Source organism: Rattus rattus, chromosome 8, assembly GCF_011064425.1.
Source record: "Rattus rattus isolate New Zealand chromosome 8, Rrattus_CSIRO_v1, whole genome shotgun sequence".
Taxonomy (NCBI): domain Eukaryota; kingdom Metazoa; phylum Chordata; class Mammalia; order Rodentia; family Muridae; genus Rattus; species Rattus rattus.
Window position 1 is genome coordinate 33,224,693 of NC_046161.1, and position 144,179 is coordinate 33,368,871.

General features: G+C 46.9%; 1 long non-coding RNA gene across 1 annotated transcript; it reads right to left on the reverse strand.

Moving 5' to 3' along the window:
- Positions 1-32,001: 32,001 nt before the first annotated feature.
- On the reverse strand, positions 32,002-103,098 carry LOC116907749. The gene is made up of 2 exons (XR_004388841.1): positions 103,009-103,098; positions 32,002-32,054 (listed from the first exon to the last, which is right to left on the reverse strand). It is a non-coding gene; the product is annotated as an uncharacterized LOC116907749 (long non-coding RNA).
- Between the last annotated feature and the right edge of the window lie 41,081 nt (positions 103,099-144,179).

Below are 144,179 nucleotides of genomic sequence, written 5' to 3' on the forward strand. Positions count from 1 at the left end.
GGCGTCTGATCTCAGGCAATTCCGTACCCTTACCCACTCTTCCTCCCGTGTCTCCTGATTCACGTGTCTATAAATCACATGCTCACCCACTCAGGCTCCCTTTTTCAAGAAGCTGGGTGGGAAATCTCACCGTAGTGGGACACCGAGCTGTGGATTGGGCTCTAAGCTATGCTTGGAGTTGGTATCTCTACTCTGAGTTACCGTAAGTCAGGCTGTCCCTCTACTCTGAGTTACCTGTAAGTCAGGCTGTCCCTCTACTCTGAGTTACCGTAAGTCAGGCTGTTCCTTTCACTGAAAAGAGCAGAGTTCGTAATCACCCCAGTTTAGAGAGTGGAGGATTCCTTTAAGCAGCACCTTCTTTTTCACAATGGAAAGAGCTCCACTCATCTTGAAGGGGAAGGAGAAGAGGTCCTCACCAAATATGGAGTATGAATTCATAAGAAGGACCAGCAACCATCATGACTCCTTTCCCATCATGCCTCTGAGACTGGTATATCCTTCTGAACCCATCTCTTGATTCCTAAGGGTACCACCCCAGGACAAGAGTGAAATCCACACCCATACAGGAACACGCATACAAATACATGGGGATGTTTGGTCTGCCAGGCACAGCGTATAAACATACCTCTGGAGTTGGGACGACTTTAGATTATGGAGGAAAGAAGGGAGATAGCAGAAGAGATGGAGAGTTAGCTGAGGAAGGACTTGGGCCCAGGTCTGTGCAGTGGCTGATGACTGTGTCAGACACTGGGAGGACAATATCAGTTCAGACACATTGCGGGGATAAAGTGTTTTGTCACCCAGGGCTCCAAACAGTTCCTCTCTCAAACATATAAGAGCCAAAAAGCAGAACCCAATTTTTGCAGGCATGACACTTTAAGACCCTGATACAATCTAGACTTTCTAGGGTTGCCTCTTTTCACCTATTCGTTCTTCCTTTCTTGGTTGGTTTTCTTTCTTTGTTTTGGTCAACTCGATACAAGCTAGGGTCATCTGAGAAGAAAGGACCTCAACTGAGAAACTGCCCCCACTGAAACTAGCCTGTTGGCAAACCTGTGAAACATTTTCTTGATTGATGATTGATGAGGAAGAGCCTGGTCTACTGTGGGCAATGCTGTCCCTGAGTAGGTGGTTCCGGGATGTATAAGAGAGCAGAATAAGCACGCCATGGAGAACGAGCCGATGAGCAGCACTCCTCCATGTCTTCTACCTCAGCTCCTGCCTCTAGGTTCCTGTTCTGCTTGAGTTCCTGCCCTGATTTCCATCAGGGATAGACTGTTTCCTGGTAGGGTAAGATAAACACCCTTTCCTGCCCAAGTGGTTTTTGGTCATGGTATTTTATCACAGCATGAAGCCAAACTAAGATAGGAATTACTAAATAAAATATCTAGCAGTGAATCTTCTCTTGATGAATCTCCTTATATATACATTGATTTCTGCTGCAGAAAAGGAGATCATGGTTGGTGGTTTACATGTAGAAGAGGCTCTTGAGGGAAGGGCCTAGCATGTGAGGCCAGGAAGGATGAAGTATGATGCAATAAACAATTCCTAAATTTAAAAAAAATATTTATTTCATGTATGTGAGTACACAGTAGCTGTCTTCAGACACACCAGAGAGGGCATCATATCTCATTACAGAAGGTTGTGAGCCACCATGTGGTTGCTGGGAATTGAACTCAGGTCCTCTAGAAGGGCATTCAGTGCTTTTCACCGCTGAGCCATCTCTCCAGCCTGAATCATAAGTTTTGAACTGCATGCCACTATAGTGGCAGGATGAAGTCTTATGCTGTCTTTTCCTGCGTGGATCATGAGTCATCCCTTTGTCTAGTGTGTCCACGCTGTACACAATACCCACCCGTTAGTCATTCAGTCATTGGCTCAGTTTTCAGACGAGATGTTACCCTACCCTAATACTTCTGTTCAAGAAACCTTTATTTTACTTAATAAGGTCACAAAGTATAAAAAGAGTGGCAACTGGCGATCTCATCAAGATACAATTGTCCCATTTTATTGTTACTGTTAACACCTTGTTGTGTCTGAGAAAATACTCTCTCCTAAGAAGACAAGCTCTCTGAGAAGTGAAATATGATCTATTTAATTCATAAACCTACTATTATTTTTAAAACCTGTTTAAGACAACTGATAGTTCCTCTCACATCTTCATATATCTATCTAGCTTCTAAAATAACAACGAAAACAACAAAAATGGCAGTGCCGTTTTCTGACTTCTCTCTTGCATTTTTCTTGCCCAAGAAAGATGAAAGGCTCAAGTAAAAGAAGTCAGGACTGGGGATGTACCACAGTGGTAGAGAGCTCTTAAACCAGGACGCGTATGTTTCTGGAAGTGATATAAAATGTCAACTAGGAAATCACCATGTTGCCTTAGACAAGCACTCCGTGTTTCAATTTTCTCCCTTTTGAAAGTGAGAACTTAACCTCCTTGGGGAAGGGGATTAATTCTCTTCAGCTCACCCCTGTAAGCCCCTCTTGTAGACCAGCCATTGCCCCCTGGGAGAACAGGGCTTCTCTACAGAGTATGTCTCCCCTTTAGCGTTCCCTCTGACTAGGTGCTTGACTAGAATGCTCTCCTCTCTTGCTCTCGAGCACTGTCCCATCCTGGGAAGCAAAGAGGCCACAGTTGGCCCTTAAGCATCCAGGCATGGTTAGGCTAAGGGTTGGCGCTGTAAGGAACATGAGCAAAGAAGGAAGGGGCTGGGATTCTCTTATAGAAGCTAGTGTTTATTGGAGTGGGTTTGTTCTTAAGATTCGAATGAGGGTACAATGGCCCCCCGTGTCAAGGTAGAACTGGGTTTTTAGGTCTTTAGTGTTGTGTTTCTTAAAGGGTTTGAGGTTGGGGGCTGGAGAGATGGCTCAGCGGTTAAGAGCACCCGACTGCTCTTCCAGAGGTCATGAGTTCAATTCCCAGCAACCACATGGTGGCTCACAACCATCTGTAAAGAGATCTGATGCCCTCTTCTGGTGTATCTGAAGACAGCTACAGTGTACTTATATGTAATAAATAAATAAATCTTTAAAAAAAAAAAAAAAAAAAAAAGGGTTTGAGGTTGTAAGGAGTCCTAGAGTTCTTGAGGACCTAGTTTGGCTTTGGAGCCTGTTCCTTACCCTTCAGAGCCTTCTGTGGTGTGGAGTCCAAGCTGGGAAGTGCTAATCAGAAGCAGCGCTCCCATTTCATAGGTAGGAAAAACCCATCCATGTCTAAAGCTGGCCACCTTCCTGGTTCCCCTCATGGGGGAGGGGAGTAATTCCACACCTGTTTCCAGGGCTTAACTTGTGCAGCTGTGGCCCATGGACATCTGTCCCCTTGTTTTAAGAGAGCGGAGACGGGCAGAACAGAAAGGGGCTCCTTGAAAGTGAAACCACTGAAGAAAACAGCTGGATGGGCCACCCTAATAGCACTCTATGACTTTAAGGTCTTTTCAGGGACCACCCACATAGTCTCCAAGTCCCAGCCGAGTGCTCAGCCCTGGAGCTCTTAGGGTTACTTATCAACTCCATGGCTAACCTCGGTTTCCCCATTTCCTAATCGGTCTTTTGAGAATTAAACTCCTATCCAGAAACAAAGTCCACAGGGGCCCAGGTTGCATTCCTGTGGACCAGAGAGAAAGGTATCAGGCACTTGAGAGGCACACAGCAGGCATCTGCATTGGTGCCTAGTCAAGGCCCCTAGGCATCCGTTTCCCATTGGGTGTCAGTTACTTGTCCAGAAAATGGACCAAGATTCACTGTGATTCCACACTGAGTGTTCACCTTTTTCTGACAGTGTCAAGGACCATACTGAACTGCTCCATTCAGGAAGTTCAGTCCTGTGCTATAAGCATTTTCCACCTCTAAAGAGGGAGAAGAGAGCTTACTTGGACTCCGTTCCTTGACATCACATGGATGGGGCAAGTGGGATTCATTTATTCCTGCAAGGGTACAGAGATAGAAGGCAGAAAAAACGGGAAAAGTGTCCCCACCCACTCACACCACATATATGCACCTACATTGTACAGCACCCGGGATTTTCTCTTCCAGCTCTAAGCCTGGCCAAGCAGCTGTTGTCTATACCCAGACAAAGGCCTGAGCTGTCTTCCAACAGCTCAAGCTTGGGGGTCTGGGAATGGCAATGGGAGGTAGCAGTGTCACTGAGAGGGAATCAGGGCCAGCCAGACCGGAAGACTGCCTGCAGTCTTAGCCTCTGATCCAGACGTTGCGCGAAGACAAGACTGAGATAACCACTTTTTGTGGGGCTGAGTGGGACCCTAGGTGCCCTCTCCCCCATCCAGCTCAGCTCTCAGCACATGCCCTTGGGCTGAGCTAAGTCCAGAACCCGGCTGAGTAGGGGAATTGTTCTGAGAAAGTGGCCCGTTGGCTGGTTGCTATGGAAACCGACATACCACAGCGTTGACCCCAGAGAGGTTTAGCACGCTCCCCCAGCAGGGATGCCAGCAGCTGGACTGCAGCTGTTACAGCATAAGTGGGGGCTGGAGCTGCTGCCAGCAGTCCCTGCTGTTTGCCTAAACCAGGCTGGGCAGCAGAGCCCCTCCGTGGGCTCCGACCCCCACCCCAACCCCAAGCACTACACTTGCTCCAGCCAGGAAAGGAGCCTGGTTCTAGCCAGGCTCAATGGGGATAGGCATGGGGGCAGAGCTCAGAGGAGCTCTCTATGAAACACAGACTATCCTTAAGGGTGCAACGTCCTCTCCATTATTCTGGAGAAACTGAGGCCTAAGGAAGAGTTTTGGTCCCCGGTTATACAACCAGAGCATGGCTGGGGCTGGCCCAGGGTTCTGTCTCTCCATGCTTGTAGTGATTCCATGGCAACTCAGCCTTCTTCACTCCAGACACCTAGGGACATGCGGGAGGGGGCATCCGAAAATGAGTAACAAGAGCGGGAGGGATTGGGATGTGCGGAGCTGATAACAGGAATAGAAAGGAGCATACAAAGAGAGAAGGCATGTGAGCTCATGAGCAGATGGGAGTGAGTGGGAGAAGTAGACAGTTGAGAGGCAGGGAGTTAGAGGAGGGGAAAAGAGAGGTGAGGAGGTGCTGGAGTGGAGGAGGAATGGATGAGACAGCCTAGCAGCTGGCTCCCCAGCTGTGGTCTGCATTCCTCCCTGGCAAGAAGGCTTGGGTCCAGAGGATTGCATCAGAAAACATAACAAGACAAGAAACACAGAAAGATGTGTGCGCGCGCACACACACACACACACACACACACACACACACACACACACTCCCCGAGGGGGAGATATGGAAGTGGATTCCAGATTGTGGGTAGACAGCTCCTGCCAGTCCATATGTCTAGAGTTCCTCAGGTGGCTTAAGGCCAACTTGCCAGCCAACTACCTGCCCACCCATGACCCTGTCTAAACTGTGCTAGGTCCTGATGCTCAACAAGTACCTTTTCAGACAGAGAGGTGAGACTCCTTCCCTCCTTGGGCAGCCCTATTAGTTGGTCAGCCAACCTGCTGTCTCCCATCAGAAGGCCAGAACATAAGCCTTTACTTTCCTGGCTCTCTGCTCACGGAAGGAAAGATACGCAGAGGAACCCCCTCTCCCAGGGTCACCTCCACATTCTCACTCCAGCCCTTACCCTTCTTTGTTTCATGAACTGGGGATGCCACCGAAGTATCTTGTAAGTCAGGAGTCCTCCTTAGTCCTGGCCAAGACCCCTTCCTCCTCACTTTACAATGAATAACTTCCCTTTTAACTCTTCCCCACCAGCCAGCCTAAGCTTGGTCACAGGGCACTGGCAGACTGTCTACATTCACCTGCCCTTCTGGACCTCCAAGGAATGGTTCCTATGATGGTTTGGCCTCATGGACAAGGTCAGCAAGGGAGTGAACAGTCACCGTGACACCCTAGAACTGAAGGTCTGGTTTGACAGTGGGTCTGTAGATTGCTTTTGCCTACATACCACCTATTTGACTTCTTAACAAAAATGTGTTATCTCAAAATATTTCTATTATGTTTTCCTGGTCTGACAAGGACATCATCAGAGCCGAAGCCCTGCTTCTCCGGTTGGCCAACTCTCTTCCCATTGAGCAAGACATGCTCGACGGTCAGTTGTAAACTCGGAGATTTGCTGGTCAAGAATATTGCTGGTGCTTCCACTCTGGCCAGTGAAATCATTAAAGGCATTTATTGAGCAGATGCTCCTGACTTCATACCTAGTAGATGTGAGTGTGGTTGGTTGGGAAGGGTCATGGGAAAAAGCCATGCCAAGGACTCCTGACCAGAAATTTGTCATGATAAAGGAACCACAACACAGATCCAATACACACATGAGAGGAAAGAGTGGTAGGTGGCAGAGTACTTTGAGTGCTATATGGTCACAGGGCATTGTCCTGTCCCAGAAAAGCAATGTCCTGACCATTTATCAAGGCAAAGTGAGATGCACTCAGAGCAGTGACTGGGTTTAAGTGTAGAGGTTAGAATGAAGCTGGGTCTATGAAACCATCCCATACATCCAGCAAGCATCTCTCTGTACCCCTTACTATGAGAGGGTAGGCCAGAATGCAGGACTAGCATTCATGTTCGAAATCACATTGTGAGTTGGTCATGTCCCAGCTGAATTAGCCAGCATTTAAAGTTGGTAAATCATTACTACCATCGCGATCTTATTTAAAATGTTCTCATCTCCTGTGCCATAGTGAAAGCTCATCATTTCCATGGGATGACTGAAGAGAGAGCAGCACACATCAACCAAGCCCAAACTTAACCAACCAAGGTTCCCTTCTGGGCCAGCAGTCTTATCCCTACAGCAGAAGGCCTCTGTGTTAGTGTTTCCTAATCTCACAGACTCTAGCCCATGGCAGATGTCCAGTAAACACATGCCTAGATGGAAAAAAAAAATCATTTGTCCTGAAGGCTATTGCAAGATATGTTCAGCCCTGACTGTAAGGATGGGCTTGGGGAAGGAAAGGGAGATTTTTCAGCAAGGACATACATGGATGATGCGTTGCAAGGAACATCAGCCCAAGCATTGTGCTGCTGTTTTGAAGGAAACATGATAAAAGCAACTGAACTAGGTTTTTTGTTTGTTTGTTTGTTTGTTTGCTTGTTTGTTTTTGCTTTTTGTTTTTTTGACTTCTGAAACATTCTCTACATTCCCAACCTAGGTGAGCAGCAAATACTTTTCTGATAAAAAAGAAAAAGCAAAGATTGAGAGCGGTGTAACAGGAGAAGCAGAATTGGGTGGTCAGTGAGGTGCACTTACAACAGGCTATGATGAGAAGCAATGATCACAGCATGGAGGCTACCCAAGGCCACACAGGTCCCAGGTAGGCTCCCCACACCAGGATGCTGATCAGGCCTCCTGAGCAAAGGCAAGTGGGTGTTTTCTCTAGATACTGAGAGGAAGCAATGTGAAAGACAGCCTTCAGCTGGAGGAAAGGGTCAAGCAGAAGTGCACAGGTGGGTTGGGGATTTAGCTCAGTGGTAGGCGCTTGCCTAGCAAGCGCAAGGCCCTGGTTCGGTCCCCAGCTCCGAAAAAAAAAAAAAAAAAAATAGCTAGAAGTGCACAGGTTAGATCCAGTGCACAGAGGCATAGATAAGAGATCTGATTTGATTTCTGAGGTGCTGAAGAACTGGGGCAGAAAGGCTAGGGAATTTAAGATAGGAAAGAGACCAAACTCTGTGCACATAGAGTGCTAGAACTAGAACCTCAGTATAGATAGGTTATTTATTGATTCCCCATTTCTGAAATTTTTTATTCAAGCTGGCAGAAAACCTCAGGACTACTTGTTTATGTCCAAGTGTCAACAACATAGTAGACGGACGTACATGATAGTGGATGAGTACGTGAACAGATGAAAACACGTTCTCAGAGATTGGCAGGACTCTGAAACCTGTAACTGAACAGTGTAGTCGTGCTCTTTGGCCTTGAGACGGTGATAAACCTCCTAGATCACCAGGAGAAGACTGTCCTCTGCATACTGGCTAACTGCTTTCAGTATTGGGTGCTCTGTGACTGCGGTGATCCACTGTGAACCAGGACTGAATTTATTTCCATTCGATTGAGCTGCTATGAGATCCCACTACGCACCAATGACCGTGCCCGGTCTTTCCTCATAGACCATGATGAATTGGGGCTTATTGCCTTCCTGGCTTCTGCAGTATATGATGTTGCTACAGCTCAGGCAGAGGCTACAGCAGGAGCCCAACCAGTCCCCAGGTGAGGGATAGGCTTCCTTTTTCCCTTGGGAGCCAAGCACTTCCTGACTTGGTTAAAGAAAACCTAGATGACCCCTCCTGCCATGCTCACATCCCTGGCAGCCAAAGGCAGGAGGGGAGGGGTGAGAGCCTGCCACAGTACTTCTCTCCTTTGCCATTTCCTCTGCAGCTCCCTCACTGGCCCTGTTTTTTCAGACCTCTAGTAATAAAAACAAGCCAATAAAATGAACATGAAAATATATTCATTAGGATTTATAATGCTCATTAAAACTGCCTGTGTACGAAAGCATGACTTAGCTTCATATAAGTGGGGAAAAAATGCAAATTATACTGCATGCAAAGAAGATATTTCCCTAATCGTCCAATCAAATGCCAGCCCAATTATCTGTGGCCAACCCAATGGGTTAAAATTATACTCTCTTTCCTTGGACACAGTGAGGCGCCTGAAAGTGTTTCATTTTAATAAAAATGAAATCTGGACCCTGCAGAAAACCAGCTTCACTAATGACGTGTTTACACAGAGAAAGACAATTTCTAGTTAATGGTGATTACTACCGAGAACAAATTAAACTTCCCAGAGTATATGGGTTAGAGATAATGGGAAAGGGGGGAAAAGTTATGGTTTTAGTGTGTGTGTGGCAGCATGGGGGGACAGGGTGATAGAGGAAGAAAGGAGCAAGTGGAAGACCAGGAGGAAGCTAAGAGTACAGGGATGCTGGGGCGGGAGGGCGACAACTATGCTGGTTCTGCCAGCTTGGGCAGCAGAGGCCTGCAGCTGGTTCTGGGCTGTCAGGATCCCAGGGCCAGTCGCCTTTGGCTGCAATAGGGCTGAATTCTTCTGCAAGACCAGGAGCCCTGGAATCTATCACTCTATCATTTTGGGAAGGTGGGCCACTAGTTCCTCCCATCAGCAGTCATAAGCATATGGAAAGTGCGTCCTGCTCCATTCCCCTGGCTTAGTGGGAGGATCAGAGGCAGGCCTGGGCCTCAGAGCTCTCATGCAAAGCCAGCGAACAAGCAAACTCCAGATGAATGACAGAGGAGGCAGAATGGACAGAGAGATGATTAGAAAATCATGATGTCGGTGGCAACGACACCTCATCCTCGCTGTGACTTGGTGATGTCACCTTGTCCTTACTGATTTGGATATGGGTTGGCTATGTCTCCTGAGATTTCCTATTCTGGAAGTAGGGTGATGTAAAAGGCGGTGGCACTTTTAAGAGGTAAACTGTGATAGAAAGTGGCTAGGTCATTGGGGACAAGACCTAGGCATGAGTCCATCAGTGTCAAGAGTAAGCCCAGCACCTGAACTTCTCCTAATTCCTGTCCCTAGGATGTCATCTGCCATGAAGCCCTCACCAGAGCCAAGGAGGATCCAGTATGTAGTTGTTGAATCTCCAAAAGCCCAAAATCCCCCACCCCAAACTCATTTTCAAAATAAGGTATCCTACCTCAGGTATTTTGTTATATCAACAGAAGAGATTAATGTACCATCTTTCAATAAGTCCTTGCCTTTGTCAGGAATTATTCCAAGATGGATGCTGTCTCCTTTCTTCTAAGCTCTTGGAACAGCATCCTCCTTATTTCCTATCTTTTCAAATACATTTTTATTAATTCTTTGAGAATCTCACACAATACATTTGATATAGTTACCCTAATTCCTTTGCCTAGTTTCCCCTACCCTCACCCTCATGTCTTAACCCACTTTTATCTTTGGTCCTCTTTTTTGTTTTTTAAGTGATCCACTGAGAACAATTTGTGCTGCTCATATATGCCTAACCAGCTTATACACTCCTTACACACTCCTGCCCATCCCTGGCACTCAACTGCCTCTCCACTGGCTTGCCCATTAGAAGCCATGAAGACGTCTTTTCAACAGCAGAGTCTCGAGAAGTGCCAGATCCCTTCTGCTTCTTGGCTCACTTCTCCCCCATTTCCTATACCCTACAACCCGGTGGGTCAGGGGCAAGGCGAGGGGGCTCTTCCATCCCTGAGTTTTAATATATATTCTTCGGTTAAACAAGAGCAATCAATCATTTGTGAACGGGCCCAGATGTAAACAGTCCCCAAATCAGGAATTCCAGCTCAGAGGCACAGAATAATACAGCTTTGGGGAAGATTTAATAATAGTAAAATTAAAATCGTAACTGAAGCATAATGAAGAATGGGGTACAAAGAGGCACTGAAAAGGAAAAAAAAAAACAAAATAAAAAACCCTAACACAGATTAACCCCTTTGGGATAGTGATTGGTTGAGAGCAACAGTAAACAATGTGCAGAAATGCAACTTAATTATCCTTCAATTCTTCGCATTCTACCGAAACCACACTGGAAGGCTTGGATGTTGGCAGGGGCAGCCTCCCTCTCCCCTGCTCCTGGAAGAAGAGCATGGCTAAGAGATATGAGCAACTGAGGCAGAGAGCAACATCAGGGTTGATCTGTGGAGCGACCAAGACGAGGCCAACTAGCTGAAACAGAAGCATCGACTCTGGCTGCACAGCCAGCGGGTTGTTGAACAGATAAGGACATTTCAAGGAAGGCTCAGATCACCATGAATCCCCCAAACCAGGTGAACAGCCTGCTTGGGAAGCCCAGGTCTTTTACACCCAGTGCTGGTTTAGTTGGCTTCAGGGTACCTTTGTGGAGAAGCTGGGGAGGGGCTCCTTCCCTCAAACGAGAACAATGAGTGCTTCCTGGTGGAAAAATGCCTCCCTTGCTCCCATGTTATCCTACAGGGGCCTATACAGGACTTCAGTATTGGGCAATAGACAGCAGAAGGTGGGAACGCCACTGAGTAACAAGTCTCTCTTAAGGGTATTCCTGACAGACTTTTAGAAGTCACGGACTTCGTGGATGCTAGACCCAGAAGTCGAGTCCCCAAAGCCTCCAGGGACTGCTATTCTCCCTTCTGAATCTCCTCAGCCTCCCTGAGAAAGTGACATCCCAGACACCCACACATTTTCTTCTGCTAAGGGCCCTTAGTCCAGTTGTTTCTGAATCAGAAAATGATGCAGGAGAGTTGAGCCTCCTTCTGGGGATCAGTTTATATTTATCCCTTCCATCTTTCTGCACAGGCCAAGCTGCCCCAGTGACTCGCCTCACTCTTATTTGTGTTTCCTTTATTCCTGACTATAGATTCTAACAGAGGAAGGTCACTGAGCCCTCAGATGGGACACTGGTGGAAAGTGGACCCTGGGGCTCTACAGGAAGCATTATTTCTAGCTGTGTGTAAGGGAGAGAGAACAGGGGCCATCTTAGTAGTGATGCCATTTATCTGGAATACTGAGCTGGAAAGATTGTCAGCTTCCAGATGAGAACAATACCTGTCCCCACATCCCACTTTATAATTTCAATCCACCAGCTCTTACTTACTAGTATATCCTACTGTATATGTAGAATGTGTATATATATTAAGATAATCTACTACTAAGACAATCTAAGATGTCTAGGGACAGGGCATTGCTCCTCAACGTTGTCCCAGAGGACCTGGCTTGTGCCAAGCTCTCCATAAGCATTGGTCAAATGAAATAAATGGCCAGAGCCAAAGCCAAGGACTTAAGACCAGTGTCATTCTGGTCAGACTCAGCCTGGAAGCAGGTTAGACTCAGGTCAAGTTCCTGATCTCAAGATATAAGTACAGCGTGGGCTCAGGACTAATGAGGTGATTTATAGGACCAAGAAAATACTCCAGGAGTCCAGAAGGTAGTAACTATATGGTTAGAGCCTGCACGAAGAGCCCATGGCATATATCTCTCATTTTGTCCACACAAGCTAGGGGTTTCATTAAATCCCCTTACTAATTATGGAACATGGGACAGCCATTTTCCTTCCTGGGGAGATATTAATTCTAAAAGGATAAAACTATGTTGCTCACTGCTACAACCTCAGTATTTAGAGGTCCACATGGTCTGTCTTCAGTCACTGTTGATGAGACATTTTTGTTTTCCCCTACCACAGTGGGGATGGAATTCAAGGCCCGGTGCTTGTTAGTTCTCTATTACTAAGCTTCCAAAGTGACACTCTAGCTTCATCTCAGGATGCTACGACTTCTTACTCTAAACTACCTATTGCTTTGCCGTAGGCAGGACAGTTTCTCATTTCCCTTGGGCTCAAAAGGTCTTGTCTGTTATATCTAGGAGTTCCCTGGGACCTCAGATTTTTTTTTTTAATTCAACTGATATCTTCCCAATGTAAGAGAAAACAATGTATGGACAGGATTTAGTCTCTAGATCAGGAGGAAAAGGGAGCTTACCAGAGACGAAAGAGGACTCTGTATCCCAACTATTAAGAGATACAATGTCAGTAATTGTGGTTCTTTACTTTGTATAGAATATAGATTTCCAACAGGCTTATGAGTCAGGCAGGGCAGAGCTGACTGCTGTCTACAACTTACAACAGCAAGCTCTACTCAAGAAAAAAAAATCACAGTTGTACTGAATGTATGCAGACTTCTTTATTTCTTAAACAGATCAGTTGATCAACTGTTTTACATAACAGTAGCCATGAGAAACAATCTAGAGATTTTAAGGGTATAGGAACATGAAGCTCAGAAAGGGGAAGTCATTTAAAGTCATCCAGCTATTTATGTAGTGTCCATGCTTTAAAACTAAGGTCCCTGGCTCTCAGAGCTTGTATAGTACAGTTGTCCCTTAGTGTTTCCAGAAGATTGGTCCCAAGGTCCCTTACAGAAACCCAAATCTATAGATGGTTGAGTTCCTTATATAAATAAAATGGCTTGTAATAACTGTATATGACTTGAACATGTTCCTATACCCTTAAAATCTCTAGATTGTTTCTCATGGCTACTGTTATGTAAAACGGTTGATCAACTGTTCTGTTGAAGAAATAAAGAAGCCTGCACACATTCAGTAGAATTGTGATTTTTTTCTTGAGTATTTTTCATTCTTGTCAAGTTAAATCAGTATGGAGACCCTGCAGATACTGGGGGAGGTCAATATTTCCTTTCACTCACCCCCTCTCTCCCAAATGCTCTTGCTGGTTGCCTCGGGTTTGCTGAAGAGCTCGGCTTACAGGAGGGAGCTGCTGAAGTGGTGATTTCACATTTCTGGAGGGAAAACTTTTCAAAGCAGCGTTGGCAAAGTGGCTATCAGAGCATGGTTTGAGGTTCGGGGAGCTGGGAAACCATTGGTAACTTTTTCTATTGGAGTCTTTAAAGATATATATTATCCCTAAAGGCTGTTTGGAAATTGCCCAGTGCTAAGTCGTTGCTGAGGACATTAGATGTGTGCACCTCCTCTCTCCAGGTCTCTAATGGCACAAGCGCTATGCTCTTCTGTTTGTTTGTTCCCTTGGTGTGTGCACCTTTCAGACCCTCCCAGGAGGGAGCCTGGTATTACATAAGCAGCTCATCAGAATTTACACTCAGCCAGACATTGCTCAGAAGATACCTAGGTCCGCCCACCCAAGGGGAACATTTACCTCAGCCCCACATCTTCTCAGGGTACACAGAGAGACTTTGGTCCCAGTGACTGCCCCCTTATTACCAGGAAGCTCCTGGTGCCATGGAGTTCATTCACCCTGAGGCCTATTTTGGTCGCTTGCTGCCTAATAAGGGAAGGAAACGGAGGGTGTTTTGCTGTGGCCTCTAGGGTTCCCCTTGAGTATCCAGAGCTCCCCGACAGTACTTATTTATTCATAGAAAACCTACTGTGTGCCAGCCTCTGTGCTGGATGCCCAGGATATAAAAAGGAGGAAGCCAAGATCCCTTCTGCGAAAAATCCAAAGTAGAGGTGACAGACATGCAAAGAAATAGAAGAAAATCAGCAGGACTCTAACTGAGCAGTAGATGTATTCTGGGAACCAGGGAGGAAGGAACTACTGGCTGTGTCTAGGGGAGGGAGGGAGTGGCATTTGCATGCAACCTGGAAGGATCTGTCGGAATGAAGACAGTAAAGGAATCAGTAAACTGGGATGGAGCCAAGTCATTTCTCCTGGATACAAAAGTACCCAAACTGGCTCTCATGTAGCCAGACGCCTTCCTCCTTTTATTCTGAGCAGGAAATGCAACCATGGGTGTCCAGGAGGCCTGCTTATTCTGTCTGATCCTCAGTTTCCCTTTCCATAATAGATACTATAACAACCTGGACCCAATAGGAGAACAAAACGAGAGGTGTGTGGCTGCACCGTAAAGGTGCCTACCTTGATAAGTGTGGAAGGGCGTGGCTGTGTTGATTCTCTCCCATCACCTTTGCTGGCAAGCATCCAAGGACCTAGTCACATTGCCTGGGGCACAAAGACACCTATGGCTCTACTTAAATCCTTCTAAACCAAACTGAACAGGAAGAGCCTTTTATGCCTTGACTCTGAAGTAAAAACTCCTTTGGAAGAAGCAGCCCTCTGGCTTGGGAGCTCCTGGGGCAGTACTAGAGGTCTTAGTGTATAGGTCACGCTCTGGGGAGCAGAAGTTAGAAATGATAGGAGACCTGCTCAGTTCCCTGCACAGGGGTCCTTAAGACTTAGATGAAAAATTACCCCCTAAAACATTTATATACCGAAGGTTGCTCCCCAGCTAGTAGATCTAATCATTAAGAGGTAGATTGGATTGTGGCAACTATGATCTAATCGCAGATTGAGACATTGATGGCTCTATTATTTGTTGATGGTATAGAGATATGATGAAGGTGAGGACTGGCTAGAAGAAATAAATCACAAAGACTATGTACTTGGGGGCTATACTATGTCCGAAATCTCTTCTTTGCTCTGCTTATTTTTAAAGAGAAACTGTGTCTCATTTCTTTTCGGTGGGGAGCAGCAGCCTGTGTACATTCCATGCATGCATGTTGAGTTCATGCAGGCATTGTATGGGTTGGTACTTCTTTTCATCATGTAAGTCCAGAAACTGAACTCGAGTTGCCAGGCATGGTGGCAAACACCTTACTCACTGAGCCAGCCACCTCGCCAGCCTTGCTGCTTTCTCAACACCACGATATGAGCAGCTCTTCTGTTATACCTTCTCCTCCATAACTCTCTGCCTTACCACCACGGAGCCAGCCAACCATAAACGGAAATCTCTGAAACCGTGAGGCAAAACAAATCTTTCCTCACCTCAAGTTATTTTTCTTGGATATTCATCATAGCAGTGGGGGGCGGGGGGGGACTCTAACTAATCCAGGAGCGCTCTGAAAGGTTCTCTGGAGTAACAATAGCCTTGGACCCCTTGAAAGAGTGAGCAAAGGTTCACATACAATGGGCCTACAGGCAAAAATGCTCAGCTGCTTTTGCTGACAGTAATCAAGGTACCAGCATCTGCTGGAATCTAAGCTTGGAGTCCCACAACCCGCAGACTGCATGGACTTCTCAATGAGTGGCGCCCCGCCCTGTCTTCACACATTTGCCCAGTCGTCTCCCAAGCCTGTCTCTGCTCCATCTGGGAACCTTACAGATTAATACACTTGTCTCTACAGCGGGTCATTATGGGCTCTTACAACAGCTGCCTACAAGATCTCCTGACCTCTGTGTTTGCCTCTCTCCAACCCAGTGTACATACTGAAATAGTAGCAATCTTTCCAAAACACAAAGCTGGCCAATTAATCCCCTGCTTAGAGCTCCTCAGTGTCCCACAACCGGTCTCTAGGGGAATATGGCCCTAAGACCTTGCTTGATGTTTAGCCCCACCTCTCACCACAGCCTTTGTCCCACAGTGTGCCCGCCCGATGGAAAATTTTACGTTTCTCCTCACCTACCAGGCTATCTCTGGCAACCAGGACTTGATTCATGAAGTTCTCTCTGCCTGAAGTTATTCCTCCCACCCCCTACCACTTGGCTAACTCCGCATCCTCCCAGGTATCAGACCAGACCACTCTGCCTCTAGAAGCCTCCTTGGATCCCTTGAGATTTCCTGAGGTGCCCTGCTGGCTGCTCGCACAGTGTCTGCCGGTGCCTGATTACAGCACTTACCATAGTGTACCAGTGATGCCTGCTTACCAATCATCTGTCTCTATTTCTCCAAAAGGACACAGCCCCGCCGAACGAAGCTCAAACGGGGTAGGCAACGAACAGGGGCTGAATGGATGACAAAGGGACAAATGAATAGACAACGGGCGAGTGAAGGAATGAATAAATGAATGACGGAGTCGGCACCTATGAACCGGAAAGACTGGATTCTACAAAAACACGCACATCCCCAGTGCGGAATCTGGGTACACAATGCAAGGGGTAGGGGCGGGATAGAGGGATGAACAAGTTTGGGGCTTAATCCAGCATGCAGAGTGCAACAGAGGAAGGGGTGGGGCCGGCAGAAAGGCAGGGAGCATATGCGCTCCGCTCCGAGAGCCCCCTAGTCAGCCTCCCAGCTTCCTTCCTTCCTGCCTCCGCATAAATCCGCAGCTACCTGACAATGGTCTCATCAATAACGGGACTTGTACTATTTCATAAACTTTCTTTAAATTAAAATCCAGGCGACGCACACACATACACATATACCCCACAGACATCTTCTTTGCTGAGAAGTTGCTCCCTATAAAATAAAAGAAGCTGTTTAAATGTCTTCCTTCCAAGCTAGCCCCACAGAGCTGGAGCTGAGAATACATTAGCCTTTAATGAAGTGAGACTCTCATCTTGCAGGAGACACCTCATTTAGCGCAATTGTTTCAGAGCCATTACAGAAAGACAATTACAAGGAAGCGGGGAGAGTAATTGGAAATGCTGGCAGGAGTTGGGCGAAATGATAATAAATAAAAATATTCAACCTAATAAGCTTCCAGGAGGGGGTGGGATGAAGAAAATCAACATAATTAGAACTGAACCTTAGCAAGGAAAAACAGACAGCAGGGTGGCAAGTGCTCAACTTGTACAGGAAGGAAGAAGTCACATGTCACCAACCATGTTTTGAGGGGGCTACAGGCCACTTGCCCTTCTGGAAATCTGTCGAGGGACAGAGAAGGTGCCTAAAGCCCTGGGCCCATTGACGGGTCAGTGTGTACTACTCCTAGACACAGAAATCTGGGTACACAAGAAACGCAGGCCCAGCCTGGCTGGCACAGCTAAGGGACTTCATCCTACTGAGAAGAGAACCCAGGCCAGGGCTGACTCTGCCACTACTGGTTTTCTGTACTGCGATCATGGCAGTTGAGCTGGTGGCTCTTTCAGCCTCAGTTTTCTCATGTTGGCATGCATCTGACCCTTTCTGTCGTTCTGTGTTCCTCACAGGTTCACATCTGAGGGGTCTCCCTTTGAGTTCTGAAATTTGGACCCAGGCATCCAGAAGTCAAGCTTAGCAACCCAGCCTATGTACTATTGACATAAAATTATCACTAACCCCTCATCTGGGAGTACGGACTCCCCAGATTGTTGGGATGGAGGGGTGCTCTGCCCAGCGGGGCCCAATGTAGTTCCTACCCAATGCTGGCGTTTGTGAGAGAAGGCTGGCTCTTCCTAAAACACTGAGTCTTAGAGCATTTGCCTGGCACTGGTCAAACAGGAGAGAGCCAAGCAGGGCTGAAGTCGGCTGATGTGCACGCACATCATGGCTCCGTGCATTCTGGTTTCTGAACCTGTTTGAAAGTTTACGTCAGGAAAATGTCTTGTTTGATTTAAAAAAGGGAGGGGGATTAGAAGTAAAACTTGAGAGATCCAAGATCTCAAATCTGTGACCCTGTGAGAATTCCCAGAGACAGGGACAATAAAAATCCATCCCATTGTTTGTTTATGCTGCATGACAGTTCCCTACCGATTCACAAATATACTGTTTGCAAAGACACGACAGAGGATTAGGCCGAAATCAAATTTTAAAGCTTCCAAAGATTGTCTGATAGTCATAGTCAATTCTAATCAATTTTATTTCAGCCACACTTCTCTATGAGTGCCTGCCATGTGTCAGACATTGGAGATGCCCACTTCCCCAACTTCCTTTCCTTAAGGGACTTGCAAGATTTAGGTTGTAAGCCAGGCAATGGTGGCAGACACCTTTAGTCCCTGCGCTTGGGAAGCAAAGGCAGTCAAATCTCTGTGTCTCTGAGGCCTGCCAGGGCTATATGGAGAGACCTTGTTTAAACAAACAAACAAACAAACAAACAAACAAACAAATAAATAAATATTTGAACTGTAAGGCTTTAGGCATGAAGTAAGGCCACACTAGAAAGCACTGGCTTTGGTCTCCTCTCCTAATCAGTGGCTCACTGGTTCAAGCCCATGGTCCTCTGACATTACTACACTCTATCAGTAAATGTTTAATATACTCTCAAGACAGACACAAAGAAACATGCACACAACTATATACATGGGTATCCACGCATGTGTATGAAACACATCGATGGAACACATACACCAAAGTCGTTCTAATCTGCTCTGAATACCAAGCAGAATTCAACCCTTGATTTTTTTTCTCCTGCAGGCCATAACATCTGGATTCCAGTCTGGAGACTAAATGTGCCTCTGGGTCCATCAGAACCTTGGAGCAGAAAACTCGAAGCCACGGATGAAAAAAGAACCTGGATGCCTCCCTCTCAGATAAACCAGGAATAATGGTCTTGTTTATTCTTCCACTAGGTAAACAGGTATCGTCAAACAGAACGTGCCAGGAGCCATGCCAAGTGGAGCACGGGCTAGCAGTTATCAGCCACCAGCCATGGCTCTCTGTGTGAAAGGACGAGTGTAAGCTACCTGGGACGCAGCCACACTGGCCAGTGTCAGCATTTCAGACCAGGGGCTAGGAAGGGAATGTTGGACTTTTTCCAGAAGAATCTAGAACTCTCTGGAAGAGATGACCCAAGGCCTAGGAATATGAGTGGGCTTTGGTCTTGTGGCTGGAAAAGAAAGACTTCTGGTCAAGGTAGAGGGACACTATCATCTGGGGTGGGGGGCAACCATCTCTGCTAATCCTGCATCTATTTGGAGATCCCATATTCTGTGGCTGGGCAGGAGAGCACAAATAAGAAGCAAACAAAAGAGGCTAGGGAAGGCTCTCTGCACCAAACTCTGAAAACTAGAGGTCCAGGCTGCTACTCTGACAGCCTCTCATCCAGCTCACCAATGGAGGCCTCAGGAGTTGCCCAACAAAACAAGCATGTACCAGGCACCAAGGTAATGGAAGGGGAAGTGCCTTTTATAAGGTCTGAGCATGCTCGTCTACTGGAGAGGAGCTGAGGCACTGAAGTCCCATGGTGATGATGTCATAGAAGGATGCCCAGTGTGATCTGGGTTCTTGCCACAGAGAACCTGAGTTCTCACCAGTCAAAGGAAGGGATCCCTCTGGGATCCGGCAACTGCAATTAGAGTATGGACTGTTGGCTCCCAGGAGGAGATAAGAGGAGGCTGTGGCCATTCTCAGGGTGACCCACCGGACCTAGAGCTGAGTACTACACACAGACAATGCTTATTAAATGTGTTTTGATTGGAGAGTGCCATTTCTTGAAGTAAGAGCTGGGATAAGCAATTCATTCTTATAGAGCCCCAGGCACTGCCACATGCTGAGGTGCATTTATTGAAGTCCTTTGATGAGAAAGAGGGGAAAGAAGAGGAAGGGGGTGGGGAGCTGAAGCAGGATGGCCACCCTCACCTCCACAGACTCCCAGGTCCCAGAACTGAGGCCCCGGATCTAAGAAGAGAAGGTGGAAAACTTCCTAAACCTCTAACTGGATCCAAGCGTGACCTTCAGAGATTATCATTGCTCTTTAATCCATTGGGAAACCAAGGCTAAGACAATGTTCTAATGAGAAGGGAAAGTGGGGGGGGGCAGGATTTTAATCTGGAACTCATCGCTCCTGTGTTGAGCCTCTCTCCCTCTGATGGCAGGGCAACTTGGGGAGGCAAGACTTTTATTAGTAAGTGACCAGCCTAGACTGGTGCTCTCTTGGCTGTTCTGCTACCATCGAAGGTCTGTAGATGAGACCTCAGGACCTCTCCCTACAGGGACCAGGGTAAATAAATGTGTTAACTGTTCCCTGAGCCCTGGAAGGTGCATGTAAAGGGTGGCTAAGGAGGATCCTTATTAGACGAATCGACAAGGATGTTCTCCCATACTAGTTCCTTGTCCAGACTGAAACTACATCTTACATCTCGAAAGGCAGCGCCCACCCTGCTCCCCCCACCCTGCACCAAACCTCTCAGACCCTGGTACTGTGCCTTTCTTGGGACCTAGGAGCCCAGGGTTACAGTTTGGTCCCTTTCTTTCTTTCTTTTTTTTTTTTTTTTTTTTTGGTTCTTTTTTCCCGGAGCTGGGGACCCGAACCCATGGCCTTATGCTTCCTAGGGCAAGCGCCTACCACTGAGCTAAATCCCCAACAGTTTGGTCCCTTTCTTATGCATCTAGTCAAGCCATTGCCTCTTCTAATCCTGTTTTCCTACTCCGTGCTGAGAAATTCAGGGACCTCTAAGATCTCTTAAGAGACCTATAAGCCTCTTCCTTGTCCCCAGGTTCTCTCCCCCAGACCCCTGTCCCAACACTCAGGGTTTCCTCTGGTAAGCTGGCTACAAGCCAGCACTGCCCCTCACAGGCCCTTGGAAAGTCCTAAGTTAAGCCATCCTAAGAGCAGACAAGGCTTCAATACAACCAGGCCAGGTAGGTAGGTCAAGGAGTCAGGAGAAGTAGCAAGTATCTTAATTCAAAGCCAATTTCAACAGCTTCATTTGAGAAAGACATCTTGAGAACACTGGAAAACAGCTTTGGGTGGGGGGAGGGATGGAAACTTTCAGGCATTAGTGTTTGCTCCACTTTCTAGCCTTGGTCTCAGGGGCCTATGGCTGCCCTTTCTGAGGCTGGTCTCAGGGCTGGAGGGAGTTACAACAGACACTGGGGCTTTCAGGGTCTGTCATAGTACAGGTGATCCTGTCACTCTTCCTAGAGTAGACAGTAGAACTCCCAAAGCACCTGACATGTTTAATAGTGATGGGAATTTCATGGTATAAGACTTGAGATGCTGCCACCCATGCCCAGGCAGTCACCAGAGCTAAGCAGTTTCAAGATAAGAAAACTCCACCTTCCAACAGGGAAGGGCTCCCCAGGACAGACTCTTCTGTAGCTGGGTGACCATCTGTAGATTTATTTTATTCATATGAGTACGTTACCTGTGTACCACATGCATGCCTGGTGCCCAAGGTGAGCCTCCATGTGGGTGCTGGGAATCAAACTCCGGTTCTTCACAAGAATAAGTGTTCTGAGCCAACTCTCTCAGCCCCAGTTTAGCTTTTCTTTTTTTAAAATTAGGTTTAAAATTAAAAGTGACAGCAGTGAGCCCTCCCTGTTTCTGCAGGCATTTGGCCTTAGGTAGGGACCAGGGGCATTAATTAAACTCACCCAGTCTCCCCCCAGGAGACCTGGTCCTCTCCACAGAAGACAGGATCTCCTGCACCAGAAAGTGACTTGGCTCCTGGCAAGTCCCAGCCTGGAGAGGGATCAGCCTTGCGGGCTAAACTCACAGGCACTAGGCCCTCCCCCTGATGCCTCCCCCAGCCCAGCCTAATTCAGTCCTAAGTATTCCTAAGGTGCCTTCCAATTTCCTGCTGTAATAAATGGCACAGAATGCAAATGGAGGTGGATGTGGGACACAGATGTTTGCACTAATTTAATTGAGGGAACACCTTGGATTAAACACTTTGCAAAACACCCACAAATAGGTTCAGTGCATTTGGTAATGAAAAGCCTCCCAGCCCCCTGGCACTTTGGAGAGGCTGCCTGGGGCTGGGAGTAGGAGGGTCTGGGGGAGAGGCCCAGAACACGGGGAAGACACGGAGCCTTGAACCAAGGAGAAGAAGGCAAGGGAACTGGGTCTCTGGGAGAGCTACCAGCACCCTGCTAAGAGACAGAATCTAGATGGGCGGGGGTGGGGTGGTAATGGAGGCAGCATCTGCCTTCTCAGGTGGGCACCTGTTTACCTGTAGGGGTCAGCAGTAGACAGATGCTCCCCATCCACAGAACACACCTGTAAGCTGGAGACTTCCACCCAGTAGCTGAGGTACCATTCACCGGAATGGTGTTTGGCTTATTGTACACTGCGGCGTGGGAGGCAGAGAGGAGCCAGCCGTTTGGCACTGGTCAGAAGACCAGGGGAGAGCAAGAGAGATCACCTCAGTAAAGTGCTTGCCGTATACGCAAGGACCTGAATTCTTAAGGACCCAATCCCAAGAACCCACAAGAAAGCTACGGTGGTTGCATGTGCACTGGAGGATCCCTACAGCTTGATGAGCAGCCGGTCTAGCCAATCCGTGAGCCCCAGGTGAGGGACTTTGTCCTAAGAAATAAAGTGGGGGAGCACTTGAGGAAGCTGATATCAACTTCTATCTTCTACACTTGTACGGATACGTGTGTGTGTGTGTGTGTGTGTGTGTGTGTGCTCACATGACTCATGAACACACACGAAGACTGGTGGACGAAGTGGGAAGGCAATTTCTTCCTGGCAGAGAGAACATTGCTAGTAAAGGCAGGGCACAGTAGAAGCAGATACTCTGGGAACAAACATAAAAACGACCTTGAACTCATTTAGGGGACAGGTGCCTAGGGAAGAAGGGCTGCTTTCCCCAGCCCCCTCACACCTTAGTCACGGTTTACTGCAGGGGAGACAGCAGAGGTCTCTGGGCTAGGCCTCAGTGCAGCAAGGTTCTAGCAATCAGGTAAATCTGCCATCGGTTCTAATCCTTGCTCTGCGAGTCTCAGAGTTCAAACCAGGCTCGGATGATTTTATATTCCCGAAAACAGAGCCCCTAATTTCCAAACACGATGATCAGTTCAAGTGTAATAACCATTCAAATAATAACCTCTCATACTTCTGCAGAGCTCTATAGTTTATAAAACACTTTCGCATGTCTCTTAAATTCCTTCACACAGCCTGCCAGGAAGACAGAACGGGGGAGTTTGATTATTCTTGCTTTCTGGATGAGAGAATCAAATCTCCAGAACCCAGCTAAGAATGCAACAGAAGCAGCACTCAAACCCAGCCTACCTGACACCTAAGTGCACACGGGTTCAAACCTTCACTGGCAAACTTGCCAGTACCTAGAAGCACTACAGACTCAGACCAGCAAACCTAAATGAAGAGACAGCCCCCCACCCCCACCCCCACCCCCAGAGATATCTCTGGAGCAAAAGGCAACAAGCACCAAACCCCAGGAACTAAAAAAACACAAAATGCACACATACATATTCACATTCACATTCATTCACATGTAGCACACACAAAGACCTGAGCCAATTTCCCCAGGCTAACCCTACCTAGAGCCAATTTCCCTAGGCTAACCCTACCAAGCCCAGAAAACACTTTTACGCCCAGCTCCTGGTTGGGCATTAGTCCAAAACAGTCCAAAGCAGCAGACAAGAACACACCTTGGGTCCTGTACTCCCACCAGCACCAGTGCACATAGACAGAGCCCATAGGCACAGTGGGAAGCCTGACACATGTCTGAGCTCTAGGGTTCTCAGGAATGGCAGAGTCCACACTTCCGAGGAGGTGTTCGGTTAGGCAGGGTGGACGAGTCAGTGAGTGGGCGGTGGGCAGCTGGAGTGAGGAGGTGAGGAGGAGAAAGCACAGGAGCCTTCCCCTCCCTCACACGTGGCTGCTGCCGTCCTCATCATGAGCCTTGCCCTGTAATGAGGACAGAGGAGCCTCAGTTCGCTCAGCTGAAGTGATCCGCACGTTACGGGGCTCGTGTGAACATGTGTGAAATGAGGCATCGGCACCTCCAGCACAAGGGCCAGTACTCGGAAGAGGACACGGAAGAAAGCACCATTTTGACCTGTGAAATAAAGGTGCCAAGGGACAGGTGACCCCCATCATCCGTTCCCTGCGGCTAGGGTTTACTCATCCATCACCCCACATCTCTCCTTCCAATCAATGCACCTTGCTGTTCCGGCCAGGCACTGCTGTAGAAGCTAGGGTTAAAGAAGCAGAGATTTGGGGCTTAATGTGAGTAATGCATATGGGGTCCTGCTGTTACCTACAGGGAAAGACGGGAGAGAGAGGTGGAAGCAGACAAGACCCAGAGAAGGCAGCAACAGAGGAACTGCTACACCAGGAGCAGGAGCAGCCGTGGATAAAGAAATTATATACAGGGAAGCAGCAAGGGCCAAAGCAGCCAGACAGAAAAGCACAGAGCACTGGAAGAAAAGGCATGGGTTGGCTACCTGGGACCTCAGTGGCGGGAATAAGCCACAGCTTGGGGTCTGCAGGCAGGCAGGAGGGGCAGATGGTAGCATGGTGGGGAGAAGGTGGGAGAAGAAGCTGGAAGAACAGATCCCAGGCCAAGGTAGCTGGCCCTCAGCAGTTATTAGTGAAAAGCCTAGAAGTGGTTCAGCACAGGAGTCACATGGTCACATACAGTAGCCCTGGTGGACCCACAGGAAAGAGATCCCAAGACTCTCAGTTACTATCTAACCCATGGAAGGTACAATCTCTCTCTCTCTCTCTCTCTCTCTCTCTCTCTCTCTCTCTCTCTCTCTCTCTCTCTCTATCTCTATATATATAATGTTTATATGTATATGAATAGTATATATAATATATAATATATATGTATATGTGCATTTACACATACACACATATGTATATGTGCATTTACATATATACATATATACAATATATTATATATGTGTGTGTTCTACACATACATATATGGTAGCATGTAATTCATAAATGAAGCAAGTAAGAGATTAACAATAACTAAATAAAAATAGAATAATTATAATTTGATTACAGATTATTACCATATATTACAATAGAAAGTCATTCAAAACTTATGGGAATTTTCTGTGTAACATTTTTGGCTTAGTGGTCGACAGCCGAGAACTGACGCAGGGAAAGCGAACGAACATCTACAGGACGCTGCTCTATACACAGTACTAATTGTGCTCCAGCTATAGGGGCACAGCGCTGGCCTCCTCTACATGAAGTCTCTCCTTGACCAGCTCTGATGATAAATGAGTCTGACAAGGAGGTCTCCTCTTCGATTCATATAATTAATTATCCCTTGAGAAGTGGCCAATTTAGGAGCGCGTTTTTCTTTTTGAAGAGACAGACTGGCCGACTAACCGAAGGCCACAGGAGAGGTTCCACAGCCAGCCAAGCCCAGCAGCACCAGCAGGCAAGAGCACTTGGAAGTCCTTGGAAACCTCCTTCTGAGGTTCACAGTTCTCCCTGGGGATTTGGGAAGAAGGTAAGAGTGGCTATTATATAAGTGAAGATGTCAGAAGAAGTGGAGAAGAGCAAAGCCGTTCTGCTGGGTGCCCGATCTGTAAGTGACTGCATTTCCGTGGGTAAGGGAAGGAGTGGGGCGGGAGTTCCAAACCCTGCTCAAAGCTGCTCCCTGCAGGACAGGGTCTCCTTCCCTTCTCGTCTTTTCCCTCCCCTCCCCCAACTCTCTTTCTAAGCCCCTCTCCAAAAAGGTTTATGGAGACGACTCCAAATAGCCCCCTCTCCTGCAGGCATAGTCACACCAACCGAAAGGAGATTTAATTAGCAAAATCTCGTTAGGCAAACGAAATTATCCGTAAGACAATACTCTTCTGGACAGGGGGTATGATTAAACAAAGCCATTAATTGAGAGAGTCGTTTTGGCAGCTCCCGAGTTGCGTTCATCTCCGGGCAGGCTCCACTCTGCCTCCGTGGACCTGGGAAACAGACTCTCGGCCTCCTCCCCTGCCTGCCTAACCCATCTCGTCTCCACTTCATCTCTGCTCTTCCCAGGGCCCCTCCGGTTAGGGCTGCAGACCTCCGCATCTCATCAGCGGCCTCTCTGCTGCCAGATTCCCGCTAAAGTGCCTTGATTGCATAATGTCTATTTGCATAATGTAAATTGCAATCTCCTAGCTTGGGAGGCAGGAATCACAGAACAGCCATTATTTTTTACCACTCCACAAAAATTCTACGTTTAGAAAGCAGATTTGCAGCACAGAAAGCCATATAAATCTGAATCTGCCAAAACGCCATTAAATCACACCAATTAAGCTGGACCTAGGCAGAGTCCATCCCTGCTCTCTGTTCACTCCAGTCCACAGAAGGCCATAAGACAAGAGAGGCCCAGACAGTAGGGCTAGAAGCAGATGCTGAAGGGACCAGGCAGGGGACTCTTTCTTACAAACTTGATCAGCACACTACCCATAACATCCCTCTACACATAAACACACACACACACACACACACACACACACACACACACACACACACACACCCGGTATAACAAGGAGGTTTATTGTCTCATGCTTTGTAGGTTGTACTTATCTTGGCTGAGATTTCTTTATTATTATTATTATTAGTAGTAGTAGTAATAGTAGTAGTAATATTATTAATAATAATTTTTTATTTTGGGGGGTCTCTTTATGTTATCATAGCTGACCTGGAACTAGCTATATAGGCCAGACTGGCCTCAGAAACAGAGATCTGCCTGTTTCTGCCTCAGTGATGGAGACTAAAAGTGTGCCCTGCTGTGCCCAGTTTGCTGCAGACTTGTGATTGGGAGAACAAAGGTAACTGCACCTTTAAGCAAAACCAATGGGAGGCTTGAGCCAGGTACTTCACAGGATTCAAATCAATTCCTATCAGCTCTTTCTTAACCTTTCCTCTTCTCTGAGGGGAAGAGAAAGAGGGAGGGCAAAACCCTGGCTCTGACTAAACTATTCTAGATGGAGTCTGAGTTCCCTGAAGAGCCCTCTCTGAGGGTCCTTGGAGAGAGGGGTGAGTCCCAAGGTCTGGAAGTGCGGTACTCGCTTGGACAACCACCCAGCACTCTGGCTTCTCCGAGCAGTGTACCTGGATACTCTTCTGCTTCTTTATTGCTCATTCAATATTCATTTGTCAAAGGGCAAGATGCTAATGTGTATTATTAAAATATCAATAGTTTATGAGTGAACTTTATGGCAAGTACAGTTAAAGGCAAGATTCTTGACAATCTCTCCCAAGTAACGGAAAGGAATGATCTTTCTCCCCTAGCTTCTTTCTTTCTAGTCTTTCTAATTTTTTTTTTTTTTTTAAATTTACTGGCAAAGTCACCATTGAGCACTATGTGCCAGGAATGAGTACTCATGGCTGGTTTTCCCCACAGTGGTCCTAGGAAGTGGATACAATGTGATTCCTTTAAGTGATCAAATTTAACAGGTTTCTTGACCTACCTTTCATGAGAGAGTAAAAAAGAGGAAATTATTCCATATCTTTATGACAAACTTTTTAAAGTAGGCTCACTTTTACTCTGCCTGAGTAAGTCCCAGACTGCGCTTAGAATCTGAGTGCTGAAGGTAACACTGGGCGTGATCAGCAGACATTTTCTTGTTAGAGGAGAATAAACTGAGGATCTTTCTTTTGGAGAAGAGAGAGAGGAGATTCTGAGACAGGGTTTCTCGGTATATCCCTGGCTATCTTGGAACTCATTCTGTAGACCAGGTTGGCCCTGAACTCTTTCTTTTGAATTAGATTTTATTATTAAATTAGATTCTCTTAAATTAGATTCTGTTAATACAATAATTATACACATTAAAGGGGATTCAGTGATTGTCTATAGATTCGTACAATACACGCTGAGCAAATGATGAAGCAGCTCAAGTCTTGATGATAATTCTAAGTTGAATTTCAACTGTTCCACAGACTCCCTTCCTCTGGTACTTTCTTTGTCCTCTGGGCCTTCTCTTCTTTGTACCCACAGAGCTAATAACAGAATCCCATAGCATAGGGTGAGTGAGAAAATGCACCCCAGAGGCTTAGCATAGTGAACACTCAGCAAGCATTGCTTACCAATATTAAATTTGACTTCATGAGTCATCACGTACCCCTCTTCTCTGCCTGGCTCCGGGTACTAGCCATTCCCAAGTGTCTGCCCTCATACGATGGACTGGTTCTGTTTCTATCTGCTCTTTGGTGGCTTGGGATTCATTTTTATCCCTTAAGTCACAATTAGGAAGCCAGAGCACCCAGGTTCTCTTCAAAATTTAGCAGCATCTTTATCAGGCATGGGAAAGGTGAAGAGAGTGGTCCCTTAAAAGTCCCTAAGTCTCTCCCAAGTCAGAATGTGTGATAGAAGGAAAAGAGACTAGCAGAGGAGTTGGAGAGACCAGAGAGAGATTCGTGTGCAGGATTCCTCAACCCCATGAAGTCCCTTGTAGTTTCTTAAGCTCTGAGATTTACCTGGAACCTACCCCGACTTTGATGGCCATGGCAATGGAGATGTGGGAAGCGGGTCCAGGCTTGCAGAGTCCCTGCTCACAGGTCTAGAATCCTCTAGATCTAAGATTCCCAGCTGTGGGTTATAAGCTACATACTGGACTTATTCTCCCTGGTATGAGCCATGATGTTACAGTTCCTCCCAGCACAGGACCTGTTAGAACTACCACACCCTGCCTGAGAAGAGGCTGAGTTTGGCTTTGGAGGGTTTCCAAGGCTACGGTTTCTTTCCAGAGTGTAATGTGTGTTATGTTGGTAAATCGCCACGTGTTGTTTAAGTGCCCTGAGATGCTGACTCTGGGAGCAGGATTGCCCCTCAGCCCACTTCAGATCCAAGCATGCTTATGCCCCCTGAAAGAAAGTCCTGAGTCAGGCCGGCCTTCTGGCTCTGTGAAGAAACAAAAAAACCAACCAGTAAGCAGCTAAGGGTGTTAAAATCATCATGCCCTTGAAAAGAGCTGGAGGTCAACCCTTTCCAACCAAGGTTACTACCGTTTATCCCCTAATGTGAAAAATGTCTCCTGTGGGAACAGGAGGCCAGAAGCTCAGCCTCGAGAAGTTAACCTATAGATGGGAACTGCAAATGGGGACTTGGCTGGCTGCCTCAACTTCCCCAGTTGGTTTCTTCTGGATGACTAAGTAGCTGGTTTGACCCTGTCACTTTCCTGCTGTTATTTGTTCTTTCATTTGAGGTCTCACTCACAGGAGGGGACTCTGCTCTGCTTAGGGCTCTCTGTTGTAGGCTCCAGCTGGCCGCCTCGGCGGGCGGGGCTCCCTGAGTTTCTACTAGATGTTCCTAAGCCCTGCTTTGATGATATTACCTTTTGTCTGTACTCTCGGTCGGGATATTCCAATTGCCTCCACCACCTGATTTGATGATACTTTCGACGCCCGCTGCTTCTATGGCCACTCGCTATTTATTCTTTTATCTTTCCTTTGCTATCTACTTAATAAATTTGTCCTCTTAAAACTGAAAGCACGGCTATCATAGATCACTCTCCAGACTGCACAGAACGCATCCTGACCCTCAGGAAGGGTCAATTTCAATTGTTCTGAGGAAATAGGTAAGGCCGGTTGTAGCGGGCCAATAGTAGCTCCAGTAGGTTGGGGGGGGGTCTCCAAAGACGAGAGCAACAGCATACGACAGCTTCCATATCGATAGGTTATATCGCAGGTTCAATTAATCACAGATGGGAAATATTTGATAAATAAAGCATCTGGAGGGAACAAGTAAGAACAGGCGCTTTTTGTTTGTTTGTTTGTTTGTTTGTTTGTTTGTTTCCCGTTATTTCATAAGCGACATAGTATCGGCAACTATTTACATTGTGTTCAGTCTTATAAATAATCTAAAGATGGTTTCAAGGATGTGGGAGGATGTGCATGGACCATTTATAAGTACTATGCCTGCCAGTATCTGCCTCTGCGTCTTCAGATTTTTTAGCTTTGTAAGGGGTCCAGAACCATTCCCTGTAAACACGAAGGGATGGTTTAAAAAAATTAAACACACACACACACACTGCCACCACCAGCACCACCAGCACCCCCGTCACCACCGCCATGAAGCCACCACCCTTGGCTCTTCTCTTAAGCCGGGTGTTGATTCTGTTGAGAGGCAGCGAGGAGGATCTTTGTACCTGTTCTGATGGTCAGAACGAAGCTCGGAGGGCACTACTTGACTTTATGGAGCAAGTCAAGGAAGGCAATGAAGCCTCCTCGTGACTTTTGCACTCCCTCAGGCTGCTTCGCTTTAGAATCTGGCAGCCATATTGTAAGGAAGCCCAGAGCACGTGGAAAGGCCATGAAGTTCTGACTGACAGGTCTCAGTCAAGAGCTAGCATCAAAGCCCAGAAATCTGAGTGAATGAGCCTAGGGTGATTCTACCATTCAGCTTTTGAGTTGCCTTAACTGAAATCCCATACCCAACAGACAGACAAGTTGCCACTCGACGTCGTCAGAATAAACGTTCATCTCCTGTGTGTTGTAGGTCAGTTTGTTACACAGCCTAATAGGACACCACTAGAATTAAACGCTGTGTTGTTTCCAGCAAACTCAGCATCAATCATTGGATTCCCACGAGTTCCCTCTGAAACTTCAGATTTTCTCTTTCCTCTCGATCTTGTTGTCCCTGTCACTCTGAGTCTGCTGTCTCTCCTCTTCTGCCTCCCATCTGAGGTGGCTTTGACAACTAACTACTACCTGAAAAACCTTTGACGCCTGCCCATCCGAGAACCCTGGGCCTACTCTGTAGTTCCAAGAACGTCCCTTTAAGGGAGTGCTCCCTGAGTTTGAGTGGCTCCGTGCTAGGAATGCCAGACTTCCTTATACAATGGGGAGGGAAGATACAGACCAATTTCTCTCCCACTCTCAGCTCTCATCAAAGTTCACGCTCAGCTTGCTCTTGGCTTATGAGATCCCAGTAACCTCGGATACGAGGAGACATCGATTCTCACAGAGGTCATTATCCTTTACTCCGGCTCCCTCCGACCCACACTCGCACCCACACCCTTATCCTCGGTTCTGGGCAGACTTTCCAGGAACAGGATGGAGAAAGGCACCCTTCCCCACACCTTCAGCCTGAGGATTCTACCACTCCAGAGCCCGGGCTTGAGAGGAGGTGCCCTGGGAGCTGAGGCCCGTCAATCATTCACTCAGGCAACCAGTACTGAATTGCAGGCCATTAGGCAGAGGACCGGCGCCCTGCTCACTCACCGGGCAGCCATCGGCAGGATGTTAGCCGATCGCAAGGCGGCCATTCTTATGATTTATTCAAACGCTCATTACAGTCAATCTATTTTTACACAGAGGTGAAGATGTGCACTGATAACGGTTAATCATTTATAATTCCATGAACTGGTTGAAAGCCAATGTACTATCAAAGTCGCAGCAGTAGTTCCTCAAGCCTCAGGTAGCCCCTGAAGCAAAAAAGAGAAGTCTTTACACCGGCCCAGGAAAACCCTGTCACTTGCTAACACTTATCAACTAGGAAGAAGGTGAGTCCCAGACCTGCCCCCACTGGAGCTTATGCCCTGGTGGAGGGAGCACAAGTCAGAGCAGGCAGAGGGGTGGTTCGAAGAACACCAGAAGAGAGAGGTCACGTGGAGCTGGAGTTACCGAGAAGTACTGTGCAGAGGAGCCCGAACTTTGGCCAGGGTCTACAAGTGGTCAAACTAATGCCAGGTCGGGGGGGGGGGGAGCAACACTTGAACCCATCAACCTCAAATGAGGTGCATCCATTTCAGTGCCGAAGGAAGAAAGAGATCAGCAGGATTTCCTTTCCCCTCCTTCGTACATTCCCAGAAATAACCAAATACAAAAGAAAGCATAGGCTATGAGTATGGCCCAGGTTGGGGTCCGATGTCGTCCATTCTTCCTTTTCCTGCACCCCTGCTCGATCACTGACATAAGTGGCCAAGGATCAGATTGACCTTGCAAGCCAAACACTCCCTTCCCTGGCACTTATGACACACGTAACATATCAAGTCCACCTTTATGTCCATCCAATACAGTCTAATTAAGTAGTGTATCATATTATAGAACCTCATCGTCACATTCAGACATAATCTAATTTCAGCCCTACTGTATTTTACATTCTGACTAGTTCACAGTTCAGTGTGTCTCTTCTGCAATGTGTAGCAGTTAAAGATCAGGCTTGGGGCTGGTCCTGAACCCATAACCTTATGGGGTCAGTGTGGAAATGCCAAACAAAGTTACTTACAGTTCAGGGCTTCTTTTCCAGTGAGCAGCATGGAGGACCAGAAACCCTTTAAAGTCTTGTTCCAGGCTTCACCTGTCAAGAAAAGGAAACATCTTTATAAACTGAGTAAAATTCTGAGGTTAAGAAGCAGGGTGTTCATGGGGTAGATCCAGGGATGAACCTGGACTGGTAGCCCCATGTCCACAGGGCTGAGGGGAAAAGTTTCCTAGAAAAGATTTTGGGTGTACACCGTAAGTACTGTCTACTACAAGTGAGTCAGGGTAGAGACACTCTCTACCACACCTTATTTTTTTTCTGATTTTTCAGCCCCTTCCCTACACAAACACCAGAAGAATGAAAAAAACAAAACAAAACCTTCTTGGTGGTTGAGTGCCCCAAGCTGTCCACAGCAATATCTACTGCCTGGAGTTTTCCACCTGGTGAAAAACCCTGTCTGTACAGGGGGAAAGCACTGAGAGTCCCATGCAAGGCTCAAGTGTGGGCAGGGAAGTCTGCACAACGCAAGCAAACAAAACTGACTCCATTGTTCGTGGTCTTGCAACAGGAAGAACTTTTTCCATTTTTAAAAGTTTTGAGAATATAACATAACTATATCATTTCCCTTTCCCAACAGGAGGGACTTAAGGTGAAAAGTCCAGAGGGGGTAGAAAGAAAACTGTGCACGAAAAAGAATGATGGGGACAACTTAGAAAAATAAAAACCCTAGTTTTCACTTTCTTTCTGGGGTAAGACTTAAAAAAAAAATAAAAAAAGCATAAGTTTGTCAGGTGTCTACTCCATGATCTACATGAACCGAATACCAGGAATAGGTCCTGTTTTTAAAACATTGTCACCACCTTACTTGGGAAGTAAGATTGCCCTTGTGAAAGAGTCTCAGAAAAGACACCACTGTACTAAAGTTGTACTAAGTTCTGGCAGCGTCCACCACTCTCCCTCCACAAGGAGAGGAAGTTAGCAGGGGTTGAAGCAGTCAAAGGAAGTTTCACAGGAGGTAGAATGTGAGTCTGAAGGCTTGAAAAGGCACGACCCGGCTGGTGGGAGGGAGGGGGTGTCAAACACGGAGAGTTTGGACCTAAATGTCTCCACAGGCCTATGTGTCAAAAGCTTGGTTGCCAGAGTGGCACTGTTAGATGCTCTAACTCTGGAGAGCTAGAGCCCTGGGAGGTATTCAGAGCGCTGAGAGGCCTTGAAGTGGATTCTATGACCCGAGCTCTCCCGCTCTGCCTTCTGCTCTTCAGCCAGAAGACGAGTAATTTTACACTACCAAATGCTTCTGCCAGGATATGCCTTGTGTCCTCGAAGCAATTTGGCCAATCAGCTATGGACTGGATCCTCCACAATAACGAGCCAAATTTAACCTTTTCTCTTTATAAACGGACTATCTGTGATATTTTGTAACAGTGATGGAAAGATGACTAACAAGAACACATGATAAAATAAAATAAAATAAAATAAAATAAAATAAAATAAAATAAAATAGAAGGCTCTGAGTTTCAGGTCTGGCACCAGAGCTCCTCGAGTTACTGAAGATAGTTTTGGTGGCCCTTTCCCACTCACTTCTATACTTCCCCTTAAGAGAAGTGTCTCGGCAAAGGGTGGAATTACAATAGACTCAGGCATGAGTACAGTGAGGTGTGTGCATGGAAATAAATTGTCCCCCCTACCCATGACAGTCTCCAGGCTAAGGTTCTTCTGTGGCTCTCTTCTACTGATTGCCTGTTCCTGGTCATAGCTCATGCCGGTCTCTCACGAAGTAGACCGTGACACTGGACTGTAAGTCTTCGAGGAAAGGAAGCATGTTTTACATGTCTTTATATCCCTAGAGTTTAGCAGAGTGCCTCAAATTAGTCAGATTCCCATAAGTATCTGCTGAAATGTTGAACAATGGACAATATTCACTCCAACTAGAATCTAGTAAGACCAACCAAAGTCTAGCTTTCTTTTTTTTAATTTATTTTATTTATGAGTACACCATTGCCGTCTCCAGACACACCAGAAGAAAGCATCGGATGCCCTACAGATGGTTGTGAGCCACCATGTGGTTGCTGGGAATTGAACTCAGGACCTTTGGAAAAGCAATCAGTGCTCTTAACCACTGAGCCATCTCTCCAGCCCCAAAGTCTAGCTTGTAGTTGGCAGTGGGCTCTAATGTGTGCCCTTCTTACTTACTTCCACATTATGTCTGAGTACTACAAGAGCCGCAGACACAGAAGTCCTAAACCACTGAACCATGACCTGTTTGGGATCAAACCACCCTTTCACAGGGGTCGCCTAAGATCACTGGGAAAACACAGATGTTTACATTATGATTTATAACAGTAGTAAAATTACAGTTATGGGGGGCTGGGGATTTAGCTCAGTGGTAGAGCGCTTACCTAGGAAGCTCAAGGCCCTGGGTTCGGTCCCCAGCTCCGAAAAAAAGAACCAAAAAAAAAAAAATTACAGTTATGAAGTAGCAACAAAAATAATTTTAGGTTTCACGGTCACCCCAACACGAGGATTTTTATATTTTACTATTCTGTTACACTTCTATTTTTATCAAACATTTATATTTATATTTCAAACATTTAAAATAATTTATTATTCATAATTTTATAATTGATAACTTTGTAATTTATAATAATTTATTAAATATTTCTATTTTACTATTTTCCATTAAAAGGTCATATATTTAGGGAGATTGAGAACCACTGCTCTAGAGTCTACTTGATGAGGCAATGTGCGCTCCCCCTGCCCTCTGGGTCTGTCCACTTAAGACACCAACAAATTAGAGGATAGCCCTGCCTTTCATCTGTGCATGATGCAAAGCCAAGAAGGGACGCTGCTATGCTCGAGGATCAGAATCCAGATTGCACTGAACAAGATCAAAAAGATAGCCTAAACTAGAACGTTCACTTCTCCACCGCCAGCTTGTATTTCTTGCACACCAACATCATAACAACCACAAATTAAACAAATTTGAAACTCATAGGGAAATTTGCCCACAATTTCATTAGTTGAAAATATCAAATTATACTTTATCCACATGCAAATCCATTTTCTTAATATAACTGTAGAAAATGCTTACACACACACACACACACACACACACACACACACACACACAAACCTAGCTCTTACACTAAAAAAAAAAATCAATTGCAGAACCAGAATGGGTTGAGTTAGTTTGAAAGACAACAACAGAAAAACCTTGGGTCATCTGAGTTCAGTGCAATCCCAGGATAAGTTCTGGATGCTGCCAAACTTGTTAAATGTGATCTTCATAGCCATACAGTGTCTTGGCTGAGGCACGGGTGATGTCCTCCTGGACTTACCAGGTCATACTAGTTCTGTATGCTATAGTGCCTTCATATTTTAAGAACTTTGACATCAATGAGTAAAAGAGAGAGGAGAAAAGTCTAGTGGTCACAAAGGCAGGCTCTGATATCATGGTGTACATGGTTCAATTCAGACTTGACTGTGGGAAAGTTCCCAAACCTCTTTGTGCCTTACTTTTTCATCTTTGAAATCGGACTAATTAAATCTCAAGCTCTGAGAGTTGTTGGGAGGCTTGTGGGGTACCCTACAACCTAAGGTGTGTTAGAATAGCGCCCCATCCAAAACAAGCATCCACTGGATTCCAGGTATTATTGCGTTCTTCTCAGCAGGAAGAGGCTGGGAAGTAGAAGACACAGGAGAAGAAACTCGGCCTGTATCTGCCTTTTGACTTTCAGTAGTACCCACTGGTGATAGAGTTAGGACACCATTGCCTAAAGCAACCTGACCCTTCTTCCTCAGAGTAGACATCCAAATACATAAAGAAACAAAGGAGGAACTGCATTATTCTAGGAGGCAGGCTCAAGACTAATCAAAGATTCTAGAGGAAGCTAGTCTTCACATAACAAGGGATTCTCTAATAATGAGAAACACTCAGAAATGAATAAGGCTTCATTCCAAATAGTGACTCACAGCCCTGAAGGAGCTTCCTGCACTAGATGAAAAGCTGTGCCAAGGAATGGTGTCCCAGATTTGGCCTTCAGCCATTAGCAAAATAAAAAAAGAAAACACACACATTTGAGAGAGAGAGAGACAGAGAGAGAGAGAGAGAGAGAAAGAGAGACAGAGACAGAGACAGAGACAGAGAGACAGAGAGACAGAGAGACAGAGAGAAGCAGACAGACAGTATGTTTAAAATGGCACTTCTAATTTCTGTGTGCATATATGTGTGGGGGTATAGTGTGTGTGTGTGTGTGTGTGTGTGTGTGTGTGTGTGTATGTGTGTATGTGTGTATGCAGGCATGCACAAATGCAGTAGCTAGAGGAGAACTTCAGGTACCTCCCTCTATCACTCTGAACCTTATTCCTTTGAAGCAGAGTTTTTCACTGAACCTGCAGCTTGTGCTTTTTGACTAGGCTGGTGGTCAGCAAGCCTTAGCATCCCCTCTCTCCACCCCACCCACACACTGGGGTTACAGGCTCACACAAGATCACAGCGGGCGGTTTATGCAAGTGATGGGATCTTGAACTCAGGTTCATGGTCACACGGCCAGTGTTCCTAACCACTGGGCTGCCACAAAAGCTCTGAAGATTCCCATTTTGATAAAATATTAATCACACCATCCTTCAGCATCATCTCATAACGCAATCCAACCTGCAAAAGGAGAGCAGATGTCTTACAACTAAGGGTCAGTCCTTGAGTTGAGTGATTAAAATATCATCAAAATCATATCCTATCACAAAAGGGCAGTTGCGCACATGAACTCAGGGAAATTGTGACAGTGTGCACAAGACCTGAGACGAGCTTCAGCCAAACAAAAGCCAAGCATGGAGAGGGGAAGATAGGTATGAAAGTCCATTCCTAGCTGAGGAACTTCTGGGAGAAGAGTCACCTTTGTGTAATGGTGTGACCCCTGAAAGACTGACCACACTCCAGGACAGGCCTCACTCCCAAGAGAAGTAGAGTAACACAAACTGAACTCAGTGGGGAAAGTAGAGAAGCCGTGGGGAAGTGAAGAGAGAGAGAGAGAGAGAGAGAGAGAGAGAGAGAGAGGAGAGAGAGAAAGGGGAGGTGAGAGGTAGGTTGAAGGAGGACATGATCAAAGCACAATGTGCTATATTTTTGAAGAATTGACACTAATATTTCAAGTCACACTCTCGTTTCCCTGCATGTCCATTTGCCAACTCTGTTTCTGTCTCCAGCTATTTCTCTTCATGTCTCTGTTTCTGTCTCTAACTTTCTTCGTTTCCTTCCTTCTTTCCTTTTAACTCTTCTTATTTATTCCCCCACCCCTGTTCCTACTGAAATAGATTTTAAAAAAAAAATCACATACTGTATCCTGATTATGGTTTCTCCTCCCTCTACTTCTCCCAATTCCTCCCACCTCCTGTCCTATTCAGGTCTACCCTTCTGTTTGTCTGCAAACAGGCAAGGGTCTGAAGAGGTGGTTCAGTGAAGAACACTTTCTGCTCTGTAGAGGACAGGGATTCTATTCCCAGTACTTCTATCAGGCCTCTCACAACAGCCTTTTACTCCAGGGGATTTAATATATTAAAAAAGAAAAAGAAAATAAACAGGCTTCTAAGCAATAATAATAAAATATAATATAATTAAATAAAACAAAGCTAACATATTAGAATAGGACGAAACAAACTGAAGAAAAAGAGACAAAAAAAAGACACCAGAAACAGATATAGATGAAAAGACCTACTCAATTCACACACTTAGGAATCCCATAAAAGCACTAAACTGGAAGCATGTATTTATAGATATATGTATGTATATGTGTGTGCACATACACACAGAGGACCCATGGAGTAAAAAGAGGAAAGAAAGACATTTAAATATATAAATTTGATTTAAATAAAATGAAAATAAGATAAAATTTTAAAAATAAGAAGAAAAAGGGAAGGTCCTGACTTAACATTATGAGACAAGAACATCCAAAATGAGTTCATTTTCTGTTGTCCATCTACTGCTGGACATGTAGTCTACCCTTAAGAGTAGTTTGTTTCCCCAGTGAGACTCCCTCAGAATAGACTAAATCTTTATTTACATGTGGTTATCAATTGGAGATATCTGGGTTATCAATTGGAGATATCTGGGTTTTCAATTGGAGATATCTGGGTTAGGGATGAGGGCATTCTGTCCCTTAGGTCTCCGTTTGTCTGTCTCTTCTCTCTCTCTCTCTCTCTCTCTCTCTCTCTCTCTCTCTCACACACACACACACACACACACACACACACACACACACACACACACACACACACACACACACACACACACACATACTTATACATATGCAACTTCTCCATGTTGTCCTTATCTTTCCTGTCTTACTATGCATCAGAGAAGACCCATCGTGCATGCCTCTGGGATTGATATGTTAGAACCTTCCAAAGCCAGCACTATGTGATCTCAGTAGGGAAACACCACGTCAAAGGCATGCAGTGGTAATATGACAAGAATTAGGATTTCAGGCTATCTTCTTCACTCTGAACATGAGACGGAATCAGAGATGAAACTGACCACTCTCCTTTAGAGACATGAAGGAATACGCAAAATGATAAATAAAAGGGAGTGGTTGGGTGGTCGGCTTTGTTTGGAAAAGCAACGAGAGGGGATAGGAGAAAGCTTCCCCAGTAGGACTCCAGAACTTGACTCTGCATCCTTAGACAGCTGTGCAGCCAGCTGTGAGGCACACCCAGGTAAGTTAGAGGGATGGGGGAAGTGATGCTGTTGTCAACAACCATAGCCAATACGGACAGTGCTGTACCAAGGGGTATCAGTCAGATGTGTGGATTCATGCTCTGACTTTGCAATTATCTTACTGTTTGATCTTTGAGAAGAACCGTTAACGACTTTATGCCTCAACTTTCCTATCAGAAAATGATGAGGTTAGACTAGGCAATCCTTAAAACAAAGTTCCCCAACATCTGATATGCTCCTGATTAATTGCCAGGGAAAAGTGCTAAATCTCTTCCTAAAGGGTTTCATAATATAATTGTGGCTAAGAGCAAAGATTTGGGGTTCAGATATGTTGCTTTCTAGCTGCGACCCGTTAATTTTTTTTTTTGACTGTAGTCTCTCTCAGTCTCAATTTTCACCTCTCTAAGAGGAAAACACTGGAAACAACAAATGAGATGGTGCATCACATTTACTGAACGACTCGGTCTATATTAATAACTTAATAGGATTATTCATGTTATTCCGGGTCTAAGAGAGACGGTAAGCGACTGAGTGGAGAAAAGACAGGCAAACAATGAAGCCTGGGCCATCTGTATCCATCTTACTGCCCCAAACTTTCCTGTTCTCGCTCAAGCCAGACCTTTTGAGATCAGATCTGTGAGACGCCCTCCTTGGGTATCAACTGTTTCCCAGAATGCTCATCTTCTCTCAAAAACTCCTGTAGCATATGAACAAACCTTCCAAAAGGGAAGCAACCTTAGCTGGACAGGGCATTCGTGAAGGATACCTATTAGTTTACTACAGCGACTTTAGATGGCACAGCCCGTGTGCCACTGTCGCAATGCTAGAGTCCCCACACTGCCCCGTTGGCTGTGGATGATATTCTGTAATTGCTTGTATTTGCCCTATGAGATTGCCATTCAAGCACTGTAGCTCCTGGCCAGCAGGTTCTACATGAAACAGCAGCTGAGTGATCAAACATGTCATTACTCCGTACTAAATATACAGGGCATGAAATTCTTACTCTTTGGCATTGAGGACATCGGGTAACTTTCCTCTAAGCCTGGTAGATATAGATTCTACTTCCACACCGTCCTTGGCTTTTGGGATGCAGGCAGGGTGAGCACCCAGTTGCAAAAGGTGATCCCTGGGTCACATTCCCTCTACTCTTGAGCCTGCACTTTTAGCGTAGGTATGAATACGAAGCCCTATATAGAATCTTACCACTGGTAGCCTAGCCCTAGTCACTAATCCAAATAGAAGAGGTGCTCTGACTCCATGAACAGTGGGTGGAAGCCTATGGTTTGCTCTCTGAGCCCAGAAGATAGGCTCACCTATACAGTACCCTGACCCTGGAGATGTCCTCTGCAGTGCAAAGACAACACTTAAGAGCCTGCTACTTCCATCAGTCACGGCAGTCCCTCTGCTCATACCGTGTCTAACTTCTCCAGTTGGTTGATCACAACCACCTTCCTTTAAAAATATTTCAAGACTCGGTATCTGCTATTTTTCTGAATTCTGACAACACTGAAACGTTTGGGAGATTTCAAGTTTTGAAATATTGAATTTTAATGTTTCAGGAAAAAAAGAAAAGGATGACTTAGCCATTGCAATCCTGAATGTCCACTGAATGGCATTAGGGATCAGTCATTCCTAAAATGGGCACCAGTCCTCCTTGCGTGTGGCCTAGAGAGAAAGCAGGTACCACTGGAAGTCTCCTTAGTCACAGAGCCAGGTGTCAGGTAACTCCTGCCGCCTGTGGGGGAGTTTTAGATTTAAGGAAAGTGGGACAGGTCGGGTAGCCAGGACAGTCTCCTCTGTGCTGGACCCAACTAGAAGCTGAAGGAAGAGTAGGAATGCCAATGCTGGACACAAGGAGTGCTCTACCTCTGTCTGCTTCCTTCATTCTCAGGCAAGAGCCCGGAAGGGCTTCCTGCCGCTTTCCAGGAATACCAAAGGCCCAGGGCTAGTGCTTAAGATACCTACTCCCAGCCCACGCCATTCCTGAGGCTCCACCTCTCGCTCTGGCCTCTCCTACCTACCCCCACCTCCTCTGTGGCAGCTGCACCCCTCCCTTTATTTCCATCCCACTCTTCCTATCAAAGCCCCAACAGCACATATTTTGTTAATTGTACAAACCTAATGGGGGAATGCATTGGCAAAAAAGGGTAATGGCCATCAGACCAGCAATAAAACAAAATTAATGGCCCATAGGAAGAAATCATGTCCACTTAATCCCAGCTCTGAAACTCTAATAGAATAATGGAATACCAACGGAGGGTTTTTTTTCCTCTCTATGCAGATTGCTTACACCATGTTAATCACTTGCAAAGCAGGCCACATACCACTCCGGCTCACATGACCCTCCAGGGAAAGTAGCAGACCAGAAACGTTCAGTGCAAGGCTCATTACTAACACGCACCACCGCGGTAACACCTTCCCTCCCTCCCCCAGGTGACTCAGGACGGCTAGTGTGAGGGCCGTCAGGTGTGGTGGGCTGGAAAGCAAGTCACAGAATGCCTAATAATAGCAGGCATTTATTGAGCGCTTACTATGTGCCAGGCGCTGGCTAGTTGATTACTTTCTGTCTACTGGATTTCTGCAGATCTCATCCTCCTTCTCTACAGTCACACGGTGCTATGAGGTAGACACGGGCCACCGCGTGTGGATCTTTACAATTAAATATTAATAAATTAAAATCTACAAGGCAAAATTCTCTGGTCTTAATCAGCTTCACGCCAAGTGTAGAAGAACCACAAGTGGGATCAACTCGTTTCATTTCTACCATGAATGACACAAACCCACGCACGCAAAGGTTGTGTGGTTTGGCCAAGGTCAAATAATGAAGTGACCAACTTCGGCAATAGAATACAGTGACAATGTTCAGTGGCCATAGGAGGGGGTGGAGCCACACCCAGGCCCGTGTATGATCCCTTTAGCTAGAATAGCCAAAAAGTGGAGGCAACCCAGTGTCCATTGACAAAATGACAGATAAAACAAAATGTAGCGGAGACAGTTTAGATCTGAAAAGTGCCACCCCACCCCACCCCTGCCAACCCACGTGTTAAAGACTTGGTTACCAACTGTTAACCAGAGAAGACCACTGAACCAAATCATCATGGCCAAATTAACTAAAGCAAGCAATTAATTAAAGCAAGCTTTTTATTTGTGTACGTGGGCTGCCTCCCCCTAAGGTGGGGTTCAAGAGCTCAGCATTGGATATGAAGAAGACACGGTTTTTATAGTTCAGGAGTAGGGGGGTTCCAAATGGGAGACTTGGCAGGCAGGGTTACAGGAGCAGAACATAAACACAACAAGTTAGTCCCTCCTGAAACAAAGACATGGCTGGGGGCGGGTGGGAGGGCATAACAAGGTAGCCAGTAGTTATTCATAACAAGGTAGTCATAGGTGGGATAACCTTTTGAAACAAAGATAGGGTCCCAAGATGGTTATAAACAACTCTTTGAAACAAAGGCATGATTGCCATTCCTGGAACAGACAGTACAGAGCTGTTTGTAGTTATGGTTAAAGGTGGGGCATAGGCCAATTCCTGAGAAACAGAGGCTTAGTCATAAACAGGAATGAGTCTCACTTGTGTTTACTATACGATGGCTTTTAAGCCTAAGACTGAAGCAGGCTGGTTCTTCACAACCAGTGACACTACTGAGAGGTGATAGAACTTGGAAGGAGGGGAGGCAGGACCTAGTGAAGCAAGTTAGGTCAATGGAGGCATGTCCTTGAAAGAGATGTTGAAACCCTGTCCTTTCCTGTCTTTGCCACCATTTGCCAAGCAGGCCTCCATCAGCATACATTCCTACCATGATGCCCTGTGCCACCACACTGCAAAACACAGGGGCCTCCTGACATGGACTAAAACTTCTAAGCCCAGGACTCAAAAACAACGGTTACCCCTCTTCTAGGACTATTTTCTCCAGTCACTTTGTCACGGTGACAGACAGCTGACTAACACAGGTAGAAACACATAACGGTGAAAAAGATATACGTTACAACATGGGCGAACCTTGAGGACATTGTGCTAAGTGAAATAACCAGCCCGAGAGGGGGAAATACCCTTCGATTCCACTCCTAGTCCAATCCACAGTCAGAAAGCAGAGTGATGGCTGTCGAAGTTGACTGAAGGGGGAGTTGTTCAATAGGGCGAGTTTCAAGTTTGCAAGGTGAGAAGAGTTCTGTGGACGGACGGTGGTGAAGGCCACACAATTCACAGACGAATGTGATGCTACTGAGTGCTCCGTGCTCTTTGAAATAGTTTTACCTTGCACACGTTATACACATGTGCACACCACCACCATCACCACGAACACCCCCTAATTTCTATCAGGAGAGAGAAAACACCCAGGAGCTTTAAAAAGTAGAAAAGGGGGGCACTCTCGGAAGTCCAAAGGCAAGACAAGGGGGGAGCCAAGGATTGTTGGCAGAGATTCCAGGGAACCCCCGAGTCCCTGAAGCCACAAAGGAAGGAGTGCAAGAAAGGATGTGAGGACTGCCTACTCCCAAATGCAAAAACCTGCCAAAGCTGAGGGTCAACCTGGAAGGCTGCGTTTGGTGGTAGGACCCCAAACCAACGTGACTCTGAAGGGGTGGGAAATGACTTATGAAATTATTTAGGGGGAGGACTGCCTAGTGGGGGAAGGGGGAAACCAACCTTCTGGTCTGAAATCAGAGACAGTCTAGGAATGTATCCACAACAATTCAGGATGAGCAGGAAGTCTAAAGAGGGAAGGGAATGGGAGGCTGAGAGAAGATGAGTGGGTTAAAACTCTTAGCCTCTTAATGTCCTGTGGTGCTGAGCAGTTGGTGTGTGGGAGGGTTGGACGATACAAAGAACGGCCTTCGTCACCTTAGTCTTAGGACCCCCCACACACCATTCCAACTCTCTGAACCTCAATTTCTTCATCGTTTGGACCAAGTGGCTGGATTGGAGCAAGAACAGCCTTTAAGTTTCGGATGCCTACAAGCCTCTTAGATTTTTATCCAGATAGGTGTGCATGTTATTCCGGGAACGTGTTACGAATGATAGCAAGATTTTAAGGGTCTCCACCTTTGCAGAGTTTTAAGTCAGAAGGAAAGATTTCCACTAGGTGCATATTTAGCCGAAAAGGGCTAAGATTCCAAGAAACTTTGAACAGAGTACCGATAAATCTGTTGGCCTCAACTCAAATGTTTAGGCTTGCCTTGGCTGTAAAGACATTGTAAAAATGCAACAATGGCATCCCGATACATTTTGGAAAATTAAACTGCTGTCTCTGGTGCAAGAAATACTCTTGGTGGGATACTGTTTGGCTACAAGCAAGAGAAACTGGAGCAGGCATGGAGGGGGAGGGAAGAAATTGCTTCTGCTTTGGGGAACAAAGCCATGTGACACAGGAGAAAGGTCAGCTGCAGGATGACCCTGGACATTCCTCATTTGGTTAGAAGTGAAGAGGCCCCAAAGTCCCCTCTGGAGAGGGGTCTGGCTCCAAAAGAAAAGTAAATACAGCCTACCCAGGAGGCTCAGCCCCGGGGCAGAACAAATGCACGTCTTTGTGCTAACAAGTCCCCACTGGCATCTGGCTTTACTTTGCATAGAATTCTCAGCTGTGTGACAAGAGAAAGTGACAATCTGAGGATTCATCAAGGGAAGCAGAGCAGGCAACGTACAGCATTTTGCCACCAACGAGCAATAAGGACTAACCCAGGGTCACGAGGGCAGAGGGAGCATCTGCAGCAAGGGTCAGCGCCTGTCAGCCTGGGAGTCAGTCACCGCAGAAGACAGGCTGCAGTTTAGAGCTGGCTCAAAGTAGGAGCCAAGTTAGGACAGAGCATGTCTGGAAGTGCTAGCATAACTCCTTCATGTCAGCACTCTGGAGGCAGGACAAGTTCTTGGCCAGCCTTGACCACATCATGAGACCCTGCCTCAAAATCGCAACCAACCAATAAACAAAACGAAACTAAACCCCCCCTTTTTATTTCACATTTTGGGTTAGGGGGCAGGATTTATTTAGGGAATCCCACATGGGAAGCCACACCAGGAATTCATTTATGTATAAAATATGTTTTGCAAGGTTGAGATCAATGGTGGATGTCAAAGCTAGTTCTCTTACCTGCAGGAACCTATACTCTAGTAGGCATGTTCTTAGTCCTCGGGTCGGGTGCAGCCAAGGATAGCAATGAATGCTGTCCCACGCAAAAATCAGAAGCATAAAGCATTGTGAGTTCTCTGATGTGGACTTTTATAAACGGCAGCATCCTGTCATGACATCAAAGGTTGAACAAGCCTGGGGTGAAGTATGGAGAGGCAATAGCAGGCAGGTTCTCTCCACCAAGCATTCCCAGGCCTTTCTATTACTAGATCGCTTTGGAGGGAATATACCTGTACAGTGGTGGGCAGTGTGGCTAGTCATGGTCCTTAGCGCAGTACTGGAATAAAGAGATGTCGGTATTCGGTCCAGACCAAATCAACCATCCTGTGCATCTCAGAGGAGTCCCAGAGCCCCTCCAAATAACATTAAGGCACTTCCCATTCATTATTTCCCAACTCGCCTCTTGGGGCTGGCCCTGAATATTGTTTCATAAATAACTGAACAGGGCTCCAGAGTTAGGCAGATGTGCACAGCGCTGGTTGATGACGAGGGACTTTGGCTGTGCTAAATGGTTCTGGGATGCTGACTCTGAGCAGAGTGGTGGCTCAGTGGAGAAAACAACTGAGTGGCTGGTGTCCCCACCTGGATCCCCAGATCACAGTGGGGATGCTGAAAGAGCATTTGTTTCCAATTGTTCTTAGCCACTAATTTGGCTCCAGGGTATAACACCAATCTGAGAACAAACGGAGTAGGAAAACCAACCCTCTCCTAAGGAGACCCAATTTTGCCATAAACGGAGGTAGGGGTGGGCGGTGTTTCTGGGTTCACGGCACAAGCCACTGGGCACTGTGGCGGACTCATCAGGCACTGAAGCAGGACCTCTTGCACTGAGGCAAGATGGCATCTCTGCTCTGTAGCTCCTAGTCACCCCAGCTGCAGTGCCATCTGCTGAGCCTCACCTGCTCATTGCTCCTCTGAGGCACCCCCAGCAGAGGACAGATTATTCTGATGGCAGGAGATGGAATATGGTCCCTTGCTAGCAGTAACTACCCAGAACAATCTCTCCTGTGCAGCTGACTGCCTCCACCTGGCATCTGCCTGCCAAAGAGCTTGCAGGTGGCAGAGGGTACAGGTGCTGGCTGGGGGACTCCGCCCACACATGGAAGAGTCTAAGGGCCCTGTGGGGGCAGGACTGTTAGGCTGCAGAAAGGTCGGCCATAGGTAACCTCTGGAGAAGACACGGCAAACCGACGAGCTAGCATCTTCCAGAGGGGAAGAGGTGGTGAGTGAGGGCAGGGCCCCAAAGCAGCTGCCTTCGCGCGTGCAAAACTGCCAGCAAACAAGAGGCCCTTCTCATGGTTAAATCGCCTTCCTACGTCTTCAAGGATCTAAATCGGAGGACTTTCAGGGTGACCCTCTCGAAGGCAAAACAGCAGACAGGATGCCTTTTCCAGTGCACGCCGCTTTTACTCCCAACTTCCCAGCAGACGTGTCATGGTTTCTATTGACAAAAATGCCAGCCTTGCTAGCCGATGATTTAGCTGTTCAATAATTTCATAAATCCGACCTTGAGTAAAAGTACAGGAAAGGGAACAATTTTTAAAAAGCCTCTGGGCAGTCAAAATACGTGTCACAAAACCGTGTTTGTGAACCTTATTCAGAGGGGATGCTTGGAGCTTTTTCTATTGGCTCCTTCCCCTGTGTTTTGCACACATTTCTAACAGGCTGACAGGTTAGGTCTTGGCTGTTTCATCATAAAAGAGGAAAGTAGGCTTTCCCAAAAGGCAAACTCTAGGGTCTGGAGGGCCACAGAGAGGGCCAAGGGTCAAGCCCATGGGTCCTCCAGCAAGGTTTAGCCATGATCAGGCTAATTTGTTCAGCAAGGGTGGGGAGGAGTAGGAGACATGAGTTCCCACTCACAGTGTGTAACACACCCTCTGTGTTAGCTGCCCAGAGTCTGGTCTTCTGGATGGCCCTACGCTACGGAGTCCTTCCTCTGGGCTGCCTGTGTTTTCAGAAGTCACTTGGGTTTCTAATTGGTTGGTTCATTCATTCATTCAACAGGCACTGATTCCCGTCAAGGTCGGGCCACTCCAATCGGGAGGAAGAAAGGAAGGCAGGGAACACCTGTCACTCATGGTGTTCTCCAAGATGTATGATAACGAGACATTAGGAAAGACAGCCAAGAAGCAGAGAGGCAAACAAGCTAAGCCATCACCTAACCCAGGCCCTAACATTGGAGAGAATTTTTCTGAGAAGAGGCAATGATCCTTAAGAATTCAGCTGGAAATGTCACAATACCGAAAGTTTCAAATTATGCTTACCAAGAAACACAGGACAATACGGGCCTGAAGAAAAGGTGTGGAGACATCTTAGACAAAAGTGCAGAGTGAAAAAGGTGCAGAGTAAGGGTGAAAAATCAGAGCTGGGGAAAGTCAGAGAGATGAGGATGCTGGGTTGACTTCCCCATCTGCATGATGAGCATCTGGGACCCCTGAAGTGCTTCAGGCTCCCACATTAACTGAGCTGCCTCTCCCTGGCCCCACATCTCTATACTTTTGAGTTGTTTTGGAAGGCAGCATTTTCATTCATCCTTCCTCCTCTCCAGGTACCAATCAATCACCTCCAGTGCCTACCTACATCTCGGTAGGCCCCAGCTGCAGGTTACCAACCCAGGAAGATTGCCAGCCACTCCAAGCCTGCCCAGTCCCTCAGACAAGAGGTAGCACTGCCCCTCATTTGAGGACACAAAGTTTTTGCAGGTGGTGGGGGAGGGGATGAAATTTGAGCAATCTGTCCTGAAGAATGCAGGTTAATAATTTATAGATTCATTAAAAAGAAAAAAAAACCACCCGCTGAAACAAATTGCATACAAATTGTCTGACAGTCAGAGGAAATGTGCTGGTGTTGCTTAGTGAAGCAGAATAAATATATGCGGCCCATAATAATAAGTTACTTAAACTTGGGCCACTAAATGATTTATTAATTGTCCTCGAATCCTTTCTGGTTACAACCAAAACCAAAAGCGTGGTCATATTTTACATCCGCTCATATACTGCGAACACTGAAGATCACAGCTGCCTACAGCTGTCCACCCCACGTTTCCTCCTAGCCCCACCTTTACAGATGGACCTACTGTCTCACCAAAGAAGGACATGTGCCCCAAATGCGCAAGCATATACTACATATTCTTGTCTATCTCTCTCTCCCATCAATGCTACAGTACTGCTGAGTGGACGTTTATCCTGGGAAAGCCGAGGCCATTAGCCGTAGGTTCACGGCCCACAGGCCTGTTGGGCCTCTTCCCCACTCCTGGCCTGTAGGTAGTCCCAGGGCTTCAGCTCCCTGAAGATCACAGCTGAAAGTCAACACCTCCTTAGGACTTAGATCTGAGAGGCTATTCTGGAAGGAGGGAGCTTCACTAGCAAGCTGGAGCCTAGGGCCCTGAGTGGCGCAGAATCCGGCAGAACATCAGACTTTGGAGGAATATCCCCTCAGCTGAAACACTGCCTCTGTGAATCGAGAAACAGGGCGTGGTCGGGACCAGTTCTGGAACAACTGGGGAAAGAAATGGCAGAGCTGGTGATTCTCCAAAGGTGACTGCCCAAGTGACAGAAAGTTGCCCCTGTCCCCAACAGGCTTCTTTGCTGTCTTCCCATCTCAGACTGCGGCTGAGACTCATCTCTAACTCCGTGCTCTCTCACCCCACACCCCACACGGGGGGCTTTTGCTCCCCACATGAAGAATTCCCCCAATCTCTCCCCTACATCTCCATAGCTGCTGTATAGAATTGAGCCTAGAGACTGGAAATCAGCAGTTCCTGATAGCATTCAGCCCCACTTGTTTTGTGGGTTTGTAATGAGGGGGTTTGTGCTGTTCCAAACTCCACAGTATAACACGGAACACATGATGATGCCCACCTCTCACTTCTATGTCTCATCATCAAACAAATATAAATATGGATTCTTGCTTTCCATGCTCTGGGCACACACACCCTTTGGCACTTTTTGTGGGCTCTGCTTTTGCTCAGAATATATTTTGGAGGTCCATCCATATCAACACCAAAGGCTTCCTCATATCAAAGACATACTATTTCCTTATTAAGACATTCCATGATTTAAATGGTCTTCAGTGAATGGATGTTTGAGTTCTTTCCAAGTGTTTGCTATCACAGATAATGCTGCAAAGAACATACCTAATATATATGTATACTTATATGTTACATACATATATGTATACATATATGTTACATACTTAACATATATGTTTATTCATATATGTACTCATGCATCAGCTGTCAACCTAAGTTGTCATTCCTCAGGAACCATCCGGCTTTTGAGACAGGGTGTCTTACTGGCCTCTAACTCACTGATCACGCTAAGCTAGCCAATAGGTGAGCCTCTGACATCTGCCCAGTTCCTTCTCCCTACTGCTGGAATTCCAGCCATCTGCCACTGTCGCTGGATATAAGAGTTATTTGAAAAGAGGGAATCTTGATTGATAAAATGCCTCCATGAGATCTAGCTGCAAGGCATTTTCTTAATTAGTGATCAATGGGGAAGGGCCCATTGTGGGAGGTGCCACCCCTGGACTGGAGTCCTGGGTTCTATAAGAGAGCAGGCTGAGCAAGCCATGGGAGCAAGTCAGTAAGCAGGGCCCCTGCATATCCACTGCCTGCCTCCAGGTTTCGGTCCTGTTTGAGTTCCTGTCCTGATTTCCTCCAGTGATGAGATGAACAGTGATGTGGAAGTGTAAGTCCAATAAACCCTTTCCTCCCCCAGTTGCCTTGGTCATGGTGTTTTTCATCAAAGCAATAATAGCCCTAACTGGGACACCCAGCCACATCCAACTTTTTTTTTTTAAAACACAGTTTCTGGGAATCAAACTCATGTGCTCACACTTGCAAAGCACACATTAATCAACTGAACTATACCTCCAGCCCCTTTCTGTTTTTTCAGTTGTTGTTATTGCTGCTGCTGTTCGTTTGGTTTGGGTTGGTTTTTGATTTGTTTTCAAATGAGATCTCATGTATCCCAGGCTGGCCTCCAGCTTCCTGTGTCACCCAGACTCTGTCCAAATCCTCCTGCTTCAGCCTCACGCGTCCTTGAACTCCAGACGTGAGCCCCCATCATACAGGTTCATAACCATGACGGGGACATAAAGACTTGTGAAGAAATCTCTTCACAGCTTAATATTTGTCTCTTGACATTGTTTATAATTTTTTTCCAGTGGTTTTTTGATTTTGTGTTTTTCTTAATTTTGTAATTTAAAATACCAAAAGGAGAGAAACAAGAAACTACCCTCCTGTTTTCTTCGGCCTCCATGACTTCCCACAATTGTGTAGCTCCCTTCCATACGCCTTTCAGTCACCAGGATGGATAACAGTGTGGTGTTTGGGATTTCTGCCACCATCCTGTGACCCAGAGGAAAGCTAGATAGAAACCACCTCACACTGAGACTATGACAAGGAAATCACGGTGTTTCTGTTTGGTTGTTAAGCCCTGGAACATTCCTGCCCCTGAATGTCACTATATAAAATAAAATAAATTATATATATACATATATACATATATACAATAAACATATACACACATATATACATGTACATGCACACACATATATAGATATATCTACATATATATACACACATAGCCATATGGGGTTGGATTTATTTCTGTTGTCTACAAATACCCTTCCAACAGAGGCATGCCTCAAATGTCCTTGGAAAGGTCTGAACTCTTCTAACCTACATGTCTACCTGCTGTTCAGGAAAGTGTTCTGAATACCCTGGCAATGTCACCCACTCTTTAAATATGTTCATTAGTTTCTCCATTACCTGCAAAATGAAACCCAAGTGCATCAGCACCCAATCCATCTCTGTCTCCTCCTTTCTTCTTGACTCACACAGCCACGATGTGGCTCAGCCTTTCCCTTCTCCTTGATAACTCACTCCCCACTCCCACCACCATCTCTCCTGGCAACCTGTGCTGACATCACTTCCTGCAAACAAATTTTAAACTAAGTCCTTTTCCCTTCCCCATTGTGACTATGCATGGCCTTCTCCATAGAGACATGGACCCACGGGTCTGAGCCCATGCCTACTCACCCTGCCCCCTACCACCCCACCACCCCAGGAGATGCTGAAAGCAGGGGTGAGGTCAGCACATCGGCTTCCTCTGCACTCCACCCAGGGCCCTGCAGAAGCAGGTGCTCCCGTGCTTGTAAGCAGACTGAGATTCCACCCCCATCCGTTCCCACAGATGACCCTCAGTATTCAGAGAGAAGCCCAACTATTCAGAGAGAAGCTGAAAGGACAGGCCCTTCCAAATGGACCCACTGGAAGGAAGGGAGTGAGCCATCTAATCACAGTCACCAGATAAAAACACCGTCTGCCTTAAGTGTAACACTAGACCAAGGAGTATCCCCCAAGGGCCCATATGTTAATAAACTTTGGTCAACATGATGGTGCTATAGAAGCCAATGGGGCCTGAGGAAGGTCTTCAGGCTACTAAGTAACAGTTCTCAAAGGGGATGGCACAACTGCAGCCCAGCCCTCTCTTCTTTAATCTCCAAGTCATGAAATGAGTGGCTTTGCATAGCCTTTGCTGCCATGCAATGTGCTGTCACCAAAGGCCTAAAAGCAATGTGGCTGGTGTTCTTTAAATTGATTGTCTTGGGAACTGTCATACTGAAGAAAGCTGATCCACACATGAGCTGACGCCAGAGTCATGGAGGCTGTAGCTGACTGTCTAGTGCAGCCTAAAACCAGACCTGGGAGTTCAGCTCCTATCCACCCAATAGCTGTGTGTGAACTCCGACAAATCACAGAATTTCTCTGTGCATCCACTTCCTTATTTGTGAAAAAGCTGTCAGCAGGCTGTTGCTAAGGTGAGAGCACAGAGCTTCACCAGTGACGGTTAAATGAGGCAAAGTTGACCACTCTTTTCTAGGGTGGGCCTCCCTTCTAGCTCAAACAGCAACATGAGACTATAGAGCAGAATACATTCCCAGCAGCAACCATGCAGAGACAGCCAATGCTGCCTGGCACTCTGTGCACCAGCCTGGGCTGGGTAGTGTATAGCTACAACTGTGTACACTCCTGACAGTGATGTCCCTGCATGGAGGGCTTTGTAGTCTAAGTGAGGGTAGAGGAACTCGGTAGCTCGCCGCTGTGTCTGGACTAGTAGAAGAGTCAGGATTCGAACCCAGCTCTCCCAGGCTCTCATGCCCAAGTTCTCTCTGTTTCCTACTCTATCCAATCTGTGTGGAATAAGCACTGTGCTGCAAAACTGACTTGTGTCATGGCTGACAAAAGAGCCAGGGTGATGAGGGATAGGAGTAGCAGGGGAGTAAGCCCTGGGGTGGGAAAGTGAGCAGAGAAGTTTCTAGAAAGATTTCTCTGGTGTCTGGTAGCATGAGGCTCATTGGTGAAGCTTGAGTTTTGAGTGTATGAGATATGAGTTTTAATCCCCAGCACTGCAAAAAAAAAAAAAAAAAAAGAAAGAAAGAGAGAAAGAAGGAGAAGAAGAAAAGTAGTCAGTGCACTGTTGCTTGAGTGTGCAAACGTGTACATGCCTTTCAGTGTATGACTTCATGGCTTTGTATGTTCGTTTTGCTCTGTATCTGGGCACTAGTGTATGTAATTTATAAGAGTGTGTGTGCATGTGTGTATTATGTATGTATATGTGTATTGTGTTATATGGGTGGATATGTCTATATATACACATGTGTGTATTATATATGATGTACACATATGCACATTATGTATATATGTGTATAGGTATGTGTATTACGCATGTTTATGTGTATATGTACAGGCATGTCTATGTATGTATGTGTGTATGTTTGCATATGTATATGTGCATGTCTGAGTACTATGTGTTACTAATGTGTATGTATGTGTAGTATACTTGTGTATATGTGTGAATGGGTATATGTATATGTATGTGTGTGTGTGAGTGTGTGTGTGTGTGTGTGTGTGTGTGTGTGTATGGTGTGTGTCTGTGTGTTTTGGGGTGGGGAACCCTCCCATAGTTTAATCCTTCCTCACTCTCCTACATCCCAGCCAGCCAAGTCTGAACATGCCCCATGTGATCTCTCCATGTGGTCAGCAGAGGATGCCTCATTTATTAACAATGCTTCCCTGTTGCCCATAACTCAGACCAGCCAATCAGGCTCTGGAGGGACAGCAGAGGGAAGAGGGAGGGGTCTTTGCTGATTCAATCAAGCTTCCAAAGACAGGCTCCCACTGGGGTCAAAAAGAGATTCATGTGCTGCTCAGTTCTTAAGGCTGTCCAGAACACTGTGGACACAAGCCTGTCTCTAACAATTCATCTGGATGAAGAGAAACAACATTGCTGGCTGCCAGCAACAAAAGGAGTTGGAAGAGAGACTAGGGAGGAGTGGATAAGCTTGTTTCCCAGCCTTGCTGTCCCCAGACAACTGCTCAGGCCCCTCCCTTTCTCCTAGCAAAGCGGCCGGGGTTAATATCTACTTCTCTCTCTTCTGCAGAGACAAGAGTGGCTTGCCCATCCTGCATAGTTATAGTAAGAGATTAGGTATCAGAGAAGGATAGTTCTTGCCCACAGTGACACAGCATGGTAAAAGCCGACAGACTCAAAACCACAGATCAGCTCGTGGTCCTAGCGCTATCCCTTCTGGCCACCCAGAATTCCCAGGGGACAGCAGCCACAACCAGGATGTTCCTCCTGAGTGAGAGAAAAAGAGGCAACCTTTTGGGGGCCTGGCTTATTCTTTCACTAGCTCCAGGGAGAAAACATCCTTGATTTTATTTAACACCATCGCAGCAGCTGGGAAGAACCTCCTTTAATACATCCATCCAACCTCCAAGACACCCCAGAGACGGGAAATGCAGGGATCCACTGAAGTTGACTACGGAGTGAGGGTCTTTCTCCCACCATGCCAGCTCCTTTGAAGTTGAAAAACCAACAACAACAACAACAATAACAACAATAGGCAGAAACTAAATTGCTGGGTGTCATCTGTGACCACCCAGCCCTGGAGAGAAGAAAAAGAAATCACCTTCCAAGCTTGCCCCCCACCCCTCCGATGGACACGTCTACGCTCTGGTCTACAGGATACAGGGAGATAACTGTGCTCACTCAGGATTGGTCCTGTCTTTCTGAATGAACCTGGGCAAGTAGTATCCATTTTATAGGTGAGAACACCAAGGCTGGAAGGGATCCTGGGGTTAGTGGAGCCACAGAACTGCATAATACACAGTGCTCTATCAGCCACGCCTCCCAACTCAAAATCCAAGCGCTTGCCCCGAGGCCCCAGCTCGCTCTTATTCGCTCTAGCCTTGATTAGAAAACCAGCGGTTCTTGTGCACCGCATCCCCAGCCCTTCTTCCTGCAGGGAAGAAAACAGCCCTCTCCGAGCAAGCCGATATTTGGACAATCTGGGGGCCTCCAGACTCCTCCGGAAGACTCGGCCTTCCCCTCCCAGGACCTAGCAGCGCTGCCAAAACAAGTGGAGAAAGCTTCCAACAAAAGTTTGTTTTCATGGAGATTTTATTTCCTTCACCACGGAGGCTCTCCCACCACAGATTTCTCTTTGTTGGCGCTTGCATTCAGAAGTCACCAGATACACAGCCCCTGACCCCGTGGCCCTTGCGGATCACTCGCCTTTATCTCTCCTCCCAGGCCCACAAGCTGCTCGCTCATTCCCCCACTCAAAAGACCCTTTGAGCTGCTCGGCAGAGAGAAGGCTCTCAGAGCAGGCAAAAGCTTGTGTGGGACCAGACCCTCCACACCAGGGTTGGGAGAAGACAGGAATAGCCAGAGGAAGGGGTGGGAATGGAAGGGCTCTGCCCAGTGTAGTCATGGAGTGGGAGGCTGACCACACTCTTATATCCCTCCATCCAAGACTGAAAACAAGAACACTAGGGGTTTCCAGGGGCAGGAGGAAGATCTCTGAGTCTGTCCTCAGAGGGTGGCTTAACACACATGGAGGCGGGTTTAACCCAGGCTAAAAACCTATGCCCATTGGTCAGCCTTTTCCTCACAGCCCCTTCCTCTCAGGACTGCTGTAGTCCACAGCACTGAGTTGCGGCTGGTTTGGCTAAGCACACAATTCAGGCTCTAGAGCAGCCCTCTGGTACTCGTACTGAACAGGGAGAACCAGGGAGGAAGAGCCTAAATGAGAGCCTTGGAAAGGGAACTTCTCAAAGGAACACACGGTGAGCAGTCACACGATAGGTCTAAGAGGTGGGTGACGGTGAGCCAGGGCCACTGGTGGGATCAAGCACAGCTACTCCTGGAAGCTAAGCTAGGTCCTCACAGGAGGGCACAACATGGGCTGATCAGACCTGGGTGAGATTCTTCACCATCCAATCCACTAGCTTGGTGATCTTCTGCAGGGATAGAAGCCCTCTGGGTCTCCTCTCACCATCTGCTCAGACTACCATTTCCAGACTGGTGTGGAGAAGATACCAGAAGACAAGGAGCCAGGAACGAGGTGGGTGGCCAGGTCCCAGGCCTCTAACTCCTGCAAGGACTAAGGTTGTTTGGCACCAGAGTTCCTGTCTCTATTTCCCCACAAACGGTTTCAAGATTTTCCTTCAGGGTATTCTACCAAACCTTCTCTTACATCGAATTTAGCCAGATATCAGAACTTTAAATCTTTTCACATTTTCTGGGTGTTGGTATATTTGTGTTCATGTTTGTGTACCTGCACGCATATGCACATGCATGGGCAGAGGGTATGTACTCGTGTGTGCTCGACCATGCAGAGGCCAGAGGACAGCCTTGGGTGTCATCCTTCAGGCGCAGTCTAACTTGTGTTTTGAGACAGGGTCTCTCACTGATCTTTGGCTCGACAGGTAGATTAGACTGCTTGGAGGAATAGCTGGAAAGTGAGCCCCAGGGGTCCCGCCTGTGGGATTTATAAGCACCCACCACTACATCCAACTTTTCTATGTGGGTTCTGGTCCTCAAGCTTAAGTGGCAAACATTTTACCAACTAGGCTATCCCCTAGCCCAAATGTCTACATTTTGAGGATTCCCTATCATCATCACCACCATCATCATCAGTGGTGTTGGTGATTTTTTCCCAACAGGGTTTTCTGTGTAGACCTGGCTATCCTGGACCTTGACCTGTAAGAAAGGCTGGCTTCTGCCTGCCTTTGCCTCCCAAGTGCTGGGATTGAAGGCACATGTCCCCATGCTTGGCTCTTAAGGATTCATTTGAACTCATTCTGAAGAGACAGCAGCCACTCTCAGTTGACAAAGCATTTTATAAAAGCTAACGTCTCACTTGTTCTTCAAGTGGCCTTGCTCTAAGTTGGCAGATGAGAAAACTGAGAAGCACAGATCTGAGGTGGCTTCTCCAAAGTCACTGAACAGATGGGAGTGAGGAGAAGACCAAGGTCAGATAGCCTCGCATCTGCTGCATGTGGGAGTCCCACGATGCCCTGAAAAGGACAGGAGGGCTGCCAGTGAGGAGTCCCGGGACTCAACACATGAGGTCGCAAAGGATGATGGCCTTTGGAAGACAGGAGAGAACAAAACATTAGAGCTTGCCCCATGTCTTCACAGTTAGACCATGAGTTTGGGGATCACTGTTCTGTTATACTTTTGACTGGAGGAAGGAAGGGAACCCTGTGCCTGACTGATGAAGGCAAGAGACGACACTGGGGGAGAAACAGAATCTACTCAAGTCTCATTTGCAGGCTCTCATGAGCCAAGTCAAAGGAATCATAGAGGTCTGCATCCTGTGCCAATGTGTGCCAAACTTCTTCATGTTTAGATCATTAATTAGCCATCGTCCTTCAGGTTCTCCATCACAAAGAAACAGACAAGGATGGGGTAGAAACTGGGAAGGCCCCTAAGCCTGACACAAATACAGCCTAACAAGAAGACCTTCAATTTGAGAGCTTATTCTCTGGACCATGGTTCCTCTACACACACACACACACACACACACACACACACACACACACACACACACACACACACACACACACACACTATTCATCAGCCCAGGAATACAAAGATGGTGATCTCCCTCCTTCTTCCCACCCCATTGGATACTTAAAAATGTTAAGTTGCTCTAGAAATGTACTCCTATGCTTCTGACCAATGTTGTCCTTCCAGGATCAAGCCAAGTACAGTGCCAGTTGTATGCAAAGGGAGCTGTTCAGAAGGGAGATGAAAAACAAAAGAACCATAGGGTGACTCCTAAGGGCACCCCTGCCAAGAAATGCCAGGATCTCAAACCCACGACCAGCTCCAGAGAGAAGGCTCCCCTGGGCTTCCTGTTCCCAGACTGGATGGGCTTTCTGCTCAGTCTCTGCAAAGGAGCTCTTTCAAAGGGGAGATGAGGAATTCCCCTGAGCCCGGGGAAGCTGAATCTGTATTGTGAAGTGATTTCAGTCTCCTCTTGCTTTCAAATGTACTTAATCAACATGAATAGGAATGCAAGGGCTGGAGCTCCTACAGGTAGGACGAATGGAGAAGAATAATGCTCATAAATCATTTAGCATGCCACCCAAACAGTCCTGTATTTTTTTTCTTAAAGGAAAAGGCAATAGCTATGAAATACAGTGAAAGGAAACAATATACACTGTGATTTGTCCTCACAGGTAGAGTGTGTCTCCAAGTCATGCGTGCCATTTTCACTTGCAATCTGACCTCCAGAATGGACTCTAGCTTGGCTTCCCCCTTCCTCTTTTAGAAAGCTCAGATCAGCAGAGGAGTGGGCACAGGGGCAGGACAGTTGATGGGAACAGCTGCATTCTCATCTACTCCTTCAGCTCCACTCAGGGACTGACTGTCTCTTTAGCAGCCGTCTCCACAGGTCCCTGGGAGATTTAGAAGTGTCTATGTTGGCCTCTGAAAGAGGCCTGCAGAATGATACCTCGCCAGCCACTCTTACCTTAGCCTGTGTAAGCAATTATTACTACTTGGCCTTGTATGGCACAGATATACTGAGTCTTCCCTGCCAAGATATAAGTTTCGTGTGGGCTCAGTATTTGAACCTTTTGTTGGCCATTATAATCCCAGGACCTACCTGTAATGGTGCTTGATGAATAGTAGGTAGCCATCAAATACTTGCTGAATGAATGAACAAGTAAATAAAAATGGCTCCTTCCTTCTCAAGCAGGGAACATTCTAGATGGCAAAAGCCCGTCCACTTCAAAAGAGGGAGATACAGTTAAGATCTAGGTAGGACTCTATTGCTTGTCTCTGATTCTATTCCTTTGACCCAGAGTAAACTCTTCTGACTTTACCTCCTCCATAAAGAATGGGTATCAGCTCTTTCTTTTTTTTTTTTTTTTTTTTTTTCTGGGGCTGGGGACCCAACCCAGGCCCTTGCGCTTCCTAGGCAAACGCTCTACCACTGAGCCAAATCCCCAACCCTCAGCTCTTTCTTTTAATGGCACTTCCTAGCTGTCAGCCAGGTCAAGAGGAAGCTGAATATCTCCTTCCCAGCCTTTGGATGTCAGAAACTCACAGAAGTAGACCATGAATGAAAGCGTCCTGCTTTCCTCGTGCATGGCCATAGACGTAGTTGCCAATGCTCTGGGTGAAGAGGTGGTTCAATCAGTCATGGGAATAACAAAACAGGTTTTCTTAGGAAAAAAAGTGACAAACACTGATGCATTGCTCCAAAGAAACAAAGCACAAAGAAAAATAAGGTTGAAGGGGTTGGGGATTTAGCTCAACGGTAGAGCGCTTGCCTAGCAACTGCAAGGCCCTGGGTTCAGTCCCCAGCTCCGAAAAAAAGAAAAAGAAAAAAAAAATAAGGTTGAAGCTGTTGCAGAAGATGCTAAACTTTTGGCCAAGAAAATGAAGGAAGCCCAAGAAAAAGGCCAGGGACAGATTGCCAAGAGGTGTAGGCTGCTCTCACTAAGAGCTTCTATTTCTGAGTCAAGTCAAAAAATAAGTTTAAGAGTAAAAAACAAATGATCAGACCTTGAAAATTAACAAAACAAAACCCCCCAACAAAACAGAATGCCTATTGACAAAGGAGAAAAGGATTGGGGAGAGTCAGGAGAGCTAATGGGTTGGGCCAGACCCCAGACTGATGAGTACTGTCTCCTTCATTTCTTACCGCAACTTCTGAAGTTCATATCATAATCCCTATCTTACAAGTAAGGAAGCCAAGACTCATAAATACAAAGCGAGTTGTTCATACTTGCATGCCCTAAAAATCACTAGGAAGTTTAATTCAGATCCTAAGACCTCTTCTCGGCAACACGGTGGCCACACACTCATGAGTATTCTTTACCTGATTATCCAGGAGAAAACACAGGCTGTGCCTAGAGACATCTCAGATTCTGAACTCTGCCCTTTTCTAAGAAGGAGATGGGGTGACCAACTCATCCTGGTTTGCCTGGGGGCTTTCTGGGTTTTTACCACTAAACTCTCCTGTCCTAGGAAAGCCCTCCATTTCAAACAAAGAGGAGCAGGTGACAGTCCTACGTGGAATGCAGACATTGCTGGAGACTCTGCGTGAAGACCCCTGGGAACCCAGGCTGTTCATCTTCCCTCGGGTGGCAGTGTGGCTATGGCAGATGCCATCTCTGAGATATAGGTCTGAGCTCTTTCTGGTGCAGACAGAGAAGCCTGAGAGGAGTTCCTGCCTTCCTGTGCCTTGAATGTAAACGTTAGCCTTAGAACAAGAGCAGTGTGGGCTCCTTCCCTAAGGGCAAGATGACCTCCCAAGCAAGGAGGGCGGATTCCTGGAATTCCATCAGTGTGGCTTTGGTTTTAGCCAGATCACCTCTGACACAAAGGAGTAAAATCCAAGACTGCCAGTAAGTTACTCAGAAGTTCGGGGCTTCTGGGATGAACCCTCCAAGACTCCCAGATCAAAGGATTCAGAGGAAAGGACTGGCTCTAACAGAAGACACCCCTCCACTCGTTGGTTAGCGATTGGCAGATGTTTAGTACAGAGCTACCCAGGGTCCTCTCTCCTGCCATTACACCTGGCCTTGCTTCACCTGACATTCCAGTCAGTATTGCCACTAGACTCCCCTCTGAGTAGCCACCAGGGGTCTGGACTAGAATAAAAGCAAGGACAGCCCAGAACTTCAGCAGAGATTAAATAGAGATAAAAGTAAGGATAAAAAAAGAGACTAGGGTGGGTCCTGAGGGCCGCAGGCTCCCTCCCACCTGCATGTTTTCTAAGTTCAGGGACTTGGGGGTGGGGAAACCCTTTGCTCCCTAGCCATTTTACAACAACAAAGCCTATGACTTTTGTGTAGAGCTATGAGGACCTGGAGCCCACTTGTGCTCTCTGTGCTCAAGTCCCTTCCCACCCACCGCTGTTTGGCTTGCTCCTTGCAAATGTTCCTCGAATGCCTCAGCTGAGTGTTTTGGGTGTCCAGTGGTTCGGTGTCATTTAACTTTTCCTGTTGTTATTGTTGTTATTGTTATTGTTGTTGTTGTTGTTTTCTTTCTTTCTTCCTCAACATGGTGCACCTTTAAACTTTCTTCCCTTCTCTTTCTCAAGGCCAACACCTGGACTCTGCCCTTCTAGCCTCTGGCGCTCACCAACACTGTGTGGGTGTGAGTGTGTGTGTGTGTGTGTGTGTGTGTGTGTGTGTGTGTGTTCATCACTTTACTCAGGCTACCTGACTCGATCTATAACATACATTCTCCCAAACCCACAGGGATGATAGCAAAGTAGAAGCAACACTAACTCAGAAGGCAGAACCCCACTTGTGACAGCCCTTGGCCTTTTCTGTATCTGTAAAGCGGGTGTGATAGACTCTGCCTGGACTCCTTTAACTACGTAGATTAGAGAACAGGAAGTGCTAAAATGAACATATAGACTTACTTAATTTTAAAACTGTCTTTCTAGACGTTCATGTTTGGATCCCTCTCATCTCCTTTCTTGTCTTTCACAGATAAGCTGCTGAGAGGGTGACTTTGCTCTCAACTCTACCCTCACACCTCTTTCTCTTTTGACCACCTGAAAGCTGGCTGATGACCCCATCCCCCCAGTGGTTTGAAGAGCTGAATCTTCCGGAGGAACTCATCGAAGCAATGCTTCTTGACATTCAGAGGCAAATGAGCCACCCGTTGAAGTGAGACTGGTTCTAAAGCGGCAGGTCTGAGTCAGACAGGAATCCTGCATCCTTAACAAGAAGGTTCCAGAGAAACACAGACGGCCAGAGGACAACCTCATCTGTCAGTCCTTACCTTCTTCCACCGTCTATGAGACACTGTCCCTTGTTCTTCCCTGTTTACTCCAGGCTAGTCCAGCCCCTGCCTCCCTTCTCACAGGAGGAGCAATGGGGTTACCAACGGAGGGAGGCTTCCACATCTAACTTCACACAGGTCCTTGGTTACAAAGTGGTGGTTACTTCCTGTTGCTATGATGAAACACCATGCATGACCAAAGGTGACTTATTTTGGCCTATGGTTCCAGAGGGAGAGTCTATCATGGCAAGGGAGGTACAGCAGCCGGAAGCCTGGAAAGGAAGCCAAGCGATGACATCTCAACAGCAAACACAAAGCAGAGAGCATGAACTCCCCAAGTCCACCCCAGAATGTACTTCCTCCAGCAAGGCTATACTTCCTGAAGATTCCATACCCTCCACAAACAGTTCCACCAATGGGGGACCAAGTACATGAGCCTAGGGGGGGGGACATTTCACATTCAAACCATTCTGGGACCCAAGCTTGGGCTTTCATGCTTACAACTCCCCAGCCCTTGAGCCTTTGCCTTGTTCATCCGGTTTTTTCGGAGTATGGTGGTCCGTCTGGAACACAGGACATGGTCCCTAAGTATGTGCCTGGCTAATACGTACCCCACCCACTTCAGCACACTCCAACCATCCCTGCCAAGCCCTTTCCTGAACCCTAGTCATGTTACACCACCGCAGCGCACAGCATCTTCCTTTTCTGGAATTCCCTCAACACGCGGAATCTGTGGCTCTCATTTAGTAATTAATTAATTTTGTTCCTCTGTGTGACATCCCCTGCATTATAATCCTCATTATTATTTAACTTTATATTATTACTTTTCACAAACTGCTCCCCCAATTAGAGGGAGAATGCCTTCACAGACGAAAGTCAGGGGTTAGGTTTCGGTTGTATTTTATCTTCCTTAAGTGTCTTGAACATATTGGGCATCTAATAAACTTGTGATGATTTAATTGCATGTAGTAAGGGGAGGCCAGCATTGAGTGCTGGCCCATATGTCAGGGCAGCCCATGGGTGGGAAAAGGAGGTGAAAGTCCCAGATTTAAAGCAGGGACCGCTTAGAGATATAAAGTGCATTAGGATCAGAAAAGCATAACTCAGTGCAAAGCCCATCCACTCTCCCTCCCCAGGCAAGAGTCGTGATTGCTTTGGGATGTATTACTACTTGTATGTAATAAAAATATGGAGTTGCAAGTCTAGATTCAGAAACAGGAGTCACAGTGCATGACAGTATGACTAAACCCGACAAAATCTCTCTCTCTCTCTCTCTCTCTCTCTCTCTCTCTCTCTCTCTTTCTCCTCTCTCTTTCCCTCTCTCTTTCTCTTTCTCTCTTCTCTTCTCTCTTTCTCTCTCTCTTTCTCTCTCTCTCTCTCTCTCTCTCTCTCTCTCTTCTCCTCTCTCCTCTTCTCTCTCTCCTCTCTTTCTCTCCTCTCTCCTCTCTCTCTCTCTCTCTCTCTCTCTCTCTCTCTCTCTCTCTCTCTCTCTCTCTCTCTCTCTCTCTCTTTCTCTCTGCTGTCCATCAAGAAGCCACCTGCTTGGCTGCCTAACACCTGAAGGCCAGATGTACAAAGACAACAGTGGAAAGGGAAGGGAGGCCTGGTTCACACTGGACATTCAGGGATATCCCTCCCAACCTTCTTCAGGAGGGACTGTATGTCCCCGACATACTTGCTAAGTACCAACAACATCTAAAGGAATAACAGATATAGCATAATGCAAACATAAATGGCAACTTCAGGCATGGTGACTGTCCTGTCTAGTTTTTACATCAATTTGGCATAAGCTAGAGTCATCTGAGAAGAGGGAACTTCAACCTAGAAACTGCCTCCATAAGGCGGAAGGTAAGCCTATAGGGCATTTCCTTAATTAATAATTGACGGAGAAGGGGGGGGGGAAATAATTGACGGAGAAGAGCCCAGGTAATAGTGGGCGAGACCACTGCTGGTCCTGATATCTATAAGAAAACAAGCTGACCCAAAGAAGCTAAATAACAAGGAGGGACCAATGGGGGACACTTGAATCTCATTAAGAAGGGGAAATATATTAGACATGGGGGGAGGGAGGAAGGGGACTGAGGTGGGGATGGGAACAGGAGGGATGATGTGAGGGGAGGATGGGGGAAGAGAGTACTGGGAGAGATGACTGGGTTAAGGAGAAGGCATCTCTGGGACTAGCTAGAAACCTAGGCCAGTGGAAACTCCCAGGAATCTATGAGGATGACCCTAGCTAAGACTCATAGCAATGTGAGATAAGGTGGCCATCTTCTGTAACCAGGCAAGACTTCCAATGAAAGGATTGGGACACCAACCCAGCCACAAAACCTATGTTCCACAATTTATCCTGCCTACAAGAGGTACAGGGGTAAAAGACGGAGCAGTAATTGAGGGAGAGACCAACTAATGACTGGCTTGGCTTGAGACCCATGCCAGGAGAAGGAGCCCACCCCTGGCTCTATTAATAACATTCTGCTATTCAGATAGGAGCCTAGCATAACTATCATCAGAGAGGCTTCACCTAGCAACTAATGAAAACAGGCGCAGAGATCCACAGTTAAACATTAACTTAGGGAATCCTGTGGAAGAGGGGAAGGAAGGATTGAAGGAGGGGTCAAAGACGCCACAAGAAAACCTACAGAATCAACTAACCTGGGGCCATAGAGTCTCAAAGAGACTGAACTGCCCACCAGCGAGCATGTTCCTAGGACCTCTGCAAATGTGTGACAGTTGTGCAGCTGGGTCTTCATGTCCGACTACTAAAGCAGGAGCAGGGCTGTCTCTGACTACATTGACTGCCTTTGGATCCCTTTCCCCTAACTGGGATGCCTTGTCTAGCCTCAACAGGAGAAGATGTGCCTAGTCTTACTGCAACTTGATATGCCAAGGCTGGTTGATATCCAATGGGAGGCCTCCCTTTTCTGGGAAGGGGAAGAGGGGTGGACATGAGAGGAGTGGATGAGAGAGGGATGGACTGGGAGGAGAGGAGGGAGGGGAAGCTGTGATAGGGATATAAAGTAAATAAATAGCTTAATAGAAAAGGAAGGAAGGAAGGATGTGTGTGTGTGTGTGTGTGTGTGTGTGTGTGTGTGAGAGAGAGAGAGAGAGAGAGAGAGAGAGAGAGAGAGAGCCCAGCAGTCCATGGGAGCCAGCCAGCAGGCAGAACTCCTCCGTGATCTCTGTATCAGCTCCTGCCTCCAAGTTTCTGTCCTGTTTGAGTTCCCACTCTGCCTGCCTTCAGTGATGAACTGTGATACGGAAATGTAAGTGAAATAAACCTTTTCCTCCTCAAGCTACTTTTGGTCATGGTGTTTTATCACAACTATAGAAACCCTACAACAATGGTGAACACCTGTAATAAATGAATCCCTGTCACAAAAGAATCAAAGTCTTTGGCCGTGAGATGTCTCAGCAGATAAGAAAGGCACTTCCCAGGCTGGAGAGATGGTTCAATGGTTAAGAGCACCGACTGCTCTTCCTGAGGTCCTGAGTTCAAATCCCAGCAACCACATGGTGGCTCACAACCATCTGTAATGAGATCCAATACCCTCTTCTGGTGTGTCTGAAAACAGCTACAGTGTACTCATATAAAATGGGAATAATAAAGTTAAGCATACTTTGAAAGAAAGAAAGAAAGAAAGAAAGAAAGAAAGAAAGAAAGAAAGAAAGAAAGAAAGAAAGAAAGGCACTTCCCAAGAAGTCTGATGACCTGAGGTTGATCCCTGGGACCCACATGGTGGAAGGAGAGTACTGACCCCTCTAAACTGTCCTCTGACCTTCGCATATGTATAATAGCATGCAAGCACTCACATATGTAGCTGAACTTCCCTACGTTATGGGTTCTTTCTTCCATACTTCTCTTCCCTTTTTCTTCCACTCTTCCAACCCCTAACACTAGATAAGAGAGAAAAAGAAAGAGAGGGGCAGCTTTGATCTTTGCCACCTGGATATCTAATTTCTTCTTCTTGTTTCTTCTTTGTGTACAGCTACTTCACAAACTGCAACCAAAAGCAACCAACAGCCAAACAAACAACAGTCAACCAACCAACCAACCAACCAACCAACCAACCAACTGACCGACCAACCAATCAAGCGACTGACCGACCGACCAACCAACCAACCAACCAACCAACCAATGACTACCAACCAACAGCCCACCATGTTTCTCAGGACCCTAGCATTTATATACCTTCTGAAAAGTCCCCATATTTCCAAACGTCACACAATCACAGAAACTATCTGCAGCTGGCAAAATCACACCCCTGCTAGAGCATGAGGCAAATCACAGTCAGCTGCTGTGGACAATCTGAAGCAGTCCCCTATCCCATACCTGGGATTGAAACAAAACCAAATTCTTATAATTGCTCTGTGTTTTTTAAAGAAACCAACATTCCAGAATTCTCACTGCACACATACCTCAACACAAATGCACAAATAAATAAATGTCCTTTAAAGGAAATAGGGTTGAGGATGCAACTCGTCGGTAGTAGGGCACATGACCTAGACATAGCACCATTTTAAAAAAAAAAAAGTCAGAAATTCAGACTTGAAAACATATCACAACTTAAATATGCCCTGGTATCTTCTGACTTGCTTCTTTTGGTGAATGGGTGACCAACATGTAACCAACAGTCTCTGCACCTGACATTATGCTATGTTTGGGGCTAGGCAAGCACAAAGGAGCAGCACCTACCTTTGAAGGATTAGCAACTATTGTGTGCTAGGCACCTAGAGGCATCTGTGCCACTTGAAGTCAGGATTTCTGTGCCACTCAGACCTGCCTGCCGCTTTGGCATCCATCCCACTTCAACAGGTGACTCATTCATATGTTAACATCAAGAAAGACTGCTTTGGTGATCGCCTCTTCCCTGAAGATCCAACTCCCCAAAGCGAACATGCCTACCTCCTTGGCCATCATGCCATAAGCCACACATACCCTTTTCAGGAAGGACTAGCACTTGTCCTTATCCCTGGCATCTTTCCTCACTGATTGTGTCTAGGCTTCCAGGGACTCTGAGGAGAAAACTTAATTCTCCATTAGCTGACTTCTCTCCTTGCTCTCTGGCCGTCTGAGAAAGACAGTCACAGAAGCTCTAAGCAAAAGGTTGTATGGATTGTTTTTCCCTCCAGAACCTATAATTCCCTCAACCCTGACCCCAACTTCCTGGGAAGAGGGAAATACTCAAATGTTCAAGTGAAGCCCCAGCTTCGGCAAATGCAACTTGGTTAGAAAAAGTTGATTCAAGATCACTCTGGACAAGCCACAGTTTCCACAGTCCCAGGTTTTATTCATTGCTTTTAGAGATTGAGTACTCATGGATGGGTGCACATGACTCAGCCTCATAGCACACACGTGGAGTTGAACAGTTTGATGACCAGTCTTGCAGAAGCCTGCCTTTACTATTACTTTATCTGTAACCCAAGCTGGCCTGGATCTTGACATATAGACCAGGCTGCCCCTGAACTTGCAGCAGTATCCTGGCTCTGCCTTCCAAGTACTGGAATTGCAAGCATAAATCTAGCTTAATCATATTCTCAAGGACCCGAGGAGGGAAGGGAAGGGAAGAGCAATTGGGGTTATGGTTTGAAAACATGAGCCTTTCTCAGTGACTGAGAAGGAAGGTGTCTCCCCAAGGAAGAAAAGTGAAAGCTTAATGTAGTCCTGACAGAATATTCTACAAGGTCTGCCCATTGCCTGGTCTCTGTGGCCTCCCCATTTCCCTACAGTAGACCTGAGCGCCTCATGGAAGAAGTTGAATCTAGAGAATAGAGGTGAGTGAGGTTCAAGGCCCAGGCCCTCCATGTCTTATCCAGCTCAGGGGATTTTTCTGGACAGTATATTTACGGGCTGGAGTCATGGTTACCAGATACCAGAGCATTCCAGTTAGGACTGAAAATGAAGATCACAGAAGGGAAATTTTACCACAGTGAGATTCCATTACGAGGGACATATATTTACAGACTTCAAATATTTTACTTCATAATAAAAGAGATTTTTAACTCCCCTAACACCTGGCAGCTGAGAGTGAGGAGGGGGACGGAATATGAGATATGAATTCACTTGTTTCCAAAAGGGTTTTCTAAAACTCAGTGCTTTAAAACATTTTTTTATTTAAACAGCACCATCCAGGGAAGCGCTTTTCAAAGATCTCTGTGGAATGGAAGAGTACATGAGCATGTCTGCCCTAGAGGGCTTGCTGCCCCACTCCAGAAACTCATCCTCCCCAGAACCCTCCTTCGGCCCCGTGCCTTCACTCCAGCCTGTAGCTGGGTAGAGCGCAGTTACAGAAAGCCATTGGTGTCCCCTGGAGGTGACTGAGCATGCTATCTGTCTCTAGCTAGTGCCAGAGAGTGTGGGTGGTAAGGATGGCTCTGGGCTGCAGTGTGGACTTCTCCCTCTGTGGTTCACCTGAAGATGACTTTGTCCTCTCAGGAGATGACATATCCTCTTCTATGTGGCAGTGAAGGTACCTCATCCGAGGAGGTTATAGGGGGTGCAGGCTCAGAGAGGAAAGGTGGAAGGGACCCGGAGACTAGCAGCCACTTGCCCCACTGTCTGCATCTAATGTTTCCCCAGGACCCACGGATACCACAGTTAACGCCTCTAGAGGGATTGGAGGGCATGGAGGGTCACAGCTGCAGCTGGGCTAGCCCCAGCCTCCGCCACATCTAGGGTGAGATGAGGGGGGAGCTCTCATGGGGACGCCATTCAGACTCTGTCTTTTGGGGGGAAAAAAGCCAAAGAAAAACATGTATTTATAACATGAACTTCCCTCCTCTCCTTTCCCTCAGCTAACTGATTAATTAAATGAATACAAAGGCAGTCTTGTTGGGAGCCCCAGCCCCATGGACCCTCTGTGTTTTCTTTAAGCTGGCCTAGCAAACAGGAAACAAAAGGCTTAATTCTGTCTGGTTTCATGAAGGAGGCTGTATGTCACAGCCAGAGGCTGGGGCTCTGCCAGACCCCGCAGAGCAGCCACAAGGCTGCTTGAGACCCCCCAGCCCCCCAGCCGAGCCCACCACCTCCCAAACACACAGTCTTCCCTGACCCTTGGCTCAAACTAATCTAGGCTAGCTCTTGGGGAAATGCCTACACAGCAGGAGGAACAGAAAGGAAGTGGAGAGTGTCCAAGAGGCGACTCTGAAAGAAAAAGCTGTGAGGAAGTGAGGTGGAAGAATCTGATACGCCCCCACCCGCCCACCCCACCCCGGTCATTTCCAGTAGGAGACAGGGAAGGGACTAAGTAAAAGGCATGATGTTGACACAGGACAAACAACATCCATTTTCTAGCTGAGGTACTGCATCCTGTGATCTGTTGGGCCTCTTAGTCTGGTAGTTAGACAAGTAGTATAATCTCACTTCACAGGTAGAGGCTACAGCCCAGGGTGGGGATTGGAGATAAAAAGGTATCAAGCACCAAGGGGCTTTCCTATCCTATCCCTCTAGTCTCTCTCTCTCTCTCTCTCTCTCTCTCTCTCTCTCTCTCTCTCTCCCCCCCTCCCTCCCTCCCTCCCTTCCCTCCCCCTCTTTCAGGATTTGCTGTCTCTTCTGTGACCATTCTCCATTGGTATTTTCCATACCCTCTTGGAATCTCCAGTATGCTACAGGTAGGATAATTGCCTTTGCCCCCATGTGATAGTTTGTTTATGCTCCTCCCAGGGGGTGGAGTAGGTGTGGCCTTGTTGGAGTAGGTGTGTCACTGTGGGTGTGGGCTTTAAGACCCTCATTCTAGCTGCCTGGAAGCCAGTATTCTGCTAGCAGCCTTCAGGTGAAGGTGTAGAACTCTCAGCTCCTCCTGCCCCATGTCTGCCTGGATGCTGTCATGTTCCCACCTTGATGATAATGGACTGAACCTCTGAACCTGTAAGCCAGCCCCTATTACATGTTATCCTTATAAGAGTTGCCTTGGTCATGGTGTCTGTTCACAGCAGTAAAACCCTAACTAAGACACCCCCATCACCAGCAACTGGAGAATTTCAGCTTTGTTCACTATAGCCTAGAAGGGCCAAGAGCTCCTCTGGCCAATCAATGACCCTGACTGGCAATAGCAACTATGCTCCATTTGGGTGTTCCTAGCATACCTCTCCAGCTCCAAACAAAATTCCTCAGTGACAGGGAAGCCCCAACTTCCTCCTCTAGGGTATCAGGGACAGAATCAAATGGAAGCCTGTGTTTGTCTCCAGTCTAAGCTCTCAAATCATAAAGGGTTCATAGAAACCAAGACCCCTGGGACATTGGTGAGATCAGGTGAGGAATGACGTCAAAGAGAAAGTGATTCCTTCCTCTAAAGACAGTAAGTCTGGATTGAGGCAGCCTAGTGGATCTATCTCTGTTGTGCTTTGTGTCTAGACAGATCAGGTTCCCAGCTGATGGTTCTGTGGAACCTTTGGGATATAGGTTCTGAGGGAAGGCTGTGGGCCACGGGAGGCAACCATGTAAAGGATATAACCCATCCTCTTCCCCAGAACCACTCTTGGTTTTCTGATTTATCAAGATAAACAGATGCCACAGACCAAGTTCTTGCCACCACACTGAGCCATTCCTGCCTGCCTTCCTATCCTGCCATGGCACCTGTATGCCTGTTAAGCATTTTCCATCAGACGATTTGTCAAAGTGACGAGAGAAAGTAGACGAAACTTTACTGAATCCATGGATGGGCTCGTGCTCTAAGCTCTGTAGAGACAGTCCTGTGTGAAAAAGACAAGCTGCTGTTTATCAGAGCATGCACATTTTAAACGAAGATCTCCCTTTGAAAGAGATGCAAAAAAGAATGGGCAAACAAGTGCCCTGCCTGAAGCATCCATTCATCCGCTCCTCTGTTCCTTATCAGCAGTACTGATCCTGTAGCAATGCTCAGGGGGACACTGATCCTGACTATATGAACCATGCCTAAAGAGCAAGCTAGATGTTAAACTCCAGTAACACACACACACACACACACACATATATACACACACACACACAATATGGCCATAAATCACGATGGCCTCAGTGAAGACACAGGGCATAGAAGATGTTCTGGCTTGAGTGTAAAAGAAGTAAGGACAAGAGGGGTAGCCAGGGAGATGATGAGAGGCATGGGCTAAGGGCTAAGGGTTCCATCAAGATGACGCCCACCGAGCATTGGTCCTAACAACCTGGGATATTTGGTGAGGTGAGGCAGAGGAGAGAGACCACGGAGAGGAGAGAAAGTTGGCCTGATCTTTCTCATTGCCTCTCTCACCTCTTTTGCTTTATGTCCTCATATGACCAATGGCCGTGATATTGAAGAATGAAATGCCTCTGGGCATTTGAGTTGCCACCGGAAGTCAAAATGCCAGCTGCCGGGTCTGATGCACACTCTGTGATAGTGCAAGGTGCTCTACATACGACCACACATGTGACCTTAAGAAGCATCTTATTCACTGTCCTATAGATGGGGGATCACAGAAAAGGGGTGAGCGACCTGTCTCTGCTTCCACGGCAGGGGTTCCAAAGCTGGGTGTGTAAGTCAGAGATAGTCTTGTCACAAGGTAGGTGCTCAGCCCACAGGTAGATGATGCTTCTGTTCTTCCAGGCCATAAGAGCCAGGAGAGACCATGTAATAATCTCTTTTTATTATTTTGTGCATATGGGTGTTCCACCTGCCTATATGTACCACATTCATGACAAATGCCTGCAGAATCAAAAAAGAACGTTGGATGCCCTGTAACTGGAATCACAGACAGTTGAGAGCCACCATGTGGGTTGTGGGAATTGAACCCGGATCTTCTGAAAGAATAGTGGGTACTCTTATCCACTAAGTCCTCTCTCCAGTCTCAATGCTATAACAAGTCTTAAACAGACCAGGAGCCCCGCGTTGCTATGCAGAAATAAAATTAGCTTTTGCTTGTAGAGTCCTTTTCTTCCTTTCCTCTTTTAACTTCTTTCTTTCTTTCCTCCCCCCACTGTGTCTCTCAAGGTGTAGGAAACCAGACTCAGGCTTTTGCACTTCCTACAAATTCTCTACCACTGGGCTGTATTTTGAGCCTGACACATTGCTTTCTTTTGCAATCACTAATTTGACTTCCTAATTTAATTGGACGGTAAATTTAATTTGCCTTAGTGAGTGTGAGGAGTGGGGGCTGGCAGGGGCAGCGAGACGGAGTGAACGTGAAAACAAAGCTTGGAGAAACCTATATTAAACTCTGCCAGTAGTTCTCCAGTGTCTTCAGAACACTCTGGAGGTTGTCTGGGCTGGTTTAGAACTGTTCCATCAGTCCCTAGAAAGACTCCAAGGAACCAGCATGGTCAGCCGAGCAGAAATACACATCAAGTTATTGCCTTAAACTGGAGTGAGGGTAAGGGGGCGGGGGGCTTGGGGGGCAGGCAGTCGGCTAGACAACCACCCAGGAGAAGAAGAAAGGAAAGAGAAAAGAGAAGAGGAAAAGGAGGAAGAGGGAGACGGGGAAAGAGTTGAAAGAAGATAGGGAGGTGGAGAAGAGGAGGGAGGTGGACCTTCAGTTGGCAAACCGCAGCTGAGGTAGCCCACTTCTGTGTGAAGGGCAGGTACAGCTTGGTCAGGGAAGGGTTGTGAAGCAGAATGATTTCACCAGTATGCCACACTCCCGGCCGCCCAGCACAGCTTTGAAAGACAACTTAGAACTCCAAGGAAGACAAAGGCTAGAGCCTGTCCCCTAGGCAACTCTGGATGTCCAGAGAAATGAGGGTTGAGAGAAGATTTGGGGGCCTAACCCTTGCCTTAAAGGACCTGGTAGGGAGGCTCTAAGATCCTGTGAGCAGTCAGGGGGAACCAGAGGCTGTCTCTTGGCTTGCCGCTCATCCACCCAGATAGCCCAAGCAACCATTACATAAATCTGAAGGTCACTGTATCTATAATCAATTGAGAGATGTCAGTTCCCTCCCATCTGAGAGGTAATGAGCAACACAAGGACCACGGTGTCCCCAAGCATTATCATTCAACTGTTTCAAAGCCCCACTTTCCTTGGTAAGACAGGTCTTGGAGACAAGGACCTTCAGTGCAGTGGGCAGACATCTACTGATTGTATGAAACCTGGCTAGTAAGACTGAGAAGCTGAATTCCTAATGTGAGTTCATTTGAATTTATTTAAATCTGTATTTAAGTAGCCACAGTGCACTTGGGGGAGGGTACAATCAAATAATCTCATGGACATACCTTCTCCATAGTGAGATACTAAGAGCTAATCTCAAAGTCATGGTTGGGGCAGGGGCACTCCCTGCTAAGTAGGAGAAGTGTCTTTCTTTCTTTTCTTTTTTTAAGGTTTATTTATTAATTTTATGTATGTGAGTACACTGTCACTGCCTTCAGACACACGAGAAGAGGGCATCAGATCCCATTCAGATGGTTATGAGCCACCATGTGGTTGCTGGGAATTGAACTCAGGACCTCTGGAAGAGCAGTCAGTGCTCATAACCACTGAGCCATCTCCCCAGCCCAAGAAGTGTCTTTCTTATGCTCACTAGAGATCAGGGCTACTCCAGTGAAGTCCTTACAGGCCAACTACATCTCTGGTCCAAGAGCTAGAATTGTGGGGAAGAAACATATATGGGTGGGGTTTTAGCCGTGCTCCAATTCAGCACCTTTCTCTTGTGCTGATAAGGAAATTCAGGTCCAGAGAGGTGAGGCAGATTGTCCAAGCTCACAGGAAAAAGTGTAAGAGTTTGACCCAGGCAAGACCTCACTGGCTTTCAGATCCTCTTCCTCTGAGAAGCCTGGATGTCAGCCCCTGACAGCCCCTCTCCTGCTCTCCCTCAGGATGAAAGCTTGATTAGAAATACAGACCGGCCTCTCAGGACGATGCTTGGGAGATCCTTTCTACCACCAGGGCTGGAATTCAGGGAGAGAAGAATAAGCATCTTGGTAGAGGGCCTCTTGCCTCAGAAACCTCCCAGAGTACAGTACTCAAGCAACAGGAGCCAACTGAGCGCTTAGACCAATCTCCTACATATCGTGTTCAGTAGAATGAGTAAGATGAGAGAGCAGAGGACAAATATCAAGGCTGGTTGTGGGGTCCACGTAGGGATACATGGGCTCAGAGAAACTGACCTCTTCTGGGCTAAGAGTCTGGAGGAAACTCTAGCCAATATACACCAGGACATGCTGTCATGGGAAAGTCACCCCTTCAAGGATCCCAGTCAGATACCTATACCTAACACTGAGAGACAAAGCTAAGTCTTGGTAAACCATGGTCTCTTCAGCTTCTTATATAGAGTTAGTACCTTGCCCAAGTAGTGGTAGGATCTAGAAAAGTGATTCTCAACATGTGGGTTGAGACTCCTTGGGGGCTGTTGAATGACCCTTTCACAGGGTCATTCCCAAGGATCATGGGAAAACACAGATATTTATATTACAGTTCATAACAGTGGTAAAGTTACAGTTATGAAGTAACAGCAAAAGTAACCTTATGGCTGGGGTCACCATTACATGCGGAAGTGTACTAAAGGGTCATATACCATTAGGAAAGTTGAAAACCACTGGCCTAGAAGCTTTCATCCAGAAGAGAGGGCCCAGCATTCTGAACCTGACCTACTATATCTTAAGAATTCTCAGGAGGAAAAAAAAAAAAAAAAGAATTCTCAGGAGGATGTACCACAGCCAGAGCACCATCAGCCGAGGGAAGCTTCGTGCCAAATCTCTTGAGAGAATTTTATCAGAGTGCCCAAATGACCCAAACACATTCAGAAACCTTGGTACCCAGAATCAATTCTGGATTTTGGAGAGAGTATCAAGGGTCACTTGCTACCAAGAGGAATCTTTTATTGGGTGTTTCCGGATGAGGCTCTTACCTACAAAAACTTGCCTTTCTTTGTTGTGAAGAGTGTGTCAACCTACTGAACTGTCTGCTCTCCGACATCTCTAAACTAGACTTCTATCTAGTACCTGGTACCCTGATCTAGGTCTCACCATCTGAGGTGGATAGAATGTGTCTGCCTGTGGTGGTCCATGCTAATGGACAAATTGGCAAAGCCCAGCTTCTCCTGGGCATGCCTGTGGAGGATTATCTTGGTTACACTGATTGAGGTAGGAGGACTCACCCACCGAGGGATAAAATGGCTTCTTGGGAAGAAGAACCTGGACTGTATGAGAGGAGAAAGGACAGGCTGAATAGCAGCGCACATGCGTGCTTTGTTCTCTTCTCCTGTCAGCTTATGGTGACCTGATGTTCCCCAGTCCTCATGACGTCACCTCCCTGTAATATTGGGATGCATCCTGGAACTGTGAGCTGAACAAGGCCTTTCTCCCTTGAGCTGTTTTTGTTGGGGCGTTTTTATCACAGCACCAGGGAAGTGGCTGCGAGGGTCTCACAAAGCTCTTGTGTTGGGAACTTAGCCCTGATGCACCATTGAGAGGTGGGAGCTTTCAGAGGTAACAAGGTCAGGAGGTGGGTGAATTAATGCCGGGGCCCAGGAGTGACCTACTAATGAAGGATGAGTTCTGCTCCCTTCTTACTCTTCTGGATCTATCATCTCTCCTTCTGCCAGGAGATGAGACAAGAAGGCCCTTGGCTTTCCCAGCCTCTGCAAGTAAAACAAATAAATCTCTATTCTTTGGAGGTTTCTCTGTCTCAAGGACAAAACAGGATGTATTAGGAAACCTTTCCCTTCACTGCCAAGTCCTTTCCCTTCTTCCTGCCTCCCAGCTCTCCCACATCCGAATCATCTTCGTCTTTAAAAAAAAATTAATTTTATAATCTCACTCACTTGCCACTGTGCATTACAGGTAGACATGAAAATGGTGTCTTAAGCCAGTGACTGAGGAAACAGAGGCACTGAGGTGGGAATGTGCTTCAGTGCAGGTCAGCACAGACTCCAGTTTGACTCTGCCTTCTCCAGGCTGGGTGTCCGTGAACAAGCTCTGTGGTCCCCCTGAACATCATTTTACATCTCAATGTAAATTTAGGGGTGGTGAAGTGAAAACAGTTTCCTGTGCGGTGATTAAACGCTCAGGCTGAGAACCAAACTCTCTGGCTGTTAATCCCATCTCCCCACATTACTAGCTGTGTGATGTTGGACACGTGCCTTAACTTCTCCACGCCTTGCTTTCCTCCTTTACCAGAGTGCTCTGAGGATGGGATTTGTGGAAGGAAGGCAGAACAGTGTTTGGCATATCCAGTGCTGAATCCATGCTAGTGATTATGACTGGTAGGGTTTGTGGTGAGAACTTAATTACCTGGGAGCCTACGCTGCACCGACGCGGCCGGCTGGCATGTTGTAGATGCTCAGTAAATGATGGTGTCTTTCCCTTCCCTAGAAGCGCACTGAACGAGTCTGCTTTAAACTCTTAGAGCTTCGCATTAGTGGCAAAATATCCAAGTGGGAGCATTCCAACACAAACAGTTAAGAAGAGGGAGATGATGCCTCAGAGACTTTGAAGCAAGACTGGGACTGGAGTTCTCTGTACTGAGGGGGCTCGCCAGAACCCCAGGAGGAGCTGAATGTCCCCTACTATTAGCCGGGGTAGTCACAGCCTGTGCGCACAAGGACCAAGTCCTCCTGTGTTAAAGAACCTGTCATTATAATAAAGACCCTCATGTGGGGACAGAGCCAAGACTGGGAGCTATGAGCCCCACTGCTTAGGACTCTCTCACAACCCATCAAACACTGAGACTCACATGAAACCCAGAGAAGGAAAACTGAGTGGCTTTCAGGTGGGAGGCATCTGCAAGGACCAAGAGAGCATTACTGCTCCCAAGAAGGAACTGGGATTGGAACTGGCTGGGGTGGAGAAGGGCTATTAATGGACCCTCATGAGGAGATCGAAAATCTCTGGGCACAGAGGACACTGGTGGAAAAGCAGGAGCCATGAGTAGAGTTCTGACTCCAGCCTGTGTTACACAAGAGCTCCCAGCTCAGGGCTCACCAGAGACTAGGGAGGCAAGGCTCATGCAAAGGCATGAGATTGGACTTCGGAAAGCCCTGAGACATCACATTGCTCTTGGCTGTTCTCCTTCCTAGGGGGCCCTGCCAGCAGTTGAGAGCTTGGAATAGCTTCCAGCCAGCCCTTGGATATTGCTTATGAAAGGGCTTTACAGTCATTAGCATACTTGAAACTCAAAGTGCTCTGGTGAGAAATGTATAACCTTACCCCTATCCTGCAAGCGGAGAAACTGAGGCTTTGGAAGTTCCTTGGCTTGCCCAAGGTAGTACAGGTACTCCATTTAAGCTCTAAATTCTAATTCCCTGATCTGAACTTCTGCCCACCACCATGGCCTCTCATGAAGCCCCTCATCTGTCAGGCTGTACAGGTTAGGTTTCTGTTTTTGTTTTATATACACATGCACATACACTTACACATGCACATGCATATACGTATATATGCACATGCGTGCACGCACGCACACACACACACACACACACATACACACACACACATGCAGGCGTGCACACACACATGTATATATCTCAGAGCAGCGGGAACACTGCCACCCCTAGACAGGTGGTCCTGGGCTGTATAAAAAGACAAGCCGAGTGAGCCAGGGAAAGCAAGCCAGTAAACAGTGTGCCTCCCTGGTTCTGCTTCAGCTCCTGGCCTCCAGGTTCCTGCCCTCACCTCTCTCCATGGAGCACCGAAAGCTCCAAGATGGAAACAAACCCTTTCCTCCCCAAGATGCTTTCGGTCGAGGCGTGTGTCAAAGCAACCATCAGCAAACTAGGACACAGATTAAGAGCACGAGGCCTTGGCTTGCACAGTTCCTAGGTGCATCCCCCTCCTTGCACGGAGACTTCCTCCCCGGGCTTCAGTGGTGGAGATGCAGGGAGGAGTCCAGGTTGTTGGAGCCACAGGATAAAGCAGCTGAGTCTCTTGTAAAGAGGAAGAGCTGGTGGTATATTATGCACACATTTATGAGTTATAAGCATTGCACAGAGAGAAGGAGGCACATAAATTAAAGTGGCCAACTTGTATGCGCACATGCACACTGGCACGGACAGAAGGCTGGCTTTAAATGGGAAAAATTAGCAGCTTGAAACAGTAAAAATCCTCAACTTTGCCTCAGAAAGATGCAGGGCAACTTCACAAGAGTTTTATGTGGCCCATAAATTAGGGCTGAGAAAGGGCCTCTGAAAGCATTCCTCGGCAAGACAGGGGCTTTCCGCCCGCAGATATGCCGTGTGGCAGCATTACAAATGTCCCAAGCAGTTTATATACAACAGCACAGCATGAGTTTGCTGGGGGATATTGGAGCTGGTAATTGCTATTCTAAAACTGGCCTTGTAAGCTTGAAGAAATGTTTTGAGGGGGGAAAAGAGCCAATTTAAGAGCTTTATAAAGCCATAAATGCCTTCTGAACAAACCAAATGTAATCTATCTAGAGAGACAGGCCATCCCTCAAACCCAATGGCAGACCCTGCAATGTTGCCCAGAAGAGAGAAGATAGCCTAATGGTACCAACTCAGCTGGAGCTTCACCTGCATGGAGGAGGCGGGGAGCTGGCTCACATGACTTGGGACTGTCATCGGGTTACCTGAGGCAATCTGCCCCTCACGGCCCTTGGCCCACTGACAGTTCTCGGTGAATTCCCTGCCAGTGCCTGCTCCTCTTTCCCCTAAGCAAGCAAGATCAAACCCCATCAAGCTGGCTGACTGTGGCCTCCTCTGTCCTTCCAGTTATCCTTCCCTTCCCATGGCCCCTGGAGATAGCGAGGCAGAAGACCCAGCAAACAGGGCAGGGAGTCCTTATCTAGAAAGTGGGCCAACATTTGCCTTCCAAGGCTACGGAAGGGCACGAGAAAGGCGCACACATGAGCGCCTGCCACTCAGCACTCCATAAAGGAAGACCGTATTCTTTTATTGTTATTACGCAGAAGGGACCAGGTGCCCCGGCATTACTTTAGTGAGCTCCCACCTTCCCTAGATGTGACTCCTGCCAGGATACCAAGCATTGGCAGCATTTATGTCCCCCTAAACCTCCGACAGTACACAAGACAGACACAAGCCCAGCTTTTCCTGGGAAATGATCCCAGCGCCTGTTTCCTGACTAAACTGGTCCTTACCTCCCCAAGGTACCATCAGACACATATTTCAGCCACCATACCCACAACTGAGCACACAGCACTGCCTCTCTGGCACCACTGTGCCAGGGCCGTGAGTCCTCAGCCAACCCCATGGTCACTGAGAGCCTTTTCATGTCAATGAAATGCGTGAGTTTCTCCAGGTTCCTGATAGAAAAGCCCAGACACAGGCAGATGGGTTAGCCACCATCTGCCCTCCTCCACACACACACACACCCACACACACACACCAGGTTCCCTGAGTCTCCTCACTGTGCCCTCCGGTGCCTCCGTAATCCACTCTCTTTTCCGACGTCGATATTTCATAGCAGAAAACAAAAGCCATATAATGCGCGATTACCCACCCTCCATTGTGTTTTAACAGCTCCATTGACAGCACAGAGCACCACACAGGAGCCGTAGGAAGGGATTCCAGATCAAGCTCCCAGTGAAATGTGGTTTGGGTTAGATGTATTTTTGTAGTTTCTGCAACACCTTATTAAAGTTGAAAGCTATATATAACGGCATTACCGGCGATGCTTTTCAATACTGCCGGGGTTGGGTTTTCACGCGGCCCAAAGCACATGTGACCAGCTGCCTGAAAGCAGACATTCCCATGTCTCTCCTGGACCTCATGAGTGGCTCACCAGCATCCCACTCCCCTAACATCCATCCCACCACAACTTCTGAACCTGAGAGTACAGGGAGGGGTCTTGCCCCTCATAGGTGCTCATAGGAGGTACCTCTACTCCTCGAGCCCCAAATTCTGCCACTCTCTTCCTTGACCCCTCCCTCTCCTCCAACTCTCTCACCTTTTTAATTTTTAACTTGCTTATTTTGTTTTCATTTAGAAATTAGCATACAAAGTAATGACTTTCATTATGGTATCTTCATATTATGTACATCGTGTACTTTGCTCACATGTACCTCCACCACCTTCTTTCGTGGACCCTTCACTAATTCTCTTCCTTCTTTAAAATAAGCCCCTTTCCACCTTCATGTCTCATGCGTACACAGTGTGTGTGTGTGTGTGTGTGTGTGTGTGTGTGTGTGTGTGTGTGTGTGAAAGAGAGAGAGAGAGAGAGAGAGAGAGAGAGAGAGAGAGAGCATATTTTTAAACTCTAGACCATAGGAATTATCTTGTACTCATTGCAGCTATCCCCCAAATTCTACCAGTTTTCGAGCATTAGGATTTTCCCGATGCCACAGCCCACTCCTGGTTTGTTCCCTCTTTTGCCCCATTCTCTACATTTCTACTCATCCTTAAATTAAAAAAAGAAAATGAACACAGAGCCTGGTGATCAGAAAGTACCTGACTTGATCTCAATCTGTGTCTGAAGCCTGGCCCTGCCATTTGAATGAGTTAGACCTCTGAGCAATTCTCTCGGCTTTGTCTTCCTCTCTCTCTTCCATTGCTCATCTACAAAACAGGGTCTAAACTAAGAAACGAGGAGGGTCCTTCCCAGCTGAGATTTCTGAATGGATATTTATTGTTTACTTTACACTTAGTAGGCACTTGATGTTACCATGGGGATGTAAGGATGGGGAAGAGGCAGCTCCTGTCCTCAAGGAACCTGCAATTTTATGGAGAACAACAGATACACGAAAGCAAACCGACAGCAAAGCCTTCTAGCTCTGGTTCAACACAGCAATCTACGAAAAAGCCATGAGGCAGTACGTGATTAGATGCCAAATGGATTGTGCAGGCAATAATTGCTCTGGGTTGAGGAGTTCAGAGGACAAGAGTGCTGAGGGGTGGGCTCGTCAAAAGCACGGCACTCACAAGGTTGGAATGGATGCTGGCCTTTCAGCATGAAGACCTCGACTCGAGTCTGTGGGGATGGCCCAGGCAAGTGGACCTTGGTGAACAAGTATTCGTAGGTGACTATCACCGGGCAGAAGCAGGGCACCGAACAGTGACTGATTAGAGAGAGAAAAAAAAGCAACACGTTCACCACAACAGAAGCCAGGCTGTCGGCGAGAGTTCTGAGTGTCAGGCTGCAATGGCTCCTGTAAGCAGCAAGGATCCAGCGAAGTGAACTGTGAAGAGCTGTATTTTGAGAGAATCAATCAGGCAATGATTTGCAGAGTGGGTCGGAAGTGGGACGCAGTTGAAGTGATCTGGCAGGAGGTGACGGTGTGGGACTAGGGTGACAGCGGTAAGAATGCAGTGACATGCCAGGCACGGACAGAGGGCAGCCTTGGTCTCTGGGAGATTAAAACCTGGCTGACCATTTAATTTAGTGTCTGAACTTGGACACTTTTCAGAGTGGAAGGGGAGCTATTAACAACCACTGTGGGACAACAGGCTTAAACCAGGACCCTCTGGGGCAAATGACCGTCTTAAGAGAAAGGGGGGCAAGGAGAGAAGAGTCTCCAGGATTTCAAGCCTGGAGGTCTGGTGAAAATACCACATTTGGCAAGGAGGTTCAGGTGGGAAGACGGTGGAGGGAAGTGGATCCAAGCACAGAAGAGAGGCTATGGGAGGGGTTTGCTCCCTTCCATTGCCAGACAGACTCTGGTTTCTTTGAAGAGAACTCTGTCTCATCTAGATGATTGCAAAGATACTCCTTCAGCTGAACTGAGATGACAAAGACAGTCTGGGTGTAATCTAAAAGGGGTTGTTGGGAGAATTGCCTACAGCCACCTACACTTCCGTTTGTTCACCTCTACCTGCTCGGAATTTCAATGGTGGTCCTCCTTCATAGGATTGACCGGTGGCCATCTGCAGCCCAGGGAACCCTCATGGGGACTTGACAGCATTCAGGAGACAGAGGCAGGCAGGTCTCTGGATTCAAGGCAAGCCTGGTCTACAGAGCGAGTTCCAGGACACCTTAGGGGCTACACAGAGAAACCCTGTCAGAGAGAGAGAGAGAGAGAGAGAGAGAGAGAGAGAGAGAGAGAGAGAGAGAGAGAGAGAGAGAGAGAGAACATGGTGTCAGAATGGTGAGTGAGACAAAATAGTTTTCACTAAAGAGGAGTGGGGATTCAGGACATCCATGTCCCTTCCTAAGACTACAGTGCAGAGAAGGTCAGGAAGGAAAGAAAGTCAACCTTCAAAAAGAAGTCACAAGAACATCAACAACCTTCTCCTGCTCAGAGATGATCTAGACTTTTATAGACAGGCATCTTCCAATCATACCACCCACAGGAGCATCTGTGTCCTGCCCAGGCGGAGGATGAGGACCCAGCCTCAGGACTCAGAAGACTCGAGAGCAGTTGTACAGGCTGCCAACCCTTGGGACTCCAGCTGGGACTCTGTTCCAGGTTCATGCTCCCATGTCTTCAAAAGCAAGAACCCAGAAAGGGCAGTCCCCTGGCTAAAGGCTGCCACGCTGCCAGAATAGAATCTCACATGGCTTTCCTGACCCAGAAATTTGAGGCAGAAACTAGCCATTGGCTATGAATTATCCAAGCACCTGTGGCTGCAGTTACTTGATGAAGCCGATTCCACGGGGAGTGTAGATTACTTCCGAGTTAACAGTACAGGGCCTTGGGGTAAGGACAAAGTTGCCCGGCCCAGGAGCTTCTCATTACAAGGAAAAGCATTTGCTTCCCATCCCCCACAGGAACTCTGTCTTTGAATCTTTCGAGAGCATCAACTCGGTAAGACCCTAGCTTATCTGGCCTCAGCAACAGCAAGGCATAAAAGTGAGCTGTGGTTGGCAGGGACTGTCACTCTTTCCGCCATTGCAGAGCCAGGTGAGCTCTTGTCAGTTATGGCTCCAGACACGATCAGATCTATCAGAACGGGCTGAGGGATAGCAGCGTGTTTGAGAAAGCCTTCTCCAGTTCTGCAAACCCAGGGGACATTCTGTGCACCCCACAAAGTAAAGCTGCCCCCTCTATCCTCGAGAATTAGCAAACGAAGATCAAGTCAAACTACAAACCAAGAAAGTCAGCAATTCCATTGAACTTAGGAACACTCACCAACCGTGAGTGTCACCTCATTTCTTAATATTCATTTCCTCCTCTGTAGGGGGATGGGGGTGGCAAAAATAAGAAGTCTGTTCCTGAGGACTGTTTGTTGGGGCACTTGAGGTAATAAAAGTGCTTGCAACATAGTAGGAGCTTAACAAATGTTGGGATTTTAGTTCAGCTGACGTTTTAATAATTTGGTGAGTGCCACCGTGAAATGGTTATTTTCTAATTAAAAGGCATTTTCTCTGAACAAGACTCCAAATAAGATCCTGTGTCAGAAGAAACCATGAGTTGGGTAACAAAAGCAAAGGAGTATGCCCAGCCCTAGGAGTGACAATCGTCGGGTACAGACAGCTACCACCAGCCGTCTGTGAAAGTCTGTCCTCCATCACCTAAAGAAGGAATGAAACAAGATGGCCACCATCCCCTCTGCTAGTCAATCCTGGCTTCAAGTTCTGGCAAGAAAAAAAAAATTAAAAAGAATTCAAAATAGGAAGAAAAGAAGGGAACATTTCTATTATTAGATGCTGCGATTCTACATAGAAAAAAATTCCCAAAGAATTCACAAGAAAGCTACTAAGGTGAATAAACAGATTCAGTAAGCTTGCAAGGCATGAGGTCACACAGGAACATAAGACATGGAAGAAAGACACCGGACGATGGAGATACCACCAGTGTTCGTGGATCAGCAGAGTTAATATTGCAAAAATGAACACATTACCAAAAGCAACTACAGAGTCGATGTAGTCTCCACCCAAACCCCAACACATTTTCTACACAAGCAGAAGAAGCAACCCTAAAATGCACACAAATATACAAAAGACTCCAAACATTCAAAGCACTTCTGAGCCAAAAGGGCAATACTATAGGCATCACAGTACTGATTTTAAATTATGTTATGCACCCATAATGGCATAAAAAACAGACACACAGCAATGGGAAAGAATAGAAGACCAAGGAATAAAAATCGCACATGTACAGCTAACTGCTTATGACTGAGGTGCAATAAACATAAAACATATATATGTGTTGGAGAAAAGACAGCATCTTCAGCGAACAGTTCTGGGGAAACTGAATATCCCATGGAGAAGATTGACATAGGATTATCTCTTATCCTTTAAAAAAAAAATCTATTCAAGAGCTGGAGAGATGGTTGGAGGTTAAGAGCACTGACTGCTCTTCCAGAGGTCCTGAGTTCAATTCCCAGCAACCACATGGCTCACAACCATCTGTAATGGGGTCCAATGATTTCTTCTGATATGTCTGAAGACAGGTACAGTGCTCTCATATAAATAAGATAAGGAAATCCTTTTTAAAAATCTATTCAAAAATAGATAGATCAAAGACTTCAATAATCAACTGAAGCTTTGAGTCTATTAGGGAAAAAGATTTCAGGATACGGGTCTTGACAGCAAAGGCAAGAAATGACAAATGGAATTCCATGCAATTAAAAGGTGTTTACACAATAACAACAAACCCATTTCCGACGTAAAGAGAGAGTCTACACAATGAAAAAAAAATCTTTTCCAACTGTTCCTCTAGTGGGGATTAATATCCAGCATAAATAAAGAACTCGTAAAATTAAACACCAGATGAACAAATTATTCACTTAATAAATGGGCAAAAATAATTGGACAGTTTTCAAAAGAAGTGTAAATGGTCACTAATTGCATGGGGAAAATGCAAAACCCTGCCAGGTGGTGGTGGCACATTTTTAATCCCAGCATGTGGGAGGCAAAAACAGGCAGATTTCTGAAATCAAGGCCATCCTGTTCTACAGAAAGACAGCCAGGGCTACACATAGAAACCATGTCTCAAACAAACAAACAAACAACAACAAAAACAAAACAAGGAAATTCGGATCAAAACAATATTGAGGGTCCATCTCGCCTCAGCTGGAGTGGCTCTTGTAGAGAACAAGAATGAAGAACTGGTAAAGATGGGGAAAGAGAACATAGGGAGGGGCGAGAAGCTGATACACAGTGGGTGAAGATTTGCCTTAGTCTAGCCACATAGAAATCAACGTGAAAGTTCCTCAAAACACCACAGATGGAATGCCTATGCCATCCAGATGCACCCTGCTGGCTACACACCTAAAGGAATCAATGTCAGAATACAATAGAGACACCTGCACGCCCATGTTATTGGGACACCATGTACAGTAGCCAAGTTGTGGGATCAGCCTATATACCCATCAACAGATAAACCATGAAGACAGTAAGACACGCACGCTTAGCAGAGTTTAACTCAACCATAAAGATGAATGGAATCCTGTCATTCGCAAATGGATGGTGCTGAAGATCTTTGTGTTAAGCCACAAACTCAGAAAGACAAATGCCGCATGTTTTGTCTCATAGGCAGCATCTAGATCTTTTTTTAAAGACGCAAAAATAGAAGGGCTATGGTGGAAAAGAAAAGGAAGCAAAGGGAGGGGAAGGGCTTGTGGGTGAAGGGATGGGTTTGGTCAAAGTATATTATACAAGCATGTGAAAATGTCACGACACCTATTTTTGTGCAGTCAATATATAGTAATAAAAATTTTCTAATATCACATGCAAATTGGTTGTGTTTCTATATGCTAGCAGGGAACAATCTAAAAGGAAAATTAAGAAAGCAATTTAATTTAAAATAGAACGTAAAAGAATAAACTGTCTAGAAGTAAATTTGGAGGAGGTGAAAGACTTGTATACCCAATGCTTAGAAACTCTGCTGAGATTAGGAGGATGTAAATGCATGGGAAGATATCCCACATTCACAGATAAGAAACCTTAATATTGCTAAGACATCAATGTGACCCTTAAGGACCCTATAGGTGGGAAACGTTGTTCAAATTCCAACAGCGGGGGATTGGAGAGATGCCTTGGTGGTACAATGTTTGCTGTGCAAGCATGAGGATGTTAGTTTGGACCCCCAGCACTGACACAAAAACTAGGCATAGTGGTGTCTATTCGTAAACCCAGCACAGGGGAAGGAGAGACAGAGCGATCCCTATAGCTCCCTAGTCAGCCAATCTAACCAACTGGTGAGTGCCAGTTTAGTGAGCGATCCTGCCTCAAAACACAAGTTTTAGAGAAAGATATTTTATGACAACCTCTGTACATGCACACACTATGCATATCTCACACACACATACACACTCATGTATGCACACACACACATACACACACACACACACACTTTTTGTTGTTGTCTAAAAAAGTCAACAGCAACTGAGTCTCAGCCTTCGAGCAAAGATCAAGTGTAAAATTCCAACGGGCTTTTACTCAGAAATGCAAAACGCAATCCTCAAATTCAAATGAAATTGCAAAAGGCCCCTAAGAGCCAAAACGATCCAAAAAAGGAAGAACGAATTTGGAAATCTTATACTTCCAAACTTCAGACTTTACCACTAATCCACAGTAGTCAAAACAAGGTGCTGCTGACATATGGATGGACAGACAGGCTGTAGAATAGAAGCCAGACTCCAGAGAGAAGCCCACAGTCTATGGCCAATTGGTGTTTGGCAATAGTGTCAAGCTCATTCAATAGAACAGGCTCTTCAATAAACAGGGCTGAAGTAGTTGAATGTTCATGGCTAAAGAATGAAGTTGGACCCTACCACTTCATACTACACATATCACGCCGAGAGAGAGAGAGAGAGAGAGAGAGAGAGAGAGAGAGAGAGAGAGAGAGATTTAACTCTAAATGAATCAATAAACTAAATTTAAGAGTTAAAACCATAAAATTTTCAGGTCTTAGATTTGGCAACAATTCTCAAATAAAACCTAAAAGCAACTAAAGTCAAACGCAACCTAAAGAAAATATGTTAGTCCCCATTAAATTTTAAGAAAATGAAAAGACAGCCTACAGAATGGGAGGACATAGTCACAGATCGTATATCTAGTGAGGGTTTAATATCCATATATATAAAGAATATCTACAACCTGACCACAAAAGCCAAATTACCCAAGTTTGAAATGGGCAAAGACTTGAAGAGGCATTTCTCCAAAAATGTAATTAAATGGCCAATAAGCACCCAGAAAGACCCTCAGCACTCACTGAGGCGTGCGAGCCACCCTCAGATAAGTCACAATGAACCACTAGGAAGTGGAACTATTGGAACCCTCATGCAGTATAAGTGGGCACCCAAAATGGTGCAGCTACTGTGGGAAATGTGTTTGGTGTTTGGTGTTTGCTGTCTTGACTATGGCCCAGCAGCCCCAACCCTAAACGTAAATCTAAAAGAAGTGAAAGCAGACTTAAACAGAAACATGTACCCCATTGTACATTACGGCATTATTCCCGGAAGATAAAACAACCCAAGCGTTTGTACACAAACGGGTGGATAATGATAGATGGGTTATACACACAATGGCTGTTGAGAGCAGTCAAATCCACAGAGACAGGAAGCAGATTAGAAGTTACCACTAGTTAGGGGTAGGTATGTAACTCCGTGGTAGAACTCACACAGAGTGACAGGGGACTGGGGAAGGGCAGAATGTGAAGTCTCTGTTATAATGACTACAATGTATCTAGCTTTGTAAATATAATTGATGTCACTGTATTGCACAGTTCAAATTAGTGAAGTAGAAAATGTTATGTTACAAACTGCAATTGTATACATACTTAAATGTATACATACTTATCACAAGAAAGGAACTAGGGGAAAGGCTAACTCTTGAATTTTATATTTGAGGCTAAGTTGAACCCAGAGAATGAATCAAGTCAAATAGCAGAGTTCTTTCCAGTTCAAACAGGTAGTGCAAAGCACGTGGCTTTTGCAACTCTCCACGGAGATTGAGACAGCAGACTAAGACATTGCTCTGAACACAGGAACCAGGGAAATGAACTAACTCCGAAAAGAAAGCCCAGAGATGGCCTCACTGGTCTGGCACATGCCTTTAATCCTGACATTCAGGAAGTATAGGCAAGCAGCAGCTTTCTGTGACTTCTAGGCCATCCAGGGTCACCCTTTCTTTAAAAAAGTAAATAGGGAGAGAGAGAGAGAGAGAGAGAGAGAGAGAGAGAGAGAGAGAGAGAGAGAGAGAGAGAGATTATATAGAGAGAGACAGAGACAGAGAGAAACAGAGATAGAGAGAGAGAGAGAGAGAGAGAGAGAGAGAGGGGCAGAGAGAGAGACAGAGACAGAGACAGAGACAGAGAATTGATGCAGAAGAGAGGGTGGGAGGGAGGGAGGGAGGAATGAAGTTGGAACCAATGTCCCCTAAGAACAGCTCACCTATTGAGGAGAAGTGATCCACAGAAAGGCAAAAATGGCAGAGGTGGCTGGCTGCAGATTTTAGCAAGGATCACTAGTAAAATACCAGCAGTCTCCTGTTGGGAAACATCATGGTTTCAGATACAACCATCACGTGCCCTGTCCTTTGAAGAACCTTCCCATACAGCGATCCAAGTAGTGGGAGATCCTGAGGGTTGACTGCCATTGGAGCCTTAGCTGATCCAGGTCTTCCTCAGAGTACCAGACTTTGACTAGGGGCCCCTCCCCCGCGGCCCCACTTGTCCCCACTCCACATCTCCCACACCCCAACACGGGCAAGCTCAATGGATCCCAAATAGTAAGGAAGCCTTCTATCTTCCAGAAGGCCAAAGGAAAAACCCTATTTAAGGCCCCAGGAGACCCTAGGTCAGAGACAATAATTCTCTCTCTGTCTCTGTCTCTGTCTCTGTCTCTCTCTGTCTGTCTCTGTCTCTGTCTCTGTCTCTGTCTCTGTCTCTCTCTCTCTCTCTCTCTCTCTCTCCTCCCCCCCCCTACCCCTCTCTCCACATAAATCTAAGTAAGTGTCCTTGCGTAGCTCCTCCCAGGAGCTTCTGTCAGGCTGGGTCACAGCTGAGAGCAGGACTAAGGCCATATGGAGAAGCTAGAAGTTGCACCCTCATTCCAGCCTCTCAGACAATGAGGGTGCTACCCTGCCTACCTGCCCCTCTCCCCATTGTGAATCAAAGCAATATCCCGATGGCTCAGCCTGTTACTTATGACATCCACCAGATACCAGGCATTCACCTGCCTCAGGACATAAACAGCACCACAGTACAGCTACCACAGCCCCCATTTGTACAATGAGGAGGCACTTGACCATGGTCAAGCTGACCATATACATAGGCAGGGACTGGACCTCTGGTCTGTTTCCTTCCACTGACTTCTGCTGTCATGGGGTAGGGGAGTGTGAAAATCTGAGCAGAGTCACATGACGTCACCCCATCCTGACTATCAGGTGACCAACTATTCTTGGCCAATGCAATGCACAAGGAGGGATGAGTTATCATCCCCTATAAATTGACTGGAGATGCTGATGGTTCGTTCGTTTTTACTTCCTGATACTGGGGAGTAAACTAGTCTGAGCTGGTGGCCAAAGCAGCATATCCCAACATTTCCAAAGATGGCCCCCAAGGGTCTCACAGGAAACAGCAGCACCTTGGAATGAAGCAGTAGCCAGAGGAGTGAGGCAATGTGACTGAGAAGTCAAGGAAGCCAAGCCGACCCTCATTACCTGTGTTGCAGAAAAGGCAAAGCTTTGAGGAGTCCCACAGCAAATTCTGTGAGCCCGTATACTCATGAGCTCTGTGCTGTGTGACCCTTCACAAGCTCCTTAACCTCTCTGGACCTCCTTTTGCTAGGTTGTTAAAAGGGAGAGTTGCTCAGCGACTGGAGATTTAGTGCCTTCCAGTTCTGATAGTCCCTGAGTTCATTTCAGAGCCTGAGTTTGTTTTGGTTTTTTTGTTTTTTTGTTTTGTTTTGTTTTGTTTTTTTTAATTCTTGGAACTTAACGCAACAACCAGTTCCATTCATTCATTCACTCACTCACCCACTCATTCATTCATTCATCCATCCACAAGCATCGTTTAAAGTTTTACTCCAGTTATGTACTCTTCTGGATCCCAACAGAGAAGAGAGAGGGGGTGGGGAAGGAGACGAGGGAAAGAAAATGGGTGAGGTTCAATGGTTAGAGTGCCTGCGTGGCATGAATAAAGCCCTGGGTTTGCTCCCCAGCCCTCTATAGGTCAGGCATGATGATACAAGCCTTGGGGACCAGAAATTAGTTCAAGGTCATTCTCAACTAGATACTGAGTTTGGGGTTGGGGAGCAGGGCAGGGATGGGAGAAAGAGATTCCGGTTTAGCTAGAACCTTTGGAGAGGATCACACTACGGAATAGAATGACAGTTGGGGGTAAGCCCAGACAAGGCACGTGAGGACCACACAGATATGTAGGGGAAGCGTGCCGGGCTTCTGGAACAGCGCACACAAAGGCCCTGTGGCCGGAGCATGTGTGACTTGTTTCAGTTACAGCAGGGAGGCCTAAGAGGTTCGGGGAGATGAGATAGAAGAGCATGATAGAGGTGGCGGGGACTGGATCACGACCCAGGAGGAAAGTCATCGCCTTTCATTCAGTGACCAGCTTGAACCTTCGAGGTTTTACATAAATGAGCTGGACACTGCTTGTCTGAGCCACAGCACACTTGTTCACTGGGAGCCCCTCCTGCCATGACGGACCAGCAAGCCAGCTGTGGACTTTGCTGTCTTGATTCCATCTAGAAAGACGAGCCGGGGCAGTCGGCACCTCCTTCCCTGCCCAGGCCTGGGTCAGTGCTTAGCCTGGTCACCCTCCCAGTTCTTGGTCTGGACTCTGCTATCTCTCCTGAAGCTACAGGGGCCAGACTAGGTTTCTCTCCCAAGTTTTTCCAGGGCCTCTGATCCTCCAGACCTGTCCCTGTCCCCAGGTTCCAGTTGCCTACCAGCCCTTCTTCCTCCCCAGGCGCCTTTGGATCCACCGTCCCATGCCTAAACACAATTCCCATCCATCTTTATTCTCATTCCCCATCTCCCTGCAAGTCTCCATGCCTTATAATGTCTTCCTGGACACTGACCCCAACTTCAGGGGCTTCTAGAGTCTTGTGTCTGTGTGGAGTTCTAGTTTGTTTTGGATGGTTGGCTGGTTTGGGCTTTTGTTGTTGTTGTTGTTTGTTTTAAGACAGTGGCTCATGTAACCTAGGCTGACCTTAAACTCCTGAGTCTTCACCTCCCAAGTGCTGAGATTACAGGACTGAACAACTATGTGTGCACTCTCTCTGTCTCTCTCTGTCTCTGTCTCTGTCTCTCTCTCTCTTTGTGTGTGTGTGTGTGTGTGTGTGAGAGAGAGAGAGAAGAGAGAGAGAGAGAGAGAGAGAGAGAGAGAGAGAGAGAGAGAGCATGCATGCACACACACTCACATGCTCTCAAGCATGTTTGCATGTGTTGTATTTGTTTGGGGGCAGTGTGCATACACACAGGTCAGAGGTCAATGTCACAGGTCAGAGGTCAGTGTCAGGTGTCTTCCTTTATCACTTCTCTGTCTCCTATTTTGAGCCCAGGAGGTCTCTCAGTGGACCTGGCTCTCATGGTTTCAGTGATCTGCCTGTCTCGGTTCCCTCAGTCCTAAAGATACAGACGTGCCACCACACCTGATGTGCTGGCTTGAATGAGCATGTCCTCCGTAGGCTTATACATCTGACTGCTTTACTTGGTCCTTCGTTGGTAGACCTGTGGAGGAAGGATCAGGAGGTGTGTCACCGGAAGCCGACTTTGGGATTTCGAAAGACTCCCATCATTCCTGGGGTCTCAGGATGTGAGCTGTCAGTCACTGCCCCACTTAGTTCCGTGGCTGCCTGCGGCCACGCTCCTTGCCACACTGCTCATGGATTCCAGCCCTCTGGAACTTAGAGCCCCAAATTAAACTTTTTATTTTTTTAAGTTGCCATGGTCATGGTGTCTTATCACAGCAACAGAAAAGTAAATAGGCCACCAAGCTTTTTAACATCAGGATTTGGACTACATCTACTGATGCCCTAACCCAGGCACTAAAACGCCACTGGGAACACAGTCTGGATACCCCAAAAATATCTGGAGAGTAATTGCTTGAAACCCTGAAAGAACGAAGGTATGCCCGGGGACAGTGGAGTGTGACCAGAGCTGAGGGTGATGGGGCTAGTGAGCTTTTGTGTCATTTTATGATGGTGGATGCCATCTGAATTGAGAGTGGCTGTCACATCTCAGTGACCAGAGAACTGAGGCCCAGGGTTAGCCAGTGGTTTCCCCAATTCGAACTTCAGCAGTCAGCAGAATGGGTAAGAACAGCCCCTCTGTGGCTGGTGTGGACAGGGATGGGCTTTTGGTCACCGCTGCCACATCACACGGCTGTTTGTGAAATTAGAAATCATGGTGATTCCGAGTGTGGCAACTCTGGGTGCCCAAGGTGCTTAAGACCCAACTGAGGCTGCAGAAAGAACAGGGAGCGGGTGCCTGCAATGTGCTCATGAAAGCTCCCCCCCCCCCCGGGATGGGGGGAGGAGGCAGTCGATGCTCTAGTGACTGAGGCATAGGCCACCTTGCCTGTGACACTGCAGTGCTTGGCTCAGGCAGGAGCAGATCCCTCTGTAGTGCCATATTGGATTTGGGCCTGGCTGCTTTGTAACTACATGGCCACAGTTAAGAAGTCATGGGATTGTTGGACAGAGGCCTCTCCCATGTATTTACGGCACAGGAAGAAAAGACCAAGTAGTAAACACCCGGTGTCTCCACTGCATGACCTCTGCTGAGCCCGGCTGATGCATGTGGAAGTGACACACCTGGACCACACCTGGGTGGTGGTCAATTTACTTCTGCCTTTTGCTTCCTCAGCCTTTATCCTGGAGATTTAGGCTGGTCTTCTGGGATTTCTCCCTAATTAATTCAGGTCTCGTAGTTGGTCTTTTGTTACCGAAGTCACGAGCCAGGTAGTCACGAGCCAGGGTTTCCCACTGTACTTCCCAGTTATTTTCTACCTGGAGACTTGGATATGTAAGTGGTGAATAAAGCTACAGGAGTCTCTCACTATTCCTCCTCACTCTCACTATTCCTCCTCACTCTCACTCTTCTTCCTCCTCTTCTTCCTCTCTCTCTCTCTCTCTCTCTCTCTCTCTCTCTCTCTCTCTCTCTCTCTCTTCCTCTCTTCCTCTCCTGGCTTGACTCGATAACCTGTGTGTGTGTGCGTGTTTCTTTCATCCCGTAGGCTTTCGCCCGATTCTCGGTACCTGTCGGTGCTGGTGCCGACACCCCTCAATGGCTTTGATTTTCCTATGGACCCTAAATGTCTTCCTCTCCACAAAGCCTTAGGAATGAAAGGGAAGCCCAGGTCTAGTCCCCTGCTGTGACCCTCATATCTGAATGAGGTACTCAGTAAAAGCTACTGCATAAACAATGCCAGCCGGGAAGAAACGGAGGCCTGCTTTCAGCTGATGAGCCTGGCACAGCACGTGGAGCTCCCTCAAGGACAGTGTGCAAGCACGTAGTAGGTAGGCACACCGTTCTGCCCACGTGACTCTGCCCCAAGTCTGAAAACCTGCCAGACGCTCCGGAATCCCCGAGGGGACCATTCCTGCCCCAGTAGTGGGGCAGCCGTGAAAAGTCATCCCGCCAGCTTTCAATCACATCAACATGGTTGTCATCACGCTGTGAGCCAGCGTGAGGGGGAGAGTGTGTTTGTGTGTGTGCGCTCTGTTTTAAACTAATAAGAAACATATAGTCTGTGCCAACCGGTTTGCTCCCCCCCCCTCCTCATATTACATGGGAGGCACTGTGTAGGCGCTGCTTCTTGTGTTTATACAGCATGTGTAACACATCCACATACGTTAACTTTCGTGATCTTTCCCTACTGCCTTGCGGGGAAGTATCATTACCCACTAGCTGACTGGCAAGGAAAACGAAGCTAAATTTCACTGTCACACAGTGAGCACATGACTGGGCCGACGGCCCCAGCCTGGGTGGCTGGCTTCTTCACCAGCTGCGTCACCCTTATCACATCACAGCCAGAGCCTAGAACTCACCCTGCATCATACACGAGGACCCCGAGACCATGCCATTCTGGGTACTCTAGACTAGCCAAACGGCAGTCAAGAGAATCCTGTGAGCACGCTGCCCATAGGATGCTCTATCCCTCACCCTACAGTGTGTGTGCGGGTCCTGTGGGCATGCCATTGCACATGGGTGAGCAACTCCCCCACGGCTCCCTGCCACAGAACTCATTGGGCCCAGGCATTGGAGATAGAATCGTGTCCCATCTCCTGAGTCTCAGGCTAGATCTCCAGTTCTCTCTAGGTCTCACTTTCTTTCTTGGGTCTTTGATGGCCGCTCAGTGTAGGGAGAGGACTCCCAGCCAGGAGCTGGGCAGTCATAACACTGGAAGGGAGCCTCCCTGATCTGAAGAAGCTCTCTTCTCCCAACCCTGAGAGGGGCATAGCCAGGGAGGGGCAGAAGTGTCCATCCACACTGCTTAGGACCACAGGAGCAGCAGCCTTCTCTTCCCACACCACCCAGCTCTCATGCCTGGCTTCTGTACCTGTGTCTTCCTCCAAGGCTGGAGAGCTCAGCAGTACCCTCCATGGGTGCTCTCCCAACCCCTGAATCCAAGCAAGAGCATGCCTTTACATGTATGTAATGGAAAGTGGCCAGACCCACAACCTACGGGCTAAATGGCCACAGCACCAGGCATCTCAATCATCAACGAAACTTGTGGTGCTTGGCAGGCCAGTGCACGTGCTGCAGCCTGGACGGTGGGCAGCATCCTCATCCTCCTTTAGAAAACCCTGGAAGAAGATCCATTTAACTTCCTTTCCTACAAAATGATCGGGCCAACACTCCGAGAGGCCAACAGACCGCAGTCACACATTTGCTCAGTTTGCCCTGTTAATGTGGTCTAAGGAAGTGAGGCCCACACGCTCATTGCCCATGGATAGTGGCCCAGGCTACATCTGTTGGGTGACCAGCAGAGCCTCTGGGAGAACGCAGACAGGAGAGTAAGCCATTACATCCTGAGCCTACAGCATCCTCTGGCTTTGTCTGTCCCTGCTCTTGGACTTGGAGCTAAGGTCAGAATGTGGGAGGATGAAGGAGCGGCTTCCAGAGGGGAGGAAGCCTGCAGACCTCAGATCTGGGCAGACAGAGTGGCACTTAGCAGCACTAGCGAAGGCTTGAGGGCAGATCTACGGAGTGGACCAGCTTGGAAAAGAGGGAGCCCGTGCCTAGTAAGGAATTAGACAAATGATTAACTGCACTCAGACTTCTCTCAGGACTGATGTCTGTCAGGCAGGTCAGCCAAGGATCTAGTACTGAGCCTTCAAGGGCTTTTTAGTCACACATACACACACACCACATGCACCAGCACACACATACCGCACCACACACCATATGCACAAACACACACCATCACCACCACCACCACCACAATCACCACACACACACACACACACACACACACACACACACACACACACCATCACCACCACCACCACCACAAACACCACCACACACACACACACACACACACACACACACATACCACCACCATAAACACCACACACCACACACACACATACACACACACGTGCGCACCCCAGCCAGCTCCCCTCAGTCACTTTTCACTGTCTTGTTCATCCCTCCTCACCTCTGTGTTTAGCATTGCCTAATTCTGCCGCTCAGCCTAACCCTGTCTGGCCTGGGGCTTATAGAAGTTAAATATACAGATTTAGATGTACCTCCAGGTTCTGGCTTCCATGACAGCCAGTAGCTCTCCTCAGCATTTGTCAGACAAAAGGCTGGTGATGGGGGAGGTGAATTGAGCTGGTGTTCTGTTTAAAAAGGAAATTCTCCGGAGAGACACAGGTAAAGCCCGGCGAGACAGCGGCAGGAGCTCAGCAAGGGGCTGAGTCCCCACAAAGGAAAAGGACAGCAGCTGTCAAGGAAACCTGGGCCGTCTTAAGGGATGTGTCTTGTCACGGCCAGGGGGGCAGTAGCCACACTGGCTGCTCTGTACTTCAGGATCTGGGTGTAAAATGACTTAATGATATCCATTTGGCTTGCTTCAGAAAGTTCAGAGGATTGAGTGGGGGATTTTTTTTTCTTTTTTCTTCCTTTCTTTTTCTTTTTTTTGGGGGAGGGGGTTCAAGACAAGGTTTCTTTGGTAAGCATGGGCTATCCTGGAACTCTCTTTGTAGACCAAACTGGCCTCGAACTCACAGAGATCCACCTGTCTCTGCCTCCGAGTGCTGGGATCAAAAAGTGTATGTCATTGAAGCTGGCAGAGCCATTTTCTTTAGAGAGAAAACTACCTTTCTCAGAGAGCCATGTGCCACAGCTGGATGTCTTTCCTAGGGTTTTCACAGTCCTCCAACCCCTGGTGGTCATATTCTCATTTTTACCTCACACATAAGAAAACCAAGGCTCAGAGAGGTTAAAAAATATACCAAGGACACACAGCTCAGTGGCGGTGGAATCAGGGACAGACTCCAGATGCAAACATCAAAGCCTTTCTCCCAGCTGTCTCTGCAGAAGAAGGAAATGCTGCTTTTAAAGACGGTGCCTCACGTTGAAAACACGACTCCCATGGGGCCCAGAAAGGCCACTGGGAACATCAGATCCAACCCTCTGTACACACGGCCTTTCGTTCCCCGGGGACTGTCATTTTGCTGTTGTTACATGTATGTGTGTTGTTGGAACTTTCTGCTTGGGTTTGTGCCATGTCGATAATTTCCTGTTCGTGAAGCCATCTACGTCGGAGGAAAGATAGACTCAGGGAACCTAGAGCGGAAGGAGACGTCTGGGAGCAAGTCAAAGCTCCTGGTTAGTTACCAGACATCCAGAGAGGGCAAGCCACCTGTCAAATGTCACACCGCCAGTCAAAGACTCTGAAATGGAGCCCACTGTCTGTCACCGCTACACCTGCTCCCTGTTCTCTCCCTCATCCTAACACACTGACTGTTCTGCTTCATGGTCCAGAACATGGTCAGGCTAGGGCTGGGCCTGGAGTGCTACTTTTTTCTGCTTGGGTTGTAAGGAGGATGTGCATTTTATGCACTAGTCGGTTAAGCGGCACTGCACCCAGTGAGAAGTCAGAACAAGGAGTCCCCTCAGAATCTACCGTGCATAGAAGGGGACGGCTACTTCTGGTCACCTGAGACAGACAGAGGGACTGAGTAATTCTTTCTAATCCAGGCTGTCCCCACCCCACCCCACCCCCAGTCACCCTGACAGTCTAGCTGAGAACGGAGCACTGTGACCTGGGGAGTGTCGGGTTTCACCCCTCCCCCTCCAGCCCTCCCTACACAGCTAAGAATCTCCTCTCGGTTTGCCTCCTCAGAGAAGGGGCTGGTTGAGGCCACTCTGCCCTAATTACTTCACCTTCTGGGGCCCACTCTTGCCTCCTCTGGTTAACAACTGGTGGGCACTTGGTCTCTCCCATGTCTGTGTATTCTCTTCCTAATGCGTTTGTGTCCCCCTGACTCCCAGCTGCCCTGGAGCTTATATATCTATTTTCCTTCCCAGACTCCCAATAAGGAGCTGAGTACCCAGCTTGACCATGTGCCAGTGACCTGCAAAGTGGCCCAGGCCTTGTCCCAGAGAAGAGAAAAGGAAAAGGAAGAAATTGAAAGAAAAAATTGATTCTTCTTCTGAAGAAATGTGGGATTGAAGAACTGGGACTGGACCATTCTTTTGTGCCTGGCACAATCTTGGGCAGTTACATGGGCCCCCTCCTCCACCCCACCAGCTATGCTCCATCGGGCCCCAGGTTACAGGAGAAGACACGGAATCAAAGATTCTAAACAAGAGTTGAAAAACCCATTCAGGCCCCGCACATGAAGGCTCCTCCCAAGGCCAAGTGGAGAACGGCTGGGTTTCTGAGCCTGAGATTGGAGACCTCGTGCACTAAACACAATCACCAGCTCTTAATGAAGTGAAGGATTGAAAGGCTCCTTGGTGTTCTATGACTTACACCTTCTGTGGCCCCTTTCTGGCCCATCTGCATCTGCCCCTCTCCCAGCACAACCTCCCTTTGTTCCCCCTACCTAGAACGAGCCGGACAGAAACTGGCCACAATCCTACTAGGCAGTGAACAGTTACATCTCCCCCTCCCCCATCCCACTCCCCCCCCCCAACCCTGTCTGAAGCCTCCAGAATCTGCCCAGGGCCCCAGGGCCAGCTGTTTTTCTCCACATTCCAGCCAAAAATAATACAAGAACCAGGCTGTTTGGTGGAGACTTAATCTAATCTTCATTGCTTCAGTTTTAAAATATCCTGCCTGGTTTAGGGTTTCTTCTTACACACGGGGATGTGTTTTTAGTGAGATAGGTCCTAACAGCAACGGCCCTTCTTGTAATTAGAAACCCAGGCAGGCAAGGAAGACCTAGGGATAGGTGTCCAAGTCAAACATATACCCCCCCCCCTTTCCTACTTCCATAGAGCACTGTGAACTGCACTGTGCTAGGGCTTGGTGTTCCCTCACGCCTGGGGTTTCTAGATGAGGTCTGGGAGAAGGACTCGGCCTTCAACTGCCACAGCTTCTGTCTCTATCTTGGGTCCTCATCCCCCACCCCCACCCCCATCCCCATCATCTCACTCTCAATCAAAATGGAGACCAAAATGTGACCTGAATGAAACCAGACCAGCTGGCAAGAGTGTGTGGAGGAAAAGCTCACCCCCAAGGAACTTTCAGTAGAAAGAACTGAACTTCAAGGAACTTCAGTAGGAGAGAATTAAAAAAGGTCGTCCGTTCTACTGAAGCCACGTCATATCAGGGCCCACTCGATTTTAAACTCAGAACTGAAGGAGTCCACAAGCAAGTGTGAGCTTTTGAAGAAGTGGTGGGTGTAACTTCTCGGGCTTTCTCCCCGAGAATCTGTTCTGATCTGCCAGAATGGAGACTGCTAAGTGAGGGCCAGGCTGTGGCTCATTTCAGGTCAGCACCCATCCCTCCCCCACACCCCAGCAGGACCAGATGTTACACACCAATCAGAACTGGGCCCTTACTCCCCTGTTGTATTAAAAAAAATAGAGCCTGTATTTCTGATATGTCCAATTCTGTGTACATCGGAGGCATGAAGGGTATTCCAGAGGGAAATCGCTGGGGGAAGAAGCAGGCTGATTTCCCTATTCAGCCACGACACCCCTTCTTGGCAAGGCGGGTGGTATATGAAATCACAGTAGAGTTTTCAGACTCAAAGATGTGAGGCAGGAGTTGTGCCCTTTCACAAAAGTCTAGAAACTCGTCACACATTGTGAGGACAGGCTACGGAGCCAGGCAAGGGAAGAAGCACATTTGGAAGAACACGACCTTGCTGCTGGGAATCCTCCGTCTCCGTTATTCCTTACTATTTACAGTGAGCCCTGTGCTTGCCTCGTGCCCATCCTTCACCCCTTGAAGCCTAAAAGGGGACAGCATGTGCTACATTCCACTCAACAGATGAAGAAACCAAGGTCTGGCAGCTGGGGGACCCGCTGGAGCCATAGAGCCAGGCCCTCACATTCCAACCCAAATACTAGCTCAGCATGCTGGCCCGCCAGCCCTGATTACCATCCGCCACTTCCTTCCTGTCTTCCTCCCTACTGTCAGGTATTACATTTAATTAAATTAGCAGAGCCCCCGTTGCAACCACCCTGGCCGGCCAGGATGCCTGGGTAGAGCCCAGAGTGCAGCTCCTCCCTCTAAATTCTGCTTCTCAATATAATTCAATTTTTCAATAAGTCACGGGCCTCTATGTGAAGTGTCTTATACAAGGCGTGGTGTATTGGTTAGATTCGAGGCTCGTGGAGGCTAATGATGACTTCCTTTTCCATACTGCTTCTTCTGCCTCTCCTCCATGTAGCCTTTCAGCTTCTGTATCCTGGGGTCTGCATTTTATTTGATCCAGTCACTTTGCCTCCCTTACATGCTGCTACCTCGGACAATTGATATATATATATATATATATATATATATATATATATATATATGCATCATATTATATAATATATATTACAGATCCAGTGCACAGCAGAGGATAAAGGAAAACTCATAACAGCAAAACTCACTCGCCCCCAACTAATTTTAAAATGTGCTCTATATTAAGTAAATCAGGAACAAAAGTCCAAAACTGGAAGTCGCATTTCTGAAAGGTGAGGTGGGGGTGTAAATAAATACCAAGGAAATTTTGCAACATGTTGGGAGCCTATAAATTTTATTGGTTGTTTCTTTAATAAAAAAAAAAAACAGCATTATTAAGCTTCTAACATTTAAAAATCTAATTTGCCCCGCTCTGTGGCTGTTTATATTGCCCAATGTGTTCAGTAAGGGTAAAGAAATCAGGCTGATCTTGATGGCTCGCTCTGCTTCAGTTCCTAAGTGGAGCTAATGGAGACCCCCCCTTTTCAACCCAGCCTTCTGCTTTCTAGGCATGCCTTGGTCTCTAATGAGTTACAGCCCAGGGTTGAGGATGGGCATGGCAGAAAGAAATTTAACACACACTCTGGTGTACCTATAAACTTTAAGGCCAAGAGAGGGAAAGTATGTTTCCAGTTAAGTTAGAACTCCATGAATTCAGGATTCTCCACTCACAAGACAGTAATTCTCCTTATTTCATCACTAACTTACTTCAAATGTGTTTATGCAATTTATTGCTACTGAACTTCCAGGCAACTGGTGTAGAGTTAATGAAACCCAGCTTGGAGAAGCTTTGAGCTTTGAACAAGTAACCACAGTTTAAATGGTTATGACATGCGGTCAAAGCCACAGGCAGGCCCCACTGCAGTTTCTGTGTTAGTCAAAATCCTTGTCATCTCACCTTTTGTGCCAAATAGATTAAAAGGGGGGGGGGGACCCCTCTGGAAAAACAGCCTGCCTTGTTCTTCCTTGGGTTCCCAGCCTTTTAAACCGATCCATCTTGCCGATTGCAAGGCAAGGCCCCTCCCCCCAGGGCACAAGTAAATATTTTAGTCTGAATTAGTTACCGCGTTAGAAATCCTGAAACCCAGTTTGTGTTGTTGAATTGAGGAGGGTCAGGCTTTATGTAAAGCAGTGTGGGAGGGGGCTCCCGGGGAGGCACTGAGCAACCTTTAAAGCTGGCTTGCTTCTGTAAAAGCCCAGGGGCAACTGAAGGATGCACGGATATAACTGTGGATGGGGGAGAAGTTAACTTATCTTTCTGAATTGCGCGAACACTGTCTTTTATTAATCCTCATTTTCAAGTGGTGTTCTTCCCCCGCCCCAACCCCAGCTCTGTTCATGTGGGAACCCCAGCAAGCTCCTTCTTTCTAAATGGGCCCATTTTGGAAGAGTAAAGGGGAGGTACTAGATTTGTCGCTGCCGCACAATAAAAAGGCCCCTTTGAAAGCCGCACTTTCATTAACTTAAAGCAATCTATAGACTTAAAAGCACAGAGCAGTAAACTCCTAGAAAGGATCATAAAACAGCCAGTCTCGAGTTGGGTACACTTCGCTGCGATTTGCACGAGGCATTTTACTGTGGTTGTTGCTAGGCCCATCTCCCTCGAGTAACCTCCTGGCCCTCATTCCCTGCAGATCCTCTTTCTCTAGGTTTTCATGCCTTTCGATCTCACAAAAGGGAGGCGGTGACCAGGGAGTCTCGGTGGGGTCACGGTTCCCTCCCCCGCTCAGCTCTGGGCTGGAGAAGAGCGCGCAGGAATTCCAAGTCTGGAAAACAACAGCTCCGTAGTGGTAGCGGTCGCCGCCCCCCGGCCGCGGTGGCCATTCTTGGGTCCTGCGGCTTCAATGCCCCAAAGGGCTGGCTGGCTTTCTCAATCCACGATGCGAGCGTGCACAGAGAAAATCAACTCCCACCACACACACACACACACACACACACACACACACACACACACACCCCTACCTCCATCCTTCAATGCACTCTTTATCTAAATGGCCAGAGTGTAACACCCTCCAACCCTCCCCCCAACCGCTCTTCCCCTCTTTAGGACCCCTCCACATTCCACCCACTGTTGAGCTAGGCCGGAGCTTTGAGGGAGCAGTTTGAGTATGAAATATGAGCCCCCAAATAAGAGGCACCCCACACCTACCCACAGACATATACACACACGCACGCATACATTTGCACCAAGCTCCAGGGGCCACGGGAAGGTTAGAAGGCAAAGTGAGAGGGGGCAAAGGGACAACACCATGTTGCTTTTGAACACCATCATTTCTCAGATTTGGGTGTGTGTGTGTGTGTGTGTGTGTGTTTTGGGGGGCGGATGTTTAAATCTGCTTAAGCTTGGTTAACTTGGATTCTACCAGTTGAAGAGTATTTGAATTCCAGAAAGCCAATAGCATGGAGAAGTCCCAAGATAACATGTCTTGGGTAAGGGTAAGGAAACCCCGAACTTCCTCTTCCCTCTAGGGCAAAACCTTGACCGTATGGGCCGGCCTGTGCGCTCTCCGACGTTGCCCGGGATGAAGCAAGCATCGCTTGCGGATAAACAGGCGACAGGTCCGAAGAGGACTCCCGAGTTCGGGAGTATCTTTCCCTCAGCCGCAGCCACGATTCCTCAAGCCCCAGCGGCACCTCTCTATTAGCGGCTCCTTTGCCTGCGTCGCCGACCGCTGTCCCAGCGGGCCACCAGCAACCACCCGGCCACGCTGAGGCCGCAGACCGCAAGTGACTCCCGGAGCCTGCTGAGTCTGCAGGGCCAGGTCCTCGGGCCCCATTCGGACCCGGATGATGCTACCCCGTCACTTCTTACTGAATCTCCCTATATTTGTCTACCTCCCAGAGTCTTTCTCCTAGCATTCAGCCCTGTGCACCGAGATCCACTCATCCTCAGGATTCTCTTTAGGGAGAGAAGCCGCAGACATTCGGGGCTCGCTCACCGTGGCTGGGATAAACTACTTTTCTTGCCTACGTAAAAGCTTTCCCTCACGCATGCTGTCAGGACCCGGACGCGCAATTCTCCCCACATTTCAATAGCCTGATCCGGAGTCTCAGTTCTAAAAAAACGTCAACCACTCCGGAGTCAAGCCTCGGATGTAACCGGGGCCCCGGCGCCTACCACCAGCCCTCTGTCTTTGCTGGCGTGTAAACTACACAGCCACCCTTCAGTCCCAATTCTGAAGACAGCCTGATTCCTGCAACCCAAACTCTAGCCTGCTCCGAAGCCCAGCCCTCCTTTAAGGGCTGATCCGCATCCCCCTCCCATTCCCAACCCGCGTCTTCCGACCGCGCGGGAACCCCGGCTGCCCTGTGAAGGACTCTCCAGACAGCGCGGCCCACTGCGCTCGTTTCTTCCATGGCTTTGGGAGCCAGCCTAACCCGAAAGAAACAGAAACTTCGCGCGGCACATTCAGGACCCTGACCCATCCCCTTCGGCTTTCTGCTCGGGGCGCTTCCCGTGCCCACCCCCCTTTTACGAATTTATCTTCTAGCTCTTCGCCGAGAACCCCTCCCCGCCCCAAAGACCCAACAATACGCAGAAAGCCGGTTACCCTACAAATTCTCCTCCTACTCCTAGTTAGAGTCCCTGAGCGTCGCCCCTCGGGTTCTGGTTTCTCTGACTGACACCCCACCCCCCATACACACACGCATGTCCCCCTGTCCCCACTGATCCTCTTGTAAACCTCTACTCTCCCTGCCTCCCCGGGCCCGGCAGGACGTAGCAGTCACTGCTTGACTCCAGCCACCCGGCCCCAGGCTAGGGTTGCTCCCGCTTCCAACCACTCGAAGGCAGCTCGGGGCTGGTGACACCAAGAAAGCGCCAGCCACAGGACTCCTAGAGCCCGGGAAAGGAGAACCCGAAGCCCGCCCGCAGTTCCCAGCCTCGCCCCCACAGAGCGCCCAGCCAAGAGCCGCCGGCGCGGGGACTCCGGCCGATGCGCTCGCCCCGGGGCTTGGGTCCCGGGCAGCTCCAGGCGCACAGCTCCCAGCCCGCCCGCTACAGGCTCTCGGGCCGCTGCACTCTGAGTCCTCTGCCCAGCTGCTCGCAACCGCAGACAATGCACGCCCGGCCCCGGCCCGAGGGGAGCGGGGCGAGGCGGCGGCAGCGCGACGGGCATGGAGCTGCGCACCGGCCGGGTCCGGGAGCGGGTGGGCCGCGCGCTCCTCGCCGCCTCCTCGCCCGGCCTCGCCTCCCCTCGCGCGGCTTCGCTCCGCGCTCTCCCGGCGCTTCCCCAGCTTCTCTCTGCACGCTCCCGCCGTCCCTCTCTGCTCCCTGCCTCCCTCCTCCCTGCTGCCTCCCTCTCTCTCCTCCCTGCTGCCTCCCTCTCTCCCTCTCTCCTCCTTGCCCTGTCGCAATGAATAATACTCTGGCTTGGGGACTGGAATAAAACACACGCGCTCTGAGGCAGCCGCCCGCAGCAGCAGCCGCCGCCGCTGCGCCGCCGCCGCCGCCTGCAAAAGCGTCTCTGACATGGAAATGAATGACAGCTTACCTGATGCCAATCTTCATCAGACTGACACCGGCGTGACAACACAGCCTATACTTCCCAGCACTGCTCGGGACGTCAGCGGCACAGGGACCCGCCCCCCGGACTCCCTCCCCCCTCCCCGCGCGCGCACACCCCCTCTCCCCACTCCCCTTTCCCCCCCTCCTCCATCGCCCCCCACCCACTCCTGGCCCCGCCGCTTCCCCAGGCGAGGAGCTGCTGAGTGTCTCCCTCTACTGGAGACTCGGCTCAGACATCAGGCCTGCTCGCTGCTGCAGGCGTCCAGACCTGGGGTTGCCTGACAGAGGTAGTGCAGTGGACCCCAGAAATCCAGGCGCACCCCTACGCCGTGTCCTCCTTAGCGACGAACTGGTGCAGAGTTCCAAGACACCAGATGCTGAAGAGATTGAGAGGAGGTGAAATTTTCTGTGGACCTCAAGAGAACCCCAAGAAAATAAGAATCTTCAAACTGGCAGGAAACATTCCCTCCCTCACACCCCCACCCCATTCCTGCCCGGCTGGCCTCATTTTTATGATTGCATTTGAATAATTCTCATTACCTTGGCCCCAGCAAAGGTGCTCAGGTGGTTAGTTATCCCTGGTCTCAAGAGCTTTTTTTTTTTTTCCTGCTGTAGGCTTCCTCTGACACTTGGTTCATCTGAGGGGTGATGGGGTGGTTCAGGGGCGAGATAACAAGGGAAAGGGCCTTATCGGAAGCTATCCCTTGGCAAATGTCAGGCAAGCGCTTGGAAGCCACTGCCGTTTCATTCTTAAAACTGCTTAGCCAGCCAGTGTGTTCCTGGGACTGGGGCACAGTATCGTTAGGGGCAGTACTGTCTCAGCCTGGGCTTGCTGGGGTGGTCCAGACACCATAACAGGCTTCTCACCCAAATCACTTCTACAGTTGAGAGCCAAAGCAAGCCAGTGCAGTCATGCACATCTCCATTTAGTCAACAAAGATGACTCTCCTACTAAGGGCCAAGTATAGACTCAGCCACCCAGAATACAAACTGGCTGAGCTCCTAGACAGAGGACCAGAGAATCCCTTCTGCTCCTCTTTGAAGAGCTGTTTCAGTCACAGGTGGGTGGCAAGGGATCCTATGACCCTCGCACCAGGCAAGGAGCCTGGATGAATTCTCTCTGGGTCATTCCTTCCCTGCCTCAGATTCTGGCAAAAATGAGAACTATTGGATCCAAAGGCTCAACTAAGTCTGCATCACATTCCAGATGTGTTCTTTATCCAGGACTGACCAGCAACGTCATGTTTACCTGCAATGTTCCTGGGGGCAAGAGGGAACCTTTCCCCTATAGATTCACAACTACAGATGGGATTGAAACACCTTCCCACAGAATCCCCAAAGACTTTCACTAGGTAGAGTTATGTCACCCCAACCTCTGATCTGTGGTCAAAGACCTTGGCTGCTGATAGCATAATTGCTAGTATATATTTCACATTGTATAATAAGATAATAATAATGAATCCACTTGCCCTTTTTATGTAGTAGAGACAGCAGATTCACTAACCCAGAGGCTGGAGGTCAGCCTGCCATAAGTCTCAGGGTGAAATGCGCTGCTTAGATCGTGAGAGGAGAGATCCCTTTGGCCCTGCCCAGGACCTTTGGGGAAAGGATTGCTCTCCTTTGGAGGGTTGCTGGTGAGTTGTGAGTGCCAGTAGAGTCAGACAGTGCCTCAGGCTGGAGCCGTCAGAGAAGTGCCAGTGAGCATACTATGGACAAAGGCCATATGCTACTCATTCACACTTATCACAATCCTCACTTTCTAAACTCCAGTTCTGACGTCGACTTGTTCTTTAAGACATCAGACCCATGGACATCAACCATTGACTTAGAGTCTTTTCAAATAATACATTCGCCAGTAATGCCCTTTTCATTCTTTAAAATGCACACTAACTTTTAGTCACTACAGCTTGCCTTGATGGTTCTTGTAGCTTGCAAAGGCTTAAAAACAAAAGAGATGGTCTAACGTGTAACCATCCTTTTTATAATTGTTGGCAAGAAATATTTCACCCATGCCCACTAGAAGGTACTGGTAAGGGTAGCAGAGAGTCAGAGGCCCACATTACAGCTCCCTTCCTCAGGCCACCTTAATTCTTAATATATAGACAAATAATAATAGACAAACTTAATATATAAAGGGGGGGAGGGGGCCATCCAGGACTCGAGCTGATGACCCAGCTAGTGAATAATTAATGAAAATTTGTCAATAGGTCAAAATTCCTGGTTTCCACATCTAAATCCTGGGTCTGTCCATGAAGAGATAGAATAGACATTAAGTTTGTAGAATTTGTTCCAGATGTACAGTTCATAAGTAAGGATTTCTTCCTCATCACACATTCACTTGCCGTATAATTCAACAATGCGCTGGTGTAACCAAGCAGGTCCCTGCAGATCCTAGCGGTCCCTACAAGCACACGCACACGCACATGCATACACACACACATGCGCTCACACACGCACACATGCATGCTGGAATTCTTGGGATTCTCCTGAGTCTTCTTTTTGTTCCACCTGTTTTTATTTGTCTGTCCTTCAGATGAACAGTTCACACCAGATTGTACCTCTACGCTCCAGACGTGCTCAGACAGTGGCCCAGCTGAATCCTGCCTGTGCCATCCTATGAGTTAAAATTTAGGATCTGCCTGGTGATGGTAGGGCACACCTTCCATCCCAGCACTTTCGAGGCAGAGGCAGGCAGATCTCTCAAGTTCGAGGTCAGCCTGGTCTACAGAGCAAGTTCCAGAACAGCCAGGGCTACACAGAGAAACCCTATTTAGGAAAACAAAAAACCCACTCACCCACCCACCCATATTAGGGCCTGTCTTCTGTATGCATCTGCTTGGGCTGCCGTGACAAAATAGATACTTGTTTCCACACAGTTTGGGAAACTGAAAGTTCGGGATCAGAGGTGACTTGCTTTCTGCTGAGGCTTCTCCTCTTGGCTTTCAGACGCCACCTCTTTTCTGTGTCCTCATATGGCCTGTCCCCTGTGCATAAGGCAGAAAGAGTCGACTCCAATGTCTCTTCCTTCCAAGAGGCCCCATTCCAATTGGATCCCAGCCCCAACTTTATGGCTTCATTTAACCTTAATTAAAGGACCTATCTTCAAACACAGTCACATTGAGAGTTGGGACTTGAACATACGAGTGGGTGAGGGGGGGTAGAGAAGTCATTCCACCACACTGCAACCTACCAACTCTTTCTTTTCTCAACTTAATTGTTTTTAATGAACCTTGATAGAATGTGATGGGAGACAATATCTCACTTTGTCTTAGGATCCCGAAAGCCTGGCACTGTGCCCAGTCTAGTAAACATATCAAAGAAATGCATACGGGACTGAACTGAGTGGGATGAAACGTATTTCTCCATCACGCTCCAGGTGAAGGACTTATCACCAGTCACCTGGGGTTTTTTCTTTCCTAAATTGTCTAAGGGCCTCCAATTTCTACCCCTACAGTCAATTTCTTCCTAAAATGAAACTTGGATCACATTTTGGTTTCCCCTCAAAGTGTTACCGTGATTATCCGCCACCTAAGAGACTTGGCCTACAAGTTGGTTAAACTTCTTCATTTGCATGTATACATATACGGCGATAGAACATTAATTGACCACAAAAAAAATGAAATGCTATCACTCGTGGCGCTATGGATGGACCTGAAGGACGTCACATTAAGTAAAATAAACTAGCCACAGAAAGACGTACCCCAGTGCTTTTATATCTGGAAGCTAAAAATGTTGATGCCAAGTAAGTACTGAGCTGATCGTGTGGTGATGTTGAAATATCATGCTAGGATTCATAAATATGCACCGTCACTGTATGTCTTATATACAGTGTGTGTAAGATAATCATGTCTACGTAGTGTCTTAGAGTTTTACTGCTGTGAAGACACACCACGACCACAGCAACTCTCGTAAAGGAGACTCTTTAATTGGTGCTGGCTTACAGTTTCCGGGGGTTTAGTTTAGTATCATCATGGTGAGAAGAAGCGTGGTGGCTTGCAGGCAAACATGATCCTGGAGAAGAACTGAGAGTTTTACATCTCGGTCTGACGGGCAGCAGACGGAGACTGTGTGTATCACACTGGGCATAGCTTGACCATGTATAACCTCAAGGCCCATCTCCACAGTGACACACTTCCCCCAACAAGGCCACATCTCCTAATCACGCCCCTCCCTATGACCAAGTATTCAAATGTAAGAGTCTATGGGGGGCCATACCTAGTCAAACCACCACACATGAGAAATGCTTTTTTACACGTATGCTGAGCTAACGGTCAGGGATGTAACTCGGTTGGTAAAGTACTTGCCTAGCATGTAGGAGGTCTTGTATTCGCTCCTTGGTACCACGTAAGCCAGGTATTGTGGCTCATAGCTCATGCCAATAATCTCAGCACTTGGAAGGTAGAGAATCAGGAAGTCAAGGTGACTTTCAATTACATAGCAAGTTTGAGACCAACATGTAGTAGAGGAGAGCCTGCTTGGAAAACCAACCAAACAACAGCAAAAAACCCACAAAGTTTATTAGGCTATGTAATAAAAAGAGGGCCATTTGTGGCTATGTTATCAAGAGTGGACTTCACATTCCTCCTCTTTTTCTCTTTCTCCTCTTCCTCCTCTTTCTCCACTTCTCTCCCCTACCCCTCCTCCCCCATTTCTTCCTTTCCCTCCTTTCTCCCCCTCCCCTTCCTATTCTGTGCCCTCTCTCATAATCTATTCATTTTCTCTCCCTCCCCACGCCACCACCACTGGGTCACAGTGTGTGGATCTCTTGCACCAGAACATCTGGAACAACTCAGTTGAGGGTTCCAGGTCCACTTCAAGAGAAAGGAGTCCTGGAAAGGGCCCTGGAATCTATGCTTTAGGGACCGCTGTGGTAGGAACAGCCGCCATTCCTGGCACTGCTAGGCACCCCACCATTGCTGCATTTGCTTCAGTTATTTCTCCACTCATTACCAAATTCTGTCTTTAAGTCTTAGCCAAAGCATCATCTCTTTGCAGCATGGCCTTGGGTCTTGCACCAGCTTTGGGTCCGCAGGACCTGGCTCAGATCTCCAGCCCATCACAAAGTAAGGAGGCATCTGGGGTGTCGCTGGTGCTGTCTGAGTCTGCGTTTCTGCCTATGTGAAATGAAGGTGGCAATGGAAACCAACTCATGGGACCACTGGGGATTAAGTAGATGAATGTAAAGCGCTTAGCACGGTCCCTGGCACATGGGAGGCTGCTCAATAAGTGGCAGCCATTAGCTTTAATAGCCCTGCCCTCCGGCTGCCACAGCACTTTGCCTGGGCCTTTATTGGAAGGCTTGTTTAATTGGCCTGAGGAAGAGAGACACCGTATACTAAGAATGCTGGGGCAGGACCTAAGGGCCATAACACAGATAGTGGAAGCAAAAGGAAGGAAGGAAGGAAGGAAGGAAGGAAGGAAGGAAGGAAGGAAGGAAGGAAGGAAGGAGAACCTTGGCTGCCATGGCCTCCTTTCTGACCTTGGACCCAGGTAGGGCTACAGTGCTAGATCAGTCAGGGTCAAGTAAGAAAGGTCGTTCCTGATGAAGCACAATGGGACTCAGTCCTTTGAGAAGAAACTGTACAGTGCAAAATCCAGGTCATGATAAGTCTCCTGAAATGTGGGGCTGCCAAATTCTGGTTGGAATCCAAGCCCGTGGTCCAGTTGGATTCCTCACGCTTCCTTTCCCTTCCCTTCCTTCCTTCCCCCTTCCCTTCCCTTCCCTTCCCTTCCCTTCCCTTCCTTTCATTCCTCCCATCTTCTTCCTCCTGACCCTAGGAATGCATCTTTCCTGGGCCTATCCCCACCTCTGAGGCTGGGGGACAAAACATGACATCTGGGACTGAGATTGCAGTATGATCCACAAGCAAAGCTCCCTCTTATTCCTGTCTCCTTCTCAGCATCCCCCAATCCCCAGCTCCACACAAAGGTTCCGGTACACTCTCCATTCATTCTTCCTCCCCCCCCTGCTCCCTTCTCCTCCCTCCCTCCCTCCCTCCCCCTTCCTCCTTCTTTCCTGCCCAAGTGGGCTTCCTTGCCCAACCCTCAGTGCCAAATGAGAGGCCCTAAGACAGTGGTTCTCAACCTTCCTGATGCTACAACCCTTTAATACAGTTGCTCATGCTGTGGTGACCCCCAACCATAAAATTATTTTTTGCTGCTACTTCATAACTGTAATTTTGCCACTGTTATGGGCTGTAATATAAATCTTTTGGAGAAAGAGGTTTGAGAAAGAGGTGAGGACCCACAGGTTGGGAACCACTGCTCTAAGGGTTTTGAGTGATTCTTCAACTAGTGGGAACTAGGTCTAGCAATTCGAAAGAATAGAGAAAGAGTGGGATAGGGACAAAATTTCAATTCTAAGGAGAAAAAAAAAGGGTGCATCATGATGATTTTAAAATGGAGTCACTTCTTGAAAATGGTACCTCAAGACTGTGGCCACATAAACTTGAGACAGGATAATGCAGACTTGCGCTATGCAGTAAGGAAGGCCTAGCACCTGAGCACTTGAGCCCTTGCCAGTTGAAATTGAGGTGGGCTGCCAGCCGAGTACACAGGGCAGATTAACAGAACTAGCATGCGGAGTGTAAAATGTTTCATTAAGAATTATTTTAGAGCCAGGCATGGTGGTGCAGGCTGGCAATATAAGTATTTGGGAAGAGGGTTGGGGGGGACTATGACTCCACAGCAAACCCTGGGCAGCAGAGCAAGATTTTATCCTTTGTCTCAAAAAAGCAAAGCTGAGCTTGGGGAAACCTTAGGTCTAAAAGCACACACACACACACACACACACACACCACACACACACACACAACACACACAACACACACACACCAAACACACTACACACCACACACACACACTACACACACACACACACACACACACACACACACCACACACACACACACACACACACACACACACACACACACACACCCCACACACACACACACAACACACACACACACCAAATACACCACACACCACACACACACACACACACCACACACACACACACACACACACACACACACACACAAATATACTACACACCACACACACTACACACACCACACACACACACATATACACTACACACACACACCAAACACACACACACCATGAAACACCAAACACACTTCACACACCAAACACACTTCACACAACACACACACCAAACACAGTACATACCACACACACACATACATACACCAAACACACTACACACCACACACACACATACATACACACACACACCAAACACACCAAACACACTACACCACACACACACAGACACCAAACACACTACACCACACACACACACACAAACACCACACAAACAACACACACCACACCAAACACACCACACACACACACACACACACACACACACACACACACCAAACACACACACACACACACACACACACACATCACATACACACAGACACAGACACACACACACACCACACACCACACACACTACACACCACACACACACACAGACACATACACACACACATGCACACACACCAAACACACTATACATACCACACACACCACACCAAACACCACACACACAAAACACCACACACACACACACACACACACACACACACACACACACTTCTAGGGCTGGTAGTAGTGGGCTTGCATCATTGAGCCCTGAGTCCAATGCCAGAGTGTATAATACTTTAAATACATGAAGTTAAGGCGGGGGGAGCTCATTCCATCTGTTTCTTTTACTTTTTAAATATAGCTATCAGAAATTTAAAATCACCATGTGTCTTCCAGACTATGTTTATTGAAGACCCCTTATCAGGGTTGTTGTTCTGTCCCAGTGTCAGCTGTGTTTCTTGCTGAAGCCTTTGTCATTTATCATTGTAGCATGTCACTCTGGCTCTATAGCTCTTCAATCTCTTGCTTCAAGCCCCACCTGACTACAGCAAGAAATGAGGGGTGTTGTTAAGATATCTATTGCCTTTTACAAGCTGCAGAGAGAAAAACTCCATTTTTACAAACAGAGACTCCTCTTCCGTCCTAAGGGATCCACCTCTTCACCACCATCTTGTGTCACCCAGCCATCACCACCTGTCTCCTTAGCTCTACCTGTCTCCCTTACAACCTCTTCCTCCTCCTCCTCTTCCTCCTCTTCCTCCTCCTCCCCCTCCTCCTCCTCCTCCTCCTTCTCACAGGACCACTCCCGCTTCCTTCTGCTTCTCTCTGACCCTAGAGATGAACTCCATCTGCCACAGCTGTTGTCTTTGATGTTGCTTCCCACCATAAACCCCTCTGAACTGAGGATTGTGCACGGTTGGCTACAACCTCATCCTGGCAGCCAGAGCCTACAGCTACCAGACAATAGAGTGGGGAGAAGCAACCTCTTCGAAGGCCGTAGGTCACATTTCCCACAGGACTTGGGTCTGCCTTTTTGTGCTGTAAAGGAAGATCTATAAGGAGTGACCAAATAAAGGAGAAAGGTAGTCACGGCTCTCACCTAGCGCTGGGAACAGGGTTCATTTAGCAAGGAAGAACAAACCAGTGTAGCAACAGTAAAAACAGTTAGTGCCCATTGCCTATTTCTCACCTCCAAGACCCTGATTGCTCATCACCTCCCCACAGCACCCTAGTGAACCTGCTACTTGACACCAGATATGAACTCGGAAGCCACATTCGAGAACCACCGTCCTGTATTGCCTGAACTCTTAGTCCTTATCAGCTCATTCATGGGCTGACCCAATCATTCAGCCAGCACATGTGGAAACCCCTATGCAATTTAGCAACTCCTCAGTTTCTAGTCAGCATCCAGGTTGGCCAGACAGGTGATAGACCCTGGGACCACATAGATGAAAATGTTGCAATTCCTGGAGTCACAGAAGACTTACAGGTTTTAGGGGCTGAGAGAGAGGCAGAAGGCTCAAACCCCGTCTTTAGATCCCACTTACAATTCACAGAGCAGAGAAACTGAGGCCCAGTGAACAAGGTAAAAGGAGAATTTCAGGTCGGCTTGGATCCTTAACCCAAGTCAGAATTTGGTTCTGTGCCCCACCCATGCTAAAGACTTTGCAAATGCACTGTACCCTGTTTAGCTGCCCTGTCCCTCCAACTCACTGGGGTTTCTTCTGCTTCATCTCTATTGGGTGCAATCACTAAGGCAGTAGCAACGCTCACACCCAAATCAAAACTCACCCTTTCTAAGACCTCTATTTAGTTCCCACAGCTTGCTTCGTTCATGTTCTACGATTACCTCCAATCCACACAGACTCAGAACATCATAAGGGGAAGGACTAGATACTTCTTTTCTATCTTGCTTTCTTCCTCCCATCTTTCAGCATTTGGCATTAGTCCCAGCCTACATAAACTGATAAGTACATGCTATTAGGTTGACCTGTTGTAAGTATGTCCATCTGTCTGCCTAGGTAGCACCCTGGACTAGTATTTACGGCTGTAGTGCTTCTGTATATAAGCTTCAGAGTGAGGATGTGAACGTGGTGGCGGTGGTGGCTGCGTTTTCCAGCTATTATGGTCGTGGAAGCTTAGTCACACATCAGCACGTCCGTCAATTTCCAGACATTTCTCATGATAATTTCCTGCCAAATCTTTTGAGTTGCGATTAAGAAAGTAGATAATTTGAAACATTTTCCTTTGCATGGTGAGACGGATTATAATCCTAATTTGATAAAGGCTCTTAATGACTCATTAGCCACCCTTGGCTTCACCGTGGGTCAACCAGTTTCCCAGAGCTGGAGGCAGCTGGCACAGAAAGCCGGTGCTCCAGTCACTACATGTCACCACATCGGCAGCCCTAAAATAAAAGACACAACGAAACCCCACTTGTGCAGCGGCCCTGGACTCTGATTTCCTTCAGCTCCCACCTTTCAACAAAGCCTCTTATTTCCTGACAATGAAGATGCCCCATCAGGGCCTCTGGACTCCACCAGGAGACACAGAACGCCGTCTCCACTGCACAGGCAATAGAGCTGTGGCCCCACCTACACTACAATCTGTCTCCTAGATCATGCCACCTCTTTCCCAGACCCAAAAGGTGTGACTTCCTGGCAGATGTGGCAATTTAAAATTATTTGCTGGCCAAAGCCACATAACAGAGCCATTCTGTTTCAGCCTACCAGGGCTCTAAAAACACAGGAAGAGGTTGGAGATACCATTCCCTGACCTCCTGGGAGAGCAGCACTTCCTACAGTCCTGAACTTAGATGACGAGACTGTCACAGAAGCCAAAGCCACAGTTTCCCTCAGGTCACCTACTAGAAACGGTAAGAACTCTGCCCCTCGTGAAGCCCTGAAATGCCATGTGGATTCATGTGGACATGTGGGCAGTTTCAAAAACACACATAGGATATGCTTACTCCTCATACATGGTCATGGAGACTACATAGACATGGTAACACATTCAGTCAGTCATACTAATGCATAGACATCACATAAACACACACAGTCTCAAAGACACCCAGACATACTCACAACCATGCTGGCACATAAAAACACAGGCAAACACATACACAGCTGACAGTTACACAGACACATGGATACAGTCATAATGACATTCAGGAAATACGTCACACAGTCATAGATGTGATCAGTCACACAATCCTAAATATACTTGGTCATCCAGATACCTGTAATCTTACTGTCACACAGTCTTATGAACACACAGTCACGCAGACTGCCAAAGATAAGCAATCACACCACACCAGGAATCACACAGATAAACAGACCATATAGAATCCTAGTCACATTGGTCAGGGTCACAGAGAAGGAACTTGGATAATCCTCTCTGTACACACAGGTTGAGACAGAACATAAAAGTCACAGTTCACAAGGGGCCCATAGTCACTTAGACACACAACCACAGGGTCACCCAGCTACAGAATCAATAATAACATGAGTACAGGGTCACATGAGTAAGTGAACATATAATCACACACAGACACATAGTCACACAGCTCCACAGTCACATGGCCACAAGGACACAGTCACAGGATCACATACAGATAAACAGATCATATAGGGTTACAGTCACATTGTTATAGTGCAGGGTGATGGAACATAGTGGAGCCTCTCAGGGGTTGTACCTTAATGACTGGGAGGGAAGGTCCTTGCTGTTGTCTTTGCTACATGTCCCTTATGTGGCTGTTTGGTCTTGAATACTCTCTGGTGCCAGGGTTACTGAATTCTTAGGTGCAGCAGTCTAGTGGCGAACATCCCTTCCTGAGTCAGAACCATCCTTGCTGATTTTTTCCAGTTCTCTTTTTCTTTTTTCTTTTCTCACGGCACAGGGATAACAGGGCTTGGCTTGATGAAGATCCTCTCTCGACAGCCATGCCTACATTTGATCAATGTGACAGATGCAGGGCCCCTGAGGCTTCTTCTCTGTCACCACCACTCCTTACCTTCCATTGAATCCAGGAAGACGTGGGCAGGGGAGTAATAGACGGTCCTGTCTTCTTGTTCCAGACTTGAAGCCAAAGGGGCAGAGAAAGTTTTATACATTAGAACCAACTCGGCTTCCATGATCTGTGCAACTCCCCAAGAGAAATGGAATGCAAGGGGCCATAGAGCTGTCTGTGGGACACATTGTTTCATTTTGGGTCAGGCCAGAGAGACAAAAGGTTTGGTTTTGGGGAGTCAAATGCCTTTAAATCAGGTAAATATGCTGGTAGACGCCTGCATGCCTGGGTACTGAGAGGGCAAGGCTGGCTTCACTTCCTGGAAGACAGTAGACAAGTCCATGTACCCCTTATCTCTGAGCCCCATTTCAACAACGTAAGTGGGGGTAGGGGTGGGACTCATGTACTAAACAGCAATGTCAGTGTCTACTGAGAAGGGAGAATCTTACCACAAATGGCTGACAAGTCAACTTTTCCTTCTCTGAAATAAAAGTAGTCAGGTTGAGGGGTTGGGGATTTAGCTCAGTGGTAGAGCTCTTGCCTAGCAAGCGCAAGGCCCTGGGTTCGGTCCCCAGCTCCGGAAAAAAAAAAGAAAAAAGAAAAAAAAAACTTTAAAAAAAAAAGTAGTCAGGTTGGGGGATGTAAACAGTGTTGGGCGGGCTCCAGCCATCAGGCCATGATCAGGAAAAGCAAGACTCATGGATGCAGATGTTAACTGAGCATCTACTACATACACAATACCATTCCTGATGCTGGGGCACAGGCATGGGACAACATAGCGTACAGTCATGTGACACTGTTCTGGAGGCACTCGATGTCTGATGGGAGACACAGGGGATGGTTGCAGAAATCAACAGTGTTTGCATAATGATCCCTTTCACCATTTCCTTGATGAGCTCTAGAGACCGTGGTAGATCCGTGCCTTGATGGCTCCGTTCCCTTTTCTCCCTTTGCCAGAATGGGAGCTCCAAAACGAAGGAAAGAGAGCCTGTGGCCATAGTTCAGGCAGCTGATAGTCGTCCCATTTCTATCACATTTCACACAGCTGAGGCTTGCGGGGCGGGGGCAGGGGCCGGGCTCCTTCTTCTTTCCCAAAACCAACAGAAAGAATGTGGGAGAACCAAGACCCAACCTCCGCCGTGGCTCCCAAACCCATCTTGTCCCCACACACTAACGAAGTTACAATTCTGTGTCTTCAACATCTCAAGCCATAGCTGACCGTAGAAGCTACTGCTGCTGCTACTACAGCCCTGGGGAGAGGGGCTCAGAAGAGTGTAGGCTTGGTGCTGGGGAAGAGTGGGGAAAGCTTTGCCTAGGAAAAGCTTAAGGATGGAACAGATATTGTCCAAATGACAAGAGATGCATCCAGCCAGGTGAAAAGTCAAATGGCAGAAGGCGCGGAAACAGGACACTGTGCTGTGGACCTCACTCAAGACCTTGCTTGTCAGTTCCAAGCCCGGCTCAGACATAGAGACTGGGTAGGGAACAGGCATAAGGGCCTCTTTGCGACAGAGCAGGCTGGTTCGTTTTTGTGGCTGTCGATTCCTTTCCTGAGACCGGAATGATCATTTCTGTGAGGGTAGGACTCGGTCTCCTTCACTAACCAGTAGAAGTCTAGCTCCCAGGGCAGTGCCCGATGCTGTAATAAATAAACAGAAGTAGACCAGCGAAAGAGGTGTTCTGGGCGTCTCTGACGACTTGGGAGTCCGGTAGAATTCCATGAAACTGGAAGCCCTTCCTGTTTGTCAGGAAAACCGGATGCCCAGCAGGTACTGAGGTGAGGCCAAAGGAGGTGAGAGCCCCAAGCAGTTGGGAGCCTTCCCTGTCAGTCGGTCTGTACTGCTCCCCCCCCGTGCTGACATGTTCAGGCATCGGGGACACACAGCAGACGCTGAGCCTGTCCTAGTCTTCAGCCCATGCTAAGGATACAGTGAGTCCTTCTACGGCAGGAGCCTGAAAACACCAATATTTTCTGAAGCCATGAAGAAGAGGAGCCTACCCAAAAAACTGAGGAAATTTATGGATGCTATGAGAGCAAAGACGACACTTGTTTCCCCACCAACCTTCCCTGGCCGTGTCCCCATCACCCAGGGAACCTGTGTACGCCCAGTCGAATGTCTAAAAAGGGACTAATCGGGGACAACAAGGGGGTGAGCAAGGAGACAGGGTGCTGGAGAAGGAGCTGAGAATCCCACGTCTTGATCGGAAGGCATCAGGAGAAGAACTGGTCTAGCTTAATCGTCTGAGACCTCAAAGCCCAGCCCCTAGATCTGCATCTCCTCACCAAAGCTACACCTGCTCCAAGGCCTAATAGTTGCACTCCCTATGCATCTATGGGTGGCGTTGTTATGCAAACCACTACACATAATCAAGTGTGCTCCAGAGAAAGTCTTGCTTATCACTTGGTCCAGCTCCTCTTCAAGCCTCCAGAATCAGCCTATATTGCTTCCTTAGAATTCTCTCTCTCTTTTTTTCTTTTTGGTACTGAGGATTGAACCCAGGTCTTTGCACAGGCTAGCCGTGTGCTTTCCCACTGAGCCATGTTCATAGAGCACCCCGTATTTTTTTTAAAGATTTATTTTATTTTTATATATGAGTACACTGTCGCTGTCTTCAGACACACCAGAAGAGAGCATCAGATCCCATTACAGATGGTTGTGAGCCACCATGTGGTTGCTGGGATTTGAACTCAGGACCTCTGGAGGAGCAGTCAGTGCTCTTAACCACTGAGCCATCCCTCCAGCCCAAGTACCACATATTTTATTTAAAATCCTCAAGTATGGGAAAGGAAATCTGAAATAAACAGGGAAAATGAAGATCTGGAGCAACAGAAGTATTTCAAGGAGTCAAAGATAAGATAGAATAAAAGCACTTCAAAAACATTTTATTTTTACCAAAAACAAAACAAACAAACAAAAAACCCCTGTAAGTATACCATGAATAACTTATAATGAAAAAGGAACTTTTTAATTTCAAAAAGTCTCTGTGGGCCCAGGTCCAATCATCGGTGTGGAAAAAATAAAGATAATTTTTTTAAAAAATTGAAATTAATAATACAGCTAAATTTATTTCTCAAAAAAAATTAAACATTGGGCCAGCAAGATGACTCAGCTGGAAAAATTGTTCCACACCCATGCACTCACACATACACAAACATACAAAAGTAAAGGTTTTCTTAAATATTGCCAGTGGTGTCTCACGTCTTTAATCCCAGCACTTTGGAGGCAGAAGCAGGCAGATCTCCGAGTTTGAGGCCATCCTGGTCCACAGAATGGTCTACAGGACAAGCCAGGACTACACAGAGAAACCCTGACGTGAAAAACATAATAATAAATTAAATATAAATTCTAGAAGTTGAAGAAATCTTCCAAATCTGGTCCCTAGGGAGTGGCACTATTAGGAGGTGCGGCCTTGGAACAGGTGTGGCTTTGTTGGAGGAGGTGTGTGACTAGTGCCCTGGCTCTGGGGTCTCAGATGGAATAAACAGGAAAAGAGTTAGATAAATGAGTACTAGGAGATAAAATATTCTGATTACCTCAGCACAAAAGCCAAATAAAGATATAGACCAATGCCCACCACCACCATTATCATCTTCACAACATAAGAGACAAAAATAAATTTCTAAAATTTTCTCTAAAAAAAACAGGAAAATAATCATGTTAAAAACAAAATAAAACAAACAAAACCCAAACAAACAAGAATAAGAACAACCTCAAACTTAAAAAGAAAAACAAACCAACATCACAAGCCGTGAAAAGACAGCACTAGAATATCCTCTCAGCTCTGAAAGAAAATCTTTTTTAATCTAAAATTCTGTATTTCAATAAATTATCAGCCACGTTTCAAAAGGGTGTAGAGATATTTGTAAATATTCAACAGCCCAAGAAATTCACCCCTTGGCATTCTTTCTTAGGAAGTTTTTGGAGGGAGGGACATAGTAGAGTTAGGTAATAGCTCTGTGTGGAGTCCATGGCATCTGGGAAATAGGGTATCTGACACGAGAAGACAGACAAGGACACATTCAAAAGGCAGTAGACTGAGTCCTCCAGAGCAGAGCCACAGAGTCCTAGAGCAGCCCAGCCATGTGCATGGAGAAAGCATGAGGTTTTTACAAGGGTACCTGTAAGAAATAGAGTGGAAGTGAAATCACTGAGCTTGAATGCTTGGAAGTTAGTTACATATCTTAAAGAGTAAGTATTTATACATTAAAAGTATGTTTAGAAATTAGGTCAATAAAAAGAGGCAATAATCAACTCAGGGTTGGGGGGGGGAAGAGTTATATAAAAACAAAAGACCCACGATCTCAAGGTACTACTTGGTTCAGCAGTAAATAAGATTCATTTAGTAATTAATATGTAAACACATACTGAATGAACAACAACAAAAATCATGTTAGACAGAGGAAGTAAAGCTCAGGAGTAGAGTCAGGAAAGGGGAGAATAGAACTGAATTCTCATCTACCATGGCCATGTACAAGATATTCCAAGATATAGGAATGTGAGTATAGTTTTAGAAATAATACCACATCAAGCAGTCGGTGCACAGCTTCGGGAATCTGGTGCCCTCTACTGGCCTCTGAAGGCATCTGCACACACATGGCAAGCACACCTACACATAAATAAAATAAAAATAAATCTTAAAAAAAATACAGGGACTGGAGATATGGCTCAGAAGTTAAGAACACTAACTGCTCTTCGAGAGGGCATGGGTTCAAATCCCAGAACTTATAATTCCAAGAGCAGTGAACATAAAATAAGAATAAATATATTTCTCAATATTTATTTCATGTATATGTGTACACTGTGGCTGTCCTCAGACACACCAGAAGAGGGCATCAGATCCCATTATGATGGCTGGGAGCCACCATGTGGATGCTGGGAATTGAACTCAGGACCTCTGGAAGAGCAGCCAGTGTTCTTAACTGCTGAGCCATCTCTCCAGCACCAATAAATCATTTTTTTAAAAAAGATTAACATTTAAATGTTAAACAATTTCTGGGAGAGATAGATTGCTCAGAGGTTGAGAGCTCTGGTTCCTCTTCCAGAGGTCCTGAGTTCAATTCCCAGCAACCACATAGGGGCTCACAACTATCTGTAATGGGATCTGATGCTCTCTTCTGCCATGAAGGCATCCATGCAAATAGAACTCTCATATATGTAAATAAACAAATCTTTAAAAATATGTAGACAATGCGTACATAAATATATACATATGAATAACAGAAATGAGCTGTGTTTATGTGGCTGCCTTTGGGAACTTTAAAGGGCCAATAAGACAAACACTAATTTCTAAACTCTGTATTCATAGTCTCTGATTTAAATTAAACTTTTCTTCAAAGCTGATATTCCTCACACATACATGATCCACCTTAGCTCTTCATGATATGGGATCAAATGGTGATTTAAGATCAAAGCCTTTAGGAAATAAATACTATACATTTATTTCAGTGTTCATAGAGACCTTTTGGGGGACCTAACTCAGACTGGGTCATGGAGATGGCTCAGTGACAACCCCTATAAAAATGAAAATAGAAGTAAATCTGCAAAGTTATTCTCTGACCTCAACACACACACATACGCACACATGTATCATGCACAGACATGTATCAAACACTTAATAATGAGGAAAAAAGATTCAAAGATTAAGAAGCTTGATTTTAAATCAGGCATGGAGGCTCACATCTGTAATTCCAACACTTGGAAGATTGATAGAGGATAAGGAGTTCAAAGCCAGTCTGGGGTCTATAACAAGACAATCATAAAAGGATAGGTAGGAAGACTTATGCTGGGGATATAACTCACCATGTGGCCTTGCCTTAGGTTTGAGTCCCAGCACTACAGAGGAGGACAAGGAGGAGGAAGAGGAGGAGGAAGAGGAAGGGGAAGAGGAAAGGGAAGAGGAGAAGGAGGAAGAGGAGGAAGCTGTAGCTGCCGCCACCACCATTTGATTTCATCTCACAGTGCAGATATTCCAGGCAATTCTCAAACTGTTCAATGAGGAAGTTATGATGGTTGGTTTTAACGACAACTTGCCACAAATTAGGATCACCTGAGAAAGGCCTTCAACTGATGAATTATGCTAGTTGCTTTGATGGATACGGGGAGCCCTACCTCAGGGGTAGGTGGCATCATCAGATAACAGTGCAGACAACAGGGCATGGCAGGAGGAGGATCGTGCCCACTTGATCACGTGGCTTCCCCTTTGCTGCTGAGTTGATTCATTGTGTCGCCGCCGCTGCTGCTGCTGCTGCTGCTGCTGCTGCTGCTGCTGCTGCTGCTGCTGCTGCTTCCTTTGCTGACAGCAAAACTAGTGTTTCCATCCTTGACTGAGGGCTGGCCACTCTCCAAGAACCTATCAGGTTTGCAGACCCCAGGGGCTGAGCAACTACTGGGTTTCCATCCTCTCGGGTATGAGACGACTTGTTACTGTTTTAACATAGCTAGCTTAATAAGATATATATATATATTTGTGAATACAGATGTTTTGATAAACAAACACCCCAATACCCTATTTGGTGAACTTCTATCCAACCTTTAGTGCTCAGCCATTGCCTCCTCCTGGAAGCTCTCCCAGAGGTCTCCTCCCCACAGTTCTTGCTCCCAATTTGGTCTGATCCTGTCCTGCACCCATGTTTCTGTTGTGCATGAATTGTCTCTCCAGCTACTTTGTGACCATTTGTAGCCATCACCTCCTGAAACTTACCTTACAGGCTAAACAGTTGCAAAATTTCAGTGGCTGGTCACACAAATGCTTGACTCTCTTTTTGCTTATTGTGACTATGCCTGTTCAATGTGGGAACTTGCCAGAAGCCTGGTGCTTCTCTGAACTCCCCCCACCCAGCAAAACCCCTACCCGTCTCCTGACAAAGAAAAGAGAAGATTCAGGCAGAGCCATGAAATGTCCCTAAACGCAACTAATCAAAAGTGACACAGCATTGCTGCTGAGATTTCATTGGCCAAAGCAAGCCACCCACACAATGATGGCAATTATATTTGCACCCACGAATTAGTGCAATGGGCAGCAGTAGGAACTCAGTCCTAAACCCTTCCTCCCCTCCCTCAAGGCTGAGGGAACTTTGCAGGAGGGGCAGGGAGAATGCAAAGGCTGGAGGATGGGAAGAAATGCTGGGAAGTGCTACTTTCTGGACATGACATGGCCCGTGCACACATAAACTCACCTGCACATAATCAAGCTAACAAGATCAGTCGATGCCCCAGCAGGCACCACTAATTGGACCCGGTGGGTTTTTTCTTTTAAAATGGAGAGGACATGAAGATGGGAGAGGGAAGTGTTGGGGAATTGAAAGGGAAATATGATCAAGGTATACATGTATGAAATTATCAAAGAATAATTAAAGGATTAAAAACAAATCCAGCACCGATGGAAGAGGCTCATGAGACCCATCCTTAGCCTAGGAGCTGCCACCGCTTGATGGCTGCTGGGGAGGCAGTCATTTTCTTTGGCTGTACGGCCACTGGTAGGTTGCTCAGGCTCCAGTGGATGGCTCCATACCCCTGCATGTTCCGACAGCAGGTTTTGGGGTCAGTAGGTTATAAAGAAAACAGGAGACAAGAAGTTGGAAGAGAAACGTGTTGGGGGCAGACTGGGTCGGGGGAGTTGAAGAGAATTTGGGAAGGATATAATCAAAATACATTGTATTCATATGTGGAATTCTCAAAGAACGACTAAGATTTGTATTTGATAATACACAGAGATGGGGAAGAGGGAGAAGGAGAGAGGAAGTAAAAAGAGAGGGGGAGAATACAGGTTGGGGAACAGTGAAATATCTCAGTGAGTAAAGAAACAACACCAAGCCTATTGACCCGAGATTGATCCCTCAAACCCACATAGCAAAAAGAGAAAACTAACTGGTACACACTGAATTCTGCCCTCCACAGTCACACTGTGGCATCACTACCAAATAAATTAGTAAGTAAATATGTAGGTGTACTTTAAAAATAAGGTGAAAGGTGACTGAGGAAGACACCTGACGCGGACCTCTGGCGTCCACACGGGCATGAGCAGAGGCATGCACGCATGCACAGACTCAAAGGAGCAAGTACACACATACTACATAAGCACACAGAGAAGTTGGGGGCCGACCTCAGGTACAGAACGAGGCCTGTTTGAAAAGACAGATTTAAGAGGGGTTAGGACCTATGTCAGAGGGCATGATCCCTGAGCTCACAGCATGAGGAAAATCACCATTTACCAATGAGGATTCCAGAGTGCCAGGTCAGCCCCTGAAGCCATTCCTTCTGAGCGCAACCCAACTGAGTGCAAAAAATCACACATGCAAGGAACAAATTCTGTATTCCTACAGCACTCTGTGGGGAGATTCATAATAAGCCAAGTCAAATATGATTAACTTTTAATTTCGTGTGTGTGTATGTGTGTATTGTATGTGTGTGTTGTATGTATGTATGCATGCATGTGTATGTGTGTGCATGGATGTGAGTGCCTTCAGAGGTCAGAAGAGGGTGTTAGATCCACTAGAGCCAGAATTTACAGGAGGGTGTGAGTCGTCTAATGTGAATGCTGGGAATGGAATTCTGAGGTCCTCTGCAAGATCATCTTAGTCACCGAACCATCTCTCCAGCTCCAAGCCCATATGTGTGTATATATAAATAAATAAAGAATTATTTATTTATTATATATAAGTACACTGTAGCTGTTCAGATACACCAGAAGAGGGCATCGGATCCCATTACAGATGCTTGTGAGCCACCATGTGCCTGCTGGGATTTGAACTCAGGACCTCTGGAAGACCAGTCAGTGCTCACTGAGCCGTCTCTCCAGCCCCCATATATTTTTAAATGACTTAAAAGAGAGACTTTGAAAAGCTCCAAACATACAGCAACAGTAAGAAGGGAACGTAAATTACCCAGATTGATCAGTGCATATTGTATACACATATTGAGATGTCATGCTGTACCTCATAAATATGTACAATTATTATGTGTTAATCAAAAAATTAAAATCTTTAAGGAGATGGAAATGTTTGTCAGACTGATTTGTTCATCCCACACTGTATACATGTATTAAATTATCACACTGCACTCCATAAATTTGTATTACAATTAAAATAATAATTACGCTCTGTGTGTGTGTGTGTGTGTGTGTGTGTGTGTGTGTGTGTTGTGTACTTGTTCATCTGGGTGTATGGAGGCCAGAAGTCAACACTGAATTTCTTTCTCAATCACTCTCCATTTATTTACTTGTTTATTCATTCATTCATTCATTCATTCATTCATTCATTCATTCAAGACAGGGTCTCCCATTGAACCTAGAGCTTATTGACCGGGCTAGGTTGGCTGGCCAATGAGCTTCCGGCACCCTCCTGTGTTACCTGACCCCCACTCCAGCCCTGAGGTACAGACACACACTGCACCTGGCTTTTACAGGAGTCCTGGGGTTCTCATGCCTGCATATCCGGCTCTTTACTGCCTGAGCCATCTCCCCAGTCAGGGATTACTTTTGTTTATTACTGTTCTTATCTTTAAACAGGGTCTCACTATGCAGCCCCAGCTGGCCTGGATCTTGTTATGTAGACCAAGCTGGCCTTCAACTCACAGAAATCCTCCTGCCTCTGCCTTTCAGGTTCTGGTATGTGCCATCATACTCAGCCAGTAGTTACTTTTTTTTTTTTTTTTTGAGCTGGGGACCCAACCCAGGGCCTTGTGCTTCCTAGGTAAGCGCTCTACCGCTGAGCTAAATCCCCAGCCCCAGTAGTTACTTTTTAAAAGCCAGGGTATGAACTCCATGATCCCTAGGGTTCCTTCCAGCTCTAACCTCTCAGGAGCTGTTACAGGACCTCTACCCTGGACGTAGCAGTACCTACCTGCCCACATGCCAGCTTCTCTTAGGCACAGCATCCAAGCCTATGACTTGGGATAAAAACCATTTCCCGAGTCACGTCACGTGCTACACGAATAAAAATCCATCCACATCAGTAAAATAAAGTGAAACTATTTCAAACACGACTAAGTTCACAACAGAGATGTTAAATGGCAAATGCATTTTCAAATGAGCCATTTCTGTTTTAAACACATCATTCCAGTCGCGGGGAATCTGCAGCTACACAAAAGCTACTTGTCACGGGAAATCCAGAGGGGTGACGGCACATCTGAATGTGTTAACCCTCAGTTCGGGTTCACAGCCTTTCTGCTCCAGAAACCTGCCTGCCAGCGGTCAGAGCAGGGGCCTCCTGTTTGCACTTTTGGGGACTCAGCATGTCACTCCCGATCAAGGTGCAATAGTTTGTCTTCCCCTCTTCTGTGTTCATACCTGGGCTTTAGTTTTTAAAGCTTAGGGTGGGGGCTAAACTAAAAGGGTTAAGGAATCTTGTGGCTAACGGACCAGTGTACTCAGAGAATTATTTAGCAGATGCTGGGTCCTGATCCCCCAGTGTTCTTATTGTCAGAAGGCAAAGGCTGAGGTAATCCTGAGCGGTTAGAGAAACCTGTTCCTTTAAGTTCCACCCACGAGCCACGGACACCAGCTACAGTGTCCACCCCACTGGACGACAACAGTGACCTGAGCTCAGTGTTTTTTTTTTTTTTTTTAAGATTTATTTATTTTATTTATATGTTATTACACTGTAGTTCTCTTCAGAAGAGAGCATCCCATTACAGATGGTTGTGAGCCACCATGTGGTTGCTGGGAATTGAACTCAGGACCTCTGGAAGAGCAGACAATGCTCTTAACCGCTGAGCCATCTCTCCAGCCCGAGCTCAGTGTTTTTAACACCACATTCTTTACATAAGCTACCCTGTATCCACCTCAGACGCTTAGAAATCGCTGTGGCTATCATCTCTGCTTCATTGATGAGGGTTTCAATTCCATGGCGGCAAATCGACCTGCCCCAGGTCACATATTAAGTAGCAGGAGCTGGCTTTGAACCCAGGCAGTCCGGCTCCAGAATGTATCCTAAGAATCCCTTACTATGCAGTCCGAGAGCAGTAAGCTGCTTCGTGACTTGGGTTCATTCCCGAACACAGACTTAGTCTGCGGCCCACCACCAATTCGTGCTTAAAGAACCTTCTCGCCCCGCACTCACACCAGCCTGAGAGACAGCGATGTCCACCCTGTAACCGTGGGTGCCATAAACAAGATCAATGTGGCTTCGGCACAGTAGGAAGGCTAAATGTCCTATCTGCCTCCATCCAGGTTCTGACTGGGTGCCCTCCTGCCTGGTAGGGGAGGGAGGGGTACAAGGAAAGATAACCTACTTTAAGGACAACAGGGTCCTGCTTCTCATGGTCGCTCCATCCTTAGGCGAGGCTCTTTCCCGGAAAGTCCGATCAATACAGCCCCATCCCACATCCCCACCTTTTCTGCATCTCTGTCTGTAACTGCTATCGATTACAGCCAAGCAGGGAAGCTAATGCCAAAATATATCCATCAGCCCCGTCACCAAGGTGGCAAAGAGACTTATTAAGGCCACTGCACCTTCTTCTGCTTTTCTGCCTGCCCTAGCTTCCTCCGCCCAGCGGCCATTTCTTTTGGAAGACCTCCAAAAACTTTGCAGACATGATCTGACGGCTGGTGGAATTTCCTCTACTTGGGGAAAATTTAAACCCCGAGAAGGAGCAAGAACAAGTCCCCCAGTGAGAAGATGAAAACCAGGTGTGTGAAAATGTGTGCCGCGTCTGTGGGGGTGTGCGTGTGGAAATGTGCAAGGGCCTGTTTGTTTAAAGGAAAACCCTAGGACTTAGTCACATCTCAGAAACATTTGGTAATTATCGCTGAAATTTTTTTTACAAATCAATTCCTTCTGGTCGTTTAATGTCCTTCACTAAGTGGCTTAATTGTAAAATTTCACTTTATGATTGGGTTCATTTTAATGCAGAAAGAGGTAGATTTGCATAAGCAAATGACAAACAGTTAACAAAACCCATTAAGAGAAAAACAAGGTTCCGAAGAGTCACACACCTGGAGTGTGGGCATGGACAGGAGACCTGTGCAGACCAGCCTGGCATCCCTGACCCTGACTAAGGCAGGGTGTGAAAGGAGTGCTGGGCCAGGGAACTATTCCAGCAAGGCAAGGTGGGCACAACAAGGAAGGATTTTGGTTTGCTAATGAAAACCCAGAGATCTTTTCCTTGCAAGGAAACTCAGTGGGTTTAAAAAAAACCCATCAGCCTTAGCTCTTTGATTACTCCTGTTGCAAGGCAAGAAAGAGCTTTTTGGCTTCAGAGACTGACCTCCAACCTCCACTGTGACCAAGGACCCCTGTGGTTCAGTTTCCTCTGCTATACAGTGAGGAAGCTAACCTAGGTCCCATTGGAATAGCTGTCCTTCAGAACCCCTACCGTCATTATTCATTCAACCACCTACAGATGTCTGTCTTCATCCAGCCCTTGCTACGAGCAGGTATTACAGATATGACAGAATCACGAAGGGACGGGGTCAGGGTGAGGTAACGTAACTTAGTAATTCTGGGGAATGTTTGCATAAGCCGAGGCAGAGGCCTGTCCTTAACGAAACTTGTAATCTGCTGGGGAGCTAGGGTCTGAAGTGCAACCCTACCCTTGACCTTCAATGTGTCTTACCGTCGGTTATAAGGGTGGAGCTCTGATCCAAGAAGTCTGTATAAGAACCAGAAAAGATGAACTGGTTAGGCACAGGAGTCGTGACTTTAATCCCAGCACTCGGGAGCCCGATCTACCCAGTGCGTTCCAGGACAGCCAGAGCTACATAGTAAGACCCTGTCAAAACAAAACAAATACAAAAACAAAGCAAAACAAACAAATACCACAAACAAACAGAAGACACGGTTATTTCTCCCCTGCCCCCTGTACAAACATGAGAAGAAAGTAGTCATCTACAGACCAGAAGGAGGGGTCTCGACAGAAACTAACCTAACTGGCACCTTAACTTTGGACTTCTAGCTCCCGGAACCGAGCAAATACTACTTTCTGTTGTTGGGGGTTTGTCGGGTGACGCACACTAACACGAGGGAAATGTGATACAGGAGCTCAGGTTAGGTCTCTGCCAGGCTTCAGTAAGGAAGGTTTCCCATAGCTGCTGCTATCTGAAGGGCCGGGAGAACTCAGAAGGGAGGAGGGGAGAATACTGGATGAGACACCTGCAAGAGAAGATGCAAAGGTGAGAGAGCATTGGGTCCACTGGGAAGGACTGGGCTCCTTAGCTCTCCATGTAGCTGAAAGGGTCAGAGGAAGTCATGCCAGAATGAAGAAGGGGGGGGTGTGTGCTACAAGCACTTATGCCTCAAAGGCCAGCAAGCCGCTAGAACTTTGAACGCTTGACATTTATCTCATGATACTTCTAATTCTGATAAACAAATGCCAAGGTGGGTTGTGCAGGTGAAGAGAGACGGACAGCTGCTCTTGGCCCCAAGTTGGCAAGCTGCATGTCCCTCATGGGCAGGCTTTGCTTGTTCATACAAAGGCTTCCTTCTTACCTTTCAACACATCTTCTAGGAGAGCCTCTCCTTTAGGTACATGCCTTCGGTTTGACAAAAATCCCCTTGTTCCTTATTAATAACCTCTAGCGTTTATTGCGTTAGTTAATGCCAACCAAGCATGAGGCGTTGTTTTAGGGGCTTTATGTGAATTAGCTCTTTTAATCCTCACATCAACATTATGAAGTAGATTCTATTAACTCCAGTTTATGGGTGAGGAACCTGAAGCACCAGAGATTAAGTCACCTGCTCCGAGCTACTCAACTAACAGAGCAGCCAAGATTGAAACCCTGGGGCAGCCTGGCAGGCTGACTTGGTGTTCATATATTCTGTGGTCAGAAGGGAGAAGGAGGGATGGAGGGAGGGAAGAAGAGAGAGGTAGGGAGGAGAGGAGGGAAGGATAGAGGGAGGGAGGGACAGAAGGGGGAGGGAGAGAAGGAGGGAGGGAGAGAAAGAGGGAGGGAGAGAAGGCGAGAGGGAGGGAGGGAGAGAAGGCGAGAGGGAGGGAGGGATGGACAGACGGATGGACGGATGAACAGAGACAGAGAAACAGAGAAAAATGGAGACAGACTGGGTCTTGGCTAGGTGTCCCGGGCTAGTTGGAGTGCTGTAGCCAGGATGAGAACTGTGATCTTTCTGATTCTAGAATCTGCCCTCCTACCCACTTGGAAGTGCTGCCTGTCGAGGGACTGGTGAAGAGGCAGATGGCTTTGATGGCTCCTCGGGAAGTAGATTAGATAAGGCTGTCGTGAGGTCTTTGAGGGATAAAGGAAATCAAGGAGGCCAGCCAAGCAGACTGGGCCAAGTGTTCGTCAGCTCGCAGCACTTCCCCCTTACACATTCATTCTTTCCCTCATTCATCAGATGCTTACTCTGAGTCTGCCGCGTCTTGGGCACCGGGTTGAGAAAAGCAAGCAGAGGGAAGCAAAGGACTGCTAAGAACGGCCATGGCATACTCCGGCCGTCTAGATGGGAGGTTCATAAATAAATAAACAGAACAAATTATTAGAGTGTGACTACATTTATAGATCGATATATTTCTCTTCGTCTACCTATAAGGTCTTATAAAGAAGATCGCCTACCCCTGCCTGCAGAAATCACTGGACCCATCACTCTAAAGAGAGCCAGGCAGGAAGGATAGTGGGAGCATCCTGGAAGAGCAGGCGAGATCCTTGGCTTCCCAGAAAGAACGCGATAGATGCCCGCACTCCTGGACCACAGAGCCACAGCATTAGAACCATCAACACGGAAAGGCTAACAACACATGAGCAAACCAAGCAGCAACGGGCTGCTCCAGGAAGCATCACATCTCGAGGCCGTGCACAGTAGAGGATTGTGGCAGTCCCAGCCCTTTGTCTCCGACATGGCTTGCCCCGGGGTTTACACAGGCAGCAAGTGGCTGATATTCTACAGCCAATAATGCAAGAATCCTTACAGCCTCTCTATCCCAGCCTTCTGGCCTTTGTTGAGTACAGTTGTGGCAAACAATGCAGAAGGAACAGAAAAGAGGAGTAAGAGAAATCATGGAGTTCGTCTCGGGTCTCTGATTGGTACACCTATAAAAATTCCAAATCTCCTTGACTCCCTCCCTCCAACCCACTTCCTAGTCACAGTCTTAAGTTTTGAAATACAGATTGCTTCTCTCTGCACCTTTCCATTCTCTCTCTCTCTCTCTCTCTCTCTCTCTCTCTCTCTCTCTCTCTCTCTCCTCTCTCCCTCTCTCTCCTCCCTCCCTCTTTCCCTCCCTCCCTCTCCCCTCTACTGACTCCACACATTTTCAATAACTATTTCATCTGCAGATTCTTTTCTCCACTAGTGTGGAATAGCCCCACAAAGTCCCCCTCAAAGATCAAGGGGTTGCAGTTCTACTACCAGCCAGCAGGGGACAGTCCTGCTTCGAATCTCTGTCCTGCCCAGCCAGCCCCAACCCCCCAGTCCAGTCACAACTCCTTAGAGATGCAAATTGAGAGGCAGCCTTCCTAACCAGAGAGGGCTGCTAATTCTCCGACGAGTATGCAGATTTTCATCTTGCCTTTGCCTGGGTTTATTTGTTTTACTTTGCAATAAATTTAATACAGACTCCCTGAAGCAGAGAGGCAGATGGACTATAAACTCTGCATTTTGAGCAGTCTTACTTACTAGGTTAGTGTGTGTGTTTTGATCCCTGCTTAAATTATATCTATGAAATTTGACATGGATTTGGGTCTGGGGTTTGCTGGCTTGTTGGGGCCTCTGGAGCTGTTCTTGGGGAATTTACAAGGGTTGATTTGATTATTGGGACTTTAATTTCTCACAGAGGCTAACAAGGAGACTGGGGAGACTGGCTGGGGCACAACGGGAAGATGGAAAAGCAAGAGAGTTGGGCTTCTATGGGATTCAGTGATGACGTAATCAGCATTGTTTCACACGCCTCTTGCAAGGTCTGGAGCCAGATCCCACGGACCTATGTGGGATCCTTCTGCTTTCCTTGAAGGAGTTGTAGAAAGAAGTCCTGGAGAACTCAGAGCCTAAGGGAGGAAAATTCAGACACAGGTAGGGGCAGATATAACTAAATATTGGAAACAGCACAAATTAGCATTTCATATAACTGAAAGTTGGACTGAGATGATAAGAAAAAAGGAAAGAAATGTAACTGCCCCCCACCCCCACCCCAGTGAACAACGCTCTTGCCTCACCCCAGCGTTTACAGTCTCCTCCTGTCTCTGCTTCCTCCCATGGATCACTGAAGAAAGACAGTGGAAGGAACCAGGAACAGTATAACCTGGATTCTTGGCTCAGCTTCACCGATTCCTTCTTTGTACAAATATTTGGACAACATATTTAAGCTCGCCCGGCTTCAGCCTTTCTAGCTGGACAACAGAAATCACCTGGTTACCACGAGGAAGATAATGTTGATAAGGATGTACAGGACTGGACTGTTAAAAGTGTGTCCTGGGCAGATGCCATGCTCCGGCTGCACAGTCAACACGGTTAGAGCAAGACGGCCTCCCCAGAGGAGCACTGTGGATGGAATTCCCAGGCCCTGTCAGGGAGGTGGACAGTCCGCAGGTTAATTGGGTTCATCAGTCTAGCAACATGCGATGCCTTTCTAGGCTCACCTGTTTGCACAACTTGCCTGATAGCCAGAAGGAGAGGGTGGGCATCTGGGAAGCTTCTAGAAGAATCTAGAAGGTTCCAGGGGTTGCACCACAGAACTCTAAGGAGGTCTTGGATCAGTGTGGCTGAAGGCAATAGTGCTATAGGCTTAGACACCTTCCCACACTCCGTTCACAGAGCCCAAGCAGAGTCACAACTGAGGGAGGGGGAAGGGAGAAAAGATGCCTCTGCCTCTATCCTCTGAGCCTGTTCGCCCCACCCCTCAGGCCAGAGACATCAGGGAATGAAGGGCCCCAAGAGGAACAACATGTTTGAAGAGTGAAAAGCTGAGAAGCAAAGATTTGGACGTAGCCGGAGAAAGGAGACAAAGAGGAGAGGGCAGATAGGGGACAGGGGAAGGGGCAGTAACATGTTGACACTTATTAAACTTTGGAGAGAGTAGGCCACTAGAAGGGAGAAGAGAGAAAGGAAATGCCCAAGCTTCCCATAAAGGAAGGGGTGGGCACCCAGGACCGGGAGGCTGGGATTAAATGGAAATGAGGAGCTTGGTCACCATGGAGAAGGGAGCTGGAAGCTTTGGCAGCGGTTTGTCTGTTAGCAGGAAAGGCGGGGGATCAAAGAAGCTGCAGTGTGGCTATGCACACAACCGGGTTGGAAAATGACTAGCTGGATTCTGCCCAAAGCCTGGCGCTGGGGGGAGGGGTCGGGAGAGGGAAAGGGGGAGGGGGAGGAGTAACTGGTTGAATTTCTTCTAAAACAATTGTTTCCCCCACACACTCTCCAGGCTGTGGCCCCAATAAGGCCTGAAACTAAAGCTGTTCATTCTGAAGATTTTGTTCAATTAAATGTGGTGGCTTTGCCCTACCGGCAGCACAATAATCTTGGGTTTTGGAAACCCAAGGCTTGTAGCAGGGAAATGAGGAAGGGGGTGGCTGCTGAGACTGAGGAGAGAGGAAAGTCAAATGCAACAGAAAGGATGACACAACCAGGTGTCTTGGTTTTCACAGGTCCTGGTGAGGACGGGAAGATGGTCATCAGGCTTCAGGGCCAAGGGAATTGCCACACATGTTCTCTGAAACTGTACAGGGCCGTAGCACCCTTAATTGCCTGCATCAGATCTCTCCCTAACCTTATGGGAAGGGGAGAATTGAAACAGGGGGTTTGCTGTTGGCCTTGAACCTGTGCTTGTCTTACAGAATCTGTACCACTACACTGACTCTAGCTCTCATTCAGAGTACTCCTCCCTCAGGGGCAAGAGGTGGTGAGAGAACCCCACTCTCCCTTCTAGACCCTGCTCCAGGTACCCAGGCTGGATAAGGGATGGCTGTTTAGGTAAGAGTGGAAATGATTCAGTACCAAGGACCACAAGGTTCCTTGGAAGGCAGAACAATGCTACAGACAGGAACTGGGATGACAGCAGAGGAAAGTGGAGAGGACCGGGCTTACAGTTCATCTTCCGCGATATTGGGAACTCATCGCTTTTAAAATCTCTCTTTGTTCACAAACTCACATCTGATTGGCTCCCATGTTTACCAGGCTCCTCTGCCCCTAGGCTTTAGGCTTATGTAAGACCTAAGAGGGCTACAAGATGCTAAGAAGCCTTACCATTAGGATCAAAACGATGCTTTCCAGGTATAGGTGGGGCTATTAAAAAAAGAGAGAGAGTTTAGTTTTAAAGGTTCTGTGCCACACAAGGGGTGTGGTCGTAAGCTTCTCTGCCAGGAACTGTTAGAGGGAACCATATTGTCCCTAGGATCAGAGCAACTCCCCCAGGGTAAAAACAACATTCCTCTGAACCTCCAGGGCTAACTAGGGTCTAAACCGATAAGGAAGAATTTCTTTTTCCTGGGAAGCCATCCTGCTTCAGTCCTTCATGATGATGGGGGAAGGGGGAGTCAGAAGTGTATAACACTTGATTTTCTTTTTTTTTTTTTTTTTTTTTTTTTTTTTTTTTTTTTGGGGCTGGGAACCAACCCAGGACCTTGCGCTTCCTAGGCAAGCGCTCTACCACTGAGCCAAATCCCCAACCCCTTTGATTTTTTTTCTTAACTCCCCTCATTCAAAGAAAAAGTTCCAAGACCCCCAACCCCTTCACGTGACTCTTGTCCCATTGGGAACAATTTACATAAAATCAGGCCTGGTGATAGATGAGCAGTGTGATGTGGCAGCCAAGGTCCTGGCAATTGCTGGGAGGTAACATGAGGACAGCTGTGTGCCAGGGTTGTACTGGACACAGGCAGAGATGACGGAGGGCATGGGCTTTCATACACCACCCAGAGCACGGCACCGTCCAGAACACAGACGTCAGCTCCTGCTGAATTAAGCACTTGATATTTTCAGGCTGCCTCTGACCTCGAGTAATCAAAACCATAAAAAGCAAGAGCATGGACAGGATTCCTACAGCTACACAGGTCCATGACGGGAAACTGTCCTTCCTCCCTCACCTAAAACTCCCAGACTCCTACTGGGGCACTTTAAAATCAATGTCAGAATTCACCTCTAAAATGCTACATACCACGAAGAAAGTAAATACATACATACTACATACATACATACACACATACATACATATGCATACATACACACATACATATACACACATATATAAATATATATACACACATACATACATATGCATACATACACAGATACATATACACACATATATAAATACATATACACACATACATACTACATACATACATATATACACACATACACATACATGCATATGCATACATACACACATACATACTACATACATACACACATACATACATATATACATACATACACATAAATACATACATCAATAATCATCCTACTTTAATTCTAACTCAGTTACAAGCACAGAAATGGGAAAATAAAAATCAAGGCTTGTCAAATGAAAACTGACAGAAAAGACTTTTTAATCTGGAAAACTTTTACACTGTTATGACAAACAATAGAGAAGAAGATAAAATTAAAACAATAAAAGAAAAAGTATACCCAGCAGTGTCCTGTTAAATAATTGGATGAGATTCATCAGGGTAGCAACTGGCGCTGAGCGTTTTTTAATTTTCTCCCTGCTGGATATTCTCTTCTCACAGTATCAACAAATAGATTAACTGCTTGTCAGAGATGAGGCCATAGCAGAGCAAAATTGAATTCTTTAGTGTTTATTTTCGCTTTATGTCCCCTCCTCAAAGAGGAACATCTGATTTTCCCCCCTCTCTTTTGACAGAAGCTCATGCTGTCACTTTGTAGCCTAGACTAGCTTAGAACTCAGTCCACAACCCAGGTTGGCCTCAGGTTCATGGCAATCCCCCTGCCTCAGCTTCCTGAGTGACAGGATGACTGGCATGAACCACCATGCCTGGCTGAGCACTTTTTCAAGAATCCCAAATCTAGAAATGTTTCTTTCATTCTGCACCCAAGGGCTGATTAATTGCATCATGCAAACAGCTCCTTCCACAATCTTTTCTTTTCTTTCTTTCTTTTTTTTTTTTTTTCTTTTTTTCGGAGCTGGGGACCGAACCCAGGGCCTTGAGCTTGCTAGGCAAGCGCTCTACCACTGAGCTAAATCCCCAACCCCTCCACAATCTTTTCTTTGGGAGGCAATGAACTTCAAACAGGCAGAGGCAGACCTAGTGCTTGGATTGTGTATTTGTAGCAAGTAAGACAAATGGAGCCATAGCGCTTAGAGCAAGCATGAGTTTTCCAGAAGTTCAAATCCTCGGAATGGTAGGGGTAAGAGAGGCAAGGCATTCCTGTGGTGATGTATAACCACGACAGGCAATGTGTTCGTCCATAACAGTGACTTAGTTTTAGTTTTACAATTCCAATTGGACAAATATCACCGATATACTTTTAATTACTTAATTTATTTTTTAAGACAAGGCCTTCCATATACCAGGCTGGATTCAATCTACCACTGTGCCCAATTCACTGGTGCTGGGGCTCGAACCGAGGGCTTTTCATATGCTAGGTCAGAACTCACATTAACTTGGCTGTATTCCCCAGACCCATGACTTTTTTTTTTTTTAAATTTTAGAATTTTGTTAAGCATGTAGTTATTTTTTAAAAAATCTATAATCATTTGGGAAGTTATATAATTTCTTTGAACTTTTAAGCTACGTAGTGATATAAGTGCTGTGGGTCAATATTAAATGTCTAGGAGAATGTTTTTCCTCATTTTAAAATGGGCTGCGGCTGGGGGGTATAGTTCAGTGGTGAAGTACTTAGGTAATGTGCTTAAAGCCCTGGATTCAATCTCTAGGGACCCTGAACATTAATCAGCTTTGAAAAACAATGACGGAATGAAAGAATTTGAACTAGGAAATCAAAATGTTTTGAGGTTTAACCTTAATGAGCAATCGGAGCCAGTCTCAGCTTTAAGATCCTGGTGTGTGTTTTGCTCTCTTTCAGACTGGCTGAGGACCCAATATGATGACAAGTTAAACACAATAATGAGTGAGGAACAAGTGTGCAGAGGAGTGTTTTTATAACATGTTCGTGCAGTTGATGTTTTGAGACAGTTTCTCTGTGAAGCCCTGGCTGTCCTGGAACTCTCTTTGTAGACCAGGCTGGCTTTGACCTTGAGAGATCCACCTGCCTCTGCCTTCTGAATGCTGGGATTAAAGGCACGCACCATCACTGCCTGGCTAAAGTATTGTTTTCTTTTTATTTGTTTGTTTTGTTTTTTGTTTTTCAAGATAGTGTTTCCCTGTGTAAAAACCCTGGCTGTTCTGGAAATTGTTCTGTAGACCAGGCTCTCTTCAAACATGCAGAGATCCGCCGGTCTCTGCCTCTTAAGTGCTAGGGTTAAGGGAGGGAGCTACCACACCCAGCTAAACTCTAATCTCTCCATTAAAGGCAAGTCGTTCTTGTGTTTGCAAGCTCAAGGCTGGTGAGATTTAAGAGCCACCACCTACATCCTGGTAAGATGAAGAGACTTGTTCATGGCAGAGAAGGAGAGAATACAGCAAGGAACAGATACTCCCCCTGACTCAGCTGTCTATCCCCCCTACACTCCATGAGCGTGGGTAGAGAGGTACCCCAAAGTTCTGCCCAGGCCCAGTTCTGCATGCTTTGCTCTTTAGCTCCCAAGATCCCCTCCTCATTAAGTCTGGGAAGTGAGACAGAAACAGAATCACTTAATGGTGTCTGGGAAAGACAGTTGTCAGTTTTCCTGCCCTGGCCCTGGCCCAACTTTCCAATCAACAGAATTGCACTCAAGGTTGGACACATCTAAGTGAAGCTAGGGCGGATCCAGTTCAATCAGACATTTCAGGGGCTGAGTTCTCTCCAGCGGGTGGGGGTGCACAAAAGACTGGAGGTGCAAATTGGTGCTGAGCAAGCAGTTTTTAAAAAAATGATATGAAATATAAATCAATGATGTTTTTTGTTTGTTTGTTTGTTTGCTATGTTTGCTTGTTTTTCTATTGTAATTGGTTGTCTAGGCCTGTCTCTTATACACATCTAGATGTGTATAAGAGACAGCTCTACCACTGACTCACATGCATTAAATAAATAAATTAAAAAAAGAAAACAATAAAGCAGAAATTAAGACGAGGGACACTTTATATTTGATATCAGCCTAGCTCACCAAAAGAAAATAAAGACACAAACCCCTTTTAAGAAGAGTTATGGGGTTGGGGATTTAGCTCTGTGGTAGAGCGCTTGCCTAGCAAGTGCAAGGTCCTGGGTTCGGTCCCCAGCTCCGAAAAAAAGAAAAAAGAAAAAAGAAGAGTTATTTGTTTAATGTGTATGAGTGCTCTAGCTGCACGCACACCTGTATGCCAGAAGAGGGCATTAGATCCCATTATATGGGGGTGGCTGGGAGTTGAACGCAAGACCTCTGGAAGAGCAGCCAGTGCTCTTAGCCCTTTTTAAAGGTAAAAAAAAAAAAAAAAAAAAAAAACTAGTTTAGAAGCCAATTTAAAATAGGATCCCATTTACAATAGCAAAAAAAAAAATTTTTTTAAGGAAAATAAAAACAACAACCTGTATGACACTGGGGAATCAAGACTTTTTGTAGAGAAAGTTCCTAAGCCCTGTTAGAGCTTGTTAAAGGGCGTTTGAGAGAACCTGACTACAGGGGGGATTCTGCCATTCTTGTGTAAGGGGTGACTTCCCTTTGTAGCCGTCACTGCTGCCTAGACTAACTCGTAAATTTTATTTATTGCAGTCAAAATCCCAGTAGATGTGGTTGTGGATGTGAGGGCACAGAGGCCCCCCAAAGACCTTAAAATTTATGAGGAAAAGTAACGATCCACTAACACTAAAATGGTTTAAAAATGGAAGAGCCCAAACCAGGAGGACACGGCATCTGGCACTGAGTGACATCACAAAGCCAAGCTCCTTACACAGTGTGGCACTGTCTCAGGACAGAGAACCATGCTGGAGACACTGGAGAGTGATTCCAGAAGCAAATGGAAAAAGTGCATGAAGATCTGCAGGTGATTCGTCTAGCATCATCAATCAAACAGCGTAAAATATAAACTATTTCATAGATGCAGAAATAAGTTCAGGTCTTCATGTCATTTCTGAATGGGAAAACAAATTCTATAGAGACTGAGCCCTAAATGCCAAAGGTAAAACTACAAAGTAATTAACAGAGACTACGTGATCGTGGGTTGTAACCTTGAGGTAGGGAAAGAAATTTTAAAACAAGACTCAAAAGCAAAACCACAAAGAGGAAAATGATGGGTGGACGTTTACATCCAAATGAAAGATTTCTGCTCGGTGCAATACTCCACCAGCGGACTCAGCAGATGGATAATGCGTGGGAAAGACATTAGCAACCAGCAATTGCTTGGGGAATCCCAACAAATTAGTTAGAAAGATGGAAATCAACAGAAAAAAATGGGCAAATTATGAGCAGGTAGTTCATAGAAAGAGAAACCTTACTAACATGTATTTGAAATAATGCCTAGTTCCGGAATGAGAAAAATACCAAAGATCCCAGTTTATATGTAATAAGTTAAGAAAGCTCGAAGCTTGATAATGTCAAGAACTGGTTAAGAACGTGAGAAACAAGGAGTAGCCCTGTGAGGGGTGATGGGGTAGAGCCTGTCAATCGAAGCCTGCGTATGCTGCGGCCCAGCATTGCTTCTTTTTTGATAACTGCACCCTGGAGAAATCCTCACACCCGAGTGTTCATCACCTGTTCATGACAGAATCAAAGCACTGCCTGAGAGGCTGCTGGTGAGGATCCAAGGGAACCTGTGGAAAACACACGGTAAAAACTGTACGGTTTCCGTGGTAATGTGGCAGTTCCGCTCGAAGCACTCTCAAAGGTAGCTTAGGAGATGTGGGCTAATGGGACGGACATTACAGCAAGTAGGATAGCATTGGCTGTCACTTCTTTTGGGGATCTGATCCACCCAGCTCTCCCGCTTCAAGGTATGTTGTGACAAGGCTCAGGCTCTGTCTCAGGAGACTTGTCCTGACCAGAGACAGAGAATTTCCTCATCAAAGGTTATGGCCCTCCTAGGGGAAGCCCAATAGCCACTGGTTGATTAATGTCTCTGGAATCTTTGCTTCAGTTTGAGAAACTTTGAAGGGTCCGTAGTGTGTGTGAGCTGTGCTCAGTTCTTAGCTGGCCACGTGGCCTCTCCCTCAGGCCGTCCTAAGTCCCTTCCTTCTTTCCCATGTGTCACCGTGTGAACAAAGCTGCCAGGAACACCCATCTCAGAGTTTGTTTCTGGGGAGCTCTGCCTAAGAAACACATTTAGTAATTAAGAGGGAGAGGCATCTGTGAGGGAAACAAAGGTGAAATGAAGAATTTAGTAAATTATCAACAGTAAATATGCCTCAGCTATGTTACCCAAACACTAGAGTAAAGGTCATATGAAACAAGTAACAGCCCTTAGTGACAACGTGCAAACCTGTCTCCCCTGTTCTCTGCAATGCAGCACCATTCACTGTGCCTGTAGGACAGTGCTGAGCAAGGAATGGAGTCCACTCAAAGTGGAGTGGGATGGATGAGCTAGGATCCATGTTCATGTTTCTTCTCCATGTAGCCAGGGGCATCCTCAAGAACTAGGTTGCAGAATAGCTGTCATCCAAGTCTGTCCTTCCTGCAAAGAGCTGAGAGAGATGGCGACATCCTGTTGGACATGAAGAGGTAAAGCAAGCTAATGTGTGTGCGTGTGCGTGTGCGTGTGTGTGTGTGTGTGTGTGTGTGTGTGTAATATATATGGAAGAGTAAGATGGTGTGTATGCATGTATGGAAGAATAGCATGGTGTGTGTGTGTGTGTGTGTCTGAGAGAGAGAGAGAGAGAGAGAGAGAGAGAGAGAGAGAGAGAGAGAGAGAGAGAGAGAGAGAGAGAGAGAGAGAGAGAGAGAGAGAGCATGGCAACACCTCTGGCTATGAACAACCCAAGGTTCAACAAATAGCAGTTTTGCACAACAGTGACAAAGGCCTTTAGGGCACTTGAGGGGGCAGGTCCTTATACCTTGTCAGCCTCTGAGCTGGATTCCACACAAACTTGGATGTCCCCCACTCCATTTCCATTCCCTTGCCTACCTCTTCCCAACATTCACCATCTTATGAAATTCCTCAGCCATACAAAGGGGCTTACTTCTGTACCCCCTGACCCAGCAAACCACCCCTCTATCTCCCTGCTCACCTCCAGAGCCTCCTGTCCTCCTTGTTGTCTCTGGGGTTGTCTGGATTAGTACCACATACCTGGACACTGTGGAAGCTAAGGAGAGAGCAAAGCAATGATCCCAACCGTCTACAACAAGCCCAGGGATCAGCTGGCTAAAGTATCTAGAATCCTCTTTCCCTGTAAACAGAGGATTGTGCTCAAATGAACACAGATGAAACGTAATGTGACTTTCCTCTAGTTTCCCTGCTCTCTAGATCCTAACAAGTCAGAATCAGCCCTTGGGCCTTAGGAACTTACAGTTGGCTGGAATGTAAGATGTGCAGACAAAAAAAATAAATTAAATGGTGGTATAAATTACAAGAAAGTTACTGGTGGCTCTGGATGCTCAGAATAAGAAAGCTCACTTCACAGGGAAGAATCAAAGGGATTCGCAGGACCATCTAGCTTTTGAGAAGCAATGAGATTTATTGAATTTGTTGTTATATCCAAAACTAATTTTAATGTATTTGAAAAGTAAATTAAATCATATAAAAATGAAAGGTCATTAACAATTCTTTGGCTTTTCTTTTTTAATATTTATCTTTATGTACATGAGTACACTGTCACTGTCTTCAGACACACCAGAAGAGGACATTGGATCCCATTACAGATGGCTGTGAGTCACCATGTGGTTGCTGGGAATTGAACTTGGGACCTCTGGGAGAGCAGTCGGTGCTCTAACTACTGAGCCATCTCTCCAGCCTCCAATTCTTTGACTTTAAAAACAATTGCACAAAGTAAGATGCGTTCCCTTTAGCAATTTTATCCCACCCCTCAGAAGTAAATTTGACAAGTTGATGTGACCAGTGGAAATGATTTATTTTTCATGATGTGGGGGTGGATGAGATAGGGTCTTGCTGTGCAGCCAATACTGAACTCAATCTCATAATCCCTCTGCCTCACTCTGTGAAGTGTATTCTAATGCTAGCCTTATATAGTATATTGGAAATGGAAAGATTTTTAACTGAAGAGTTATGCAATAACAGCAATGTTTCAGGAAAAAAAATATCTGGCAGATGTATATAGCTTGGATCATCGTTTAAAAAAGAAAAAGCTTTAGAAGGGATGAGCATGAGGAGGATGGGGTGGCTCAACTAAAAGCCATGATGACTTCTGCCAAACATGGTAGACTGGTCATCCTAATCAAAGGCACATCTGTCCTGCCTGGTAAAATCCTGCTGAAGTAACCATAAATGAATGAAGGAGACATGGGCTCTCAAAGGCAGAAGCTGCAGCAGAGTTTCAAGCAAAAGTAGATGGGGTCTTTCAAACATTTCTCTTGCAGTTGCTCCAGATGTTTCCCGAGGCCTAGGTGAGGCTGGAAGCAGCAGCCAGACAGTCCAGCCCACCTCTGCCCAATCCTCAGCACTGCAGGACTTCCCTGGGGGCAATGGTTGACAGGGATCCACACAGAGAGAGACTAGCCACAGCTGAAAGTGGAGATGAGGCATCACTCAGAAACCAGGAGACAGAGGGAATGACTCCACACTGAATGTGTCCTGAAGTTCTCTTTCTGACTAGAAACATGCTACCAGCCAGGCCGATGCTGGCCTCTGTGGAGGATAAGAGAATTCCTTTATTGGAAATGTACCCCCTCTAGACCATGGTTAACTAACATAGAACTTTCAGCCTCCCATCCTAGAGACCAGATCCTTATTCAATTTCCTTGATGCTATCCAGCCACCCAGACCAAGACATGAACACAGCACAATCACAATACTGTGATCTGCTCCCTAAGGTATTGTTTTAAAACACAAATAGGTAATAATTACTAAAAACTGAGAAAATCTCTAATATGAAGGACAAGAGTTAAACACAGAATTTTTAAAAAAAAAAAACAGACAATTCAGGAAAATAAAAAGCAACTTCAGAAACAGAACGAGTAACTTCAGTGTTGAGAGTCAAGACGTGACACGTACGTATTCCCCAAAACAAAAAGGACGATATGTAAACAAGCAGAGAAAAAGAAAGCTCTTTTTTATATGAAAATAAAATATTAAAGAGAAGAGTCAGTTGGAAGTCTTGAGATATTCTTCCAGGAAACAGAACAACAAAAGAAAATCAATGAAAAAAAATAGAAGATAAAGGGGCAACTGCTGAGAATGTGTCTGCCTCACAGTCCTAAATCCAGTTGGGTTTCAGGAAGAGAGCAGAGAGAATTGATAGGGAAAGATGAAAAGATACAGCATATACACTAAGACGTACGTCCTTAGCAAAGGGCCACAACAGAGCTGGAGAGATAGCTTAGCAGGTGTGGGTTTGAATGAGAATGTCCCCCATAGGCTCATATATCTGAATACTTAGTCACTAGGGAGTTGAACTGTTTGGGAAGGATTAGGAGGTATGGCCTTTTTGGAAGAAGTGTGTCATTAAGAGTAGGCGCTGAGGTTATGAAGCCCATGCTAGGCCCAGTCTCTCTCTCTCTCTCTCTCTCTCTCTCTCTCTCTCTCTCTCTCTCTCTCTCTCTCTCTCTCTGCCTGTGGGTCAGGATATAAAGAGTTCTCAGCTACTGTTCCAGTGCTATGCCTGTCTGTTTCCTGCCATGATGATCATGGACCAAAACTATCAACAAGGTCCCAGTTAAATGTTTTCTTTTATAAGAGCTGCCTTTGTCACGTTGTCTCCTCACGGCAATACAGCAGTGACTAAACCAAGTGAATAAAGAGCTTTTGGAACAAGCATGAGGAACAGAGTTCAGGTTTTTGGAACCTAAGTAACAACCTGACGGTCACGGTTGCCACCTGTAATCCATGGAACCCAACACTCAGGAGGCAAAGCAGAGGGTCGCTAGGGCAAACTGGTAGCTGCACTAGGTGGAACTTTCCAGCTCTGAGTTCAGGGAGAGAGTTTGCTTCAATAAACAACAAAAGTGGAGGTCAAGAAAGATACCCAACATCAACTTTGGCTTCCACATACATACATATTCACGTGCATCTATGTGCATGTGCCCACACATATAAAAACATGCATACATGCATGCACATATGCTACATATACATACTATAAAGAGAAAAGAGGTCACGATACCTCAAAACTGAGCATCTATCTCTGTCAGCACAATAAGTGAAATGTGGCACTAAGGAACGTCACTGCACGTCTTCAGTCAGGGATAGGAAGAGCATTCTAATCGTGAGTGTTTTATTGGGGCTGGAGAGATGGCTCAGCGGTTAAGAGCACTGGCTGTTCTTCCAGAGGTCCAGAGTTCAATTCCCAGCAACCACGTGGTGGCTCACATCCCTCTGTAATGGGATCTGGCGCCCTCATCTGGTCCACAGGTATACGTGCAGATAGAGCACACGATGTCTAAACAAATCTTAAAATGAATGTTGTATTAATAATGGTTAAATGTTTAAACATGCCAGCTGTCCATCAACTTATTAATGGGTAAGCAAATCAGGGTCTCTCTGTATACTGGAAGGTGATTCAGCCTCAACAAGGAATGTGTGATAACATCGGTGATCTTGAAATATTTCACTAAGTGAAAGAAGCCATACACAAAAGACCACATCAGTACAGTCTCATTTACGTGTGGACTGATCTATAGGGTCAGGGCAGAGACTCGAGTTTCTCTAGTGCTGAGAAGGGTGTTGAGGGGAGACGGAGACTGATTGCTTGGTATGAGTTGGGTCTGTTTACAGGACGGTGAGATGATGTTCTAAGACTGGTTACCATACTTGTACAACTTAATAAATAAACTAAAAATCACTTGGACATTTTAAATGGTCTCTGAATTGTATCTCAGTAAAGGTAGATGTATTAAAGAGAAAGAAAGGTAAAAAAAAAAAAGCGAAAAGGAATGAGACAGACGTGAGAAAGAAGGAAAAAAAACCCGCAAAAAACTTCCAAAGAGGAAATAGTGGAATAGGAAAGGAATAGGAATCCCAATGTCAAGCCCAGCATGGAGGGGCACACCTTCAATCCCAACAGAGGCAAGCAGATCTCATAGTTTGAGGCCAGCCTGTAGAAGAAGCAAATTCCAGGACTGCCAAAACTACACAGTGGAGACCCTGCCTTGAACCTTGAACCCCCTCCCCCACAAAAACTCTGAATGTCAGGGGCAGAGTATACACCCAGCATGCATATAAGCCCTGGGTTCAACCCTCAGCCTGAAGAAAAAAAAAATCATTAGACACAAAAGCATTAGATTTCTTGAAATATAGGTCAAAATATAAAAGTAATGATAGAACAGGATTTTTTAAAATATGAGGCAAAATGACCTTTAAGTAATATTTCTATATCTTGACAAATTATGAGTCAAGCTATAAAGTTCAACACAGTCATTTTCAAAAGTGCAAATACTAAAAAAATATTTATCTCATAAATCATAGATTTGCTTCTCAGAAAGGACATGCATGTTAGGGGGAGCAGGAGAGGGGGAAAGAAGGAGAGGGAAAGAGATAGGCAGGGAATGGAGAGAGGGAGAGGGAGGGGAGAGAGAGAGGGAGGGAGGGAAGGGGGGAGAAAGAGAGAGAGAGAAAGAGAGAGAGAGAGAGAGAGAGAGAGAGAGAGAGAGAGAGAGAGAGAGAAGATTGGTAGCCCAGGTAATCTACGGTGATAAAATCCCCAATAACCACGGCCAAAGTGGAGG